At 43.6% G+C, this 144,179-nt stretch overlaps 1 protein-coding gene and 1 long non-coding RNA gene across 2 annotated transcripts; both read right to left on the reverse strand.

The window, feature by feature from the left end:
* Window positions 1–2,511: 2,511 nt before the first annotated feature.
* On the reverse strand, window positions 2,512–62,050 carry CCDC112 (coiled-coil domain containing 112). The gene is made up of 10 exons (XM_030193500.1): window positions 61,420–62,050; window positions 54,967–55,088; window positions 51,497–51,618; window positions 50,013–50,102; window positions 47,959–48,034; window positions 34,827–35,217; window positions 27,538–27,954; window positions 12,631–12,726; window positions 4,074–4,195; window positions 2,512–3,973 (listed from the first exon to the last, which is right to left on the reverse strand). Exons 1-10 carry the CDS (start codon window positions 61,705–61,707, stop codon window positions 3,943–3,945), a joined length of 1,755 nt encoding a protein of 584 aa, XP_030049360.1. The 5' UTR covers window positions 61,708–62,050; the 3' UTR covers window positions 2,512–3,942.
* A 14,019-nt stretch (window positions 62,051–76,069) lies between these two features.
* On the reverse strand, window positions 76,070–91,077 carry LOC115462318. The gene is made up of 3 exons (XR_003940813.1): window positions 90,933–91,077; window positions 86,803–86,868; window positions 76,070–76,627 (listed from the first exon to the last, which is right to left on the reverse strand). It is a non-coding gene; the product is annotated as an uncharacterized LOC115462318 (long non-coding RNA).
* Between the last annotated feature and the right edge of the window lie 53,102 nt (window positions 91,078–144,179).

Genomic DNA, 144,179 nt, shown 5'->3' on the forward strand with positions numbered 1-144,179 from the left:
AGGCTCACTTCCTATACATAAATGCCCCTTGAGATATTTCAACATCTCTATCATGTCTCTTCTCTCCCAGCATATACATGTTGAGGTTCATAAGCCTGTCCCTACATTTTTTGTGTATTAAAGTAGGTGGGATTACAGAGCTTTCTATCTATTCAGTATAACAAAAGCCAGTTTGTCTTTGGCTGCAATTAACAGGGGAGACAGTGCTTGGTAAGGTTCTTGAGTCGCTTTTAAGTAAGAAAAGTTGAGATTCTCTGATAGATATGCAGTCATTCGGTAGAACTGCTAACTGTATTTATATTTTGTACTTTTATATCTTGAAACAAGGTAAAATAGTTTTAAAGTCTAGTATCTGATATCGAGTAGGCACTTCTGTTCACTAGAAAAATTGATCTAAAGACTGTATTTCACATCTGTGAGATTATTGGTAGTTTGAGGGGGAACTTCAGCTGATATCAGAAATTTCGAGATAATATAGGTTAAAGATATGAACTTCAACTCAAGGAGTTGCAGTTATGGTTTCATCATTATGCAGTTCCTGAATCCTGGTGTTGTTTGATGATCCAATTGATGCAGATTCATTCGAGGCTTTTTCTTTTCTTCGTGTAGATCCAGCTCATCACAGGAAAGAGAGAGGTTGCTTGCTTGTATAGTGCAGGGACACAAAGTTGCTTTTATCCAGTCAAAACAATGAGTTTAAACTAAGTGAAGGAAAGAAATCTCAAAATAAACTCAGGGCTGGTGACCCAACATATACTGAGCAGAAGTATGGAAGAATTTGAGTAGTAAATAAACAAATAGTGTATTTAGCCTGAAATATGGGAGCCTGATCTGAACACAGCCCTGCAGCTACCATAGAGCATAGTAGCAAGTTGAACCTGTAAGCAGGAGAAAGGAAGGTGCTAGGCCTTCAATCAGTAGCATAGGCGCAGGGAAGGGGTCTTGGAGACCTAGGGCTCCTCCTTTGGGCTAAGGCCCCCTCTAAAGCTGCAATACTTGTCCAATGGCTGGTAGGGTAGCTGAAGCCCTGCCAGCTGAAGAAATCCACTGTCTAAGTCAGCCCCTTCCTCCTCATACTGCCTCAGGAGGGAGAAAGTCAGCAGGGTGTCTCCAGTCACCAATGCTTGCACTCCAAGCATGCTGTTTGTGCATGAACTGAGCATGCTTGGGGAGTGCTGGCATTGGTGGCTGGAGAAACCCCACTGATTCCTCACTGCTGATGCAGCACGAGGAAGAGAGCCACATTGGCAGTGGATTTCTTCAATTGGCAGGTCTTCAACATCCCCACCAGAAAAAGTATATATAATGTGGGGTGGGAAGGGAAACTTGTGCCCCCCCCAAAAAAAAATGGGTTGCTGGCTATGCCCCACCTTCAACCACGAGATTAAAATGTTTAATCGTGCAATTAATCACGATTAAACATTTTAATCACAATACAGCCCTAATTATTATTCCAGGAATTATAAGGTGGCCTGTCCAAAATGAGAGAGGCAACAGCCCATGCTAAAAAGCTATATTACAGTTTTTCTCTATATGACAACCCTTGTAGATCTTAGAGTTTCTCTGCAGAGAGCCAGATGAATCAGCCACACAATCCTTCCCACCTCCTCTTCTGGCTGAAGTTAACTAAGCTTTGGAATGAACGGAAGTACAATTTTTCCTTAAGTTAGTCACCCTTATTTCTGTCTACATGCTCCACTTCCGCTTATATCCTGTGCTGTCTATTAAAATGTTTTAATGTGTTTTTTTGTTGACATTATACGTAGCATACTATACCATAAATGTGTACTGTTATTTGAACATGTTTATTGCTGTAATTGTCTATTACTTATGTCTGGCTTATTCTTCCTATACAGCACCTTGGGGTAAATTTCATCAAAAAGGTGGTATATAAAAACCTCATAAATAAATAAGCAACGGACACACAGGAGGCAGCACTTACACATGCCCAGAAAGCTTTTCTGGACTCTTCTGGGCTCTGGGAGACCAGATCTGATCTGGGGCCGTCAGGAATTATATCACCCACATTTGTGGTTGATTTATCCACAGAGAATTTACAGATAAGTAACCACACTTTCTCCACACTCACATCTTGTCATTTACAACAATCATTCTTCTAATCTACTTAGCACTACACATAATTTCAAAATAGTCCCGTCCCCCCCCCCCCCCCCCCCCCGGTTATACAACCACATCTGGAATGGTTCTCCTCTGGTCTCTATATCAGGAACATGACTTGTTACAGCTGTTCAGTTGTGACCTTACTGCAGACAATTATTGAAAAGTTTCAGAAATTTAAACCATTACAATTGTGTAACCTTTTGATTTCGTATTTCTTCTAAACCAGGGCTTCCTGAATCTAGACCTTCAAGACCACAAACTGATCTATTTGTTTTGGGTTTTTTTTAATATATTTCTGTATATGTATGCCCCTTGCCTATATATCCACATTCATTAAGATGACTTAAACCCCAACTGATGTGTCAGACAGGCCCTTAAGGGTACTCTGTGTTACACTGTGTGTTGTAGACCTGGAGTACCCGCGGAAGGCATAGCTGAAACATCAATGTAGGGTTGGTGTCAGTCTTTTTAATGAAGCTGGACATTTTGGATTAAACTGAAGGAAGGATTTACAGCCTGGCTTTGTGTTTTAAAGAGACTGCTTTTACTGCTATTTGGATCACTTTAGCAATCTTTGATTGTTTTACATTTGGGACACAATGCACTTCACTGGAAGATAATTGTTCTATTACAAATTTGAGACTAATTTTTGATGTTCTGCCAAGAAAGTTATTGATGCTCAAATATTTTTTAAAGCATGAAGAAAAACGTTGTGGGTTGAGCTGAATTATCTTCAGGCATTCTGCTACAGATGCCTCTCAGGAATTTCCAGGGTACAGATGCCAACACAAGTCAAAACTGTTCCAATTCCCATCTACACCAGGGTGTCTGTCTACTGATTTACAAAGAAAGCCCAAGCCATCTGAGTACTAGAGGGTAGGTCCTTGTTGCATACACAGTCTGCTTTCTATTGCTAGAGATGGGGTTTTAGAATGCTGTTTATCTACCTGTCATCTTAAGATAAAAAAAAAAATGGTACTGCAGATAGCAAATTTTTGGCTTACGGTAAAATCAAGAGGATAAGAGAACTACTATATCTCCATACTTAGGACCATAGCCCAGATAAAATATGGAGAGTAATAATAAAATGAATAAAACACTTCTGAACAGAATAACTGCAAGCTTAAACACAGTAAATGAGACTCAGCAATTACTTTCTCCCCAAGATCCCATTACTAAGTGCAATTATGTTCACTATCAGATCAAACATGTTAAAGAAAATAAATATTTATTATATGAAATGCACTTTTGAAGCCACATTAATATTAATGTAACTGCAGTAGAGATGACAGCTGTTTTAAGCTATGATAGGAAACCTCAAGATCAGAGCAAGCTATTTTAACCAATTACTGGATGTTAAACAGATCAACACTAGTGCTGTTAAACCAACTAATTTACAATGGCTAAAACAGTCAGTGGTCCTTGATAGAAAGTCAAATGGGTTCAAGCCAGATAATGGAAAAGTACTTTTAAGTTCCCCCAGAGCCATTTTAATACTGGCATTTTTGGAAAGGACAGAAAATGAAACTCATTTAAATATTTCACTCTAACTGTGCAGATGGTACTATATGTGTATCATAGTATTTTACAGAAGATTCTGATTGTTAAATTTGTGTTTCTAGAAAAATAAGAAATAAAATCAAACTCTTGCTACATCTTAGATCCACGTACAATACATGCCCAGTCAGGCACCATGCTTCTGTTCCCTTCAGGAGGTGTTATGATTTACTCTGTCCTTTGAGCACACTATCACCTAATTAAGTTCTCAGAGCCCAAAGATTTTGAAGCATTTTACATGAAATCCAGATTCAGCTCTCTCAGCTATAATCCTTGTCTCCATGATGGAACAGACCTACAAAAAATAAAATAAAAAATGGAATATTAACATGCCACAATGAACCAAACAATGCAAATCAGAGTGTTAGCGTACAGAATCTGCTTTCATCCCTTACCTATGTGGAATGTGCAGAAGTGGTCCTGAACCACCCACTGGCCCTGGAGTTTTTGTCCGTTCTTCCCATCCCTTAGTGAGTTTACATACTCTAGATGCATCTCTTTTTACGTGAATTTCAACCTGTCAAAAGTTGCAAGTTATAAGCTCACATTACGTGCATCTGCAAAAGTCACTGAAATGAAACACACCACAGACTCCTGTATAGGGTGGATATTTAGTTCTCCCCACTTTAGACACTGCTTGAAGTCTATGAGGATTAGTTACCAATGTGCACTGGGAGACTAACCTATGGTTCCTGCCAAATGATGCATAGTACATGGAAAAAAATCAAATGCTATCTTTAGGTGTTATTTTACTGTAACCTGAGCTGAATGATGAGATGCAAAGCATCACATTATTATGCAAATCAAGTAACACAGCTTGCATTTAACTTCAAAAGCTACACTATTTGTGGAAAAACAACATCAGAGCTGGCATTGCTTTTCCTTTCCTGGAGCATCAGAATGCAAGGTTGTTGTGTTTATTCTGAGTTTCTACTTACTGTTTGTCTACATAAATACTAAAGAGGTGGACTGAATGCCAACAGAGAGATGTCTCAACTCAGTTTTCAGTTCCCTATCTCCACCTGCTGGTTGATGGACAACTAACCCACAAGTTCTGGAATAATTGGAAACTACGTAATGGAAGTGGCTTGTACGGGCAGGAGTGATCCCCAGTTGCTCCTGCCCATGCTATCTCCGCAGTCAAAATGGCTGGCACAACTTCTAGTGGCAGTCTCACGAAATTGCTGCTGGAGGCTGTGTCAGCCATTTTGGGACTGGAATCTATGTGGGTAGGAGCAACTGTGGATCGCTCGTGATCGTGCTAACTCCAATTGCAAAATGGCTGCCATAACCTTCAGTGGCAATCTGACGAGACTGCCACTGGAAGTTGTGGCAGCCAATTTGACTGGGAGATGGCATGGGCAGGAGCAGTTGGGGATCATTCCTGCCCCTACAAGCCACTAAATCATCAGGGTGGTACCATTTCAAGTCAGGCCCACTATATCATGCAGAAGCCAGCCTTAAATCTATGACCTTCTGATTATAAGGCAGACACCTTTTAGGAGAAGATGTTCCCTCTTAACTTTTAAAAGGGCTGGTGGAGGAATAAGTATCTTCCCATCCTGTCCCCAACAGACTCAGTGTTACCTAACTGACCCCCTCTGTGCAGTACTCCCCCCCGAACAGACAGTCTCAGCATGATCAGGCACTTCCTGCTGTAAACCCTCCCTCCTCTTGGTACCAATCATAGTCTCACATCTCAGTGGTTCATGGAGAAGGAGGGCAGAAGCGATTCCCGGTTGCCCTTGCCCGATTTGCTACTGGATTGCAATAGTTGTCTCAGCTCTTCGAGCAGGGACTGTCCTTCTATGTTATATTGTACAGCACTGCGTAACCCTAGTAGCGCTATAGAAATGTCAAATAGTAGTAGTAGTAGTAGCTCCTATTGGTAGTCTCGTAGTACTACAGCTAGGAACTAAGAAGCATCATTTCCTATCTGGGAGCTTATTGGGGCAGTGAACAGGGTCACTCTAGCTCTTCCACCAAATCAGCAGCGAGAAGATCCTAAAAGGCAGTGATAGTGGTGGGGAGGGGATGGAGAGGGCTGATTATGCTGGGGACTTTGGGAAGCACTGTTTAAGTCAATCGTCCCTTTAAGAGACTCCACTATCAGTTTGCATAATAAGGATGTGCTTTACATACATTTATATGTTTTTTTATCTCATTATTTAGCTAATTCTGGGATGTTTTATGGAGCAGCTGGGACAGGAACCAGCAAGGAGGAAAAATTCTAGATCTAGTCCTTAGTGGAGTGCATGATCTGGTATAGGAAGTAATAGTGATGGGGCCACTTGATAACAGCATAATATGAGCAGATTTGATATCGGCTCTGGAGAAATTCACACAGGAAATCCAATATGTTAGCATTTAACTTTCAACGGGGAGATTATGATAAAATTAGAAGAGCGTTGAAAAAAAAACCCCCAAAAAACTTAGAGGAGCAGCTGTGAAGGTCAAAAATTTACATCAGGCGTGGATGCTGTTCAAAAATACCATCCTGGAAGCCCAGGCCAAATATATTCTGTGTATTAAAAAAGGAGGAAAGAAAACCAAATGAAAGCTGGCATGATTAAAAAATGAGGTGAAGGAAGCTATTAGAGCTAAAAGAAAATCCTTCAGAAAATGGAAGAAGGATCCGACTAAAAATAATAAGAAATAGCATAAGGAATGGCATGTCAAATGCAAAGCGCTGATAAGGAAGACAAAAAGGGACTTTGAAAAAAAGATTGCCTTGGAGGCAAAATCACATAGTAAAATTTTTTTTAGGCATATTAAAAGCAAGAAGCTGGCAAAAGAATCAGTTGGACTGCTAGATGAGCAAGGGGTATTGAGCAAGGGGTAAAAGGGACACTCAGGGAAGACATAGCAGAGAGATTAAATGAATTATTTGCTTCGGTCTTCACCAAGGAAGATTTGGGAGAGATACCAATGCTAGAAAAGATATTCAAACCAGACGAGTCAGAGAAACTGAATTAAATCACTATAAACCTGGAAGATGTAATGGTGCAATTTGACAAACTGAAGAGTACAAATCACCTGGACTGGATGGTATTCATCTCAGAATACTGATAGAATTGTAAAATGAACTTGTGGAACTATTGCTAGTAATCTCTCTATATAATAATTTGTCAATCTGCATCTGTGGGTGGCTGGCTAGGTTCGTAACCGTATGCAAATGAGCTACTAGGTAATTGGCTCGCTTCCAGCTTTCCCTTCCCTGTCAGTGTCCTACCCTTGCGGAAAGAGGAAATTACATCAGAGGAGAGCGGGACACAGAGGGAAGGAAAGGGAAGGCTGGAGGCGAGCCGAGCCTGCCGCTTTCACTGACGCCGCTGCGACTTGAGATAACATAAAAGTTTTAAAGGAAGGGCTGCAGGGAGGAAAGGAGGGCAGTTGTGGGAGAAGAGGGTGGGGGCAGGTGAGGGCTGGGGTTGAACTGGAACTCGGATGCTTAAAAGGGGGGCTGGGGCGAGTCACTGGACATAGATGGGATGGGAGGGGAGTATGCTGGACATGGATGGGATGGAATGGGAGGGAAGGGGAGAGAGGAGAAATCGCTTAGACGATAGCCTTCCTAGGGCCCTTTCATTTTTGGAGAAATGGGCTTTTTTGCTTATATGTAATATTGTTAAAAATGTGTAATTTATCTTTAAGATCAAGCATGGTACCAGAAGATTAGAGGGTGGCCAATGTACCGCCGATTTGTTAAAAAGGTTCCAGAGGTGATCCAGGAAATTATAGACCAGTCAGCCCGACATCTGTGTCGGGCAAAATGGTAGAGACTATTATAAAGAACAAAATTACAGAGCATATTCAAAAGCATGGATTAATGAGACAAAGTCAACATGGATTTAGTGAAGGGAAATCTTGCCTCACCACTCTATTACAATTAATTGAAGGGGTGAACAAACTTGTATAAAGGTGAGCTGGTCGATACTGTGTATCTGGATTTTCAAAATGCATTTGGCAAAGTACCTCATGATAGACCCCAGAAAAAACTGGAGAGTCATGGGATAGGAGGTAGTGTACTACTGTGGATTAAAAACCGGTCAAAAGATAGGAATCAGAGAGAGCAGAGTTAAATGGTTAGTATTCTCAATGTAGAAGGGTAGATAGTGGGGTTTCCCAGGGGTCTGTGCTGGGACTGCTGCTTTTTAACATATTTATAAATAATCTAGAAATGGGAGTAACTAGTGAGGTAATTAAATTTGCTGACGACACAAAGTTATTCAAATTTGTTAAATCACAAGAGGATTGTGAAAAATTACAAGAGGACCTTACGAGACTGGGAGACTGGGCATCCAAAAGGAAGATGACGTTCAATGTGAGCAAGTGCAAAATGATGCATGTGGGAAAGAGGAACCCAAACTATAGCTACATAATGCAATGTTCCACATTAGGAGTCACCGACCAGGAAAGGGATCTAAGTGTCATTGTTGAGGATACGTTGAAACCCTCTGCTCAGTGTGCAGCGGCAGCTACTAAGAAAGCAAATACAATGTTAGGTATTATTAGGAAAGGAATGGAAAGCAAAAATGAGGATGTTATAATGCCTTTGTATTGCTCCATGGTGTGACCGCACCTCAAATACTGTGTGCAGTTCTGGTCTCCGCATATCAAATTAGATATGGTAGAATTAGAAAAGGTACAGAGAAGGGCAACGAAAATGATAAAGGGGATGGGACAACTTCCATGTGAGGAAAGGTTAAAGCGGCTAGGGCTCTTCAGCTTGGAGAAAAGACGGCAGAGAGGAGAGATGATACTGAGTGGAATGGAATGGGTAGACGTGAATTAGTTGTTTACTCTTTCCAAAAATACTAGGACTATGGAGCACACAATGAAGCTACAAAGTAGTAAATTTAAAATGAATCGGAGACAATATCTTTTCACTCAACGTGTAATTAAAACTCTGGAATTTGTTGCTAGAGAATGTAGTAAAAGCAGACAGCTTAGCTCTCTCCAACCCCATTTGTTGGCCAGCATCCATTCCTGTCTCCCACCACCCCAATAGCCCAACATCTGCATGTTTCATCTCTCCCTCCCTCCCTAACCCTGTGGTCCACTCTCTCTTCCCTCCCTGCCCTCTGTGGCCCAACATCTGTTCCTATCTCTTCCCTCCCTGCCCTTGTGGCCCAAAATCTCTTCCTGTCTCTTCCCTCCCTCCCTGCCCCTGTGGCCTAACACCTTTCTCACTCCCCTCCACCTTCAGGTCCATCATTTCTCTTTCTTCCCCTCCACCCCTTGGATCCATCATTTCTTCCAACCCCCTTGAACCCATCACTTCTCTCTCTTTCCTTCTTCCCTCCTTCCCCCTCAGGTCCACCACTCCCCCTCCAGTCCATGGCTTTTCTCTCTTTACCCTCTACATAGGTCCAGTATTTTTCCTCTTTCTTCCCTCCCCCAGGTCCAACACTTTTTTTTCTTCCCTCCCTCCACCTCCTCATAGTTCCTGCATTTTTTCTCTTTCTTCCCTTTACTCTCCACTCCCAGGTGCAACAACCTCTCTCTTTCTCTCCAACCCCCCCCCCCCTCCATCTTCAAGGAGGTTCCCTGGCAGTGGCAATAATTCTCAGCTGCTGCTTGCAGCCTGCTTGGAGCCTCTCTTCTGCTGTGACCCACCCCCTTCTAATGCAAATTCCTGTTTACATGGGGGTGGACCAGGACACTCTAAGGAGGTTGCAAGCAGCAGCTGTGAACTACTGCTGCTACTGGGGAGCCTCCTTCAAGACGTGGTTGAAGGTGGAGGAGAGTCAAAGAAACAGGGAGAAATGCGAATTCACGAAGGGGGAGGCACTGGGTTCCCTGGTGTTCTAGGTCCTCGTACAGTGTTCGGTTGTCCGAACAGTCAGTCCGCTCCTGCCCGCAGCACACTGGTTGAAAAACGTAGGATTAAGGTATCAATTTTCAAAATAACAACATACTGCAAAATCCACAGGTACTTTTATCCATGGACCTGCACCAACTCTCAAAGTACAAGCGTATATTCACTTTAAAACCTGACCAGGGTAAAAAAAGAGCTCCCACAGAGCTGTGCAGTTGCTTTTACTGTGGATACTTTTCAATGTATAAGTACATAAGTACATAAGTAGTGCCATACTGGGAAAGACCAAAGGTCCATCTAGCCCAGCATCCTGTCACCGACAGTGGCCAATCCAGGTCAAGGGCACCTGGCACGCTCCCCAAACGTAAAAACATTCCAGACAAGTTATACCTAAAAATGCGGAATTTTTCCAAGTCCATTTAATAGCGGTCTATGGACTTGTCCTTTAGGAATCTATCTAACCCCTTTTTAAACTCCGTCAAGCTAACCGCCCGTACCACGTTCTCCGGCAACGAATTCCAGAGTCTAATTACACGTTGGGTGAAGAAAAATTTTCTCCGATTCGTTTTAAATTTACCACACTGTAGCTTCAACTCATGCCCTCTAGTCCTAGTATTTTTGGATAGCGTGAACAGTCGCTTCACATCCACCCGATCCATTCCACTCATTATTTTATACACTTCTATCATATCTCCCCTCAGCCGTCTCTTCTCCAAGCTGAAAAGCCCTAGCCTTCTCAGCCTCTCTTCATAGGAAAGTCGTCCCATCCCCACTATCATTTTCGTCGCCCTTCGCTGTACCTTTTCCAATTCTACTATATCTTTTTTGAGATACGGAGACCAGTACTGAACACAATACTCCAGGTGCGGTCGCACCATGGAGCGATACAACGGCATTATAACATCCGCACACCTGGACTCCATACCCTTCCTAATAACACCCAACATTCTATTCGCTTTCCTAGCCGCAGCAGCACACTGAGCAGAAGGTTTCAGCGTATCATCGACGACGACACCCAGATCCCTTTCTTGATCCGTAACTCCTAACGCGGAACCTTGCAAGACGTAGCTATAATTCGGGTTTCTCTTACCCACATGCATCACTTTGCACTTGTCAACATTGAACTTCATCTGCCACTTGCACGCCCATTCTCCCAGTCTCGCAAGGTCCTCCTGTAATCGTTCACATTCCTCCTGCGACTTGACGACCCTGAATAATTTTGTGTCATCGGCGAATTTAATTACCTCACTAGTTATTCCCATCTCTAGGTCATTTATAAATACATTAAAAAGCAACGGACCCAGCACAGACCCCTGCGGGACCCCACTAACTACCCTCCTCCACTGAGAATACTGGCCACGCAATCCTACTCTCTGCTTCCTATCTTTCAACCAGTTCTTAATCCATAATAATACCCTACCTCCGATTCCATGACTCTGCAATTTCTTCAGGAGTCTTTCGTGCGGCACTTTGTCAAACGCCTTCTGAAAATCCAGATATACAATATCAACCGGCTCCCCATTGTCCACGTTTGCTTACCCCCTCAAAAAAATGCATTAGATTGGTGAGGCAAGACTTCCCTTCACTAAATCCGTGCTGACTTTGTCTCATCAGTCCATGTTTTTGTATATGCTCTGCAATTTTATTCTTAATAATAGCCTCCACCATCTTGCCCGGCACCGACGTCAGACTCACCGGTCTATAATTTCCCGGATCTCCTCTGGAACCCTTCTTAAAAATCGGAGTAACATTGGCTACCCTCCAGTCTTCCGGTACTACACTCGATTTTAGGGACAGATTGCATATTTCTAACAGTAGCTCCGCAAGTTCATTTTTTAGTTCTATTAATACTCTGGGATGAATACCATCAGGTCCCGGTGATTTACTACTCTTCAGCTTGCTGAACTGACCCATTACATCCTCCAAGGTTACAGAGAATTTGTTTAGTTTCTCCGACTCCCCCGCTTCAAATATTCTTTCCGGCACCGGTGTCCCCCCCAAATCCTCCTCGGTGAAGACCGAAGCAAAGAATTCATTTAATTTCTCCGCTACGGCTTTGTCCTCCTGATCGCCCCTTTAACACCATTTTCGTCCAGCGGCCCAACCGACTCTTTGGCCGGTTTCCTGCTTTTAATGTATCTAAAAAAATTTTTACTATGTATTTTTGCTTCCAACGCTAATAACTATGAGGCTCTTTTACTGAAGGGCATTAAACCCTTAATGTGCGGTTAAGATGCACTAACACGGTACAGCGAGACCGTATTAAGGCATTTTGTGACAAATTCCCTGTTAGAACATGTTAGCAATTTTAAAGAATTTTTCTGGGAGGGGGTATAGCATGGGAGTGGAAATTTTATCCAGCTAGGCCCAGATACTCAAATCTCCAGCACTGTACTGAACGGCGCCAGAGAAACAGTGCTGGAAGAGCGCAGAACTGCCTAATGCTCAACGATGACATGCAAATATAGGCATGCTCATAGCGTTGAGCATTAGGGAGTTCAGCTGGAGGATAGTGTCTGGCACATGCGCTCGAGTTGTGCGTTAAGCATAGCTCTTAAGCGTATGCTCAGACAAAGCATAGGAGACGGCATGTAGCTTCTGTGTACAGATCCCGCTTGTTCTGTTTTAGCAGTAGGAGGACATGTATTGGTGTGTCTGGGGTCCAGAGTAATATTTGTAGTGCTGCCTATTCATATGTAGGGTTCTTGCTATTTGAATCACAGGAGTTAGTGCTACTGTTGTATGACATATTTATACATCTATGTTAGAATTTTTTTCATGTTTTGTATTTTTTCACAATGTGCTTAGTAGTAAAGAGTTTTATTTTGCTATGGCTCAAATGACATGAAAATCAGAATATTTTTTGAATGCATGTTATTTGTGGCTGAAGTTGTTGTCTTTGATGTGTTTTGTTGCTCTTTTGTCAACTTGTGTCTTCGATAAAAATGGGCAAAGTGGGCAATTTCCAGAGAGCCACTTTACCCCAAGGAAATTGTTTTTTGAAAAACATCCTTCTCAAATATGAAACCAGAAGACTACCTCTTTGATGCTACACATCTTATTCTTAAATCCTAACGCTACTACATTTTTTTTTAAATTCTCTTTATCAGACAATACAGCACTTGCATTACCTTTTCTTTTAATCTTGAGAGTCGTTTTTCTTTCTCTGCTAGCTCCTCCTCTTTAGCCCGTTTATTTAGAGCTTTTAGCTCTAATTTACGAAAATCCTGAAACACATACCACAAAAGCAAAACTTACAAGATGTTCAATGGGAAAATAAAGAGCAAAAACAGCAGCCAAGCAGAAAGAGAACTGTTCCAGTAGAGCTCTTTGAATGTGCTGCACATTTTCAAGCTGAAAACATGCTTCACGTTGGAGAGAGTTGGATACCATATGTGAACAGCACCAGTATGGTTAACAGTCACTTTATTATAGAAAACCTGACGCAGTCACATTTTGGCATACACCTGTATCAGAAGCATGGATTAATATCTAAAACTAGAAACAGAAACATGGATATCTCTACAAAACAAACACACATATGTATTACCATACTGCACAAACAGATCACTATGTAAATACTAACAAAATATACATATATAAAAATTAGGGCTGCATGTCAATTGTGATTAATGCCGCAAGCAACATGGCAAACATGTGATGGGGAGGGGAGGCACATGAGCGAGCGAGAGAGAGAGAATGAATGAATGAAGGCACGGGGGCACATGAGAGAGAGAATGAATGAAGGCACGGGGGCACATGAGAATGAGAGAGAGAGAGAATGAATGAAGGAAGGCACCGGGGCACATGACAGAGAGAGAGAGAGAGAATGAATGAAGGAAGGCACGGGGCACATGAGAGAGAGAGAGAGAGAGAATGGGGTGAAGGCACGGGGGTGGGGCACATGAGAGAGCGAGAATGGGGTGAAGGCACATGAGAGAGAGAGAGAATGGGGTGAAGACACGGGGGCGGGGCACATGAGAGACAGATAATGGGGTGAAGGCATAGAGGGCACATGAGAGACAGAAAATGGGGTGAAGGCATAGGGGGCACATGAGAGAGAGAAAATGGGGTGAAGGCATAGGGGGCACATGAGAGAGAGAGAATGGGTGAAGGCACAAGGGGGTACACAAGAATGAGAAAGGGTGAAGACCCCCTCCAAAGCTACCGTACCCATTCAATGGCTGGGGGGTATCTGAAACCCTGCCAGTCGAAGAAATCCGCTGCCTGAATCACCTCCTTCCTCCTCGTACTGCCTCAGGAGTGAGGAAGTCAGCGGGGTACCTCCAGGCACCAACATTTTCACTCTCGAAGCATGCTCATGCATGAACTGAGCATGCTCAGGGAATGCTTGCATCAGCAGCTGGAGGCACTCCACTGATTTCCTTGCTCCAGAGGCAGCACAATGAGAAGGGGGACCCTTTGGCAGAGGATTTCTTCGACTGGCTTCAGCATCCACATCAGCAAAGGTATGCGCCCCAGTCCATCTCAATGATCCCCCCCCCCCCCCCATGAATAGCTGGCTATGCCCAGACTTTAATTATGTGATTAATCGATATTACAATTTTTAATTGAATTGCAGCCCTAATAAAACTAGATTAATACTAACAAAATGTGTGTGTGTATGTATTATAAACAGAATCATAAAAGAATGCAAACACATGTAGAATACAATAAATAAAAAAAATATAAAATTATACATCACACAAGAACAATGACAAACAAATCTAAAACAGTTACTCAGAGTTCTTGGGAATAAGGGCAGAGGCAATCTGAATTATGATTGTATGTATAGAGTTATAATTCCCAAGTAATTCATGCAATTTAAACCCCTACATTTCAAGCAGTAGCCTCAGAAATATTATTCATTTTCTTGCTATCTGTGAAGGATTAGAAAAAACATGCTATTTATCAGTGAGAGTAATAAGACAAGGGAATTTAAGAAACTACTACAGTAATTGAGGTTTTAATAACAAATACGATTTCCTACACAACTGTGTAATTTGACACATCCACAAATTTCTGAACATGAGCTCCACAAAAATTAAGGTTCTTATTCTTAAAGTAAGATCTGATATAAAACATCTTATCAGATTCAGAATCTAAAGATAAAAGTGATTTTTTTAAAGACTGGTTTTTATATTATGTTCATATGTTAGATAACGCCAGCATATATTGCGTTATTGATCTTAAAAAGAAAGAAAATCTATCTGAGCTCTGCATAAAGCAACTTATTTAGGCCTTTATCCTCAAACCGACATGTCTGTGTCCTCTTATAGCTACTATATACACACAATCATTCTATAACTGAGATTTCCTCTGTCTTTATTTTCAAGACCTCTGGGTATCTGAATATTAAAATTTGTCTACATTCATGTGCGACTTATATTTTATTTATTGTGTTCAGCATTCATGTATACAAACATTGTTTTATGATTATATTTTATATGTACATTTTAATGGAATTTATCTGTGATTTATTTATACATATCATTGGATATAAAATGTGAAAAAATATTTACCTCTCTCCTGATTTCCCGTTATTGCATATGCATTACATTGAATGGTTTCTGATCTTTAAACAAAATGCAATATCAGACATAGGGAGCCCAAGTAAACACAATAGTTTTTTTAAATTATAAAACTTAATTTACTTAAGGAACAAACCTCACTGTTTACAAAGCCGTGCTAGCGGCTGCCTTGTGGCAATGCCGACCCAGCCCATTCAAAGTGAAGGCATTAGCTTATCAGCAGCAGCTAGTGCGGCTTAGTAAACGGGGAGGGGGGGTTTCAAACTCATATCACCCACGTGAAAAAGTAACTGCCCCCTTAGTTAATCAACCAACTGATACGTATGGGACACATCAACAGTTAAGACGGCTGTCTGCTCACCAACTTTTGCTTTGGTTTGATGGAGCAAAAGTTGGTGAGAAGACAGTCTTCTTAACTGCTGATGTGTCCCATATACCCTGAAGCAGTCTCTGAGCAGGCGAAACGCTGGCCTTCGTTGGTGATGGGGCCTGGCATTTGTACATCTTATGCTCCTCTTTGAAATCATTTATAATCTACTAATTAAGAACTTTAAGTTTGGGAACTCCACAGTTTGTAAAAGTTTTCTGAACAGCGGACACTGAATAGTTAAATAATGGAAATTGAAAGTTTATTTATTTGTTACATTTGTATCCCACATTTTCCCACCTATTTGCAGGCTCAATGTGGCTTACAATAGTACCGTAGAGGCGTTCGCCAATTCCGGTATAAACAGTTACACAGTGATGTTATGGTAGAATAGGGTTCATGTGGAACAAACATATTAGGGAATCATATAGAGGAAAAGTTACGTTATGTCCATTACGTTCTTTGGTTTTGTCGTGTTGCTGGGTTCAGGTATTTAAGTAGGGTTGGTAGGGTATGCCTTTTTGAACTGGTACGTTTTTAGTGATTTCCAGAAGTTTAGGTGGTTATACGTTGTTTTCACAGCTTTTGGTAGTGCATTCCAAAGTTGTGTGCTTATGTAGGAAAAGCTGGATGCATAAGTTGATTTGTATTGGAGTCCTTTGCAGCTTGGGTAGTAGAGGTTTAGATATGTTTGTGTTCATCCGGTTGTATTTCTGATTGGTAAGTCGATGAGGTCTGTCATGTATCCCGGGGCCTCGCTGTAGATAATCTTATGAACCAGGGTGCAGATTTTGAAAGCAATACGTTCTTTGATTGGGAGCCAGTGCAATTTTTCCACGGAGGGGCTTGGCACTTTCGAATCGCGTTTTTCCAAATATAAGCCTGGCTGCCGTGTTTTGAGCGGTCTGAAGTTTCTTTATGAGATGTTCTTTGCATCCCGCATGAATTCCATTGCAGTAATCTAGGTGGCTTAGTACCATTGATTGTATCAGGTTCCGGAATGTTTCCCTTGGGAAAAATGGTTTCACGCGTTTGAGTTTCCACATTGAGTGGAACATTTTCTTAGCTGTGGATTTCACTTGGCTCTCTAGTGTTAGGTTGCAGTCGATTGTAACGCCGAGGAGTTTCAGGCTGTATGAGATGGGAGGGTGTAGTCTGGGGTGTTTATATTAATGGGGTTCATGTTGTATTGGGATGACAGGATGAGGCAGTGTGTTTTTTTCTGTTTTGAGTTTTAGTTGAAATGCATTTGCCCATGAGTCCATGATGTTCAAGCAGTAAAACTTCTACCATGGGAGTAAAACTTCTACCATGGGAGCAAAAGAATTATCTAAGATAGATTCTAACAGGTCACCTCAGATGACCTTGGTCAAACAGTATTCTTAATGGTCCAAATGGGCCCTGTAACCTATCCCTTCTCTCTTTAAAATTTAAAAAAAAACAAACTGCCAGCACATGAAAGTCCAAATGCCCCAATCCACCTTTTGGTCAGGAGGCAGATGCAATGATCACTTGGCTCCTGCCTCTGGTGCCATCTTAAAAAATGAAAGCATTCAAACCCTAGCTGTAGGCAGTGTGTTTTTTCTAGCGTAATCTAGGTGGCTTAGTACCATTGATTGTATCAGGTTCCGGAATGCTTCCCTTGGGAAAAATGGTTTCACGCGTTTGAGTTTCCACATTGAGTGGAACATTTTCTTAGCTGTGGATTTCACTTGGCTCTCTAGTGTTAGGTTGCAGTCGATTGTAACGCCGAGGAGTTTCAGGCTGTATGAGATGGGAGGGTGTAGTCTGGGGTGTTTATATTTATGGGGTTCATGTTGTATTGGGATGACAGGATGAGGCAGTGTGTTTTTTTCTGTATTGAGTTTTAGTTGAAATGCATTTGCCCATGAGTCCATGATGTTCAAGCCAAGCTTAATTTTGTTGGTGATTTCTGTCGGATCGTGTTTGTAAGGAATGTATATTGTGACATTGTCCGCATAGATGAAAGGGTTAAGACCTTGGTCGGATAAGGACTGGCTAGTGGGGTCATCATTAGGTTAAGAGGATCGGTGATAGTGATGATCCTTGAGGTACTCCACAGTCTGCTTTCCACGGTGATATGTTTGAGTTTGATTTCACTTGATATGTTCTAGTGGTTAGGAAACCCTTAATCAAACTGAGTACATTTCCTCCGACCCCGAAGTAGTCTAAGAGTCTTACTAGTATATTATGGTTTACCATGTCGAATGCACTGGACATGTTGAATTGGAGGAGAAGTATGCTTTCTCCTGTTGCTATTTCTTGCTTGAATTTCGCTGAGAGTAATTAGTACTGTTTCAGTGCCATGAAGGGGGCGAAATCCTGATTGTGATTCATGTAATATTGAGAATTTGTTTAGACAATCAGTAAGTTGCTTGGTTACCATACTTTCCATCAATTTGATTACCAGTGGGATCTACTACTGGTCGGTAGTTGGTGATTTCATTTGTATTTTTCTTGGTGTATTTTGGTATTGGGGTGAGTAGGATATTGCCATTTTCCTTGGGGAAGAGACCTTGTTGAAGCATGTAGTTTAGGTGGGATGTGAGGTCAATTATGAAGCGGTCAGGGGCGGATTTTATTAGGTAGCTGGAGCAGGTATCCAATTTATAGTGGGTGTTAGAGAACCTTTTGATCGCCTGGGTGACTGTTTCGGCGGTGAGGGGAATGAAGTCTGACCAGGTTCAGTCAGCTGGGTATTCTCCAGGGGTTGGATCCAGACTATTGATGAAGTTTTCGATATCGGTATTGTCCTGAGGTAGCTTGTTGCGTAGGTTTGTAATTTTTTCATTGAAGTATTTAGCAAGTTTGTCTGCAGATGGAATGCCAGTATTGGTTGTGGTGACCACCGTAGTGTCTAGTAGTTTGTTGACGAGTTGGTATAGTTTCTTCATGTCTTTGTGATCAGGCCCTATTTTGAGTTTATAGTATGTCCTTTTGGTTTGTCTTATTGCGTATTTGTATTTTCTTAGTATCTGTTTCCATGCATTGAATGTGTGTTCATCTTTTATCTATTTCCATGCTCGTTCAAGTTTCCTGGATTGTGTTTTTAATGTTTTCAGTTCATCATTGAACCATGGTATAGTGTTATGCCTATGTGAGGTTCTTGTTCGTAAGGGTGCTGTTTCGTCTAGTATGCTTCTGCATCTTTTATCCCATTCTGTGAGGTAGTGTGTGGAGTCCGTTTGTGCTGTCTATTCGTTATTGTATATCTGTAGCCAGAATGTTGTCGGGTCTATTTGGCCTCTGGTGCTGTAGGTTGTGTGTTCTTGTGTGCGGTTTGAGCCCTTTTGCTATTTTAGGGATAGGTTTAGTTTGTAGTGATCGGTCCATGGTGTTTCTGTCCATTTGATATCTGTTATTATTAGGTTCTGGTCTGTTGAAAGTTTATGTGAGATGAGGTCGAGTGTATGCCCTTTGACATGGGTTGCTTGCATTTGTGGCCATCTAAGTTCCCGTGAGTGGAGGAATTCCTTACATTCTCGTGCGTTTGTAGTTTGGGTCTTCTAGGTAAAGGTTGATGTCTCCTAATATTAGTATATTGGCGTTGGCTGCACATGTGTTCGAAATGAAGTCTGTGAAGATTTTCTGGCCATCATTCCAATTACCTGGTGGTCTATAAAACAAGACACAATTCAGGTGATCAAGCAGGGTTTTGTTGTGGATTCTGACTGAGATGATTTCAAGTTGGGGTGTTATGGACTCAGCAGTGGTTTCAATGGTAAACTGTGATCGATAGATTAATGCTATGCGTCCACCTCTCTTTTCCTTTCTGGTCCAGTGATCGATTTTGTATCCTGGGGGGCAGAGATCTAGGATTATGGGGTCCTTTTGATCATGGATCCAGGTTTCAGTGATGAAAAGTAGATCAAGGTTTTCTGACGTGATCCAGTCTGTTACTATTGTTGTTTTGTTTACTACAGATCTGGCGTTGATGTAGCCCAGTTGAATTTTTTAGTGTGGATCGTCTATGTTTGTTGTTTTGTGGATTTTTGTTAGTTGTTGTTTCTTTGTTATTGTGGTTATAGGGTTTCTTTCCCTTCTGTTGGGGTTGTCCGCATGTTGGTGTTTTTCCTTTGTTTTGGTTGTTCACGGTTTGATGAGGTGGGGTGTATCTAGTCAGTCTTTGGTGATTATGTAGTATTGGGATGATGTTACTTTCTGCGAGTGGGGTGGTTAGTGTTAAATGGATCAGTGATAAGTAGTAAGTTGGTAGGAGTAATTTGATGGTATTCATTTTGGGCTCCTGGTATACCGTGTCCGATAGGGTACGTGGTTGGACTTGGATCTTTGGGTTTGTTTGGGGTTTTTTTCAAATAAATACAGATAATTTATTCACAGTCAGGTGATTTAGAGGTGTTGCTCCAGGGCGCAGTCTCCATGACTCTGAGAGCTGTAGCAATGGTTTCGCTGGGGGGATGCGGCATGTCCGGGCGTCTGAGCCCGGGAGGATGGCCAATCCGAGGTCACCGCCAGACTCTGCGTGCGGAGCTGGCACCGCTCTCTCACTCGATCCCCGCAGCTAGCAGTTGCCACTGTCCGCACCAGGGGTGGCCACCCAGCGCCAAGGCCAAGCCGCCCAATACTGGCTCAGGTCGTGTCCTGCGGCATCCGAGCCCAGGAGGATGGCCAAGCCGAGGCCAACGCCAGACTCCATGTGCAGGGCTGCCACCGCCGTGCTCTCTCTCGATCCCCGCAGCTGTCCGCGCTGGGGGTGGCTGCCCAGCCCTGGCTCAGGTCACGTTCTGCGGCGTCCGAGCCCGGGAGAGTAACCAAGCTGAGGTCCCCGGCAGATTTCAAGTGTGGGGCTGCCGCTCTCTCTCTCGGTTCCCGCGGCTAGCAGCAACAGCCGCCGTTGCCTGCTCCGGGGGTGGTCGTCCAGCACTGGCTCAGGTGAAATATAATAGGCACTTTTACACACGGTCTGGTGATCGGACACGTTGCCCAGGGCACAGAGACTCCGCAATCCTGGGAGCTGTGTCTATGTTGGAGGTAGACACCAGAGGAGGGGCAGCAGCCTCAGGCTGCCGCTACTGCTTTGCTCTGAGCCCCTCGGAGCCTGTCTCCGGGGCATCCGTCGCGTTGCCCCTTCTCCTCTTGTCGCTGCTGCTGCGCTCTGGTCTCGGTGCTGTCGACTGAGCCCTTGGCGGCCTTTAAAAATTGTCAGTGGAAGGCTTTTATGCCTGTGAGGAGCCCTGTATTAATCTGTGAGAACAGTCTAAGTTCTGGGTTGGGGTCTGAGGCTTTTCCTTTCACTGATTTAAGCTTCTCTTACGGGAATTTTTGGTTCACATGTAGTGGTTGTTTTGGTTTTGATTAGATATTATTGACCACAGTTTCATTTTGTTTTTGGCAGTTAGTTTTTCCCCTGGGTGATGTGTTTGTTGGATACCTTTGCTTATTATATAAAAAAGCAATAACTGGGTTATGTTTTTATCCAGGTTACCTTTGTCTAATAATACATTTTGTTTAAAGATCAGAAAGCATTTGGAGTTACATATATGCAATAACAGGGGAAATCAGGAGGGAGGTAAATACTTTTTCACCTCACTGTAGTAGTAATCCATTTGTCCAGTATGGTAATATATGTATTTATGTTTTGTTTTGCATAGATATCCATGTTTTTGTTTCTATTTTATATATTGATACATGCCCCTGATACAAGCATATGCTGAAAAGTGGCCGTGTCGGGTTGTTTCTTTGAGAAAAAACTATTACCCTGCTGCTTTTGTTCATGTCTGATATCCAACTCTCTTCAACCTGATGTTACTTTCTGCGAGTGGGATGGTTCTGCTGGATCTGATCTCTATTTGATGATTGAAAACATGTTCAGCCACTGATAGGAACTAACAATAATACATTTACTAGGATTATAACCATTATTCCAGAGGACAAGAAGCCATAATTCTCACAATTGGGTAATGCAGTCTCACATTGCCTGGTCAGGAGCTTATGACAACCTTCACAAGAACTTTGTGGAGCACATGTGCAAGTGCCTTCCCACCCGCCATGAGAGCGCGGTTACTTCAGTTCTTTTTCTACCGCGATGAAGAGAGACTGCTTTTGTGGTGTCTCTTCACATTCCGGTCTGAAAGAGTTTTTTGTGCCTTTCAGCATCTCTTTTCCGCTGGTTTTTCAGTGTGCCCATGTTCGGGTCCCCTTTTTCTCTTCCTGTACATTTTTAGTTTCTTTTATCCAAGTTTTAAGTTTCATTGGTTTTCCGTGTCATCAGGCTGAGTTTAGGCCTTGACTTAGGCCGGGATTTTCCCTTTCTTTTTTCTGGTGCTTTGCCCCTTTTTCAGGCACCATAACTTCATTTGATTTGGCTGCAGTAGATTTTCTGTCTATGTCCACTCAAGTTCCCAGTGGCTTCACGTGCTGTACCCAGTGCAATCGGACCCATTCTTGGTGTCTTCAGTATTTAGGGCCCAACCATAGCTCTGCTGTGTCCTCTGTCTTCAGCTGAAGAAGCGGACCCAGGTTGCCAGAGAGGATTTTTGGAGCCAGGTCCGATTCCTCGATGTCGGCATCTGCTTCGATGTAAAGTACTGCACTAGCTTTGGAAGTCTCGGTCACATGGTAGCTTCGAGACCTACGAACACTAGGAGCAGTAGTGCATCAAGTGGGTCTCCACCTCTCTTGATGTTGACTGCTGTGCAAGGCCCCTGGGACTGCCCAGCATTGCATCTGACCCCAAGGCAGTGTGAGTATTTGACGTTGTCCTTGTCGGCACTGTGGAAACTCTGTGCTGAGCTTTGGGTGAAGGCCAAGAAGCACTGGCATCAGTCCTCCTCAACACATGGTGCTGGGAGCTCCGAGACATCGAGAGATTCGGTACCTGAGAAGCGTCAGCGTCAGGAGGACAGCTCCTCCTCCATTTACGGGGTGTTGATGTGTTGGTCTCCCAGCAGCCAGGACCCAGCTCCCGTTTTGAGCCCACCAGTCCTGCAACATGTCTTGGAGCTCGCACTCTAGCCTTTCCCTGTGTCGTCCCTTGATGAGCGCATCTGGGCCTTGCTCCCTGAGCTGCTGTATGGCCTCTTGCAATGTTATGCATCAGCATTGGGGGTGCTTGCACCTATCCTGCTGCCCATTGTGGCCCTGCTTGGCCCTCAGCCTGTGGTGCTGTCTCCAACGCCAGTGTTGACTGCCAGCCAGGCCAGTACCCCCTCGATTTCAATGGAGGAAGCTTTGCCAGAGTCAAGGCGGGAGCTGACTCCTTGACGCCCTTCTTGAGGACATGGTTCCTGTATAAGTCCTATAAGGAGCTGCAGTAGGAATCAAACCCACTAACCATTAGGCTACTTCACATGAAATTATAAAGCCAAGAGAAACCCAACTACAATAAAACACATGGAGAACTGCACAGAAAGGAATAAGTAAAGGAGAACTCAATTGAAGAAAAATTAGGCTTTTTATGCATGTCCCATGAGCATGAACATCAGTATCCACAAACACTGTACTTGGTACAGAGAGAATAGTCAAGCCTCTCAGTATGTTAAAAGTACACACTGCGTGTACCCTCTGTGAAAAATATGTGCATGACAGTGAGGGGTGGAGGATCTTGGGGCATTGAGTGTACACATATACCTAACTATATATGAAAGACAGTATATAAAGTGCCAAATATGCATGATTTTGAATTTGTATTCTAATAAACAATATTGCCATCCTGTGGCTATAGCTAGTACTACAGCCTCATGCATCTAACAGTGGTCTTCGCTAATTTTCAAATCAGGGTCATTTTGGATACTAAGGGCTGAAGGAGAGCTGACAAATATCTTCCCACTTGGGACCATGACATCAACAATGCTTCTGACATACATTCTTACTGGGGGAAGGATGGGGTGAGAGATGCCAAACTCAGGGAGACATTTCAGAATGAGCAATTCCACACTGCATGAAGTGAGGAGGAAGAGGCAAGAGAGATGTCTAACATCTGGTGGCAAAAAAAAAAAAAATTAGAAAGACTGTACAGGCTGCCCAAGAGGTCCCCAAGGGTCGCCATGTGCTTATATACAAGAGTATAACAGGGAAGAAAAGGGATTTGGGATTTAGCTCATGTCTTTTATTCAGTTGCAGCTCAAGAAAGGGGAAAGGGAAATGGGACTTGATATACTGCCTTTCTGAGGTTTTTGCAACTACATTCAAAGCGGTTTACATATATTCAGGTACTTATTTTGTACCGGGGCAATGGAGGGTTAAGTGACTTGCCCAGAGTCACAAGGAGCTGCAGTGGGAATTGAACTCAGTTCCCCAGGATCAAAGCCCACTGCACTAACCACTAAGCTACTCCTCCTCCTGAGTTATATTCAGACATAGCAGATATTCTCCTGCCCACAGAGTGCTTACAATCCAAGTTTGTATCTGAGACTATGGAGATTTAAGTGACTTGCTCAAGATCACAAGGAGCTGCATTGGGATTTGAACTGAGCTTCCCCAGTTCTCAGCCCCATTGCGCTAATGATTAGGCTACTCCTCCAATTTATAAAAGAATAAATATCAGGCGTGCCCATCTCCATAAGCTCCCATTGCATTTACGTCAGAGTGTTCTTAAACGGCCACTAAAGGAAACTTGGAAGAGGCTAATGTGACTTTGGCAACATAGTACTTTCGCTAGTGACCTTTTTCCAATTGTGGGTAATGCTGCCTTTAAGCCAGGAATGGAAAATGCAGTTTTTCAGAGGTGGGCACTGGAAGGTTTACAATATTTATATCAGGTTATAAGTAACAATGGGTCCATAATACCAGTTACCAGTTTCCAAGAGGGTACGGGGGGAGAGTGGAAACTCATGCATAAACAATTGGTACATTATATGTCATCATTACAGAGATAACTTTACAAGAGGTTTATTTATACAACTTACTGATTTTTTCCAAGTTAAAGCCCCACAGGCCCAGTCCATCTTGATACTGCACAAGCAGCTTTGTAGATTTCATTCATCAAAAGATTATATAGAAACACTTAGAATATGGGCTCATGAGTTGGGCATCAGGTTAATGAACAAAGACTTTATACAGCCACTTTTGCACACTGACAAGAACCTATTTCTCACAAAGGCAAGAATATAAAGCTGGGATGGCCCTGTCCCCCAAGTGCCTTAAATGTAGGTCAGTAAATAGTTCACTGTCCCATGCGTTATGAAGTTGTGCAAAGATACAATTTTTTTGATCAAGGATTATACTTTATTTGTCTTCCCTGATGGGTAAAAGTATTAATTTATCACTACTGGGTTTATTTGGTAAAGCTACGGAGTGTGGCTCCTTGAATAAAGAGGAAAGATTATTGCTGGTGAAAGCCAATATTACAGCAAGATGCTGAATCACGCAACATAGGGTGGGAGAAGACCTGCCTTCCCACTGGCACTGGAGAAACAAGCTCTATATGCTTATGACCTTTTCTTTAAGAGGAGGAAATTGTTTTTGTTTGTCTGGGAGTAAATCACTGCCTACAAGAGTCAGAAGTAAAATTCTGAATGAGTAGGTGGTATAGACTGAATGCTTAATATAGGTTTGCTCTGTTAGACCTTTGTTAGACACTGTCCTTTTAGGGAAGGGTGAAGGGGGGACATAGTAATAAGGAGGGAGGGTATAGGGGAAGGATATATAAGTTGCTTATGATGATATAGTTTCAGAGCGAATAGTGCAAATGGATGCTCTGTTTTCTTTGTACTGCTGTTTTAGAACAATTCACATATACAGTGGTACTTTACCCGTTGGGATTTACAGGTGCTCTGTGCCATGCATAACCCTCAGCTAACTTCTTGCTCGGATCTGGAATTTGGAGGAGTACTTAAGGGAGAATTGTATTCACCTCTTCTGTTGTTCAAAACCAGCTTTATCTGTAAAACATTTCAGCTTCAGAGGGCAGCTCCCTACTTGGCTCCTGGCAGACTTGCCGATTCACAAAATCTGCCACTAACATGTATAAGTTGAAAAATTGTATCCTATGTATATATGTAGTGCTATTTATATGTACAAACTCCTTAGCGATTTAGCTTTTTTAAAAATCTTCCTTTAATAAAATGGGCTTTTCTGTTGACCATGGCACCAACTATATGTTTCTGTTGGCAGTTCTTTCTGTAGTTTATTAAAGGCTCAGTGCTTGCTGAATCTTTTGTAAAATACTAGCATAGTTTTTAAGCATGTACTTTGGACATCCATTTTCTTACTTAGACAACCTATATAAATGCACCCAAATGTAGCAGGTTGCGGACCTGTGGAACTGGGTTTGATTCCCGCCGCTACCTGATGGTCGGCAGTGGGTTGAGACCCTGGGGAACCAAAAGGTAACTGAACAAAGAAAACCCATAAGTAAACAGAACAAACCAAAAAGTGGGAGAAGGAAGCAGGCTGAACAGACAATGGGATGAACACACTAGTTTATTACTGTAATACGCGAGACTCACATATTACAGTAATAAACTAGTGTGTTCATCCCGTTCTCTGTTCAACCTGCTTCCTTCTCCTGCTTTTTGGTTTGTTTTGAGAACCTGGGGAACCAGGTTCAATTCCCTCTGCAACTCCATACGACCCTGGGCAAGTCACTTAACCCTCCGTTGCCCCGGGTACAACAGTAGTACAACATACAGTACTACTTAGATTGTGAACCCACTACGGACAGACCCAGTAACTGTAAAATGAAACTGTAAACTGCTTAGGTCTAAGTGGTATATAAATACATGAATATAAAATACATGTAAAACATGCTTTATAGTTTGTAATAATTAGATGGAATATTGCTAAATGGAATTTTCTCTTTTGAATATGTGCTGCAAACCCCATTCTTAATCATTGTTACTCTGTGTTCAACATACTGTTGCTAGTATTATGGACAGCTCTATTTGTTTTGGGGGGGAGGGGGTTACATTTTGTTTTGTGCCTTATCTATTTTGGAATGTGCATTGTATTTCTGCACTTGTGATTTGCAAATAAATACATTAGAAAGAACATATCAGTTTTGTACAAAGGAAAAATTGAAACATTGTTTGTCTAAATATTTTTCCCCTGTCTTTTTATACTGTTCAACTATGATGAAGCTCTGCATCTATATAATTACTGGAAAAGGTTTTCTGCATATGTGCCACCAAATATGAGTGAAGACTATAAAATATAAATGGATGTTATTCAGAAATAGAGACTATTTGCAAACCTTATGGAGTCTCTATTAGAACTTATTTGAACATAAAGGGGAAAATTCTATAAATGGGCTCCAGAAAAGATTAGTGCTAAGTGCTATTCTAGAAAGGGTATGCATCCTTTACAGAATACCGCTTAGCGCAAGTTCTCTGGGCACCAGACTTACACCTTGTGAAACCTGGTGCCCAAGCTGGGCCTACTGACCCATTATTCTAGAACACTGAATGTAACGACTGGAACGCACATGACCTGCCCATGCCCCTCACGTGGCCACGCTTCATTTTGGATTGTGCATTGTGGGATTTTGGCACCCAGTGTTAAAGAATAGTGCACAGTCAGATGTGCATGCAAATCCTAAATGGTGCCAATTAATATCAAAATTGGTTTGTTAGCATCCAATTACTGGTGGTTAACAGTGCGTTAGCCAATTAAGAGCGCATCTCAGGAGCATGCCCAAATTTGGCCACCATATATAGAATCTGAGGATAAATGTCAAGTTACTGGACTATTCATTATTATAGCTGGTCAAATAATGCGTGAAAATTTGTTAGCGCAAATTTTCTCACCTTTAAACAAGAATACACACATTAAGTTACTACCAACTGAGTGAGCAGCTGCCTAGTGGTCAGTGTAGCAGGCTGAGAACCAAAGAAACCAGGGTACAAATCCTGCGTATCCCAAAGAAGCTCCTTCAAAGAGTCACTCTGCCTCGGGTAAAAACTAGGGACTGGAATTACTGACACACTCGATGTGAGTTTATGTGCTTAGTAAATAGGCCTTACTGACAACAGGGCATGTATTAAATCATGTTTACTCACAGTGGTAGACTGCAAACCCTCTGGAGGCAAGGATATATCTACAGTATCTGACTGTAATTCACTTTAAGCGTGAAGTCTGGAGAGGCAAATTATCAAATCCAAATTCAAAAGAATAAAAGAAAAAAGAAAACCGACAGTGAAAGACATACTGCTGCTACTCACTCTCTCCTGAAACTTGCAGATTCCAGCTGCAGCACTTCTCTGCCTCTCTTCCCTCTCTGCTTCTTCTTGCATTAGCTGTTCCAGCCTCAGAAACTCCTCCTGCTTTCTCTTCTGCCGCGCGTATTCCTCTACCAGAAGCTTTACTTCCAGTTGCCGCTGGCACTCTTGTTTCTGCCTCCTCTCTTTCTCCTCCTCTTCTTTTCTTTGGGCTGCTTGTTTCTTAGCAGCTTCCAATTCCTTCTGTTGCCTCCATGTTTCCAGTTTTTCCTGCTGTCGCTTTCTCTCCTCCTCCAGCTTCTCCTTTTGGGCCTCTATCCGTGCTAGGCGCTCCAACTCCAAAACTTCCTTGGATTTTCCATGTTCCATTAATAGTTTTTCTCTCTCTTGCATCTTCTTTAATTTCCATGTTTGAATAGCCTGCAGTGGAAAAGAAAAAAAAAAAGTTTTTGTTTTGCTTTCCCTACTTTACCATCTCTCAATCCCCTCTCCGATGTCTTCCCCCAAAACATACCATAATATAAGAAGCAACTTAAATAGGACTAGAAGGGATACATATTCCACCATAAGGCCACAGAAAAAAGCTTGACATTTTTTTTATAAATCAAGTCTTTGACAGGCAGATGAGCAAAAACAAATGTGGGTTCTAGTGTATTGATAGAATTGAAAAATTAACTTGCAGAACTATTGTTAGTAACATGTAATTTAATTTTATAATCAAGAATGGTACCGGAAGATTGGAAGGTGGCCAATGTAACACCGATTTTTAAAAAGGGTTCCAGAGGTGATCTGGGAAATTACAGACCAGTAAGCCTGACGTCGGTGCAGGGCAAAATGGTAGATACTATTATAAAGAACAAAATTACAAAGCACATACATAAGTATGGATTAATAAGACAAAGCCAACATGGATTTAGTGAATGGAAATCTTGCCTCACCAATCTACTACATTTCTTTGAAGGGGTGAACAAACGTGGATAAAGGTGAGTCAATCGATATTGTATATCTGGATTTTCAAAAGGCATTTGACAAAGTACCTCATAAAAGAATCCAGAGGAAATTGGAAAATCATGGGATAGGAGGTAATGTTCTACTGTGGATTAAAAACTGGTTAAAAGATAGAAAACAGAGTAGGTTAAATAGTCAGTATTCTCAATGGAGATGGGAAGATAGTGGGGTTCTGCATGGGGTCTGTGCTGGGACCGCTGCTTTTTAACATATTTATAAATGATCTAGAGATGGGATTAAGTAGTGAGGTAATTAAGTTTGCTGACGACACAAAGTTATTCAAAGTTATTAAATTGTAAGAGGACCTTACAGCACTGGGAGACTGAGCATCCAAATGGCAGATGACGTTTAATGTGAGCAAGTGCAAAGTGATACAATGTGGGAAAGAAGAACCCAAACTATAACTATGTGATGCAAGGTTCCACATTAGGAGTGGCCAACCAGGAAAAGGATCTAGGTGTCATTGTTAATGATACATTGAAATCCTCTGCTCAATATGAAGCGGCGGTGGCGAAGAAAGCAAAAAGAATATTAGGCATTATTAGGAAAGAAATGAAAAACCCTTAGCCAAGTTACTAGCCAATCAAAACCTCAATCCTTACATATATGCAGATGATGTCACGATCTACATCCCGTTCAAACACGATCTAAAGGAAATCACCAACAAGATCAACCGAAGCTTCCAAATCATGCACTCCTGGGCGGATGCATTCCAACTAAAACTTAATGCAGAAAAAAACACAATGTCTTATAATCACCTCACAATATAATACAACTGAATTTACCACCACAACCACACCAAACTTCTCCCTTCCCGTCTCAAACAATCTGAAAATTCTTGGAGTTACCATTGACCGAAATCTCACACTCAAAACCCACGTGAAGAATACAACTAAGAAGATGTTCCACTCCATGTGGAAACTCAAAAGAGTAAAACCTTTCTTCCCAAGATCCATCTTTCGCAACCTAGTACAGTCAATGGTGCTAAGTCACTTGGAGGCATATTTTCAAAGCACTTTGGGAGGCTAAGTTCCATAGGTTTCTATGGAACTTTGGGAGGCTAAGTGCTTTGAAAATTAGCCTCTTGGACTACTGCAACGCACTCTACACTGGCTGCAAAGAACAGATTATCAAGAAACTTCAAACAGCCCAGAATACCGCAGCCAGACTCATATTTGGAAAAACAAAATATGAGAGTGCAAAACCCCTAAGAGAGAAACTTCACTGGCTCCCACTTAAAGAGCGCACCATGTTCAAGATCTGCACGATTGTTCATAAAATCATTCACGGTGATGCCCCGACCTACATGCTAGACCTCATGGACCTCTCTCCCAGAAATGCTAAAAAATCAGCTCGCACATTTCTTAATTTACATTTCCCCAGCTGCAAAGGACTAAAATACAAACTAACACATAAGACTAGCTTTTCCTACATAAGCACACAACTCTGGAATGAACTACCAACTAACTTGAAAACAATTAATGAATTAACTATCTTTCGCAAAGCTCTAAAAACCTCTCTCCAACAAGGCTTACCACAAGAACCCATAGACTAACTATCATAGGCGTAGTTTGACTGTTTCATTTTGGGGGGGCAAAAAATGGGCGGAGCATATTAGCATATCATTTGCATATATACATATGCAATGAATATGCTAATATGGAGGAAGGAAATGAAATTTACAGGCAAAATATCACAGATGCACATTTCAAAAAGCTGACATTTCAATTAATAAATTATGAATAAAATAAACTTTTATTTACCTTTGTTGTCTGATCATGTAGTTTTTCTATTCGCTTTGATCCCAGTGTCTTCTGTTTTATGCAGTGTCTTCTTTCCAGTAGGCTTCCCTCTGCTCCCCACCCTCCCAGTCCCATCCATCTCTTGCTCCTTCCCTCTGCTCCCCACCCCTCCCAGTCCCATCCATCTTCTGTTCCTTCCCTCTGCTCACCATCCCTCCGTCCCATCCATCTCTTGCTCCTTCCCTCTGCTGTGCCTGACCTCTCCAAATCCCATCCATCTCCTGGTCCATCCCTCTGCTCCCCCACCCCTCGCAGTCCCATCCATCTCTTGCTCCTTCCCTCTGCTCCCCACCCCTCCCAGTCCCAACCATCTCTTGCTCCTTCCCGCTGCTCCCCACCCCTCCCAGTCCCATCCATCTCCTGCTCCTTCCCTCTGCTCACCTCCTTTCCCAGTCCAATCCAATTCCTGGTCCTTCCCTCTGCTCCCCACCCACCCCTCCCAGTCCCATCCATCTCTTGCTCCTTCCCACCCCTCCCAGTCCCATCCATCTCCTGCTCCTTCCCACTGCTTCCCACCCTCCCAGTCCCATCCATCTCCTGCTCCTTCCCACCCTCCCAGTCCCATCCATCTCTTGCTCCTTCCCTCTGCTCCCCACCCCTCCCAGTCCCAACCATCTCTTGCTCCTTCCCGCTGCTCCCCACCCCTCCCAGTCCCATCCATCTCCTGCTCCTTTCCTCTGCTCACCTCCTTTCCCAGTCCAATCCAATTCCTGGTCCTTCCCTCTGCTCCCCACCCACCCCTCCCAGTCCCATCCATCTCTTGCTCCTTCCCACCCCTCCCAGTCCCATCCATCTCTTGCTCCTTCCCTCTGCTCCCCACCCCTCCCAGTCCCAACCATCTCTTGCTCCTTCCCGCTGCTCCCCACCCCTCCCAGTCCCATCCATCTCCTGCTCCTTTCCTCTGCTCACCTCCTTTCCAGTCCAATCCAATTCCTGGTCCTTCCCTCTGCTCCCCACCCACCCCTCCCAGTCCCATCCATCTCTTGCTCCTTCCCACCCCTCCCAGTCCCATCCATCTCCTGCTCCTTCCCACTGCTTCCCACCCTCCCAGTCCCATCCATCTCCTGCTCCTTCCCACCCTCCCAGTCCCTCCCAGTCCCATCCATCTCCTGCTCCTTCCCACTGCTTCCCACCCTCCCAGTCCCATCCATCTCCTGCTCCTTCCCTCTGCTCACCTCCTTTCCCAGTCCAATCCAATTCCTGGTCCTTCCCTCTGCTCCCCACCCACCCCTCCCAGTCCCATCCATCTCTTGCTCCTTCCCACCCCTCCCAGTCCCATCCATCTCCTGCTCCTTCCCACTGCTTCCCACCCTCCCAGTCCCATCCATCTCCTGCTCCTTCCCACTGCTTCCCACCCTCCCAGTCCCATCCATCTCCTGCTCCTTCCCACCCTCCCAGTCCCATCCATCTCCTGCTCCTTCCCACTGCTTCCCACCCTCCCAGTCCCATCCATCTCCTGCTCCTTCCCACTGCTTCCCACCCTCCCAGTCCCATCCATCTCCTGCTCCTTCCCACCCTCCCAGTCCCATCCATCTCCTGCTCCTTCCCACTGCTTCCCACCCTCCCAGTCCCATCCATCTCTTGCTCCTTCCCTCTGCTCCCCACCCCTCCCAGTCCCATCCATCTTCCCACCCCTCCCAGTCCCATCCATCTCCTGCTCCTTCCCACTGCTTCCCACCCTCCCAGTCCCATCCATCTCTTGCTCCTTCCCTCTGCTCCCCACCCCTCCCAGTCCCATCCATCTCTTGCTCCTTCCCACCCCTCCCAGTCCCATCCATCTCCTGCTCCTTCCCACTGCTTCCCACCCTCCCAGTCCATCCATCTCCTGCTCCTTCCCACTGCTTCCCACCCTCCCAGTCCCATCCATCTCCTGCTCCTTCCCACCCTCCCAGTCCCATCCATCTCCTGCTCCTTCCCACTGCTTCCCACCCTCCCAGTCCATCCATCTCCTGCTCCTTCCCACCCTCCCAGTACTATCCATCTCCCCACCCCTCCCCCCCGCGCGAGGTCCAAGATGGTGACTCCGTTTACCCCCTCTCTTCCTCCCTCCCTCCCTCCGGCGCAGGCAGCAGTCTTTTCCAGCGTTCCTGGCAGCGGTAGCGATATACACGCTGCCTTCGGTCTGCCCCGGAAGCCTTCTCTTCAAGTTCCTGTTCCCACCTATGCGGGAACAGGAACTTGAAGAGAAGGCTTCGGGGCAGACCGAAGGCAGCGTGTATATCGCTACCGCTGCCAGGAACGCTGGAAAAGACTGCTGCCTGCGCCGGAGGGAGGGAGGAAGAGAGAGGGGTAGACGGACACGCTCCTCTCCGTCCGCTTGGCTTCCCTGCCCTCTCTGTCTGCGTCCCGCCCAAAAGGAAATGACGTCAGAGGAAGGCGGGACGCAGATAGAGAGGGCAGGGAAGCCAAGCGGACGGAGAGGAGCGCGTGCCTGCATGTGTTTTTTTTTTTTTTTAATTTTTTTTTTTTTTTAACTAATGGCGCGGCAGCGCCTCGCGTCGTTTGGGGGGGCACTGCCCCCCCTCGCCCCCCCCAGTCTACGCCTATGCTAACTATAACACTTCGCCGCTCCACCCTGATTCAGAAAGGCATCTTTATTACTGTTTACTTAGATCTTTTTGTCATCCCAGACCTTTTTGTAACACTTTGTAACACCAATTGTATCTGTGACCCTGGAATGGCTTTGCCATAACAGGTCTTTGTAAGCCACATTGAGCCTGCAAAATAGGTGGGAAAATGTGGGATACAAGTGCAATAAATAAATAAATAAAACAAAAATGAGGATGTTATAACATAATGCCTTTGTATCACTCCATGGCGTGACCACACCTTGAATACTGTGTGCAACTCTGGTCACCCTTATATGGTACTGAAGCCACGCCCAGTGCATCCCAGGATGAACCGGGCAGGTGCCGCCATTTTGATATGGCGCCTGCAGGAGGAGGGTATGCTTACTCCCTTGTCCTGCTTCCTGGTATGAGGGGGGTGGGGATTGGGGGGCACTAGACCACCAGGCTAGGGTGGGTTGGAGGGAGGGTGGACCTCCAGCCCCTTTGTGTCAGAGTTTTGACAGGTCAGGCTGGTTCAACAGGTCCGGCCTTTTTTTTTTTTTTGTGTGTGACATCCCATACCTGTCAAACAACTTCTGCAGCAGAATTGTGCCTTGGGCACATGCCCAGGTACAATCCTCCTGCAGAAGTACTCCGATGATCGAAGCTAATCATGCGCATAAATTTGCATGCTATTAGTTTTGATCACAGGGGCATTATTTCCCAGCGCTGTTCTGGTACTGGGTTTACAGCACTGTTTGAAACAGCACAGGGAAATTGATCATCGGCCCATAAGCTTCTTCTCCAATCCTTCAATTCAAAGTACAGAGGAAACGATAATGTGTCTAATTATGGGGCAACCATGAAGGTGCCAAGTCCTGGGTCATGCACATGTTTCTCTGACTACTTGAAATTTTGTAAATTGTTGAAAGCATTCTTAATTAGTGAATTCTTCGCCACTGTTGGTGATTGTTATTCTGTTATTCTTTTAGTTAATTTGTTATTTCAAAATGAGTCATCTTACTGCTTGGATGTTTTTACCTATTACTGTTTTGTACTTTCATCATAGTTCTCTTATTGTAATTTGTTTTAAAAGTTTGATGTAAGCCACACTAAACCCGAACTTGTTTGGGATAATGCGGGGTACAAATGCCATAAATAAATAAATTACCCACCTAGCAGAGCCCTTTTAATTAGTGCTTGCATCAGGGAATGCATTGGGAAGAGGACGGAATAAAGCTACATTACTAGAAAACAGGATACTTAGGGCTAGACTTACTAAAAGACATTACTACATTAGAATGTCCCACCACACATTAATACATTTTATTTGCTGTACACCAATTTACTAATAATATACTAATGTCAATAGCACTGATGTATTTTTAATACCTTAATGAAGACCAGAAGAAATGCAAGAGAAAGGCTTCTCAGGTACAGATGCTTCCCCTGTACTTCTACAATGGTTCAAGTAAACATGCCATCAATGAACACCAAATTCAGGCGCCAAAAATAAATGAGTGTCGAGTGCAATTCTATAAACAGTGTTCAGAGTTGGGTGCCGTTTACAGGATATCAAGTAGCGCAGGGATCCGCACCCAACTTTGGGCACAAGGATTTACACCAACTGAAACCTGGCGTGGATCCCCTGAATTCTAAGATAGTGCCCCTGTCCTGCCTATGCCCCTCCTAAATCCACACCTCCTTGTCAGTTGCACGCTGTAAGATCTATACACACATCTTTATAGAATAGCACCTAGCAAGTTGTGAACTTAAATTGAAACTGTTGCCAATTAGCACCAATTACCACCCAATTATTGGTGCTAATTGGTTACTCAAATTGAGCATGTGCCCAAATTTACATACACAACTTTGAGTGCCGTATATAAAATCCAGGGGTAAATGTTTAGATTTAGATTGTTTTAACTCTTACCTCTTTCTTTTTCTCCTCCAGAAACAAGAATTCTTGATACCATTTCTCATGCTGCTGGATTTCCTCCCTTGTTCTGCCAGGAAGATATTCCAAGGCCTCTTCTACGCATATCAGCTTTCCCTTCTGCCTTACCAATACTTTAAGGAAATTCTGATGGTCATAATCATCCCAGCCTCCTTGTCGCCCTCCTGTTTGCTGGAGGAATCTTTCAAACTCCAGTACCTCCTTTGGTAGTTGGCTCACCATCTCTTTGTCCATAGCAGCCTTGCCTGAGGGTACTCTATAACCTCTCTCTACAGCTGAATTATCCAACATCCAGGTCTCTATTCTTTTTTCCAAAGCAGTTAGTTCATTCATCACTGTCTTCTCTTCTTTCAAAAGTTCTTCATAACTACAATCAATGGACAAGCATATTTCTTGAATTAGAAAAAGTTCAGAGAAGAACAATCAAAAATATTAAATCGGCAAAATGACTCCCCTATAAAGAAAGGCTAAATAGATCAGGGCTCTCCAGCTTGGAGAAATAATGGCTGAAAAGGAATATGATAGAAGTCTATAAAATCATGAGGGGTGAATAAGTAAACAGGATATGCCTTGAAACTAGTAGGTAGCACACTCAAAACCAGAAGCATTTTTTTTCATCTTTGGAATTTGTTTTTCCGAGGGCAGTTAGTACAGCTTTTTTCCTGTGCTGGGAACTATTGAATGATGGCACTAACTGCTGAGGACTTGAACCCTGATGTCCATGGAGATCACCTGCTACAGGTACCTTGGGCTTTCTTGTCTAGAAGAGATAGTAGCCAAAATGCTTCAGGATCTCAAGCTCTAAGCATGCTGGCCCCATGGACAGCATTTGCCACTTTCTGGTGTAAACCAGGCCTCCTGCCAGCTTGTTCTTTTGTTCCATAGTCTGCTGTTGATCAACTTGTGCTAAGGACACTTATAAAAAAAAGGAGAAGAGAGAGGTGGTGTATCTGCTAGGCCAATGTGAATACACTAGCAAATATTTTTAAGGATGAAGGAAATACATGTTTAAATAAATTTACTCACTTTTCTTAATATGTTTCTTTACATTTAGGGGTCCTTTTACTAAGCTGCAATAAAAAGTGGCCTGCAGTACTGTGGACGCGTGAAATTGGCACAAGCTGGGCCATTTTTTCCCCCTGGCTAGGAAAAAAGGGCTTTTTAAAGAGGGTAGTAGTAAATGGTTGTGAAGTAAAATCAAAAATAGCGCATGGCTACTTACTGCCTGAGCCCTTACTGCCACCCACTGACCTAGCAGTAAGGGCTCACAAGCTACTCATGCAGTAAATGAGCAGAGTGCACCAATGTGGCTGCAGTGCCAATTACCACTGGAAACGCCTCACGTGGTAAGAAATAGAAAATTATTTTCTATTACAGGAAGCAGCACGCGCCGACTTTGAAACTACCACAAGGCGCCCGCACTACCCCTGTGGTAGTGCTGATTTGGTGCGCGGTACCCACACATTAGCCCTACCACTACTTAGTAAAAGGGCCCCTTCTTAGTGTGCTCATTAAAAAAAAAATGTACTTCCTTCTCCCAGCCTCCTTCACTCTAGCCATCCTCTCTTTCTTTCTTTCTTCCCTTCTTTCCCCAACCTCACACTCCACAGCTTCACTTTATCTCAACATGTGGCAACCTGGACGAACCTACAGGTCCTCCAGCAGCTGTAGAGGAGGCAGGAAGGGGCAGAAGGATGGACCACGTCAACATGTTTTCTTCCTTGAGATAGATCACAATGTCCTGCACTGGCACCTGTGTTTCTCTACAGCACCCTGTACTTAAGAGTGCCAACACATTACCTTGCCATACCTGGATGCACCACCATTTTCTCATCCCCTTGTTACTCCATACTGCTATATAGTGAAGATACTTACCTGTAGCAGGTATTCTCTGAGGACAGCAGGCTGATTGTTCTCACATGTGGGTCGACATCTGCGTCGGCCCAGGAAACGGCAAATTTTTCCCAGCAAAAATAAAAAGTTTTGCCAGAGTCTTCTGGCACATGAACAGTGCGCACCATGCATGCGCAGACGACTTCCCGCCCGTCACGTGAGCATACCTGTTCAGTTTAATCAAAAAGCATAGAAACAAACTAACAACAACTCCAAAGGGGAGGTGGTCGGGTTTGTGAGAACAATCAGCCCGCTGTCCTCGGAGAATACCTGCTACAGGTAAGTATCTTTGCTTTCTCAGAGGACAAGCAGGCTGCTTGTTCTCACATGTGGGGTATCCCTAGCATCCAGGCTCTATCAAAACAATGAACATTGGTCAATCGGGCCTTGCAACGGCGAGGGCATAACATAGTTGTTTATGGTTTCAGGTCAATCTAACTGAGAGTGCAGCCTGGAACAGAACAAAAACGGGTCTAGGGGGGTGGAGTTGGATTCTAAACCCCGAACAGATTCTGTAGCACTGACTGCCCAAACCGACTGTCGCGTCGGGTATCCTGCTGAAGGCAGTAGTGAGATATGAATGTGTGGACCGATGACTACGTTGCAGCCTTGCAAATCTCTTCAATGGAAGCTGACTTTAAATGAGCCACTGACGCAGCCATGGCGCTAACATTATGAGCTGTGACATGGCCCTCCAGAGTCAGACCAGCTTGGGCATAAGTGAAAGAAATGCAATCTGCTAGCCAATTGGAGATTGTGTGTTTTCTGATGGCGACTCCCCTCCTGTTGGGATCAAAAGAAACGAACAACTGGGCGGACTGTCTGAAGGGCTTCATCCGCTCCATGTAAAAGGCCAATGCTGTCTTGCAGTTCAAGGTATGCAAACTGCTTTCGCCAGGGCGGGTATGAGGACTGGAAAAAAAATGTTGGCAAGACAATTGAATGGTTGAGATGGAACTCCAACACCACCTTTGGCAGGTACTTGGAGTGCATGCGGAGGACTACTCCAAAGGTCACTACTCCATCCTCATCCTCCTCGACCTATCCGCCGCTTTCGACACTGTCAATCATAATTTACTTCTTGACACACTGTCCTCATTCGGGTTCCAAGGCTCCATCCTCTCCTGGTTCTCCTCCTATCTCTCCCAATGTACCTTCAGAGTATATTCTCATGGATCTTCCTCCACCCCCATCCCGCTCTCTGTTGGTGTTCCTCAAGGATCTGTCCTTGGACCCCTTCTTCTCTCAATCTACACCTCTTCCCTGGGCTCACTGATCTCATCTCAAGGCTTCCAATACCATCTTTATGCTGACGATACCCAGCTTTATTTCTCCACACCAGACATCACGGTGGAAACCCAGGCCAAAGTATCGGCCTGCCTATCAGACATCGCTGCCTGGATGTCCAACCATCATCTGAAACTGAACATGGCAAAGACTGAGCTCATTGTCTTTCCACCCAAACCCTCTTCTCCTCTTCCTCCACTCTCCATTCCTGTTGACAACACCCTCATCCTCCCCGTTTCATCAGCCCGCAACCTCGGAGTCATCTTCGACTCCTCCCTCTCCTTCTCTGCCCATATCCAGCAGACAGCCAAGACCTGTCGCTTCTTTCTCTATAATATTAGCAAAATTCGCCCGTTTCTCTCTGAACAGACCACACGAACCCTCATCCACTCGCTCGTTACCTCTCGCCTTGACTATTGCAACCTACTATTCACTGGCCTCCAACTTAACCATCTATCCCCCCTTCGATCCGTCCAGAATTCCGCCGCACGTCTTATCTTCCGCATGGACCGATATACTCACATCACCCTTCTCCTCAAGTCACTTCACTTTCTCCCAATCAGATACCGTATGCAGTTCAAGCTTCTCCTACTAACCTACAAATGCAATCAATCTGCAACCCCTCATTACCTCTCTACCCTCATCTCCCCGTACGTTCCTACCCGTAACCTCCGCTCACAGGACAAATCCCTCCTATCAGTACCCTTCTCCACCACCGCCAACTCCAGACTCCGCCCCTTCTGCCTCACCTCACCCTATGCTTGGAATAAACTTCCCGAGCCCATACGCCATGCGCCCTCCCTGCCCATCTTCAAATCCTTACTCAAAGCCCACCTCTTCACTGTAGCTTTCGGCACATAACCACTTACCTCTATTCAGGAAACCTACACTGCCCCATTTGATTGACTGCATACTTGTCCTTTAGATTGTAAGCTCTTTTGAGTAGGGACTCTCCTTCCTCGTTTAAAATTGTACAGCGCTGCGTAACCCTGGTAGTGCTTTAGAAATGTTAAGTAGTAGTAGTAGTGATGAAACTTGATATAAGGTGCATGCACTAAGGCCTGAAGCTCACTGACCCTATGAACTGAAGTAACAGCCACCAAGAAAACGACCTTCCAGGTCAAGTACTTCAGATGGCAGGAATTCAGTGGCTCAAAAGGAGCTCTCATCAGTTGGGTGAGGACGACATTAAGATCCCATGACACTGGTGGAGGTTTGACCATGGGCTTTGACAAAAGTAAACCTCTCATGAAGCGAACAACTAAAGGTTGTCCAGAGATAGGCTTACCCTCTACATGACGATAAGCACTAATTGCACTAAGATGAACCCTTACGGAGTTGGTCTTGAGACCAGACTCTGAAAAGTGTAGAAGGTATTCAAGCAGGATCTATGTAGGACAAGAACGAGGATCTAGGGCCTTGCTGTCACACCAGACAGCAAACCTCCTCCATTTGAAAGAATAACACCTCTTCGTGGAATCTTTTCTGGAAGCAAGCAAGGCTCAGGAGACACCCTCTGAAAGACCCAAGGAGGCAAATTCTAAGCTCTCAACATCCAGGCCGTGAGAGTCAGAGACTGGAGGTTGGGATGTAGAAGCGACCCTTCGTTCTGGGTGATGAGGGTTGGAAAACACTCCAATCTCCACGGTTCCTCGGAGGACAACTCCAGAAGAAGAGGGAACCAAATCTGACGCGGCCAGAAGGGAGCAATCAGAATCACGGTTCCGCAGTCTTGTTTGAGTTTCAGCAAAGTCTTCTCTACTAGAGGTATGGGAGGATACGCATACAGGAGGCCTGTTCTCAAATGAAGGACAAAAGGCATCTGACGCTAGTCTGTCGTGGGCCTGAAGCCTGGAACAGAACTAAGGGAACTTGTGATTGGATTGAGTAGCAAAAAGATCCACCGAGGGGGTGCTCCACGCTCAGAAGATCTTGCGGGCTACGCCCATGTTCAGCGACCACTCGTGAGGTTGCATTATCCTGCTCAACCTGTCGGCCAGACTGTTGTTTACGCCTGCCAGATATATGGCTTGGAGGAACATGCCATGATGGCGTGCCCAAAGCTACATCTGGACGGCTTCCTGACACAGAGGGCGAGATCCGGTGCCCCCCTGCTTGTGGTGTAATACATGGCAACCTGATGGTCTGTCTGAATCAATATGAATTGGTTGGACAGCTGATCTTTGAAAGCCTTTAGAGCGTTCCAGATCGCTCGCAATTCCAGGAGATTGATCTGAAGACCTTTTTCCTGAAAGGACCATAGGCTCCTTGAGTGTGAAGCCTATCTACATGAGCTCCCCACCCCAGGAGGGATGCATCCGTCATCAGGACTTTTTGTAGCTGAGGAACTTGGAATGGACGTCCCAAGGTCAAATTGGATTGAATCGTCCACCACTGAAGGGAATTCCAAGTCGGTGGACAGTTGGATCACATCCTCTAGATACCCCGCAGCTTGATACCGCTGGGAAGCTAGGGTCCACTGAGCTGATCTCATATGTAGACATGTCATGGGAGTTACATGAACTGTGGAGGCCATGTGCCCCAGAAGTCTCAACATCTGCTGAGCCGTCTGTTGAGACACTTGAACTCTGGACACCAGGAGCAGGAGGTTGTCTGCCCTTGCTTCGGGAAGATACGCTCGAGCTGTGTCCAACAGAGCTCCAATGAATTCCAACTTTTGAAATGGGGTGAGATGGGACTTGGAGTAATTGATCATGAACCCCAGTACCTCTAGCACCTGAACAGTCATTCACATGGACCATAGAGTGCCTGCCTCCGAGGTGCTCTTCACCAGCCAATTGTCGAGATAAGGGAACACATGCACTCCCAGTCTGTGTAGCGACGCTGCGACTACCGCTAGGCACTTTGTAAGTACTCTGGGCGCAGACGCCAGACCAAAGGGCAGTACACAGAACCGAAAGTGCTGTGTTCCCATCCGAAATTGAAGATACCTCCTGTGAGCTGGAAGTGTCAAGATGTGTGTCCAGAGAGCATAGCCAATCATTTTCTTGAATCATGGGGTGCCAAGGGAAACGATCCTGAACTTTTCTTGGACCAGGAATTTGTTCAGAGCCCTTAGGTCTAGGATGGGACTTTTTTTGTTTGTTTAAATGATGCTAATGTTTATGAAGCTATTGTATTGCTTGTTTTTTTTTTTTTTTTTTTTTTTTTTTTTTTTATCTATAGGGTCTCTATCTCCCTGCATACAAAAAGTTCTGTTTCCAGGTGGGGTCACGTGACCCACGCACCAGTGTTCTTCAACACGAAAGCAAGTCTTTACCACTATTTAAACGTGTGCAGCTGCGGCGCACGCCTGAGGAGCAGGTTCTGCTCCTTAGGTGTGCTCCTTAGGGTGTACTACGAAGGGGATCATACAATCACAGCTCTCTTGAAAAGTCCACTACTACTCTACAAACAAATATAGGGAAGGAGCAAGTACCGAATTCAACCACTAAACGATTGGTAAGGAACATTAATTGGCTATCCCTTTCATTCTGGTCAATTAACACATTACTTTGCGTCCTAATACAAGATTATAAGCCCCATATGGTACCTTATAATTCGTCACACCAGATATCGCATACATCCCAGTACAATGGGGTCGGCGGCCAAATCGTTAATTTCTTATTCCTGATAGACCTCTGTTTTTAACGCCCCTTCCTTCATACAGAAAGACAAATATAGGAGATATTCCTTCCTCTCCATCGCTAAATCTAGCGTTAATAAACTGTCAGTCCTTAAAACGTAAATGTAACCAAATTATGGATCTTATACATTTCCATAAATTAGATCTATTAGCTATAACAGAGACGTGGCTTCTTCCAGGAGAAGAATCCTACTTACTTCAATGCTTTCTCCCAGGTTTTTCTGTGAGTTATACGTATCAGATTGGCAAGAGGAGGAGGAGGATTAGCATATATTTATGCTTCAAATCTGAAAGTATTAGAGATTTCTGATCATGGTCTTACCTACCCTGAACTTCTATTAAAAATAAATATGGTAAGTTCCAACTTTTATGTGCTTCTATTTTACTGCGCTCCTTCCATTACAGGAGAAGCATGGGATAGCATATACCAATCAATTTAGCGGAAGCAGTTGTCAAATTTCCAAACCTTATGATATGGGGAGATTTCAATATTCATGTAGACGATCAACTAAATATGCGGTCTATGAGATTTTCTAAATTTCTAAGAGATATCGATATAACATGTAACTGGACCTACGCAGATAGCAGGTCATACTTTAGACCTAATTATGACAAGTACATTAGAGGAAATAAAATGTACTAAGATAACAACTATACCAGTTTCCTGGTCAGATCACTTTATACTATATTTTAATCTACTACTTTCAAACCCTATACAAAGATCTGTTCCATCAAATATAAAGTCAAGGGGTCTGCGAAAAATAGATCCCTCTACTCTATCTTCGCTATCAGGAAATTTCCCATCAAAGTTTTTTGATTTATCACTAGAGGAACAGATTAATAACTGGAACCAGGTCCTTTCTACAGCAATCGACTACATTGCCCCCATAAAAACTATGAAGCCAAGGACTAAACCCACTCAGCCATGGTACCACCCAGGTTTAAAGTTGTGCAAACAACAGGTACGCAGAGCTGAACGGATCTGGTGTAAGCGAAAAACGGAAGAACTAAAAACATAAATGTAAGCAATACCAACGTTATTTTGTAGCACAGATAAAACTAGCAAAAACTACTTATTTTTCCAAACAGATACAAGAGGCAGCAAATTCATCAAAGCAGTTATTTCAAGTTATGAAATTATTAACAACAAATCAAAAAAAAAATCAATACTGTGAAAACATATATAGACTCTGAAACCTTAGCAAGTTTTTTCATTTCTAAAACTGAAAATTTAAGAGCCAATTTCTCTAAGACTATTGATATAGAAGATGTGTCTACTCTACCATTGTCAGTGTCATGGCATCTATTTGAGATACCATCATTGACATAAATTGAACATGTTAGCGCATCTTTCAACTACTTATAGTCTATTCGATCAGATACCATCAGATTGGCTAAAGATTCCTAACTTGGGACTACAAACTTATCTATATTCTATCATTACAACTAGCTTGAGAGAAGGAATAGTTCCACAAGCTCTTAAAGAAGCTTTAGTAAAGCCAAGTCTTAAAAAAACTGTCTCTTGATCCATGTTCTCCAAATTATAATCCAGTATCAAATCTTCCGTTCCTATCTAAAATTTTGGAAACAACGGTGCTTACACAATTACAATCTTATATAGAATCAAAATATATATTATACCCGAGACAATCAGGCTTCAGAAAAGGATACAGTACAGAGACAGTACTTACTCCACTTATCAGTGAAATACATTCTAGACTTGTACAAGGTCATATTGCGCTAATCATTTCACTAGATCTGTCCGCTGCATTTGACCTTATAGATCATGATCTTATATTATATCATTTGAGAGAAATTGGTATCTCGGGTACAATTTACAACTGGTTTACATCCTTTCTTAGTAACCGTTCAAAGTTGTTCAAAATCAATCAACTTCAAAGTCCCACAATATTTCTTGTGGGATACCTCAAGGATCAGTTTTATCACCAATATTATTCAACTTATACATCAGTCCGCTCTCGTTAGTTATCCAATCATTAGGCATTAATTTGTATTCATATGCTGATGACTTTCTTCTTATTCATTATGTACAACCGTCAAATATTGATTTGACGCCAATTCTAAATTGCCTTGACGAAGTTGCCAAATGGCTCATAAAACACCATTTAATGCTAAATCAAGACAAGACAATAACATCTTGGATAACGAGGCATGGACCAATACCGTCATTAATACCTACCTTGTTTAATAAAAAAGATACCTACGGTAAAATCTTTTAAGTATCTTGGTGTCATTATTGATTCAACGTTAACATTCACTGAACAAATATCGGATGTTGAAAAAAAATCCTTTTAATCACTCATGGAAGATACCATCTCTTAGAAACTCAATTGACAAAGATTCGCTATGCACCCTCACATATGCCTACATCATCACCCACTTGGACTATTGTAATACTATCTATGCAGGGCTTACAAAGGCCAAAAAACGCTTGCAAAGGATACAGAACACAGCAGCTCGGGTTATCTGCAGAGCATCCAAATATGATAGGATTACACCTCTTCTATATCAGCTTCACTAGCTCCCCATTGAATTGAGAATAAAATTCAAGATTCTTGCCCTGGCACTTAAAGCATTATATTCATCAACACCATCATGTCTAGCTAATTTAACCATACCATACACGCCGTCACGTACGTTACGATCACTCACAGACAATAGACTAACTATTCCACCGTTAAGGAGGACAAGATGGGAATCTATGTGAGTATCCACTTTCTTTTATTTGGCTCCAACACTTTGGAACTGTCTTCCAAAAAAACAGAAGAATCTTTTACCAACTTTCGAAAACTTTTAAAAACATATTTTTTTAACAATACATTTGGAACTAATATATGATAAGGAATTTTAGATGAATTAAATATACTACATTTGATTAGAATAGATTAATAGCAGTATGAATGAGCACTGTAACTGTTACCCTTCTATTATGAATGATTATGTTTGCTGTGCTTTACTATTGAATAATGGATTTCTAATATATGTGTTAGTGTGGATATATATATATTTTATAAAGTGTAAACCGTTTTGTTTTTGGAAAAGTCAATAAATAACGATATAGTAAATAAATAAACGATAAACAATCCCCCCTGTCTTTTTCTGCACAAAGAAATACCTGGAATAGAATCCCAATCCTTCTTCCCCTGGTGGAACGGGTTCGACCGCTTGGGCCTTTAGAAGGGTGGAGAGTTCCTCTGCAAGTACCTGCTTGTGCTGGGAGCTGTAAGAATGAGCTCCCGGAGGGCAATTTGGAGGTCTGGATTCCAGATTGAGGGTGTATCCTAACCATACTATTTGAAGAACCCATCGGTCGGAGGTTATGAAAGGCCACCTTGGTGAAAAAAATATCACCCCCCCCCCCCAACCGGCAAGTCGTCTGGTACGGACACTTTTATTGAGGCTATGCTTAACTGGAGCCAGTCAAAAGCCCATCCCTTGCTTTTGCTGGGGAGCAGTACAGGCCATATACGCACGCGGTTGATGAGAACGAGCGCGCTGGGGCTGAGCCTGAGCAGGCTGCCGAGAAGCAGGAGTGTACCTACGCCTAGGATAGGAATAGGGAACACTCCTCTTCCCTCCAAAATACCTCCTAGATGAGGAGGTAGTAGCAGAAGACGCCCGGTGGGAGAGAGAATCCATAGCATCATTATGCTTCTTGATCTGATCAACTACATCCTCTACTTTTTCACCAAAAAGATTGTCCCCCCGGCAAGGAACATCCGCCATTCGCTGCTGGACCGAATGATCCAGGTCAGAGTCTACGCATCACTATACCTTGAGTAGTGATCCTGGATGCTACATCAAAAGTGTCGAACGTACCCCTAGCCCGAAATTTTCGACACGCCTTCGGCTGCCTGATCACCTGGCGAAAAGGCTCGGCTTGCTCCGAAAGGAGTGCATCAACCAAGCTAGACAGTTGACGTATCGAGTCCCGCAAGTGAACGCTCGTGAAGAGCTGGTATGATTGAATCTTGAAAGTGAGCATAGCGGCCTGATATGTCTTCCTCCCAAAAGAAAAGAGTCCTAGCTTCTCTGCCTAGGGGCGCCAAAGCATAGTCTCTAGTACTCCTGGCTCTCTTGAGGGTGGAATCCACCACCATAGAATTTGTGGGGTAACTGAGACCTCATCAATCGAGGTTCACCGTGGATCCAATACTGGGATTCAGCTTTCTTCGGGGCCACAGGGCCAGACAGAGCGGCCAACCAGTTTCGCATAAGGACTTCCTTCAGTACCTTATGCAGAGGAACTGTCACAGCCTCTTTAGGTGGAGAATAATAATCCAGGACTTCGAGCATCTCAGTCCTGGGCTCATCCTCAACCTCCACAGGGAAGGGAACAGCCGTAGCCATTTCCCGGACAAAAGAGGAAAAGGAAAGACTCTCCGGTAGAGATAGTCTCCTCTCTGGTGGAGGGGAAGGTTCAGAGGGAATCCCATAGGACTCATCAGAAGAAAAGTACCTGGGATCTTCCTCTGACTCCCACGAACGCTCCTGCTCAGTATCGGATAAGACCTCTGTTAAGGTACTCAGACACTGAACCTGCCTCGACGCCGAGGAACAATGTTCCTCGATGGTGATGTCAAGAGGCCGACGCCCAGTCTGACTGCGGCGAAGCTCCCTCCACTGACATCGAAGGGGAGTCGACCTGGGTGGCAGCTGACGCTGATGCCGCAGGCGGCACCGCACTCGGGGACCTCACCACAGGAGAAGGGTCAGACACCGCTGCAGCAGACGGTACAGAAGGCACAACCACCCCCGACACCGAAGCTGACTGGCGTAGCAGTCCCTCCAGAAGTTCTGGAAACAAGGCCCGGATGCGCTCGTCGAGAGCCGCCATCGGAGAAGGCTGCGGGGTCGGTGGAACAGGCGGTGTCAGAATCTGTGGAGGCTCGGGAGTAGGTACCGGGCTGCTAGCAGACCAACGCATCGGCACCACCTGTATTGAGGGGGAGCGATCCTCTCGGCGCAGACACTTCTCGGGTGCCAACTTTCTCGACGCCCCAGAGCTCCCGGTACCATTTGTTGAAGGAGAATGATGACGGTGCTTCTTCGCCTTCACTCGATGCCCGTCATTGAGACTCCTCGGTACTGACGAGGAGGACATGGAATCCTCACGTCACCTCGGGGCCAGGTCCGACGAAGGTCGGTCCCAGGGGGCCTGCATAATAGGAGGCCTCGAGGCAAGTGGAGACCCACTCGACGCCTCACTGCTCCAAGCGCGAGTTGGTCTCTTAGCAGCCATTACCTCTCCTGCTGACGTCAATGCTCCTTTCAATGCCGACACTGACGACCTCGGTACCGATGTCGAAGGACCGGACCGAGCCCCAAAAAGCTTTTCTCATTGGGCTTCTCGAGACGCTTGAGTCCGTTTCTTCAAACGAAGACACAGACTACAAGTGGCTGGGCTATGGTCGGGCCCAAGGCACTGGATACACCAGGTGTGGGTATCGGTACCTAAGGTGGTCTGGTTGCACCGAGTACAACGTTTGAAGCCACTAGGTGTCTTCGATGACATGGAAGGGAAAATGGCTTTGGCGAAATGAAAAGATGCAATTGTGCCTGTTAAAAGAAAAAGGGGCACAAAAAATAAGGGAATAACCCGGACGAGTCGAAAAAACAAAGAAAACTAAACTGAAGAGGCACGCTCACGCGACGGGAAGTCGTTTGCGTGCCAGAAGACTCTGGTAAAACTTTTTATTTTTGCTGGGAAAAATTTGCCGCTTCCTGAGCCGATGCGGACGTCGACCCACATGTGAGAATAAGCAGCCTGCTTGTCCTCGGAGAATCTCTTGCCCTGCTGGCCTATACCACACAGATTATCTCTTCTACTGGTAACCCACACCATATCATTTTTTTCCTGGCAATCTACATCAAGCAACACTTAATTGGTATCTCTTATTCCCACAAACATGCAAGGAAGTGTGTGTTCAGCAAGAGGAGGCAACAAGGGCATATTTTCCTGAATGCAGTTTGGTAGGCACTATAGACCATTAATATTCAGTTCCTTTGCCATTCCTTTTACCATTAATTGCCTTTTCTTTGCTATCTTTCACCTCTCCTGCATCTTTCAAAATGTCTGAAATATTTTGGCCTTTAATAATAATTTTTGGAAAAGACTGAGAACTAGAGCAAACACTGGGCAATTAAATTGGATACATAAGAAAAATTAAAGACCAAAAAAATTAGTAAGCACTGATTCTGAAGATTTTCATGTACCAATTATAAAGATTTTATTTTCTTTTAAAACAAAAAAAAGCTTACACCAGTCGCTGTTCTTCCTTGAATGTGCTTATTGCATTTTCAATTTCTTCCATCATTTCTCTAAGCTTATCAACAACTGTAGGGAACAGAAATCAAGAAGGAAAATTGTAATCTTCTAAGCAATTCAGTACAGCCAAGATAATGAATGTTATAAAATACATTTTTTTTTAGTATTACTGGCAACACAAACAGCACCCAGAACTGCAAACACAAAAACTAGAATAAAGCCAGGACAGAAAAAGCAACCTTTAAATTATTACATGGAATGCTTCTCAATTATTATATTTATTTATAACATTTGTATCCCACATTTTCCCACCTTTTGCAGGTTCAATGTGGCTTACAAAATACCATTAGGCGATCGCCAATTCTGGTATGAACAAAATACAGAGTGAGGTTGTAGTAGGGTGAAGTTCATGTGTGACAAAAACAAACAGGCCCTGGAGACATCTTCTATGAAAAAGGATACTGCATCCCCCTAGGGCAGGTCACACACATGTATTTTGCTGTTCCTGGAGAGCACACAATTAAAAAAAAAAAAAATCAGACAGCTGAAGGGGTATTTAAACCTGCATCCCCTAGTTCTCAGCTCACTGCTACCCCAGGCCATTTATAACATTACAGTGGTGGAATCAGTTGATATAATTAGTGATTTATACCACTGTCCTCTGTGTTTTGAGGAAGCATTTTATAACATGGACATCTTTGTGGCAACATAGGAACATCCAAGTCCCCTGTTTTGCCCTGTTCAAAATTTGGACCTTTCAATTTGTAAAATGGATATTCATGGTGGATATCAGCGGCACATGGACGTCCACTTCTAATGTATTTTAGAACAGGCCATACGTCATTAAATCCGGTTCTAAAACACATGAGAAATGGATATGCAGATGTGAAGTCCATATTCTGAGTTGGATGTTCTAAAATGCCACTCTATGTCTCAGAGCAAAGTAATGTTCATTTACCCAGAGAGCCTTCCTCTTCTCTAACAACTCCTTCATAAAAGAAGTTAAAATCTGATTAACCTTTCAATATCAGTAGTGGAAACAATTATTAGCCAAATAGACCTCGGAAACCTACCACTTATCCCCCAAGGACAGAGCTGCAAGAAATAGATCTATTGTTTGGGATCTGTCGCTATCAGAAAGAGAGAATGTTGGGCTTGATGGTCTGATCCAGTATGGCACATCTTATGGTTTATCTATCAACGTAATTTTCTTTAAATACAGTATTTATAAATTTTATATTTTTATTGTAATTCATTTAGAACTAAAGATGGACAAGAACAGAAATGCATCCTTAATATACACACCACGTTATCAAATGTTTTTTAATTTATAATACACTTAAGCAGCCTTCATCCTATTCAGTAGGTTCTATTGTATCTTGGAACAGTAGAACATTAATTGTTGTTTTGGCCTTACTGGCAGTGAATTAGACAAGACTACAGAATTTGAAGAAATGAGTAATTTTATTCTTTGTCTTTATTTTTTTTTTTCCTGGACCTTGGATTCTCAGACTGCAAACTTTTAGTTTGGTTTTCTGTACTTTGTTTTGTTCAGAGTCAGGAATTTGTTTTATTTGTAAATTGTACTTTCATTTGTTTTTAAATTTTTGTACATGACAACTTGTTGCTTCTTGATTAGGGTGCTTTTATAGTTAACATATTTACCCCCTATTTACTAAGTCATGAAAGCAGCTGATGCATGGCAATGCCGAAACAGCCCATTCAAAGTGAATGGGATGTGCTGGCATTAGTGAATGGCAGCTGCTAGTGCAGCTTAGTAAACAGGAGGTTTAATTTGTTTGTATGACTTGCTAATTTGGGTTTTTGCATATGCAGGTGTGGAATTGGTGAGATGTAGTTTTGTGGCTGACCTGTTCCCTAAATAAAGTGGGAGATGAGGTTATTTTTCATATCACAAACATGTTTAATACTGGTTATTATATATTTATCTTTAGTGTAAACAACATTGGGGTTCATATCTATGAAAAAATTAGCATGAAAATATAAAATATAATATAAAGTTAAATTAAAAAAACACTGTCCTTACATTCTGGAGTAGGTTTCACATCTTTTAATTGTTGCTGAAATCTCTTCACATTATTATGTATTCTTGAAAGTTCCTGTTCAGTTTTGACTCCTGTGAAAATTAAGCAGAGGTACATATGCAACTACAATTTTGAATAAAACAATTTTCTCTAATCCTTAGTGTGCTGTACTGTCTTCAATACCCTAATCAATATAACAAATACAAAGTATACCAGCATCACTTAACAGCAGATATTTGCTTCCAATTCCAAAATACGCTCCCCCCCCCCCCCCCCCCCCCCCAATATTCAGTCTGCAGATATGTGACAACACATGGATGGTTTAATAATTTATATTCCACCTGGAACAAGGCAGATTACATTTTTAAAAATGTCTGTGTGCGCCATTTTAGTAAAACCACAGAAGAAAGAAGATAAGCAACCCTACAGATAAACATGCAGAACAAAAAAGTAGGGATGGACAAGCAGCCTTCCAAAAAGAACTCAAGGGCACACTCGGAGGTAGATATAAAGTCAGCTTTATTGATGTCATCAAATATGTCAGGACTCTAAATGCAAAACGATTTGACACGGACCCGTGTTTTGGCACCTAAGCGCCTGTGTCAGGAGTCATTCAATCTTATAGAAATCCGGCTGTGTATTATAAAAAGCATGAGCACAGTAGCTCCAGTTGCAGCAATAAGTAATGTCATAAGCTATGTGCTCAGAGCGTCATGGCACATCTGCAGTCACTATTGTCAGCACAAGACAATAAAGCTGACTTTATATCTACCTCCAAGCGTGCCCTTGGGTCCTTGTCTATACCTACTTTTTTGTGCTCCATTTTAGTAACATACACATGTACATGCTACCAATTATGGACACTGCCTGAAAACATTTTGCACAAATGATCTTAGAGGACAAAAGAAACCCTGGGGGATTAAGGGGACAGCCATCCCTAATCCCACAAATGAAAACAAGCACTTTTCTGAAACGTCCCAGGGAGCAGGTGCAGATCACAATATTGATCTTTTTAGACATAGATGTACATAGCCATTCTGAAATGGGGAATACATGTATATTTTTGGCCGCGCCCTAGTTCTGCCTGCCCAAAACATACCCAGACCACACCTCCTTGTCATATGCATGTATTTGCAATTTGCATGTAAATATCCTGGCTTCCTAAAATTGAAATTAGAATGAGTATGTGTTATGTATGTTTAAATGCTGGTTTATTCATACCCAAATCATGAATAACTACCAGACTAATTTTTATATGCTTAGAGATGCTGTCGACTGCATGTATTTACTTATATAACTTAAAAGTGCATGGGCACTTTGTAAAGGGGAGGGGAGGTAATCCTTCTATATGGCCAAATTTCATACCCTTCCCTCCCCCCAACACTATATGCAATGCTTTTACAAAACTGTCCAGAAGCCTGCTGGGAAAAGGCATGCTATGGACTGTATAAGTGCGTACATTAATTACAAAATGAACCTCAATTACTTTCTGCCTTCCGATTGTTGGTCAGTTTATGTTCATGTTCTTCCAGTGTGCTGTACTCAGCTCTAAATTCACTCTTTTTGTTGTACAAGTGGCCATTCTTGCTCTTTTCTATTACAGCAATTCTGTGGAGAAAAAAGGTCAATTAGATTTAATTAGAGCTAATCAGTTTAACCCCCCTGTTTACTAAATTGTGCTAGCGACTGCCACGCAGCAATGCCGGCACAGCCCAACGTGTCAGCATTGCCGCGCGACAGCTGCTAGCAAGGCTTAGTAAACAGGGGGTAAATTTTTTACAATATAGCCAAGAAAAAAAACTGAGAATAAATATATAAAAGGTACAGAAATGGAGAAAAATAAAGAAAAAACAAATAAACAAAACCAAAGTGAAATACCAGTAATCACTATACAATATGGTATGAAATAAAAGTCAAGGTGGAGTCCAGTTACACCAAACTCAAAATCTTTTATTTCAAATATGCTAATTTTCATAAAACGAGGAACTTCCTGAAGGAGAAGCTAACAGGATAGAAGAAGACAAAAGAAGTAAAGCCGGGGATGGATTTACAAGACTCAAAAGTACGGAGGACCGATGTGTGAAAAGTGAGAAGGAAAAAGCAGAAATGCTCAACAAATACTGTCCAGAGTTCATAGAAGAAAAACCTGAAGAAGGTCTGTAGATTATTGACAAACATATACATATAGGGATGGTGTTCAGTACCACACCATTCATGGAAGAAAGTGCAAAACTGAAAGTAGACAAAGCCATTCCAGGATACTGAAGGAGCTCAGAGATGTTCTGGCAGGTCCTCCAAACAATGTGTTCTTTTTTTTTTTTTATTGTTTCAAAGCAAATTACAATCAAGCAAAGCATATACTTATACCAGTGGTGTCACGAGGGCAGCTGACACCCGGGGCGGGTCGCCGCTGCGCGGTGCACCCTTCCCCCTCTGGAGCGCAACCCTCCCCCCCCCCCCAAGAACATACCTGGAAGGCGGTGAGGGGCAGGCGGGAGAGCCAATCCGCCGAGTGCACGCCGCTGGGGGGTGTCGGCGCCTCGCTGGTTCCCTGCTCTCTCTGCCCCGGAACAGGAAGTAACCTGTTCAGGGGCAGAGAGAGCAAGGAACAAGCGAGGCGCCGACACCCCCCAGCGGCGTGCACCCGGGGCGGACTGCCGCACCGCCCCCTCCCCCTTCCTACGCCACTGACTTATATAGAAAGCTGTAGATTTAGTGGAAAAAATTAAAACAAAGTTGAAAATGTAAGTTTTCTTTTCTTAGAGTAATAAGGGAGATTTTATAGTGAAATTTTTAAGAATCCAATAGATTGCAAGATCTGAGGCAACATGGCTTTACCAAATGGAGACTGTGCCAAACAAATCTGATTGATTTCTTTGACTAGTGACAAAAGAACTGGATCAAGGGCATGTGCTGGATGTAGCCTAATCAGATTTCAGCAAAGGTGTGAATGTGAATCTGGACTTCTGAGTTTATAAGTAGCTATAAGGTTCATTTGTAGCATATAAATATGAGAAAATTATAAAGAAATGCAGTTCCTTAAGTTAGAGAAACTGTGGGACCCTTTTACTAAAGCGCAGGAGGACTAACGTGCAGGTAGCGAGCGCCAAATCTGCACTACCACCGGGCTAGCATGTGAATATGGCAGTAATTCTGAGTTTGGCATGTGCCAAATCCCGAAGTAGAAATAATTATCTATTTTGTACCGCAAGGGGCGTTCCCAGTGATGTGCACTGAAAGGGTTACCGCGTGGGTAGCATGTGAGCCCTTACCACTAGGTCAATGGGTGGCGGTAAGGATTCAGGCCATAAATAGGCACGCGCTAGTTTTAATTTCAGTGCACGCCCATTTCCCGCCCCCCCCCCCCAAAAGCCCTTTTTCCCAGCCAAAACATAGCATCAAAAACATGCGCCCACACTAATGCAGGCCACTTTTTACCACGGCTGTGTTTGTGTGCCCAGGTCAAGGCTCAGGACAGTGTGGGAAGAGATGATGAAGGCCACAGAAGGAGGTTTTTTTAATGCCTGAGGTTTTGAGAAAGTTGATAAGAAAACTGTGCTATAAGTAGCAGAACTCAATGCAATTTCTTTGTTGAAAAAAAAACCACTATAAAATTGCACTCTGCCTGATGAAATGGAGAGAGAACTGTGGTGCCATACTGTCTTATGTACTCTGTGTTCCCCAGCATCAGGTAACAGGTTTTCTAATAAAAAGAAACTCTGCTTTAAAGAAACTACATTCTTGTTATTTTGCAGCTTATTAACTGGATGCTCATGAATAAACTGAGCAGCTTGAGGATGGAGACCAAGGTGGTAATTTGGATCAGAAATGGTGGACTTACAGGAAACAGAAGGTGGTGGTAAACGGAATTTGCTCTGAAGAAAGGCTAGTAGTGGAGTGCCTCAGGGCTCCATCATGGGACCGATTCTGTTCAATATCACCAAAAGGTTAGAAGGAAAATTACACCTCTTTGAAGAGGACATGAAGATTAGTAACAGTGTGGACACCCTGTAGGAAGTGAAAAGCATGAGAAGTGATCTACAAATATTGGAAGCTTGGGCTAATGATGGCAGTTAAACTTTAATGTGAAGAAACGTAGAGTGATGCATGTGGGGTGCAGAAACTCAAAACAGCTGTATGCAACAGGAGGTGAAAGCATTATGTGCACAGACCAGGACCGAGACCTTAGGAAAATCGTGTCTGAGGATCTCAAGGTGCTGAAACAAGGCAATGGACAAGGCCAGAAGGATGTTCAGCTGTAAAGAAAGGGGCATACATCAGTAGAAAGAAGGTGATAATCTCCCTGCACGAGTTTTTGGTGAGACCTCACTTGTAGCACTGTTTTCAGACCTGGAGGCTGTATCTTGGCACAGACATTGAAAGACTCAAAGCTGTTGAAGACTTAAATATGTATACCTTGGAGAAGAGATAGGACAAGGGAGATATACAGACACTTAAATACTTGAAAGATATTAAGGAACAAAAACTTTTTCCAAAATGGAAAGCCTACAGAACTGGAGTACATGACATGAAGCTGCAAGGAGCAAAACTTAAAAGCAACATCAGGAAATACTGTAATCTGTTTTTCACTGTTAAATTTTGTAGATGTGGTCCTTTGTGTTTCTTATGTACTTCCATTTTTTACCTGTTGTGCTGCATGCTACAGTGTGGGAAATATGGGGTCACATCTTCTGTCATTTGGGTTTGGATACGACAGTGCACTCAGGCCAAGGAGAGAGCAAAAATGCGCATGGGCTGACATGATAGTTTGAATCACCACTGTGGATGCACCGCAGAGGATCCACGGGCCCTTGAGCCAGCAAGAGTTCGCCAAAGTACTCTGACACACTGGCTAAGAAGGAAGATTCAACAACGGAATGCTGAGAAAGGCTGAAATGAAAGCTTTCAACGGCATAATGTGTGTGCAGTTTTGTATAAGAAGCTTTTTCAACTTACTGATGTTTAAGTTTTTCTGCCTCCCGAATGAATGTTGCTTTCTTTGCTTGATCAGCTTTTATCTTCCAGTTACGGGCATGAAAATTAGAATCACCTCCAGAAAAGCTAAGAGAGCTTTCATTCTAGAAGGCAACAAACAATATTACTTATTAATCATAATAATTACTACATCGACTGCAATATTCAAAACCATTTCTTCTGGTGAAAAGTATTTTATCTACAGAAACAGGAGCTTTGAATATTGCCCAACTTTTTATTCATGAACTCTAGAGGTTTTGTGGGGTGGAGAAAAGAACGATGCACATAGATTTGATTATTCCTAACTACATAACACTGTTCTGTGCTGAACAATATACCCATTGAGAAAGCAGGCACAAAACTTTGTAGACGACAAAACAGCAGATCGTTAGTAATAAAAATTCAAAGTTGTCCCAATTTATTCATCACATAATAAATAATTAATTAAAAGCCAACATGGCCATGTTTCACCCTTATAAGGGCTGCATCAGGAGCTGTTAAAAAAAACTGTCAATAAGTAAAAATATAGAGTTAGTTCATTTATAGCCTGCTAATACCAATAACATAGTTCATAGTGGATAACTAAGATACTAGATCAGAATAAATCTAGGATGTAACAAAATTAATCTAGAGTTGCCGTAGATGTTAGTATCACAGCTGTCAGTAACATTACAAACTATACTGGCTTGTATTCGTCTACGCAATATCCAAAATATGATACTTTGTTTGATGCATATAGTAACATCACAAAAACATAGACTTCAGCCAAAACACACACATATAAAGGGATACACTAATATCCATGTATTACTAACAATCTGATGTTTTGTCGTCTATTCTGGATCTCGCGGATCGCCTGCCCGTTTGTTTCTTGGGACAAATCCTTGTAGATGCAAACTCCAGGGGTAAAAGGTAACCACAGAGTTTGCATCTAAGCACCCGGTTTTCATCATTTGCTCTGTAAGTACCAGCATACAGACCACAACAGAATATGAATCAAATAGAAACGATGCCTCCTCCTCCAACAACTTATTACATAGATCTGAGCAAAAAAGTATAGACATTAAAGAAGTGGAGCAGTAGCCTACTGGATAGAGCAGAAAGGGAAATGGGACTTGATATACTGCCTTTCTGTGGTATTTTGCAACTACATTCAAAGCGGTTTACATATATACAGGTACTTATTTTGTACCTGGGGCAATGGAGGGTTAAGTGACTTGCCCACAGTCCCAAGGAGCTGCAGTGGGAATTTAACCCAGTTCCCCAGGATCAAAGTCCGCTGCACTAACCACCAGGCTACTCCTCCACTCCGCTTTTCAATTAATTGGGAGGGCTAAATTAATCTTAGATTACCCCTCTCTGGCAGTGGTATATCATGGGTCTCCAGTGTTGGGGAGAGGGAGTTAACTATTTACATTTGAAGAGGTGAGTGCCAAAACTGTTAAGTACAAAAAGCAGTTCTCTGGATAAAAGCCCATTTTTATTTTCAAGAATTTTAGCCAACATAAGAAAACGTTTTTCACTAAATATCACATACTTTACAAATAACTGCTTTTTTGTGCAAAGTTCACAAATACTACCGCTATCTATAACGGCAATCTGCTTCCGTTATGAACTTATTTTTGAAAAGCATGTATATAACAAGTTTTAGAACTCACCTTTTCATTTGCACCTTTCTCCCCCAAACACATACCTCATCAGGCAGGTCCCATATATATATATATATATATATATTTTTTTTTTTTTTTTTTTTTGGGGGGGGGGGGGTCAGGGGCATAACCAGCCCTCCAATTTTTGGGGCGCCCTAGGGGGTGAACTGAGCATGCACGAGATGTCCCAGCATCAGCAACTGGAGACACACTGCTGATTTCTGCACCAAAGAAGCATGCAAAAAGGGGGAGCAGATTAGTAATTATTTCTTTGGTTGGCAGGTCTTCAGCATCCCGCCAGCCGTTTAAAGGGGTGCTACTGTTCAGGGGGTGACCTTCCAGCTCCTCCTCCAGGCAGGCCCCATGCTTTTGGTTTGCTTGTTTTAACCTTGCAGCTCCTCCTCCAGGCAGGCCCCATGCTTTTGGTTTGTTTGTTTTAACCTTCCAGCTCCTCCTGCTGTGTTCCTGGTTCCCCGATGCTCAGAACTCCCATGTTAAGCCAATAGCACAGAAACTATACTGCTGGAACAGCACAGAAAACTAGCAATGCTCAAAGAAAATGGTATGCAAATTAGATGAACGCTGTTAAAGCAAAAGCAAGGAGGGGAAACGTGCTTGGCACATGCACAGAAGAGTTTTGCAGTAAGGCCAGTTCCTGTGCGCATGTGCCAGGCAAATCCTAATGTGAGGCAGCACACTTTGGTGTCTGCTTTCTAAGCCTTTAAATATAAGGTTTTCAATTTTTTTTTTTAATTGGAAAGCTTACATTTGAATACAGGAAGCAGGCACCAATGTGTGCTTTCAATTTCGGGTTTGCTCGGACTCGTGCACATTTATTTCTCACTACTGCACTTAAGGCCCGTACGGGCTTCCTTTTGCTTTGAAATTAAAGAAAAACTGGCAGATTTTAAAGAGGGAATCATGAGAAATCCTCTCTTCAAACACCCTAACACCTGCTCTGTGCTGGCGTTTTTATTTCAGAAGTAAGGCCCCAATGATCAATTCCACAGGCTGCTCTGAAAGAGCACGAGGAATTAACTCTCCAATGACCAACCATGGACGTAGCTACGGGTGGGCCTGGGTGGGCCCAGGCCCACCCAATTTTGCCCCAGGCCCGCCCACCCAAGCGCATGCACGTCGCACACTGCAGCAGCAGCAACCTATAGTACAGCAGACTGCAGAGATGGCACCACGCTCTGGCTCAGCTCCGAGGTTCCTTCCTGCTTCCAGCCCGATTGGCCCGCCCACCACACCACCCAACTTGCAAGCGCACAATATACTCACTCACTGTGCAGCAGCGGAGCAGCAGCCTAGCCCTGCCTACTACTACTACTACCACATCGCAGTCGCGGTCTCGCTCTGGACTCGCTTGGCTCCAGTCCGTCGTTGGTTGGTTCGCTCGGGCATAGCTGCACGTGCACGCACTGCAGGCAGGGGGTTGGTTGACCATTAGTGCAAGCCTCCTCAGCCTGGCCCTGCCTGCCCTGAAACGTGGGAATTTGGGAAAGGGAAAGAAGAAGGTTCTGGACTGGTTGGATTGGAATCGAGAAGATCATTCCAGTAACAGTTCCAGGAGTTAGCAGCAGCTGCCAGCCCAGCCCAGCCCAGCAGCAGGTAATAAATTGTAAATGTTTTTATTTTTTTTACATCATATAATTTTAACATCATCTTGTAATTTTTTTTAATTAAGCTAGCTGGAGCCTGCCTGGGCACTATTAAATTTATTGTTGTAGAATTTCTGGGTGTGGTATCAGGCATTTACATTTGTTAAGCAAAGTATATGCCATTGCTGTGATTATACTGTTATGTGTGTTGACATATTTGCCATTATAGTAGACATATCTGATCACGTTTGATATGGCATAACGTAACTATATTTAAAACTATTGTTTTTTCCCCACATTAAGTAAGTGGTTTATGTTGATGCAGGGCAGCTGTTGGGCAGAATACTTAGAAATCCATCATCAAGTGCATTCTAAGGCATTATTTTGTAGTATCCCAAGAAACATTACTCATGGCTCTCTCTATATCTATCTATCTATCTATCTATATATATAGTGCACACCCATATTAGCTCTGGGCCCACCCAAAATCTCAGGTCTGGCTACGCCACTGTGACCAACACTAATAACATGCAAATTTAGGCATGTTATTAGTGCTGATCATTGGGGGAAAGTGCAGGAGGATTGTACCTGGGCATGCGCTCAGGAACAATCCTTCTGCACTTGTTTGACAGGTCCGAGCTGTCAAAAGCCCAGAACTGTCAAACACAGAAGCGAGAGGCCCGTGGAACCCCCTGGACCGCACCAAAAGCAAGGCCCTGGTGGCCTAGTATCTCTTCCAAGCCCCCATACCCCTCCCAGACAGCGACATAGGGGGTCTGGAGGACCCCCCTCCGATACAAGGACTCAGGGGACTGGAGGTTTGGTGGATTCCCAACCCCCTAACACCAAAACAAATCCATGGTGGCCCAGTGAGCTACACCCCCCACCCGTCCTGGTGGTCTAGCGGCCCCCATCCCCCCATACCTCATGGGTGATGGGAGTACCGGCTCCAAAATGGCAGCGCAATGCACTAGGCGGGGCTTACCTAACAAATAAGGGAGAAACTCCCTTATATGGTAGGGAAGACCCGCCAAGAATATCCCAGGGGAGGGAGCTTGAGAGGGCACTAGGCCACCAGGGCCTTAGCTATTGTGGGGTCTGGGGGTACACTGGATCCCCAAGGACAGCCTGGGTTGACAGTGACAGAAGGAAAGGAAGAGACTTAACCCTAACGCCAGCTCCGAGCGCTATTTGGCCTATACGATCAGAGTGCAGTTCTCTGATCATATGAGCGGAATACTGGCGAGCTTATTTAAATCTCTGGTATTCCATGCATACTCATGCCGGAGTCTTCCGATCATCAGTGTTTAGTAAATGCAGGCGCTAGTGGCCTCTAGCACCCGCATTTACTTTTGATCATTGAGGCCTAAGGGCGGCTTTGTTTTGTGCACTGTTCTCCGAGCTTTGGGAGGGAATATGAAATAACCTAATTAACATTCATTTGACTACATTAGCATGCTATTTGCGCTAATCTTTGGTGCGCTTGTTCTTTCCCATGCTAGAGCCTCTGAGCATTCTGTGCTCACTAATGTGGGTGCTACTCCGGCGCTAATGGCGTCTAGCGCCCGTGTTTGTATCTGAGCATCGGGGCAGTGAGCAGGGCCAGCCCAATCAATAGCTTATGTAACCAGGGTTTTAAAAAAAAAAAAAAAAACACCCTATCGGGTCTCTCTCCTTGTCCTTTTCCATGCAGACAGGCACTACTGGGGTTTCAACTACCCCGTTTCTCCTGAAACCCCAGCATTGCCTGCCTTCATGTACTTATGTACTTCTGTAAAAAGGCAAGGAGAGAGACCTGGTAGGTTGTTTGTTTGCTTGTTTTTAACCCTGGTTAGTTAGACTAGATAGCTACTAAAAAAGCAGCAGTTTCTGGAAACCTGCAAAGAGCAGCTGCAGTTGAAGAAAAAGAACACATCTTGAGAGTCTCACAAATTAAAAGACTCATCAGTAAATAAGAACTTAAGCACTGCCATACTGTGCCAGACCTAAGGTCCCTCAAGCCCAGCATCCTGTTTCCAACAGTGGCCAATCCAAGTCACAAGTACCAAGCTCCCAAAACAGTACAACACATTTTATGCTGCTTATCCTAGAAATATGAAGTGGATTTTGCCCAAGTCCATCTTAATATTGGCTTATGGACTTTTCTTTTAGGAAGTTATCCAAAACTTTTTAAAACCCCGCTAAGTGAACTGCTTTTACTATATTCTCTGGCAATTAATTCCAGAGTTTAATTACAAGTTGAGTAAGTATATTATACTTTAATTTGCATTTTAATAGGATTTTTGTGTGAAGGTCATGGCCAAAAATGATCAAAATCAGGGGGGAGAAGTGCAGGCTCGAGAGGGGATGTAAGGCTGAAGGCTTGCTTAGGGCACCACCTCTACCCTTGGTTGGTCATTGCACTCTGGACACATTTAAAGAGTTTGCTCTATAACAGAACGGTACTCACTGGCTTCCGATCAGATACCGAATACAGTTCAAGCTTCTCCTTCTTACCTACAAATGCACTCAGTCTGCAGCCCCTCATTACCTCTCTACCCTCATTTCCCCTTACGTTCCCGCCCGTAACCTCCGCTCACAGGACAAATCCCTCCTCTCTGTACCCTTCTCCACCACCGCCAACTCCAGGCTCCGCTCATTCTGCCTCGCCTCACCCTATGCTTGGAATAAACTTCCTGAGCCCTTACGCCAAGCCCCCTCCCTACCCATCTTCAAATCCTTGCTCAAAGCCCACCTCTTCAATGTTGCTTTCGGCACCTAACCTTTATACCTTTCAGGAAATCTAGACTGCCCCTATTTGACTGACTGTACATTTGTCCTTTAGATTGTAAGCTCCTTTGAGCAGGGACTGTCCTTCTATGTTAAATTGTACAGCGCTGGGTAACCCTAGTAGCGCTTTAGAAATGTCAAGTAATAGTAGTAGTAGTAACAGAACGGTACTCAGCATTCATTGCACTCATAGCACTGCCATCTAGCGGGTGATTAGCCGCCTTGGGGAAGCAACTGCTTGTCCTGGGATTTGTAGCATGGAACGCTGCCACCACGATTTGGGTTTCTGCAGTGCCAGGTACTTGGGACCTGGCTTGGCAACTGTTGAAACAAGATACTGGGCTAGATGGAGCATTGGTCTGATCCGGTATGGCTTCTCTTATGTTCTCTTACACACATACGAGTTAACTCACACTGGTGGTCGGTGACGTTGCCGTCCCTTTAACTGGGGGTCTGGCATCCGCAGCCGTCTTCGGGGTTGGTGTTTTCAGATTTGTGAAGCCAGAAAAGCACCTCTGCTGAGCTAGGGGTTTCGCCTCCGCCGGAACAACCACCTGTTCCATAAACCGGCCGGAGATGGAAACGAACGGGCAGTCTTGGCCGTAGCGAGTCTCGAACCCAGAAGTGTCGTCGGTATCGCCACTTGCACGGGAGGAACTGTCTAATGACCAAGGAAGGAATGGGACAGAGGCAGAGAACATTTTAGGTAATTCCCGCTACCGAGAGGGTGCAAGACAAGGCACAGAGAGCAAGTGCCAGACTGCCAGTGCGAAAGAGGAGCAGCTTCAGGGTACAATGGTGCACCCTGAAGTCCGGGTGGCAACAAAAGAGTGATTGACGACGGAGCGAGGCGCGAACAGCTGATTCGAGCGCGGTGTGACGTCACGTGAGAGCCGTTGTGGTGGGTTGAGTGATCAGAGACATCTCAAGGAGGTGCATCTCAAGGAGGTTTAATAGACAGGAGATGAAGTGACGTCAAAACGCTGAAACCGATTAGGTCAGTCTGAGTTTTCCCTTCCCCGCGCAGCCGTCATCCCCGTATACTCAAAAACAACGCAAGCAAACCTATGAGCTGCTGCATCTACGTTGTCGTTCTTTATTGTTGGTAGTATTTTTTATTTAATCTCACTTATATTTTCAAACATTCCATCTTGTGCAGCATACGGATGTACACAGAGGAAGCATAAACACAGGATAACTTTTCATAGGTAGCGTAGTAATTTGTTATAAATCTTAATCAGTGATCAGTTGGAGGGACTGGTTACAGGGACACCCTAGTACCCTGATGGCGAACCTATGACACGCGTAGCCATTTTTGATGACACGCGGCGCCGCCGCAGTGTGGTCCGCCCTCCCTCCTCGCTCCCGGAAACTAACCTTAAAGCCTCCTTTCACGTCGCAGCAGCAGGGCAGGCCACTCCTTCCTTCCATGTCCCGCCCTCGCTGAGCATTTTTTTCCTGCATCGGCAGTGGATTACAATTGTAGCAGAAGCCTTGCTTTCATTCTCTTTGAGCTTATGATTCATAATTTTTATTAATTTTTATATACTTATTACAGAAGTTATCATACTGCAAAAGTGTAATACAGCCTTTAAATACAACAAATCATCTAAATAAAGACAAATATTGGCTTCCTTAGACCTCAATAGTGGGGAGGCAGGAAATAGTGAAGATATACAAAATCAAAACATAGTTAGTGAAACTTTTATGGTACCGTCAGTCCCATTTATAATTCTAATTCTATCGTTGTTTAGTGTCTAGAAAAGTCTGAAGCTGTTCAGGCATATAATATATGTATTTAGCTTGATTCAACCTGATGACACATAGCCAGGAGGAAAGAGCCTCCCATTTCCAATACTTTAGACCTCATAGATAGAAACTTTTTACGTTTTTCTTGTGTGGATTTAGTCACATCCGGATAAAGCCAAATCTTTTGACCTGCAAATTCTCGATTAGTAGATTTAAAGTAAAGACGCATAACTGCATTTAAATCCTGTTGAAATACAAAGGAAATTATCAATGTCCCCCTTTCTGGTGATTCCTCAATTGTTTGCTCCAAAATGGCTGTGACATTTTGTAGGTCAATAGAATTTTCTGTCCCAACTTTTTTCATCATACTTGGAATATAATATATTTTATCCAGAGGAGGAAATACTTCTTGGGGAAAATTTAAATTTTCTTTTAGATATCTCTGGAACAGATCTTTTGGAGATTCTCCCAGTATTCTAGGAAAATTCAACATTCGAAGATTTAATCTCCTATTGAAATTCTCTACCTGTTCCAGTTTTCTTCTAATTTCCATATTGTCTTTTACCACTGCCATTTTGAAATCTTCTGTTTGTTTTGTCTCTCTCTCTAAGGCCTCAATCTTTAAAGTAAAATCTTGTTTTGCCAAGTCTAGGGAGCCTTTCACTTCCTGTACATTGAAATTCAAAGTCTTTACCTCATCCGAAGATTGTCTCAAGGTTTTTTCTATTTCCAATAACTTCAGCCAGATCTTGCCCAGGCTCACCTCCGTCTCCTCTGCAGCTGCAGTTGTCTTTACAGAGCCAGGCTCCCCTCTGGGCTCCCCAGGATAGCCCTTTCCGGGCTCCAAGAGAAACCCCGACTCGCTCAAGGCAGTTGCAGGGCAAGGAGGCGTCGTAGAAGGCGGGGAGAGAGAAACTTCTATTTCCTGCGGGGAGGTCGCTTCACCGGCCCCACTCGCTAAGGACTCCGCTCCGCTTCTTCGGGACAATGCAGGGAAGAAGCGTTCCAAACCTCCGCTTGCCGGTGTGGACGTCGCGGGGTGAAGGGGAATCCCCCGAGTCCTCCCTTTACGCTTGGTATGCGGCATTACAAGAAAAAACAGGTATTTAATTTAAATTCCGCAAGCAAAAGGCAGGAGCTCGCTTCTAGTACACCTGCTCACGGCGCCATCTTGACACGCCCCCTATTATCCATTCTCTTTGAGCTTAATATTCGTATATTTATATATCACAAGACCCCTGAAGAAGGCGTCTGTAGCGCCGAAACACGGCTGTGTTGAGTCGAGTATATATTTAAATAAAGAGATTGTTCCTAATCTACGTCGCCTACTAGTGTTGTTCAAGAACCTACTCCTCCTACTCCCACTAAAATAGACATCATGTTATAAGAATCAGGTGCTTAACATTCAGAGTTTCTATCTATTTATGACAGTCATAACCCACATTTAACATGTATTAGGTTGAAACCTGGGAGCATTTGAAAGCTTTTTTTTTTTTTTTTACTTGTGCCTAGATGGTTTGTGTGAACTTGCTCCTTCTATTTTGAAGAATGCAGTAGTATATTATAAAAATGCACTTAATATTGTTTATTATTTACTACTGGTTGATATACAGCAGAAGTTAACCAAGTCAACTGCATGCTTTGTTATATAATTTTTAATAATATTTTTCTCAGTCATTACCCAAATACAAATAAAATTATAATGTTAATTATATAACCGTGTCTGCCTCTTATGGTAGCTTTTGTTAATTAAAACAGTGTCAGAAAAATATTTGCAAGTGCGATTTTATTATGCAGGTAAACAATACACCGCCAAAATACAAAATAGCAAGCAGCACAGTATTAGTCACCAAGTTTATACAAAGTTGATTATTTTCAGTGGAAAATAAATCTGTTGGCTGTCTGTTTAATTATCGCTACCAAGTATTACATATTTAGGGCATATGCCTTAAGCATAGATTGTTTACATTTGTTTATCTACACCTTACATTCACATGGTATTGCTTATTAAACCCGAAGGCAAAACCAAAGTGTGGTTAAACAATTTGGTATAAACTGTGTTGTTTATGGCTTTACTTGTTATGAAATGCTTTGAGTCCTACTGATCTGTACATCTGTTGTGCTATTTTGGCGGGCGGAAACAGTCAGGTGGGCTTATAGGGAGGGAGGGGAGTACAGGAGGGGAAGGGTTCTTGGGGTAAAAGTAAAAGTTTTTATTGTGCCATGTTGGATGGTTTACTGGTTTTTTTCTTGATCTGTATGAAGCTTATCAACCAACATGTTTTGGTTTTAATAAAGATGATTAAAACATACAAAATAAGTTTTGGATGTTACTGAATTCTATTATTCTGTCTCACTGTATTTCCAGTTTTGGCACAGTATGAGCCATCAGAAGAACAAAATATAAGAAAACCAGTGGGCTGCATTAGGGGCTTCTAGCCCATTTAGTTATGTTTCCACAAATGAGGGATCTGTTTGACAGAAAATATTTTTATTATTTTGACTTATAACCCACTTGTCCCTGAAGCATGCTCAAACAACAGAATAATCCATTTGTGTATCTAAAAGGTAAAGTTCTACAAAACAGATGAAGATGTGATTACATGTGCCCCAATGAAAGGAGAGTTTAATTTAACTTCCATTTAATTTCAATGTATTCCATCATCTTTATATCACCAGGCTTCCCAAGGCAGATTACAAAATTTAAGATGAACCCATCAGGAAACAGTATATCCTCACTGAAATTTGGCCATCTGTATTGTATATAGTGTATTTATTTACTTTAAAAATGAGCACAAAATACAGAGTTTAAAATTGCTGTTTCTAGCAGCTATAATAATTTTTAAGCTGTTTTAGTGATATTCAATTGTTATTTCATGATATTTATATCTACATACGGGAAGCTTTCAAATAAATTAAAAAGCTGTCCAATAAGTAAAAAAAAACAAACAAACAACTTTTGTTAAGGCACTGCCTATCCAATTGAAATAGCTGTAGACTTGTTACAGATGGACCAACAATAAAAAAAAAACCCCAACAGTGTGGATGCAGCAGCTCATAGTTTTGCTTGCTTTGTTTTGAGTAAACAGGGATGACGGCTGCGCTGGGAAGGGGAAACTCAGACTGTCCTAATTGGCTTCATTGCTTACAATGGACTAAATAGGCTCACTTCCACTCCTGTTTATTAAACCTCCTTGGTGGAGCTCTTGTAGTTTGAAAGTAATGTTTCACTTTAAGCAGTGCATGCTGGCAGGGGCAGACAGACCATTCAATAATACAGTGCCCGTGGGCCCATACCAGTAAAGGACCCACACTTCCCTAGCCTCTGACTAGTTCACATTTAATAGGTAAGTTAGGGGCCCATGAACCTTATTGCCCCGGGGCCCAGATCTCTGTCCAAGGAGGTTAGATTGAGAACAGAAGACGGCATGAGTTATCTGGCGCATTATGGATGATATGGGGGGGGGGGGCAGCTGAATCCAGTAGGCGGGGCTTGCCGCCACATTGGTAGATTCAAAACAATAGCAAGAGCTTATTAGAAATAACGGACTGCCTATGGTGGTCCATCTGTAAAAAGTCTAAAGCTGTTCCAGTTGGATAGGCAGTGCCTTAAGCTGGAGAATAAATTATTTTTTTAAATTTATTTGAAAGCTTCCCTTATCTAGGATATATCATAACAATGAATATCACTAAAAGAGCATTACATAAGTACATAAGTAATGTCATACTGGGAAAAGACCAAAGGCCCATCGAGCCCAGCATCCTGTCCCCGATAGCGGCCAATCCAGGTCAAGGGCACCTGGCAGCTTCCGAAATGTACAAACATTCTTTACATGTTATTCCTGAAATTGTGGATTTTTCCCAAGTCCATTTACAGGGCCGGTCAAACCCGGTAAGCGGGGTAAGTGCCACAGGGGGGTGCTTGCCTTCAAGGGCGCCGCTGCGGCGCTGTGCTGCCATACCGGGCCACCCTTGGTGCTTTAAATCTTTAATTTACCTCCGTTCCAGCAGCCGCGTCATTTGAAAGCCCTGCCCCGTCTCTAGCCTTCCCTCCCTTCGTGAGTTCGTTCCGCAGTCCCGCCTTCTGACATCATTTCCTCGAGGGCGGGACTGCAGAACGAATTCACGAAGGGAGGGAAGGCTAGAGACGGGGCAAGGCTTTCAAATGACGCAGCTGCTGGAACGGAGGTAAATTAAAGATTTAAAGCACCAAGGGCAGCGGGGGATGGGGGCGAAGGAGACTCGCTGGACAGGGGCAGGGTGGGAGAAGAGAGAAAGGAGATGCTGGGGGAGGGGCGGGGGCGAACGGGTGCCGGAGGGGGGGGCACGCGGGTACCAACTCATAGTCTGCAGGGGGGCGCCAGAGACCCTAGGACCGGCCCTGTCCATTTAGTAGCAGTCTATGGACTTGTCCTTTAGGAAACCGTCCAAACCCTTTTAAAACTCTGCCAAGCTAACCGCCTTCACCACGTTCTCCGGCAACGAATTCCAGAGTTTAATTACGCGTTGGGTGAAGAAAATTTTTCTCCTATTTGTTTTAAATGTACTACACTGTAGTATTGTATCTAGTAGAAACAGCAGTAATAAACTCTGCATTTTGTGCTAATTTATCTAAACCATTCTATAGAATACAGTGATACATGGCCAAATCTCAGTGAGGATTTACTGTTTCCTGATGGGTTCATCTTAACTGTTGTTGTAATCTGCCTTGGGAAGCCTGGTGTTATAAAGATGGAATATATTGTAATTAAATGGAAGTAAAATTAAACTCTCCTTTCATTGGGGCACATGATCACATCTCTTTTGTAGAAGTTAACATTTCAAATACACAAATGGATTATTCTGTTTTGAGCATATTTCAGGGACAAGTGGTTTTATAAGTCATAATAATAAAAATAAATATTTTGTTTCATGCAGATCTCGCATTTGTTGAAAAATAAGCAAATGGGCTATAAGACCCTATTGCAGTCCATTGGTTTTCTTATGACGACAGAAAGGCGTTAAATCAAGTCCTAGTTCCCTTTCCCCTTCCCTTATACTGTGCCAAAAGTGAAAACTCTTATCTCTTCTTTCTGGTCCATAATAAAATGAGCTCGTTGAGAACACTATCCACCTTAAAAGGTTGTTTTGTGGCTGTAGATGAGGAACTGTGATATTGCATAAATAAGTGTGTGTTTTTGTTCCTAGTCATGCATCCAAAGGTTATATAATCCTTTTAAGAAAGCTAGTTAATCATTTAACATTAGTAGAACATAACCACAAAGTCATGGTATGGTTTCATTTTCAATATGGTAATACTAGATCCCAGCTAAAGAACAGTTTATTTTTATTTAGTCTTCACTGGACCAAACGTGCTTTCCTTGTGCTATCACCATCCAGTTGGATAGGCAGTGCCTTAAAAGGATTGACATTTATATCCCACATTATCCAAAGTAAACTTGGATTTAATGTGGCTTACATTTGGAAATAAAGTGAGACAGAATAATAGAATTTAGTAACATCATGGGAGCAAGTAGATGGATATTTCTGAAATACTGAACAAAGTTGAGATTAGCATATATAGCCAACTGGATATTTAAAAGTCTGTCCTTTAATGATGCCGCATGTTCAGAAAACATAGCCATAAGTATAGACAGTTATTCAAAGATTATCACATGCACACACCAGAACACGCATCCATACACACGCTGCAAAAGTAAACAACAATTTCTACAGAGTACATCCAAAACTTTATTTTTATGTTTTAATCATCTTTATTCAAAGCATAACATGTTGGTAGATAAACTTCATACAGAACAAGAAAAATCAGTGAACCATCATGGCACAATATAAACTTTAGAGAACATACCCCAAGAACCCTTCCTCCCTATAAGCCCATCCGACTGTTTCTACCCACCAAAATAACACAACAGATGTACAGATCAGTAGGCCCCAAAGCAGTACAAAACAAGTAAAGTCATAAACAACACAGTTTATACCAAATTGTTTAACCACCCCTAGGTTTCACCTTTGGGTTTAAGGAGCAATACCATGTGCATGTATGGTCTTGATAAACGAATTAAAAAAAATCAAAGTTTAAAGCAAATGCCTGAAATATGTAATACCTGGTAGCAATAATTAAATATTGATGGAATGTTTACATAGGAGGCAGCCAACAGATTTATTTTCCATGGAACATAGATTCTGTGACTGGTTGTAGGGCAGCTGGCTATTGTGGGGTGAGTCCCTCAGTGATCACCCCAACCCTCAAGGATGGCCTGGCATTTGAGTACCGGCACCTTTTTCTCTAGAAAAAACACACTGCTTTTAACATTCTTTGCGCAGTGCGAGCCTTGAGCTCCCATCCAGGGAATTTTTGCTCATTATGTAGTCGTTTTATTTCATCGCAGCCTCTTTTATTGGATAATTTGTCCAAAGAGACGATCCCCAGCTTTGAAAGGTGGTTCTGGTGCAGAAGGACCATATTCATTACAGTTACTCATAGTTGGTGCCTGGAATCCACCATGATCCCTCTCATTGTATTCTCTGTTTACATATGTTATAAAGAGGGATTTGCATTACAGAAAAGCAATAAGAGAAACTTTTCAGTGATAAACTAGTCCATCAATTTTTGCAGCAGAAACATTGGTCTCCATGGGTTCAGGTGCTGCAGCAACACTAGGGATGTATCTCAATCACCATCAACATCAAACGGTGGTAAATGTGAGTGGGGGAGTAGCTTAGTGGTTAGAGCAGCAGAGGGGAGGAGAGGAGGAGGAGAGGGGAGAGGAGGGGAAGGGAGGGAGGAAGAGGAATGGAAATCTGGTTTCTCAGTGATGGGATGGATAACCCCCATCACAACCACCCCTGAAGTCTTTCAGAACTGGTCCATTCACAGTCTTAAACATCAAAGTTAAAATCATATGTTCTATTCACTATTCTATTAGAAACCAACAGAGGTCCTTCAATACAGGTGTAATATGCTGCTATAATCTAATATCACAGATCACTCTGGCAGCTATATTTGGAGCAATTGCATAAATGGTATGGTATTGAGGTAACCCTACATACAAGATATTGTAATAATCCAAATGTGAAATATCCAGTGTATAGAAGACCAATTGAGTATATTCAAAACAAGGATGCAAATAAGGAATATTTGATAGATGAAACTAACATTTCTTCCACACTGATGTAACTTGTTTATCTAAGAGTGGTATCAAAATTACCCCCAACACCTTAATTTGATCAACAGGGTACACTATCTGGCCTGACCAAGTCAAACTTAGGGCTGCAATCTTCAACTATAGATCTGCACAGCCATAATCGTCCAGTTTTATCTTGGCTGTGCTTTCATTTATTCTGGTGCAACCAACACTCAACCCATTTTAGCCCCAATTTACCCTATCCACCACTTCTGTTATATTTTTCTTAGGCCATATACAATATAACTGAATGCCATTTGCATAAATATAATAGAGGCCAAACTCATTAAGCAGTCTCTGTAAGGGCTGCATATAGATACTAAATCCAATTAAGTAGACCTTAACTTATAGTGTGGGGAGTATTTCAAATTCAATACAATATCTTCCCAAACACATATACATTTACTTAATTTTCTTTAGGTTCCTTAAACATTTCATATGGCAATCTAGCAGTGTAGCTACCAAACATTATTGCTTATTGCTTGTTAATCGGGGATCTTCAGATTTTCAGATTGTTTCCACCATTCGGGGATTATACCCCAATTCTTAATGGTGTTCCTTTCCTCCTCATGGATCAACCCGTTGTTTTTTTAAATTTTAACTATTTTTTATATATATGCATCTGTATCTTGCTTTTGATCTTATAAATATTCAAAACGTTACTTAGCGTTACTTAGCTTCAATTAGATAACAGCTGAGCAGCGATTTTTCTTTCAAATCAAACCTCCGCTGACTTGGCCAGGTTTTTTTTATACATGGAAGTGAATATAGAGATGCAAACCTTTTCCCTGATGAAGTATACACGAAACCTGGCCATGTCGGTGGAGGTTTGATTTGAAAGAAAAATTGCTGCTCAGCTGTTATCTAATTGAAGCTAAGTAACGCTAAGTAACGTTTTGACAAAAGCAAGATACAGATGCATATATATAAAAAATAGTTAAAATTTAAAAAAAACAACAGGTTGATCCATGAGGATGAAAGGAACACCATTAAGAATTGGGGTATAATCCCCGTATGGTGGAAACAATCTGAAAATCTGAAGATCCCCGATTAACAAGCAATAAGCAATAATGTTTGGTAGCTACACTGCTAGATTGCCATATGAAATGTTTAAGGAACCTAAAGAAAATTAAGTAAATGTATATGTGTTTGGGAAGATATTGTATTGGTATAGATACTAAATAACACAGGATAAACTAAATCCCTGTGGACCCAACATTTCATTGGGCTCACCATGGAAAACATACCCCCCCCCTCCCCCAACCCTCATTGCAATTGCTATACTCATTCCAACAAAAAAGACCTGAACCACTGCAAGGGAGCTCTTACCACCCCTGGTCGTTAAATTAGTGCAGAAGATTTTCATATTCCCCAGTGTCAAATGCAGCCTGAAGATCTAAAGAAACTATCACCCTTCTTGACTTTGATCCAGCACTCTACATATCTTATCAATATGTTCCACCAAGGCAGATTCCACCCTTTGACCTGCATGAAAACCCACCAACTCTATGCACATCCAACCAATGGGTACGAGTATGTCCAATCATTTTATACAATAATGGAAGCTGACTGATTGGTTTAAAATTCTCTAAAGGAGGCAAGAGAAATATCCTTTGGAAAAGGAATAATCAGTGACCTCTAGGGAAAACTCCTTCCTCGAAGAGAGTATTTACTATATCCAATAAACTGGTGATCACTGAACAACTGATTTCTTAATTGACCAGACTGGAACAATATCTAAATATGATCTAGCAGGTCTCAAAGAATGCACGAGTTTCACAATACCCTGCAAAAAAAGTTTAGCAAAATCAGCCAAAGATAATCAATCTTTCAGCTCCAAGCCTTCCCCTTCAACTCTCCCCCTTCCCCTCTACAGGAATCCTTCTCCATTGAATCTTAAATCAAAGATAAAAACCCCTAAAAAAAAATTTACCAAATCTGCTGTCTTTTGAAAACCCCGCCCTGGATCTACTTCAGAGTCTAATGGTACTTTTTGGCTTTCCTCTTAACTGCCTCAAATGGAAAATCTCATGAGGCCTATGTAAAGCTTCCTTCAGTTTACCAATGAAGAACTATCACTATCTTTTAAAATACTGGCTACTGCTGGTTAAATTAAACCCAAATATTATCCAGGTAGTGGTACTGAATATCCATGCACAAAGTGGCAGAATATCCAGTGGCAGTATCTAGATAGCTATCTGGTTAGTTTAGGAAAGAAAAAGGCTGCCCTAAGTTAACCATGTAGCTATCCAGGTACCACCACTGAATAACAGCTGTGCAGAGGTAACTACTAATGGCTGCCTTGTGCCGGATATTCAGAGTGGCATTTTAGAAAGGATGTACAAATGGGACTTGAGTCATATAGGTCGGGATGTCTCAATTTCTGCTAGTATCTTAGAAAAAGATCTGCCAACACAGAGCCTGTTCTAAAATAAATGGAGAAATAGACATCTATGAACTGGCTACATGCGGCAGGAACGTCCATTATAGAAAAATGGAGATCTAAAATACCAACAGGGATAAACTGGAACAAGAACGCCCCTGTGGCAGTACATGGATGTTCACATTCTGAAATGGTAACATAAATGTTTATGTGCTGAAACGTATGTTAGCAATTTTAGAAACAAAAATGTTTACTTTTCCCAATACTGTAACAGTGTGCTGTTTCCCTTGCCAGTTTTGCTTTCTGAAGGGAAAGGGCATCAATCACTGGGGGATTAAGGAGATGAACTCCTCTAATCCCTCCAGTGGACTGCTGCTCAATGGGAGCACTTTTATAACAGATGTCCTGAGTAACATTTGGGACACAAACGTTCATTCCCCTTCTGTAATAGGGTATGAGCGTCCATTTTTAAGCCTGCCCTTGTCCTGCCCACAACACACCCAGACCACACCCCTTGCCATATGGATGTTCTTCAGTTCTAAATGTTCATATCCCAGTTTTGTATCATTGGGCTTTGGACGTTCATGCACTCTTGACATCTAAATGTTGGTTTATAGGTGTCTAAAACATGACTAATGCTTCTAAACTAAGCACCTCAGTGTCAGTACCCAGGGGCTGTCACTGAATATCCAGATCTCTAATCTAGCCAGAGTTTAAAGAAATGCTAACTGCCATTGGCTGAATACTGCCCTCTACTCTGATTGCTCCTTGTTGGTGGAAGAGATTGCCATTCAGAAACACACACCCGACACAAGCCATTACATGAGGCTGAAGCTGAAAAACATCTGTGCACTAGTTATCATCCAGCAACTTAAGAAACAGGTGAGGGCTCTCCCTGGGGTCGGGGAAGGGATTGAACTGGGTCACACGCCCTGGTCCCTGCTTTTCATGAGACCCTATGCTTTAATCCTATCCCCTTTCTCTAGCCAGCAGAGGAATAACACACTTCTATTCCGTCCTGGTAGGTTGCAAATAAGTGTCTGATGGTGGGGTCTTAACTACTACTACTTAACATTTCTAGAGCGCTACTAGGGTTACGCAGCGCTGTACAGATTAGTAAAAGGACAGTCCCTGCTCCAAGGAGCTTACAATCTAATGGGAGAAATGTCAAATAGGGGCAGTCTAGATTTCGTGCATAGAGGTATGGTGGTTAGGTGCCGAAGGTGACATTGAAGAGGTGGGCTTTGAGCAAGGCTTTGAAGATGGGCAGGGAGGGGGCCTGGCGTATGGGCTCAGGGAGTTTATTCCAGGCATGGGGTGAGGCGAGGCAGAAAGGGCGGAGCCTGGAGTTGGCGGTGGTGGAGAAGGGTACTGAAAGGAGGGATTTGTCTTGAGAGCGGAGGTTACGGGTAGGGACGTAAGGGGAGATGAGGGTAGAGAGGTAGGGAGGGGCTGTAGATCAAGTGCATTTGTAGGTTAAAAGGAGAAGCTTAAACTGTATGCGGTACCTGATCGGAAGCCAGTGAAGTGATTTGAGGAGAGGGGTGATATGAGTGTACCGGTTCAGGCAGAAGATAAGACGTGCAGCAGAGTTTTGAACGGACTGAAGGGGGGATAGATGGCAAAGTGGGAGGCCAGTGAGGAGTAGGTTGCAGTAGTCAAGGCGAGAGGTAATGAGAGAGTGGATGAGAGTTTGGGTGGTGTGCTCAGAGAGGAAAGGGCGAATTTTGCTGATGTTATAGAGGAAGAAGCGACAGGTCTTGGCTATCTGCTGGATATGCGCAGAGAAGGAGAGGGAGGAGTCGAAGATGACCCCGAGGTTGCGGGCAGATGAGATGGGGAGGATGAGGGTGTTATCAACAGAGATAGAGAGTGGAAGGAGAGGAGAAGTGGGTTTGGGAGGGAAGACAATAAGCTCGGTCTTGGCCATGTTCAGTTTCAAGTGGCGGTTGGACATCCAGGTCGCAATGTCGGCTAAGCAGGCCGATATTTTAGCCTGGGTTTCTGCAGTGATGTCTGGTGTAGAGAGATAAAGCTGGGTGTCATCAGCATAAAGATGATATTGGAACCCATTAGAGGAGATTAGGGAACCCAGGGAGGAGGTGTAGATTGAGAAAAGAAGGGGTCCAATAGATCCATTAAGAAGATCTATTAAGAAGGGGTCTTAATAGATCTACTAACAAATATATTAAGTAGTGACTCATCTGTGTTTTCAGCTATACACCCCTGTGCCCTATTTGATCATTTCTTTCTGCTATGCCACTTTCTTTAGCTGAGCAAGTCTAACATATATGTAGCCTTTAAAGCAGCAAAGCCTCCTACTCACTTCAAAGCTGAAGTCTGCAGCGAGTAGGAGGACTTATAGGATCAAAGCTAAATAAAAAATGTTCCACTGGCTGCATTTTAAATATCAGACCAGGCAAAGCTTCAGAAAAGAAGCATTTAAAAAAATGAATTCTTTTAATCATCTGAAAACGTTTTGGTGGCATATCTGTCACCTCCTCCTTCCTTCCATAATAACTCAGACACAGGCTTTAATATTTTGTACTTTTCTCAAATTTCACTGTTCCTGACACACGGAGAAGCTGTTGGGGTAAGGTTATCAGATGTCCCTAGTTTCAGACCTATGTCCCGAATGCCTCGTCTTTGGTGATCTTCTGTCTCCAATGCTAGTGATGGGGACAGAGGTTCAGCATCAGTATAATATTGCCTCCAGCCCCCACAAATGCTGCAGAACACTCTCACCTCCTCCCACACGAGCCAGCATCTCCCCTTCTCTCACCCCCCCCCCCCCCCCCCCCCCCCGTCTGCCCCTTCTTTTCAAACTTTCTTTGGTGACTTCCTCTTTGATCAGTGTCAGCATTTAAAAAAATGCAGAGCCTTTGCTAATGCACACTAGATATCTCTGCCAGATCCCACGCCATGCCACTTTTATTTTTAATGCTTTATTTTTAATGTTGACATTGAGACACAGATCAAATGGAAAGCTGCAAAAAAAGGTTTGAGAGGAGGGTGGCAACAGGTGGCAATCAGTGGCATAGCTAGGGGGCGCCAGGGGAGCGACTGCTCCCCCATTCTGCCGGCGCCTATTTTTTCTCAACGTGTTGCATTGTAAATGTGCGTCAGCGGAAGTCTGCTCTCGTGCCGCTTTCGCTACCCCCGCGCCATCAACCTGGCTCCACTTCTGGTGGCAATGCTAGTGTGGAATGGGGAGAGGAGAGGAGAGGTGGAAATGCTGGAGTGGAAGGGGAAGGAGGGGAGGAGAGGAGAGATGGGTGGTGATTCATATACACAATATCAACCGGCTCACCTTTATCCACATATTTTTTCACCCCTTCAAAGAAATGTAGTAGATTGTTGAGACAAGATTTCTCTTCACTAAATCCATGTTGGTTTTATCTCATTAATGCATGCTTTTGAATATGCTCTGTAATTTTGTTCTTTATAATAGTCTCTACCATTTTGCCCGGCACCGACATCAGGTTCATCGGTCTATAATTTCCTGGATCACCTCTGGAACCTTTTTCAAAAATCAGTGCTACATTGGCCACCTTCCAATCTTCCAGTACCATGCTTGATTTTAAAGATAAATTACATGCTACTAAGTATAGTTCTGCAAGTTCATTTTTTTAATTCTATCAGTACTCTGTGAAACATTTAACACAATATGATTTTTTTTTACTTCTGATAAATGTAAACAAATGTTATTGAGAACTAAAGTTCTTCAGGAACTAATCCAGTACCTGTAATAAGAAAAATTGAGTCACTCATTATACTTCACAGAAACCGAAGTCATGATCCAAGAATGATCTGTTAGATATTACCTACTAATTATATGAATTGCTGCCAGTTCCATTGTATTTAGTAGAGAAAGGACAAAGCAACAAGTACATGTGGTTACAGCAGATAGTTATTAGCATAATGTAGAGGATGAACAAATGTGAGAGACATCTGAGTTCACACACAGTTTTAAGCAATAAGTAGTTTCCAAATAAAAAAATAGCAGTTTCAGTTGATAGATTGGATTAGCAGTTTGTGTGGTCTTCTAAACGAACAAAAATCTCAGATGAATATTAACTCAGTACAATAGCTTAGTGACTCATGCAATACATGAATAATTTCAGTTTCTCCGTATCATCATCTTTGAATACCATTTCTGGCACATCTCTTACATCCTCTCCTGGAAAGACTGAAGCACGGCCATTTTAAGTGAGTGATTTTCCACTGAAGCAGCTTACATGTGAAACAGGGCCTCTGTTGGGGAATATTGTGTGACCCTGTCATTGAGAATTCCGCTGTATTATTCTGCAAGAATACATTTGGACATTGATGAGTATACAAGCTGTTGCATTTGAAAATATAGCAGTGTATAATGTATGAGACTGTGACTTCATGAGGGTATTTTCCTCTCAGATTAAATGGTTATTCAGTCATATTTAATGCTGCACACTGCACATTTGAATTTTAAGCATATTTATTGCTAACTGTGCCTGATTGCTAATATTGAGAAAGATTAAGGGGCCTTCTTACTAAGCTACACTAAAAGGTGTCTGGCACTGTTGTTAGTGCGTGGGTTTCCCACATGCTGCGCACTTTTAGCATGGTGGTAAAATAGCTACGCTTACTGATACCTATTTTGTAGGTGCTATAGGCTCCTGCGCTAACCCCATGGTAATTGGGCAGCACACGGTAATGTGCCTGCACTATCTGATTAGCACAGGGCATACCTACTCTCTTCCCATAGTCACGTCTCCCACGCTGAAAAATACAAAAGTATTTTTCAGCACAGGATTAGCGCATGCTGATGGGCACCCACCCTACCATGGAACACCTCAGTGCGTCCCACGGCAGTGCATTTTGCCATGTGTGATAGGCATGAACTAGTGCCTACTGTGGCTTAGTAAAAGGGCCCCTATGAGTATGGAGGGTATTTTTTTTACCAGTACTTGGGCAAATTCTGCAGGAGGGAAATTAAGAACATTGCTATTCTGAGGTCTTTTTTTCTCAATTTTTTTTTTCTTTTTGAGACATATTGTCACAGGGGACAGAGACAGTTTACTCATTGTTTGTTTTGCTGATTCATACACAGCAGTAGTGTAGCCAGTATGGGGCCACGGGGGCCTGGGCCTCCGTAGATTTGCCCCTGGACCCCCCTGCTGGCGACCTTGCCGACCCCCCTTCCGCTGCCAACCCGCCGTTGCCTACCTTTGCTGGTGGGGGACCCCAACTTTCGCCAGCCGAGCCGAGGTCCTCTTCTTCCCAATCCTGCGCAAGGCTTCTTTCTAGTCTGATGTGGACATCAGACTCACAGAAACAGAACGAAGGCTTGCAAGGCTTCGTTCTGTTTCTGTGAGTCTGACATCCTGCATGTACATCGTGCAGGACGTCAGACTAGAACGAAGCCTTGCGCGGGATTGGGAAGAAGAGGACCTCGGCTTGGCTGGCGGGGGTTGGGGGTCCCCCGCCAGCAAAGGTAGGCGATGGTGGGTTGGCGGCGGGAGGGGGTGTCGAGAAGGTCGTCAGCAGGGGGGGCGGTCAAAGTTGGTGGCGGGGGGGGGGGGGGTTCAGCAATGGTGGAGGGGTTGGCGGCGCCGGGGGGGGGCTAAACCCTCACCTCGGCCTCTGGACCTCTCTCCCGCCGAAGTCTGGCTATGCCCCTGCTACACAGCTTTCTCCTTTTTGATTAGTGTATATGTTATACAGTGGTAATTGAAATCACCCATTATTATACTGTTGCCAAATGTTCTGTTCATTCTGGCCTGGTGGATGGTAGTAAAGTCCTACCAGTGTTCTCTTTCCTTTCACACATGGAATTTCTATCCATAAATATTCCATGCTGCAATCTGTTTTCTGCTAAATTTTTATCTTGTATAACCAAATTCCCTCATCAACGTATAGTGCCATCCCCCTCCAATTTGATCCACCCCTATCATTATGATACAATTTGTATCTGGAAACAAGGATGGGCATAATCGAAAGGGGCGCCCAAGATTTCCTGAGGACGTCCTCGCAGGACATCCCGCCGAAGGGGCAGGGAAACCTGTATTATTGAAATAAGAGGGGCGTCCATATTTCGTTTCGATAATATGGTTGGGGACGCCCAAATCTTGACATTTAGGTTGTCCCTAGAGATGGTCGTCCCTAGACTTGGTTGTTTCTGATTTTTGGCGATAATGGAAACTAAGGACGCCCATCTCAGAAACGACCAAATGCAAGCCCTTTGGTCGTGGGAGGAGCCAGCATTCCTAGTGCACTGGTCCCCCTGACATGCCAGGACACCAACCGGGCACCCTAGGGGGCACTGCAGTGGACTTCATAAATTGCTCCCAGGTGTATAGCTCCCTTACCTTGTGTGCTGAGCCCCCAACCCCCCGCAAAACCCACTACCCACAACTGTATACCACTACCATAGCCCTTATAGGTGAAGGGGGGCACCTAGATGTGGGTACAGTGGGTTTCTGATGGGTTTTGAAGGGCTCACATTTACCACCACAAGTGTAACAGGTGGGGTGGGGGGGTGGGCCTGGGTCCGCCTGCCTGAAGTGCACTGCACCCGCTAAAACTGCTCCAGAGACCTGCATACTGCTGTCATGGAGCTGGGTATGATATTTGAGGCTGGTAAAAAATATTTTTAACATTTTTTTTTTAGTTTGGGAGGGGGTTAGTGACCACTGGGGGAGTAAGGGGAGGTCACCTTTTTGTGGCTTGGTCATAAGAAAATAAGGACCAGGTAAAGTCGTCCAAGTGTTCATCAGGGACGCCCTTTTTTTTTCCATTATGGGTCGACACCCATGTGTTAGCCTCGCCCAAGTCCCGCCTTTGCTACGCCTCCGACATGCCCCCAGGAACTTTGGCCGTCCTCGTGACGGAAAGCAGTTGGGGACGCCCAAAATCAGTTTTCGATTATACCAATTTGGGCGACCCTGTGAGGATGCCCATCTTGCAATTTGTGTCGAAAGATGGGCATCCTTCTCTTTCGAAAATAAGCCTGCTAGTCTCCCATTGGTTGTCCTCCTTCCACCAGGTCTCTGAGATGCCTATTATATCTACCTCTTTATTTTGTGCTATATACTCTAACTCTCCCATCTTATTTTTTGGTTTCTATTTTAGATTGTATTTTTTGTTTGTATTTACAAGCTGCTTAGAAGTAGGGATAATTTGTAACCTTTACTCTGTTCTCCTCTTAAAGTCTTCTGGATTTGTTTTGTCTCTGTTGCAACCTCTCTATTGGGATGCCCTAATTTCCCTATTTTGATGGTATGCTTCAAAGATACCTCAGTCCGCACCATGTGCTCCTGACGACTGTTACCTCTTCCCCCCACCCCGTTCTGGTTTCTAGTTTTTTTTTCTGTGTGGGTTGGACACAGCGGATGGAAGGCACCAAGGCAGGCTACAGACAGCCTACATGACATACTACCACTGCTGGTGACCTCTAAAGGGAAAAATTTAGTTTGGGGGGGGGGGTGCAGGCTGAGAGAGATATGTTGAACTCAGGGTCAGAGGGAGGGAGAGAAATACTGGACAATGAGAGGGAGGTGGGGAAGAGAGAGGGAGAGATGTTGGATCCACTGCTCCCTCTAAGCTGAGTGGGAATCCTCCAACTGCATTACTTCCAGTGGGGGGGGGGGGGGGGGGCAGTGATTCAATATTGTGTTTTCAATGGCTAGAGATAGGCATGTTCCCTGGAGTCCTGAAGAGCTTGCCTGTCCCTTACTTTTGAAAATGTGATAGTGAAACAGCACCCCCTACTGGCAGGACTCTAGGTGGAGGACTGCTGCTCAGCTTAGAGGGGACAGTGATTGGACCCAGGGTGGAGAGAATGGAGGAAAGAGAAAGAAAGAAAGAAAGAAAGAAAGAAAGAAAGAAGAAAGAAAGAAAGAAAGAAAGAAAGAAAGAAAGAAAGAAAGAGATGTTGGACCTGGACCCAGAGGGGAGGGGGAGAGAGGGAAGATAAAGGTTCAGATGCTGGATCACAGAAGGGGAGAAGGAGAGATGCTAGACCATGGGGGAGGACAGGAGAAGATATGCTAAACCTTGGGGAAGGACAGCAGGAGATGGGACAAGAAGACATAAGGGTAGAAGGAAAGCATTAACTGGCTGGGACTCAAGTGGGGGAGGGGGAAGGAGAGCAGAAGCTGGCTGGGACTCAAGTGAGAGGAAGAGGAGAAGAAGCTGAATGGGACTTGGGAGGGGGGAGGAGGGGAGCAAAATCTGGATGGGACTCAGAACAATACATGAGCTTCTGAGTCCATATAGAGCCTTCCTGTAGGTGTGTCTACATGAATAATCCCAAGAAACATAAAGACACAACTGATCGACAGGAAAATAGACTTTATAGAAAAAAAGGCCATAATAAATAGGTGTTAATACCCAGAATGCTAGATTTGACAAATGATGGCCTCAAGCCTGCAAAAGTCATCAGCCAATGTAAAGGGTTGATTCAGCCTATAGGAACTTACTTCGTGCTGCAAGCAAAAGTATTCAGTCTACTGAGAGGATGTTCAACTCTATGCTTCAGAAATTTAAAGAGGATGCAATTTTTGTTCACTTCCGAATTTCACAGAACAGAGGCCAGTCTGAGTAACTGTGGGGATGTTCATTCAGCCAGTTCCCTTCCCAGCAATATTCTATAAACAAACCCAGCGTCAAGTGTAACACTATATATTCTGCACTGCTGAAGTTAAATTAGGTAGTATAATCTGAAAGAAATTCAATCCTGGCAGAAGGATTATAATGAATCTGCATCTAGTTATTTCCAGATCTTAACCAAAATAAGTTGTACTAGAGACTAGAATGCAAAGCACGTAGTTATAAAGTGTAAACAGGAAAAAAGTACCTCAGCAATGAGCCTGAGATAATATTAACAGCAGAACGTATGGACATGCAGTAAGGGAACTTGGTGCGTTAGCCCAGTATCCATAGGCGGTCGGTGGCCCAACTGTTTGGGGAGGCTAAAGGGGGCGGGGTTAGGGGTGGGGCCAGGGGTGGGGCTTAAATCCATAATTGTCTGATCACACACAGAAAAAAAAATAAATAAATGTCACAATTAATACCTTTTATTAAATTTAGATATTAGCTATGTATCATATGTCAAAGAATAAAGTGGTTGCTCAAAGCATATACTAACCACAATCGCTCAACTGCAAAACACTATGCACAACTTTGTGCAAAAACACACTCTGAACCTTACTGTACCATAAATATTACACTGGGCAGAACCTAATACACCAATATACCACCCATACGGAAAATGCAGACCGTCAACAATATTGAAACAAGGGATCATAATATCACAATTCTCATGTAGAGCCACAAAACATCCTAATTCATGTTTAATGTGGGATAAAATGTCATAAATAAGAAATCAACTTTTAATGTTGAACACCTAATTCTCAAAGTGGACATATTCCAAACACTATAATGAAAATAAAATGATCTTTTCTACCTTTGTTGTCTGGTGACTTTGTTTTTCTGATTGTGCTGGCCCAGTATCCGATTCTGCTGCTATCTGTCCTCTTAACTCCGTTTCCAGGGCTTCCTTTCCATTTATTTGTTTACTTTCCGCCTTTCTTCTTCATTTCTTGTCCTACATCCATAAGTAAAAGCTGGGTCCTCCGCAAACTTGACTGTCCAGTGGATCCAGCTTTTGCCTATTTTCTTCATCCATGTGCAGTTTTTCTACTCTCTTCCTTTTCTGTTATCTCATCTCACTCCTCCCTCCCCCTCCATGTCCAGCAACCCTCCTCTCCCCTTCCCTCCATCCAGCAACCCTCCTCTCCCCTTCTTCCACCATGTGCAGCAACCCTCCTCTCCTCTCCCGTCTGCCCAGTTTCCTTCCGCCCCCCCACCGTACCTTTAAATATTATAGTTTTGCTGGAGTCGGGGGCAGCCGGCATTGAAGACATCGGCAGGCTTACGCCGGTTCCAGCAGCCTTCCCTTCTCTCGTTGCAAGTCGGATGATGGCTCCGCCCTCGTAGAAACAGGAAATACGTCAGAAGAGGGCGGAGCCATCATCCGACTTGCAACAAGGGAAGGGAAGGCTGTTGGAACCGGCGTAAGCCTGCCTATGTCTTCAACGCCGGCTGCCCGTGACTCCAGCAAAACTATAATATTTAAAGGTGCGGCGGGGCGGGGCAATGGCGGGCTGGGGAGGCTTAGAGGCATATTTTCAAAGCACTTAGCCTCCCAAAGTTCCATAGAAACCTATGGAACTTAGCCTCCCAAAGTGCTTTGAAAATATGCCTCTTAGGCTCCCCAAGCCTCTTATACGGGGCGCCTATGCCAGTATCCAAAGTAACCAAATGCAGAACATACCACTGTATTACATAGCAATCTAAGAAATGGCCTAGCACATTGGATAGTGCAGTATATAAACTGTGAAAATAAATAAATAAGAATTATGCATTGATAAAATATGATTGTAGATGTAGAAATCATTCAATATGGGTGGTGGGGGGGGGGGGGGGGTTCCAAAATGTAGTTTTAAAGAAGTGTTGTGAAACATACTGTGAGGCCTCCCTGGAATCATCTTTTATTTCTGTATCCAGAGGGCCATTTAAGTGAAGGGGAAGACTTCTAACCTGCAGGGATTGTGTAGAATGGGGGAGGATTCTTTCAAATCTAGGGCCCTATGATAAGAGGACACTTTGGGGGAAAGTTATCAATGCGGACTACCACTAAGATGGGTTATTTTACCACTAACTTGTGCTATTTTAGCACAGGTCCCATTTTATGAAATGAGACCCAGAGAGGCATTTTTGATATGATGTCTAAGTCCGACTTTGGACATTTTGCTCAAAACGTTCAGAATCCAAATAGCAAAGCCATTTTCGAAACAGCAAAATGACTTTTTTTTCCAAAAATGGCTACAAGCTAGATGTTTTTGTGTTCTGTGCGTTTATCTTTTTGGCCCAATTTCGGAAAAAAAATCCAAGTGCAAAATGCACAGAATCAAGCGATTGAGATGTAGGAGGAGCCAACATTCTTAGTAGACTGACCAAACAGACATCCCAGGAGAGCAACGGGGCAATAACTGGGCTTAACAATAAAATAACATGTCCTAATGGTAGCCCTCATTAATAACTTCCCCTCTTTGTGTTTTCAGCAGTCACTCTTCACTCACCCAAATTAAGTTGCAATCTAGCCCTGGTTTTGGTAGGATAAAATAGTAAAGTGATAACTAAAAAAACAGATAAAAATCTTTTCACTTCATAGGAATGGTTAGCTCATTCTTCTGAAACTCCAGTCTCTTTATCAGCTCTTTCATCTAAGAAGATGAGGACACCTCCTGCTCTATTTAATATAGAACATGCCTATTCATATAGAGAGGCCTCCACTCCTTTTTGAATGGCATCACCTCCAGACGCTCCAACCTCTGGAACCTGCAAAACACTCTTCAGAACCCCCATCCCCCAAACTCTTAACACCTGTCTGTGTAGAGAACTCCCCAAATTTCTCTTTGCTGGCTACCTATACATCTTGGGGATGTGTAGAACACAGACTCCAAACAACTAGAAATTTTTCTTCTCAAGCCCTGTTCTTCTTTCTCTTCTGTTCTTTTGTACTTGTTGACGACCTTCAGGACTCTCTCCTGTAAATCCAGAGACTCCAATCCTAAGTTCTAACCTTCTGCAAGAAGATTTTCTGAGGTAGGAAATCACACTGCTATCTGGGATAACTGGAGGTAAAATTTTGAAGGTATTTTTACACAGAAATGTTTTACGTGTGTAAAATGCTACTTATAAAACTATTTCCTACATTAAAATACACGATGACAAGAACACACATAATTTTATGCAACTTGGGTATATCCAGGTGGGATACTTCTGAGCAGAACTTTAGGGTCTCTATATTAGTATAACAGAACTTTATTTCTACAGCACCACCTGGGGGCGTCCTGAAGTAGTTCTAACTTCCACTGTGTGTCATTCTGGGCACTAGAAAATATTTTTGTATTTTCTAGCACTGGGGGTGTGCCCGGCAGTAATTGGGCAGTGCCACACACTGTCCGGTTACAGCTGGGCTCCCCTAAGAAATGGCCGTGCTGCAAGTGTTTAACTTACCACCCGGCCATTTCCTTTTTTTTTTTTTAAAGCCTTTTACTGGTGGCGGTAAAAGGAGGCCTCAGCATGAAGCAAACTGGAGCATCAACACCACTGCAGGGGCCTCTTTTACCACCGTTTGGTAAAAGGGTCCCTAAATGAGACCAAATAAGAAAACCTAAAGGTTGAGGGAGAGGAAGACAAAGAATACTAGTTAAGCTGGAGATTTTTAACTAGATTAAGGAAAATTAAAGAAACTTCAACTAATATGTCAACATTCCTATCAAGCAGTCTTTTCAGTTCAAATTAGAGGAAGGAGCAGGAGGTTTCTGCACTTCCATAAAATTCTTATACTGTTCAGGGTCCAAAAACGCAAAAATTCTGAGCTTCAGTCTTTACAAAACATTTACATGGAAGTTTTAGAAAAGAAGTCCCTCTGGTTGCCAAAAACTGTGGCTTAAGTTAAGAGCCAAACAAACCTTGGGGGTTAATATTCATCTGGTGGCAGCGAGCGTTTTGCTGACCACTGCGAGCATTATTCCTAGATATTCAATGCCGGGCCATGTCTGGACTTCAGCATTTAATATCTGGCTTTTGCGAAGCCGGCTAACCCATAGCCAGTTAAGTCAATATTCAGAACTTAACCGGCCGTGGGTTACTGCATAAAGTTTTGCAGATACATGTTATTTTTCTTCTTTGCTTTTTAGTTATTTCAATGCATGTTTCTCTGTACTCTGACTTGAATTGTGGAGATAGCAACTAATAAATATTTTAAATAAATAAACTGATAATCATGTGGGAAGGAACCCACTGTCAGCGTAATTCTATAACAAGGTAACTACAACTAGGAACAGAAAGGCATGGAGTGGCCTAGTGGTTAGAGCACCACTCTTGCAATCCAGAGGTGACCAGTTCAAATCCCACTGCTGCTCCTTGTGATCTTGGGCAAGTCACTTAACCTTTCATTACCTCAGGTACAAACTTAAATTGTGAGCCCTCCTGGGACAGAAAAATATCTAGTGTACCTGAATGAACTCACCTTGAGCTACTACTGAAAAATGTGTGAGCAAAATCTAAATAAAGGGTGCCTGGCAGGAACATAGGCATCTATTTTCCATTATAGAATTCTAGCCTAACCGTGCATAAAAGTTAGGCATGCTCTTATGCTACCCATAGAACTGGTATAAATGCTTGCACCTAAATGTCAGAGATATGCACATAACCAGGGGCAGCCCAAGGCAAGACGCCAGCTGAGGCAGGGATGAGATGCTGCCCCCCCCCCCCCAGGCCACAGTTTGGCATCTCCCCCTTCCTTCCTCCACCCCCTTCCCCACGTTTACCTTCTTTTCTCATTTTTCAAAATGCAGCAGCGGCAGCAGTTCCCATACGCTGCCCTGCCACCGGCACCATCCTCTTCTCTACTGCTGCCCATCTCTGAGGAAACAGGAAGTTATATCAGAGAGGCGGGCCACAGTAAAGAGAAGAGGCCGGTGCCGGCAGCAGGGCAGTGCATGGGAATCGCTGCTGCCACCACCTTTTGGAACATGGAAAAAAAATGTAAACTCTGGGAAGGGGGTGAAGGAAGGAAGAGGGAAATGCCGCTCCAGGAACAGTGCAACCTGAGGCCCCCGCTTCAAGTAGCCTAATGGTAGGGCCGCCACTGCAACGCACTGTTTCACGGTAGTTCTATTATTAGGTTTCTATGTGCTGTTTTCAAGTTTACCTCATTTATTGTATTTATGCCAGTCAAACCAAGGAAATCTATCTTGGGCAAGTAGCCCAGTAGAAACTAGAGGGAAGCAAAAAAACACGGAATCTAGGGAGGCGCCTTTGTCTTCCTCCCCCAGTGAAATCCAGTAAGGAGGAAAAATATAGTGCAGAGTGTTGAGTCTACTGCACTGGGGAACATCAAGACTTTAGTCTTCTATATGAGAAGTTAAGAGGAGACGTGAGGAGAAAGAAGAGGCCAGGATTGGGGCCTGTTCTGAGTGGAGAAGGACTGAACCCTGGAGCACAAGGTACCTTAAAGGAAGGATCATTGAGGAAACCTTTTCCTCAACTCAAGAAGAAGTCAAGAAAGAGAAGCTGCAACGAATTCCACATCCAAACTGGGGAAAGAATTGGACCTGAGAAGCAAGTGTTACTACATGCTTAAAGCCTGGGTGATAGGAGGTGGGACCCATGTCTTGGATACTTCCTACTTGCCTAGTCCAGAGAGATTAAGCATGATGGGAAATTGTTAAGAAGTGATGATTAATTAATTAATTTCTTAAGAAGGGACTTTCCTGACAGAGCATAATTTGTGAGGAGTGTGAAAGGAGAAGTGACAGACTGGAAACCAGAGTATATCAGAAGCCGTAAAAGCAGACTATTCCTATCTACAAGGAGGAGGCTGGACCTGCTAAAAGTCCTGAAGTGAACAAAAAAAAAACACTTACCAAGCCTCAGAGAGCATCCAATACCCATCCACCAGCGAAGGCATACAGGACACAGGAGAGAGCACACTGCAGAGGAGATTAAGGAATATAAATACTTTGAATATGTACTTTACTTTGTTTGTATGGACTATATGTCTCATTGTTTATGTGTGTATGTTTGGCAAGATCCAAACAAATGGGTATTTGTATTCAAATCCTTACCATCCGTCTTCAGTTTTTTTGTGTGTCTATCCAGAGACTATGCACTGATCATACAACCAGCCACCAGGGATTCTTTACACCTGTTCTATGTATTGGGGGAGAAGACTTTGGAAGAAACTTTCATTTTATAGGCACAGATACCAAAAATAATGTGTGTTCTCAGCCCAGGCATCAGCCTCAGCCCCCACACATTGGGGAAATGGCTACAGACAGAAACCTTAAGCCACACAGTCAACCTTAATGAGTTTGCAACATCAGAATTTGGAGATGCAAAGTTCAGCTTTGCTCCAGATATTGCTTTAGGTACTATGAGGATCTTTAACTAAGCCACTGTAGCGTTTTTAGCTTGCAGCAGAAATCAGCTGGCGGTAAACACCGAGATACCCATTATATTCCTATGGGCGTCTCAGCATTTACTGCCAGCTGATTTGTACCTCAAACTAAAAACGCTACCGCGGCTTAGTAAATGACACCCCCCCCCCCCCCCCCATGCTTGTTAGATCTGAGAAACAGCTTCGCTCATTAGCAATGAGTTCTGTGTCATGATTCATGTCACACAGGCCATGGCTAGTCTGAAAAAATAACTAAGCATTATTTTGTCACCAGTTAAAGATTTGTAAAGAAGAGCAGAGGACAGAACCAACTAGATGCTGAGACCGTCTGTCGCCAGATAGTAAGCATAAGGAAGATATTAATACATTGTGTATATATATAAATGGTGTTTGATACAGTTGGTTATATAAATGTCTGTATTATTTATAGGGTTCTACCCTCTGAGTTTTACATTTCTACATAGGCAGTCCTATTCACGCATGTGTATGTGAGAGACAGAGAGAGAGGGGAGGGAGAATTCTTCTTTAAGCTGTTGTAATTCAGAGAGGCAGCAGCCACAACATCTTAATGTAAAAAGCTAACACACGTGGCATTTAGGGGGAGGGGGAGGGGAAGGGGTAGAAAATCTGAGCAATCTTTGACTTTAAGAACTAAATATCAACTGAGCCCAATAATTTTAGCAAAGATCCAGCAGCCCACTTCTTCCTTCCCAGCCCAGCTAGGCAATCTTAAGCAAAATTAAAATAATCTATTTTTCAACCTTTTTGCACATCTGATGTATTTTATTTGTTTCTGTCTTCCTTATTTGTTCTTGGTCTTTTTCATCTCCATTATATTTGTGTTTTAATCTCATTAGTCTGCTTTCCCTTGCCAAATAAGTTATTTTTATTCCTGTGGCTTTTTTTTTTTAACCTACCACATTCATTATGCTCCTTTTGGGTTTCCATATCAAATGGAACCAGCTTCTACATGTGAGCTACATATCTATAACCCTTTGTTTGTAGTTTCCCTTATTTTTATAAAGCCGACCCTTCCATCTATCCCAGCCATTCCAGTGACAGTCCTCATCAGGGTCCACATACCATTGTTCATTTTGGAACATGAAATGCAAAACCCAGGGTCTGATCACTACACATCACCCTTATGCAAAGGCTGAAACTGTCTCCACCCTCCCCTCCTCCCAGCTTCCAAAAGCTGTGAATTTAGTTTCCTTGGCCTAATGATCAGAAGTCAGGCTAGATCAAACCCAGTTATCCCCATATAACAGCAGGCGCAGCACTGAGTGTAAGATATAGGTACAGGCCTTCCCTTCATTTTTGCCAGTCTTTGTATCCACTTTTTCTTTCCTACATCTCTATCTCTCTTTGGATTCTATTTATCTTTCAATTCATCTCTACCTCCCAGCACAAAGTTTCTGTACCCCTCTTATCTCTTGATGTAGCAATCAAACATATTTATTTTAATCTTATGAGTTAGATTTTTATTTCTGAAAGATACACAGGCCAGTATTTAAACTCCATGGTTGGCATTTTTTTTTAAACACTGGCTGTGGTATTTAAACGATTTATTATTATTTATTGCATGTGTATCCTACATTTTCCCACCTATTTGCAGGCTCAATGTGGCTTATACTCATTGCTGTTATCTGGGTTGTGATTATTCATGCAAAGTGGGAAATGTCAATATTCAAACCATTATCCCCTGGATTCTATATAAGGCGCAGCAAGTAGCGCATGTTAAATTGTGTGTCTGGCCAATTTATACGTTCTACTCAATTGAGTAACAAGCCAATTAGTGATGATAATTGTCTGATAACAACCAATTATTACTAATTGACAATAATTGGATTTTACGTATGCTTCTTTTTAGGCGTATTCTAAAAAGAGGCGCATGTAAATTCCAACGCGCATAGCTGAAAAGGAGGTGCAGCCATGGGAGGAGTGTAGGCCTGTCAGGGTGTTAATCACATTTACGTGTGTTATAAAATTTGGGGGAACATGTCTACATGACCTGCAAACCAGAAACACAACAGGATCAACATGAACATACCTAAATCTCCACTACCCAAGCTGCAAAGGACTCAAATACAAATCAACCTATGCATCCAGCTTTTCCTACATAAGCACACAACTATGGAACGCATTACCAAAAGCCATTAAAACAATTTATGATCACCTAAACTTCTGGAAATCATTAAAAACTAACCTGTTCAAAAAGGCATACCCTACCGACCCAACTTAAATGCCTGTACCCTGCAACACAATGAAACCAAAGCTTGTAATGGACATATAATAACTCTTCCTCTCTACGATTCCCTAATGTGTCTGTACACACGAACCTTATTCTACCACAACATTACTGTATTTGTTCATACCGGAATTGGCGAACGCCTTTACGGTACTATGTAAGCTACATTGAGCCTGCAAATAGGTGGGAAAATGTGGGATACAAATGTAATAAATAAATAAATAAATAAATAAATAAATAAATACATATATTTAGGCATGGACATTTACACCAGGTTTTCAGTGGCATAAATGGCCACATCTAGATGTGTGTGTGTTCCCCCCGGCCTATGCACTAGTCTATAAACTACGTCTTACTATAGATGCAGTTTATAGAATAAGACTACATGTGTTATTCCAACGCACCTACATTTTGGACGCCACATACAGAATCTAGCCTTATATGGATAGTATTCTGCAGTTTGTGTAAAAGTGTCCTGCCAATGTTGCACCCATGTGTCCAGTACACACCTTTAAAGTGCGTGCCACCACATTTGGGTGCTATTGTATATAATAGCACAAAAAGCTGGAGAGAACAGCAAATCACACACATAGATAGGATCAAAATGTGAACTATTTATTGAAGGAAATTGTTGAAAGATTTCACAAATGCAAAGCCAATCATAGCCACGTTTTGCTCAATGCTGGGCTGTGTCAGGGGACCCTAGGGGGAAGATCTAAAAAAACAATGTATTTCCTTCACAGGTTTCCAAAATTCATACAAGGTAGCAAGCAGCAATTCCAACCATCCACATAGGTAAGAATTCAGATTTACAAGTGTGATATGCTGGTCTCCAGCCACTGTACAGAATAGTGCATAGTTGGAATAATGGCATTTATGTGTATTCTTGGCAGCTAAATGTTGTTGCCTTCCTTACAGAATTGCCTTCCATGGGACTTTTGCTAATATGGATCTAGGACAAAACTGTGGCAGCAATTTCCTAAGCAGGCACTGTAGCAAAATCGTCCACTCTCTGTTCTACTTGGTGTATTACTGTCGCAGGGGCGAACTACTCTAAGAATCCCAATGGGACTTTCCAGCAATCTCCTTGTCTCCTATAAACTTGTAGGCTGTTGTGCTTCTCAGATTGGCAGGCATCTAGATGAATCGCTCCCCTTCCTTTGGACAGGATGGGGTGAACAAGCTTTCTTCCAGAGCTAAAATTCTATAGGGGAAATGCTGATATGAAGTCACTTTGGTTAATCTTATGCGAACTAATGCAATGTCGTCTTTAACTTATATTCTGTAAAATTAACTTAAAGATAGCTAACAAGAAGGAAAAGCTTATGCTGTAGCTAAAATTAACTCACGTCCAGTGGAGAAAATGCCCACACAGTCACTAGGGGATTTAGGAATCAGTCTTTGCAGCATCTTCCCAAGGGGGAGGGGGTTGGGTTGGACCAAAGATAGTACCACTTTGTATTCTGCTTAGTATGGCCTTTCCATAGGAACACATTTCTTCAGTAGGGGTCCAAGTGAAACCCCAACCTAAGATCAGACAAACATAAACAAACTGAGGTAACATATTAGCCATCCAAATAACAGTGGGCACTGTCAAGGCACCAAAACAAGTAATAAAAATATGTTAAAAACAAGCAATAATTAGACAAGTAATTTGATAGGTGTCCACATACTAAAATTAAACCAAGGTGTTAAAAAGCCTTGGTCAATATTCAAAGCCATTTATCCAATTAACTTTGGGGAAGTTAATTGGATAAATGACTTATTGATTTATTCTAAAATCTAGGAGCCACTGATCAGTTAAATTTTGACTGCACTGCATAGTTATCTGGTTAACGTTAACCTTCAGTCTTCGACACCATTGACTCAGCTGGTTATGTAGCTTTAACTGAATAACGTACTGCTGAAAATTGCCCCCCCCCCCCCCCGAGTTCCTCATGTATTAGAAATGTAGAATGGAACTGGAAGTGACAAATCAGTGTGTGCTATATAACTTTCATGGCACTTTATAAATCCTATTTCATTCTGAGAAAGACTGCTGGCTTCCTCCAGACAAAATAAAGAGGGACGCGATTCACAGAAAATCATATTGAGTTGCAGGTTTGGAGTCCTATAAAAAAAAACATAAAAAAAGAACAGGTTGTAACAGAATCTGAGAACCAATGCCATCAGCAGCTATAATGAGCTGACCTTTAGCATGCCAGGAACATACTACTCATCTTAACTTGATGCTCTATGCAGCATTATCTAAGCAATGAAAGGGAAGAACAGAATATGTCAAAGTAATCAGGTTCTCAACCCCCTAACTCACCATTCCACAGGCACAGACCTAGGATTGCCACCATATACCGAGTGAGCCAAATAGAGTGATTCAGTCCCTGATTTGTCCCATTCCATGTATGAATTTATCATTAATCAGTTTAACACTTTATTTATCATATGCTAGAAAATTAAGTCTCTAAAGCTGGACATAGGTGGAGCCAGCCAACATAGCCACTTGGAGATTGAGCTCCAGACCCTGATGGAGATTTTGACATTCTACTCCAGCTACCTGAAGTTGTACAAATCACCTTTCACTAAGTTATTGTAGCGCCCCCTTGTGAGTGACCCTAGGTCCAGGAGTCCCTTTTAGGAAGGCTCTGAGGGCCCTGAGTGCTTGGTGCCTGCACCTGAGGAAGAAGGGTGTTAAGAGGTAGGAATTTTCTTCCCCTTCCCCCCCCCCCCCCCCAGGAACATCCCAAAAGAAGTATAATCTCCTGGTAAATTGGATGTGTGGATTTCCCCAGGGAATTACTAGAACTGTCTTGTAGAACTCTCCGGATTCACTGGAGGGGAGAGATAAATGAGTAGGAGGGTGAAGAACCCAGCCTAGAAGAAGGCATTGGAAGGATAAATGACTAGTGTCATGGTTGGGGTGGAGTTCGAATGTTACAAAAGTTATGGGATTACAAAGCACAGGGTCTTTGGTTGCCTTCACCCCTGCCAGGACCTGTGAGGAGAGGGGGTATCCTGATGAGGCCCAATAACCTAAGGCTGAACCAAGGAGTAATTTCTGCTAATAAAAGCAGTAACTCTGAGGAGAGCTCCAGGTGGGTAGAAAGGGTTAACCCTCCGGGAGCAGAGCAAGAAGAGGCTGTTCAGTGCCAGTTAGGCAGATAAGTGGAAACCTTGCCTATGTTCTGCCTATGTTGCACCCCTGTGTATGCCCCCCCCCCCTTGTAAATATACTCTATGGGCCCTGTTTACTAAGCTGCGCTGAACAGGGGCGTATCTGCGTGGGGCCACAGGGGCCTGGGCCCCCGCAGATTTCGCCCTGGAGCCCCCTACCACAAACCCTCTCCACCTCCCCCTCCCGCCCGCCACCAACCCGTCGCCGATCTTTGCTGGCGGGGGACCCCAAGCCCCCGCCAGCCGAAGTCCTCTCTTCCGTGCAGGATGAAAGTTTCAACGCTTCCTGTTCTTCTGAGTCTGACGTCCTGCACGTACAACGTGCAGAACGTCAGACTCAGAATTTGGAATTCAGTCTGACGTCCTGCGCGTTGTACGTGCAGGACGTCAGACTCAGAAGAACAGGAAGCGTTGAAACTTGCAGCGGCGCAGCCTGCATGGAAGAGAGGACCTCGGCTGGCGGGGGGTTGGGGTCCCCCGCCAGCAAAGGTAAGTGACAGCAGCGGGGGAGGGTGTCATTGGTGGCGAGGGGGGGTCCGGAAATGGCGGGGGGGGGGGGATTGGTGGCGCCGGGGGGGGGCTAAAATGTGCCCCCTCCCTCTGGCTCTGGCCCCCCCTACCGCCCGAGTCCAGATACGCCCCTGGCGCTGAAGAGGTGCAAACTTCTTAATGCACGCTAAAAATTTGAGCGCTAACACAAGAGACACCCATTGGAATATAATGGGTGTCTCTATCATTAGCGCATGCTAATTTTTAGCGCACACTAAAAATCACACCTACAGCACGCCTTAGTAAACAAGGTATGTGGGTATTTGTAAAATAGTGCTTAGGCTGCATGCTGATTTATACATACATAAGTGTGCACATATGTAGCAGGGTTTAAAAGAGGTCTGGACAAGTTCCTAAAAGAAAAGTCCATAAACCATTATTATTTACAGTATTTATTTATTGCATTTGTATCTCACATTTTCCCACCTCTTTGCAGGCTCAATGTGGCTTACAATAATCATGAATAGTGGAAATACATTAGAAAATAGACATTTAGTGTTACAGAAGGATCTTGGGTAACATGATAGTGATAAGACATGATAGTGGTACAACAAGCATATATTGTAAGACAGCTCTGAATATATGTGGAGGAGTTGTGTATATTCATTTTTGTTGATCTTTGTGGTATGCCTTGTTAAAGAGATGGGTCTTCAGTAGTTTGCGGAAGTTCATTAATTCGTAAATCGTTTTTAAGTTGTGCGGCAATGCATTCCATAACTGTGTGCTCACGTAGGTAACGTTTGACGCGTGCGTTAGTTTGTATTTCAGACCTTTGCAGTTAGGGAAGTGCAGATTAAGGAATGTGCGGGATGATCTTTTGGCATTCCTGGGTGGTAAGTCAATCAGGTCTGACATGTAGGCTGGTGCATCTCCGTGAATGGTTTTGTGAACAAGGGAGCATATTTTGAACGTGATGCGTTCTTTAAGTGGGAGCCAGTGTAGTTTTTCTCGTAGGGGTTTAGCGTTTATATTTTGTTTTGCCAAATATGAGTCTGGCTGCAGTGTTGGGCAGATCCATGCTGCACTTACCTAGGAGCAATCCGCCGGTGATCTCCCCTCGCTCAAACCTGTGGAAGATTCCTGAGTGCTGAGTGGAGGAGTGGCCTAGTGGTTAGAGCACCGGTCTTGCAATCCAGAGGTGGCTGGTTCAAATCCCACTGCTGCTCCTTGTGATCTTGGGCAAGTCACTTAACCCTCCATTGCCCCAGGTACAAACTTAGATTGTGAGCCCTCCTGGGACAGAGAAATATCCAGTGTACCTGAATGTAACTCACCTTGAGCTACTACTGAAAAAGGTGTGAGCAAAATCTAAATAAATAAAAATATATAGGCACCATGGGTGGAACCTGGGTATCGGGCACACACGTCTAGAATCTCCCCCTGGGTGTCACACACAACTTGCATATTGAGTGAGTGGAATGCTTTCCTGTTCCTATAAGTGGCCTCTCATGCCCGGGGGGGCGGGGGGGTGTCTGAGTGCGACATGTGTGCAGTCAATGGCGCCTATGACCGAGGGTAAGCGAGCTACAACGTAGAAATCAGCCAGCCATGTTGTTCTACAGGGCCTGGGGGGGGGGGGGGGGGAAGGTGTACTCAGAGGTGTGGGTAAGGAAGGCATCAAGGAACTGGGTGAGGCAGTTAGAAATGGAAGCCTGGGTGAGATCCGTGTTCACAGATAGGACAGACTGGAAATTCCCAGTGGCCAGAAAAGATAGAGAAGCAGTGATCTTTAGGTGCACAGGGATGGGGTTGTTCCTACGGGTCCTGGGCTGCAGGAGGAGTTTGAGCTGGTCACAAAGGTGCTGAATGGCAGCCCTATCAAAGCGGTATCTAGTGAGACACTGCAGGTCAGTGAGGTCTAGGAAACTGCTACGGGGCCTGAAAACTCTGGGGTGTGAGTACCTCCTGCGGTGCCTCCTGCGGTGTGGGGAAATGTGCATTTAGTGGCTCCATTTCCCCACACTACAGGTGCAATGCAGTGCCACCAGTGCTCACCTCTCCCTACCAACTTGGTGAAACACAGCAGCAACAAACAGAAGCTGACACTCACTCTCCCACCACCAACAAACAATGCGGTCACACACAGCAGAACCACACTGCAAGCACTCTCTGACCCACTACAAACTCTCCTGACACACCCTCTAGCCACTCACTCTCCAAGCAGCAAACAACAGTCTTCACAAACACACTGCAGCAGTACACAAGACAATGAGACAAACAGAGACTACAAACAGGTAAGGGAATGAATTATGAACTTGGGGACAGTGAATGGAGAGGGATAGGGAGAGGGGATGGAGGAGATAGAGGAAGGAGTAGTGGTGTCTGGGTTTGGGGGCTAGAAGGGGTAGGGAAAGCTGAAAAGGTAAAACACAAATGAGGCAGGTGAGGGTGAAAATGTTCCGACTACGGCACACAGACAAAGGTAACAGGTACTCAACAAACTCTCAGCTTTCTCTCCCAACAACGCTCTTGCCACTCTCAATTGCACAAAATCGCTAATGGGTCTAAAGATGACTTCCCCCTTACCCTGGTCGCTTTTATTTCAGGTACAGTGGGGGAAATAAGTATTTGATCCCTTGCTGATTTTGTAAGTTTGCCCACTGACAAAGACATGAGCAGCCCATAATTGAAGGGTAGGTTATTGGTAACAGTGAGAGATAGCACATCACAAATTAAATCCGGAAAATCACATTGTGGAAAGTATATGAATTTATTTGCATTCTGCAGAGGGAAATAAGTATTTGATCCCTCTGGCAAACAAGACCTAATACTTGGTGGCAAAACCCTTGTTGGCAAGCACAGCGGTCAGACGTCTTCTGTAGTTGATGATGAGGTTTGCACACATGTCAGGAGGAATTTTGGTCCACTCCTCTTTGCAGATCATCTCTAAATCATTAAGAGTTCTGGGCTGTCGCTTGGCAACTCGCAGCTTCAGCTCCCTCCATAAGTTTTCAATGGGATTAAGGTCTGGTGACTGGCTAGGCCACTCCATGACCCTAATGTGCTTCTTCCTGAGCCACTCCTTTGTTGCCTTGGCTGTATGTTTTGGGTCATTGTCGTGCTGGAAGACCCAGCCACGACCCATTTTTAAGGCCCTGGCGGAGGGAAGGAGGTTGTCACTCAGAATTGTACGGTACATGGCCCCATCCATTCTCCCATTGATGCGGTGAAGTAGTCCTGTGCCCTTAGCAGAGAAACACCCCCAAAACATAACATTTCCACCTCCATGCTTGACAGTGGGGACGGTGTTCTTTGGGTCATAGGCAGCATTTCTCTTCCTCCAAACACGGCGAGTTGAGTTCATGCCAAAGAGCTCAATTTTTGTCTCATCTGACCACAGCACCTTCTCCCAATCACTCTCGGCATCATCCAGGTGTTCACTGGCAAACTTCAGACGGGCCGTCACATGTGCCTTCCGGAGCAGGGGGACCTTGCGGGCACTGCAGGATTGCAATCCGTTATGTCGTAATGTGTTACCAATGGTTTTCGTGGTGACAGTGGTCCCAGCTGCCTTGAGATCATTGACAAGTTCCCCCCTTGTAGTTGTAGGCTGATTTCTAACCTTCCTCATGATCAAGGATACCCCACGAGGTGAGATTTTGCGTGGAGCCCCAGATCTTTGTCGATTGACAGTCATTTTGTACTTCTTCCATTTTCTTACTATGGCACCAACAGTTGTCTCCTTCTCGCCCAGCGTCTTACTGATGGTTTTGTAGCCCATTCCAGCCTTGTGCAGGTGTATGATCTTGTCCCTGACATCCTTAGACAGCTCCTTGCTCTTGGCCATTTTGTAGAGGTTAGAGTCTGACTGATTCACTGAGTCTGTGGACAGGTGTCTTTCATACAGGTGACCATTGCCGACAGCTGTCTGTCATGCAGGTAACGAGTTGATTTGGAGCATCTACCTGGTCTGTAGGGGCCAGATCTCTTACTGGTTGGTGGGGGATCAAATACTTATTTCCCTCTGCAGAATGCAAATAAATTCATATACTTTCCACAATGTGATTTTCCGGATTTAATTTGTGATGTGCTATCTCTCACTGTTACCAATAACCTACCCTTCAATTATGGGCTGCTCATGTCTTTGTCAGTGGGCAAACTTACAAAATCAGCAAGGGATCAAATACTTATTTCCCCCACTGTATAACTAAGGACGCCCATGTTCCCACCCATGCGAAACCATTTCGCTAGCCGTTATATGCTGGGGGCGCCCATCTCGTAACGCCGCCCATAACATGCTGCCTGTGGGGACGACCATAGATGGGTGTCCTCGCGCTGAGGACACCCTTATGTCCCTGTTTCGATTATTGGATTTGGGTGACCTTCTTTCACGGGGACGCCCATGTGCCTTTTGTGTCGCTTTTTGGATGCCCTTCTCTTTCGAAAATGAGCTTGATGGCAACCCTCCCCCCTCCCCCCTCCCCCTTTGCAACTTCATGTATTCTACTATTTACTACTACTATTTAACATTTCTAGAGCGCTACGCTGTACTTTGACGCAGAGTTTGTTCAAAAGAGAAACATATCTTTTTACTTCAGCTTCATACACCTCTCTGGCTGTCTCTGTTGGTTTATATAGTCTTGTGGACTTTGAACCCGTCACTGCTATTGCTGGGTTGTGCTGTGCCTGTGTGCTGTTCAGTTACTTCAGACTCCTCAGATACTGGTTTGTCTGACTGAATGACTTTAGAGTCTGCCATGGCTTTAGCAGCACAGGTAAACCTTTTTTTTTTTTTTAATTATGACTGCAAACCTTGGCTCTGTGCCAAAAAATTGTTACGTTTTGCTGAGAGGCTAGGAAGTCTATATATGTGTTTTTTCCCCCCTTTTTGCAAGCAATTAGTGTGCTTTGGAGAGGGGGGGGGGGTGTCCCAGATGGATACTTTTTGCTTGAAATTGAAGAAGCTGGAATGTCTTGGCAGCCTGTGCCAGAATTGCAACTTTGTTTGCTATCACTATAGCAATGGTGAGAGGGTTTGCTGCAGAAATGGATATTTTACTGATTGCTATGGCAATGATGAGGCTTATGCAGGAATAGTTACTTTGCTAACTGCGCATCTGCCAGCTAATTAATTATGCAGGTTTGCACTAAATGTATGCTGTCTGCATAGGTGACCAGCACCAATCCCATTAATTTCTGCTTTCTAATATGCTTATGATGATGCCTGTAATATTCTGCACTTTTCCCAAGTTTATTGTGCCTTTGTAGTTTCCACAAATTTTCATTGTACAGTCCTTGCAGAAGTGGTGTTTCATATGCTTTAGCTAGACTGTCAGCTAAACCATAGTATAGAGCATCATAGAAGCAACTTTTCAAAATGATTGGGGGTGCTGAAACATTTTTTTTTTTACATGTGGTGCATTCCCCCCTCCCCCTCATCCCCCTCCCTCTCCCCTGTCCCCCTCCCTCATCCCCCTCCACCTCCGTCCGAGTTCCAGGACCCCCTCCCTCCCAGTTCCAGTCCCTCCCAGTTCCAGGCCCTCCTCTCTCTCTCCCTTTGAGTTCCAGGCCCCCCTCCCTCCCCTCCCCTATCCTTTCCCTCCCCCTCCCTCCGCGTTCCACAGTGTCCCCCCTCCCTCCCTCCACGTTCCAGGGTCGTCGTCCCTCCCTCCCTTCGAGCTCCAGGCCCCCTCCCTCCGAATTTTAAAAGTCATCTTGACTTACCTTGTCAGGGTTACGGTGGCCGGCAGCAGCGGTAAAAAGCGTGTAGGCTCGGCGCTTACTTCAGTTTTCTCTCTCTCTCAGCTCTGGTCCTGCCCTTATTTTCTGTTTCTGCAAGGGCGGGACCAGAGCTGAGAGAGAGAAGGGAAAACTGAAGTAAGCGCCGAGCCTGCACGCTTTTTACCGCTGCTGCCGGCCACCGTAACCGCGACGAAGTAAGTCAAGATGACTTTTCAAATTCGGAGGGAGGGGGCCTGGAGCTCGAAGGGAGGGAGGGAGGAAGGGAGGGACAATGACCCTGGAACTCGGAGGGAGGGACGACGACCCTGGAACTTGGGAGGGAACGAACTTCCGGTGGGTGAAATATTGGGGGTGCTCGAGCACCCACAGCACCCACGGAGTCGGCGCCTATGTAGAGCATCACTGTGAAGACTCAGAACTCTTGAATTAAAACTTATTTAATACAAAGAAATAAAATATGACTTACAGGTTGTAGTAATGCACAAGAGTCTCTGCCTTGCAGAACTGGGAGTCAGTGTTGCCAGGTGGGCGGTTTTACCGCCCAATTGGGCGGTTTTCCGCGACCCGCCGCGGGAAATTTTTGCCCGCGGCGGGTTGCGGTTTTTTGGGCTGGTTTTTGTGCTTCGGGCGGTTTTTTTAGGTGGCTTTTTCGGCCGCGGTGGGCGGGGTTAGTGACGTGGGAGGCGGGGTTAGTGACGTGGGAGGCGGGGTTAGTGACGTGGGAGGCGGGGTTAGTGACGGGGAAGGCGGGGCCGATGACGGCGGGGGCGGGGTTGATGACGGCGGGGGCGGGGGTGATGACGCGGGGGCGGGGGTGTCAGGGGCGGGGTTTGAGTTTGGGCGGGTTTTGGGCTGGATTTTGGGCTCCTTTAGGCTGGAAAAATATTTTCCACCTGGCAACCCTGCTGGGAGTCTGTTCTCTACCAGATCACCCTGTAACCAGGGAAGCTAGGAAATATCAGCACTGGCTGATGAGTAATGCTGTCAATACTTTAAATGCTGACAATTTGATGATGCTACAAAGCTTTTTGAAAGACTTAAAAGCAGCTAGGGACAGTGTTAGATTCAGACCATAACAAGCATGCTGCAGACAGATTCCTATTACTCAATGGAGAGAGAATGTGCAGGCTACATTCCCTCATAAACAGACAAGAAACCAGCCAATAGGAAAACTCTCACAAGGCATAGGGAACTGGGACATGTGCTCAGGAAAAGCCTATTACAGAGAACTGCAGGAACACTAATATTTGTAGTTCAAAGGCATTTCCTGCTTTTCTTAAAGGCACAAAAGCAATGCAACCTGTTACAGGCAATGTGTCACGGTCTCAGGCTCTCGGACACTGGAATAATGTGAGCCCTTGGGCGACTGTCGAGGAGCGGCAGCAGCAGACAAAATCCCCCAACCAAGACTGGACAAACGAGCAAGGATGGAGCTGGAATCTGGAACGGACTTAGCTTGGCTGGAACCAAATGCTGGAATAGACTTGGCTTGGCTGGCCTGGAACCAAATGCTGAAACAGACTTGACTGGAATAACAGGACTGGAGCAACTGGACTTCACCTGCGCTGACCACCGTTCCCCAGAGGTTGGGTGCGGGCGGCCTGCAGGACTTATAGGACGGAGCTGGTAGACAAGAAATGCTGGACCAGACTGACTGGAACAACAGGATTCTCACACCGGACACTGGATACTAAACAAGCTTGACTAAAACAGGATTCAGGACTCAGGATTCTCACACAGGGTATAGGATACTGAAACAAGCTTGACTAAAACAGGGTGAAGGATTCACAGACAGGCTAGATAGAAACAGGGCCAGAGTATACATACAAGCTTGGCAGAAGCAGGGCTCAGGATATACAGACAAGCTTGGCAGAGACCAGGGGCGTATCTGAGGTTCGGCGGTAGGGGAAGGGATGCAGGCTGCAGCTTTCAACAGCACGAGGAAGAAGAACTTAAACAAGACCTCAGCTGGGCTGGCGGGGGTTGGGGTCCCCCGCCAGCTGAAGTAATATTTTTAAAGGCACCGGCAGGAGGAAGCGAACCTCGGCGGGGGTAGGTGACGGTGACGGCGGGGGAGGGTTGACGGCGGTAGGGGGGTCCAGGGCGAAATCTGCGAGGGCCCAGGCCCCTGTGGCCCCACGCAGATACGCCCCTGGCAGAGACAAGGTTTAAGATACACAGGCAGGGCTGGAACTAAAGCTAAAGGTAAAGGGGTAAGAGCAGGGGAGGACTGAAGCTGAATACAAACACAGAACTAAGCTCAGACAGGACAAGAACTAAAGCTAAAGGTAATGGGCAAGATGGAGGCAGAACTCAAGGCAGGCCACACCCCAAACCTGCCCCCGACTTGCTTCCTTCTGTATTGGTCGCACTTCAGATTAACTGCATAGAAAAACATCTTAAAACGGGTTTCAAAAATAATGATTTGGATGTTCATCTCACTTCCTCTCTCTTCCCTCCCCTCCATCCTTGTCCAGTATTTCTCCTCTCTACCTAAATCCATGTGCATCTCCTCCTCTGTCTCCCCTACCCTCCATCCATGTTCATCTCAATTTCCTCTTTCTTAACTCCCCTCCATCCATGTCCAGCATTTCAACTCTCTCCCCTTCCCTCCATCCATCCCCTTCCTCTGACTTTCTTTCCCTCCATCCGTGTCCAGAATTTCTCCTCTCTCCCTTCTGCCATAATGGAACAAAGCATAAACATCTCCTTCCTGTCTTTCCTTCCCTCCATTTCTCCTCTCTTCCCTGCCCTCCACTACATCCATGCCCATCTCCTTCCTGTCTGTCCTCTCCTCCATCCATGTTCAGCATTTCTCCTGCCCTCCCCTCCCCTCCCAGTATAGCGATTCTCCTTTGCCTTCTCCTTCCATCCATGTCCAGCGATTCTCCTTTGCTCCTATCCTCCCCTCCCATCCATGTCCAGTGATTCCCCTCTGCCCTCCCCTAACCATCCATGTCCAGCGATTTCTCCTCTCTCTTCAGCTGCCCCCCTCGCCCCCCAAACTACGCCCATGCCCCTAGTCCTAGTATTTTTGGAAAGAGTAAACAAACGATTCACGTCTACCCATTCCACTCCACTCATTATTTTATAGACCTCTATCATATCTCCCCTCAGCAATCTTTTCTCCTAGCTGCTTCATCCTTTTCTCATAGAGAAGCCGTCCCATCCCCTTTATGATTTTTCGTCGCCCTTTTCTGTACCTTTTCTAATTTCTCTATATCTTTTTTTGAGATGCAGTGACCAGAATTGAACAATAAGCACTGTTTTATTTAGCCATACATCATACAGCTCCTTTATCTATGGAAATAGTGAGCGGTGCACTCCAGGGACTTTTGTGCATCGGCCCCTTAGTTCCATCTTGTCTTAGGAAAATCAGACTAAGAAATTAACAGATGCAATTGGGCTATGCCAGGACAGGTACAAGCTGTTCCATATGGCATGAAAGTTTACAAGGCTTGTATGCATGGTACTATGTGGAATAAAACTATCTATCCATGTCAGATTACCACAAAATATTTGATATAGAGTTAATGGAAGAAGTCAGTGAGAGACTCATCATAGTTAGAAGTTAGCAGCATCACTTCTCACTGAATTTAATATCTGATTTTAAAAACATCTAGAATTTCTTGAGTGTCTGGAGCTGACAGCGCTTATTTACCCCCATGGTGGAGTGGAGGAGTGGCCTAGTGATTAGGGTGGTGGACTTTGGTCTTGGGGAACTGAGGAACTGAGTTCGATTCCCACTTCAGGCACAGGCAGCTCCTTGTGACTCTAGGCAAGTCACTTAACCCTCCATTGCCCCCATGTAAGCCGCATTGAGCCTGCCATGAGCGGGAAAGCGCGGGGTACAAATGTAACAAAACAAACAATAGAACCATTAACAGCTCCAGTAGGAGTGGGCAGGTTGTTCCTTCTTGTGTATATACTGACAGGACCACTTAAAAGTCATGAATGGAATGAAGAATAATGAGATCATGCAGGTCACAAAAGCACTGTGACCAGGTTTTTAAATACCTGGACTGGTTGTCAAAGAAGCAAGGATGAAGAATGACTTAAAAGGCAGAGAAAGAGGGATATGTTGGATCCAGGGGCAGAAGGGAGAGAAGGAGAGATGCTGGACAATAAGAAGGCTTGATGGATAAATGCTGGACCATGGGGGAGGGGCAGGAAGGAAGCGAGAAGAGTCAGGAAGATGCTAGGGAGGGGGGAGTGGAAGGAACAGGGATATGTCAAGCTAGGAGGGTGAGGAGGGGAGAAAGAAGAAGCAGCTGCTGGACTAGGAGGAAGGAAGACGCTGAGAATGGTGGAACTTTGTGGGAGAGTCCAAGGGTGGTGGGGGAGAATGTTCTGCTTCATATTCATGCAGGTAGGTTGTTTATTTCTTATATGTATATATCAGACATTGTTATATCAGATTGCATTGTGTCACGATTGTGACTATTTTCCATGGTAAATGTGAGCCCTCCAAAACCCACCAGAAACCCACTGTACCCACATCTAGGTGCCCCCCTTCACCCGTAAGGGCTATGGTAGTGGTGTACAGTTGTGGGTAGTGGGTTTGGGGGGCTCAGCACACAAAGTAAGGGAGCTATGTACCTAGGAGCAATTTCTGACATCCACTGCAGTGCCCCCTAGGGTGCCCGGGTGGTGTCCTGGCATGTCAGGGGGACCAGTGCACTACGAATGCTGGCTCCTCCCATGACCAAAAGGCTTGCATTTGGTCATTTCTGAGATGGGCATCCTTGGTCTCCATTATTGCCGAAAATCAGAAACGACCAAGCCTAGGGATGACCATCTCTAAGGACGACCTAAATTTCAAGATTTGGGCATCCCAACCATATTATTGAAATGAAAGATGGACGTCCGTCTTGTTTTGACAATATGGGTTTCCCCGCCCCTCCACCAGGACATTTTGCGAGGATGTCCTCAGCAAAACTTGGGTGTCCCTTTCGATTATGCCCCTCTATGTCACAAAAAGGTGCCCCAAATGACCACATAACCACTGGAGGGATTAAGGCATGATCCCCCCTTACTCCCCCAATGGTCGCTAACCCCCACCCACCCCCCAGAGATGTAAAAGAAACAGTACATACCAGGCTCTATGACAGCTTCAAATGTTATGATCAGTCCTATTAGACCAGTAAGCAGGTCCCTGGAGCAGCCTAGTGGTCAGTGCAATGCATGGTAGAGAAGGGGTGTGCTGTTCTAGGCAAAGTATAATGTAGGTCAACAGCTAACTTAAACCATCCCCAAGCAGAAGCTTTACCAGTAGACTCTCAATTCTTAAGCAAGTCTTCCTTATTGTAGTACTCATAATAAGCAAAGAAAATCCAACTTACAGTTCAGTTGCTTAGAAGAGAATTGTTGCCTTCTGCACATAGAGTCTGTACCTAGCCACCCCAGAGGAAAAGAGATGGTCAGAACCTCAGCCCAACTGAGAGGAAAAGCTGAAACACTCAAAAGAGAGTAAGGGGGAGAAACTCAGAGAAAATAAATTGGCAATGACTTGGGGAGATGGTGAAAAATCTTGATGGAATTATAGAAAATTAAGAAGGGATCAGCCCCTAGAACAGCTGCTGATCACCAAGGCATGCTAGCAAAACTGGGTTCTCTCACACAGCCCACAGGGGCTGAGAGGAAGGGCTGGCCCTAGCTCAGAGCTAACAGCCAATATGGAAAGCTCTCAGAACAAAAGAATATCCATACTGGATCAGACCAATGGTCCATCTAGCCCAGTATCCTGTTTCCAACAGTGGCCAATAGTACCTGGCAGAAACCCAAATAGTAGCATCACTCCATGCTACCAATCCCAGGGCAAGTAGTGGCTTCGCCCATGTCTATCTCAATAACAGTCTATGGACTTTTCCTCCAGGAACTTGTCCAAACCTTTTAAAAACTCAGATACGCTAAATGCTGTTATCACATCTTCCCGCAAATAGTTCCAGAGTTTAACTATTCGTTAAGTGAAAAATATTTCCTCCTATTTGTTTTAAAAGTATTTCCATTTAATTTCATTGAGTATCCCATCTTAAGTAGAGAGGTGTGGTAGCTGTGTTAGTCCACTCTTAAAGGTTTGATTTCTATTGAGTATCCCCAAACCTCTGTACTTGTTGAAAAAGTACAAAAATTGGTTCACTTTTACCCGTTCTACACCACTCAAGATTTTGTAGACCTCAATCATTTCTCCCCTCAGCTATCTCTTTTCTAAGCTGAAGAGCCATAACCTGTTTAGACTTTCCTCATGTGAAAGGAATTCCATCCTTATCATTTTGGTCACTCTTTTCTTAACCTTTTCTAATTCTGCTACATCTTTTTTGAGATACGGTGACTAGAACTGAATTCAGTACTCAAGGTGCAGTCGCAACATGGAGCAATATAGAGGCATTATAGTACTCCTGGTCTTATTTACCATCCTTGTCCTAATAAATCCTAGCATTGTGTGCTTTTTTGGCTACTGCTGCACACTGGGCAGAAGATTTCAGCATATTGTCTACGACCCCTTGATCCTTTTCTTTGGTGCTGACCCCCAAGATGGACCCTAGTATCAGGTAATTATGATTCGGATTATTCTTCCCAATGTTCATCACTTTGCATTTGTCCACATTAAATTTCATCTGCCATTTGGATGCCCAATCTTCCAATTTCTTAAGGTCTTTTCTGCAATTTTTCACAGTCCTTTTAAGCCTCCTTTTAAGTGTTATGCATTTGATGAGTGTGTGGTTTGTTCCTATATGTTTTTTTTCATATTGCTATTTTATTTGTAAACCTCTTTGATTGGCTTTTTGCTAGAAGGGCAGTATATCAAGTGACAAATAAATTTTTTAAACGATGCTCTACAGCACAGTTCTTGTTTAAAAGTTTGAAACATATATCATTTCTATAAAATAAGGAAAGCATGGATCTCGATTACATTTTAAAGCTGCAATTTCATGGTTTGCTGCCACCTCCTCTAATTATTTATAACCAGGAAGGCTGACACTTCTTAATATAATAACATGACTCAGAGCTGCCACAAGATGAAACAGGTGTCTGAAAATACTGGAGAAAGCAGGCAAGAGAACAGGGAGAAAAAGTATTCTTTAAACTAATCCCCCCCCCCCCCCCCATTACAAAAGCCATGAAAGCGTCCTCGTATAAGGAAGAGCAAGTTATGGCAAACAATGTGGGCCTCTAAAATAGACAGCTGTTACAGCTGACAGTCTGCTGTTAAATGTATCTGTAGCCTCATCAAAAGAAATTGCACAATGTGATACCTGCCAGTGAGCCTTCTCAGGAGTAGCCCCCACACTGTGGAACTTACTTCTAGAGGGCATTCATCTAACTTAAAACTACCTGTGCCTCAGGAAGCAGGCGAAAGCCTGGTTCTTCTCTCAAGCCTTTAATACATGTGGTGACCAGGGGCGTAGCCAGACTTCGGCGGGAGGGGGGTCCAGTGCCCAAGGTGAGGGGGCACATTTTAGCCCCCCGCCGGCTCCACCAATTCCCCCGTCACTTTTGACCCCCCCCCCCCCCCCCGGTGCCACCTCCCATCCCCTTACGACCCGCCGCCACCGCCATTAGGTACCTTTGCTGACAGGGTCCCCAACCCCTGCGCCAGTCCTCTTCCGGCATGTTGCTGATCTGGAAGGATTCTGTTTCTGTGAGTCCTGACGCCAGCAAAGGTACCTGACGGCGGAGGAGGGTTGGTGGCGGGAGGGGGGGTCGAAAGGGTTGGTGGCAGGGGGGCCTGGGCTAAATCTGTGGGGGCCCATGCCCCCATGGACCCACGTAGCTACGCCCCTGGTAGTGACTGAATAGCCACTCCCCTACCACAGGACCAGTTCAGGCAGTACACAGAAGAACAAATTTTCACAAAATGCCCAAAACACAAAAACACAATGGAGAAAGCAAAAACAGGAGATATTTAGTGCCAGCAATCTTTTATTACACTTCTAGATGATTCAACACAGACCGTGTTTCGGCCAAAAATGCTTGCCTCAGGAGTCTATAGGCACCCCACAGTGTAATAAAGGATTGCTGGCACTGTGTTTTTGTCCTTAGACCAGTTCCTCATATCTTCTGTACATATAGGGGTATGTTTACTAAGGCACATTAGGGTTTTTAACATGCCTATAAAGTTAAGGTGCGTTAAACGCTAACGCGCCAATATATTCCTATAGGTGCGTTAGCATTTGATGTGCGTTAGCGTAAACACAGGCAATAATTTGCTTTCAGTTTAGCCACCCATCTGTTGATCCCAATTGACACTGTACTACTCATCTTGTCCTCTCTATATATCTCAACTGCACTTGGCTCCTTAGCTATATAGTAAGATATTTCATTGTATTGTAAGAATAGATTTAGCATCATAGCGGTTCATCTGATTTTTTTTCACAGCTTCTTGCTTCTAATATACCTAAAAGAGTTATTATTCTGTGTTTTTGCCACCAGCGCAATCTTCTTTTCAAAGTCTCTCTTTGCCTTCCTTATCAGCGCTTTGCATTTGATTTGCCTTTCCTTATGCTGTTTCTTATTATTTTCAGTTAGACTGGTGTACAGCGCTGCGTATACCTTGTAGCGCTATAGAAATGATAAATAGATAGATAGATCCTTCTTCCATTTTCTAAAGGATTTTCTTTTAGCTCTAATAGCTTCCTTCACCTCACTTTTTAACCATGCCGGCTGTCGTTTGGCCTTTCTTCCTCTTTTTTTAATACATGGAATATAACTATCCTTGGCTTCCAGGATGGCATTTTTTGACGCCTGATGTCAATTTTTGACCTTTGCAGCTGCTTCTCTAAGTTTTTTTTTCACCGTTCTTCTCATTTTATCATAGTCTCTTTTTTGAAAGTTAAATGCCAACGTATTTGATTTCCTGTGTGTCTTTACTCCAGAAATCTGATCATATTATGATCACTGTTATCAAGCAGCCCAGCACCATTACCAACTGGACCAAATCATGCGCGCCACTAAAGACTAGGTCTAGAATTTTTTCTACTCTTGTTGGCTCCTGTACCAGTTGCTCCATAAAGCAGTCATTGATTTTGTCAAGGAATTTTACCTCCCTATCATGCCCTGATGTTACATTTACCCAATTAATATTGGGGTAATTGAAATCACCCATTATTATTGTGTTCCCCAGTTTGTTAGCCTCTCTAATTTCTGATAACACTTCTACATCTGTCTGTTCATCCTGGCCAGGTGGACGGTAGTACACTCCTATCACTATCCTTTTCCCCTTTAAACATGGAATTTCAATCCATAGGGATTCCAAGATGTGTTTTGTTTCCTGCAGAATTTTCAATATATTTGATTCAAGGCCCTCCTTAACATGCAATGCTACCCCTCCACCAATTCGATCCACTCTGTCAGTATGATATAATTTATACCCTGGTATAATAGCGTCTCACTGATTATCCTCCTTCCACCAGGTCTCAGAGATACCTAATATCTAATTTTTTAATTTAGTGCAATATATTCTAAGATATAAACAGTATGGAGTCAGTCCAGAGGGTGGCTACAAAACTGGTAAGCGGTCTTATGAGAGGGCATAAGATGAAGTTAAGAGGAAATAGACTTAGGAGGAATCTAAGAAAATACTCTTTCACGGAAAGGGTGGTTGGTGCATGGAGATGAGGACTGTGTCAGAATTTAAGAAAGGGTGGGACAGAAACATGGGATCTCTTAGGAAAAGGAGGACTTAGTGGTTACTGAGGAAAGGCAGACTGGATGGGCCATTTGGCACTTATCTGCCATTATGATTCTATGTTTCTATATTTCTACATCATACTTGAATGCTGATATTGTATTATGTCTGTGTTATTTGAATGGTCTCCCATGCTATTATGATATTGTTTGTATTGTACTGACAGTTATTATATTTCTGTTATAAGATTGTTCTACAGTGCTGTTAAGTGTATATATTTCTGATACTGTTTCATGTTACTCCTATTATTAGGTTTCAATTTGTCATTTCCAAGTTTACTCCATGCTTATGTTTGGTCATTTTGCTATTGTTATGCTGTGTGAAAAATGATGAGGCTCTTGTGCAGAGGATGATGAAGCTCCCACCTCAGGCTCCCAGATCCCTCTTTCGCTCAGGGTGAGCTGGTTCTCAATATGTAGATTTTATGCAAATTAATCTACTACCCTTTTCTGCTCAGGGTGACCTGCTTCTCAAAAGGCAAACTTAGTCAGGTTTCACCAATCAGGCTATTTTCATACACATCTTTATTCCAGCCTCTGGGGCACACTTCTTTTAGCTTAAAACACTTTCACAAGCTTAAACAGTTCTTCCAGCTTAACCATTTCATTTCTTCCTACTCAGTGCAATCTTCCATTTTAAACATTTCTTCTTGCACAGTTCAATATCCATAGATTTCTTCCCCCTTGAGCCCTCTCACACCGCCATTTGGGCTCAGTACTAACTCAGTCCCCGGACATACAGTCCCCGGACACACAGTCCCCCTTCACTGTTCTAGACACACAGGCTTTTCCTCTGGGACACACAGTACCTCTTCACTGTTCTAGACAGACAGTCTTTTACTCAGTTCCTGGACACACAGTACCTCCTTGAACACATAGTTCTTATTCCTGGCACTCTAGGGCCTTCTTACCCCAGCCAGCTTCCTTCTTGGGAACACTCAGTTCTACCACCAGGCCAAAGGGCACAGCCAGTACTTCTCATGGGGATTCCCTGGCTTCAGCTACCAGCTAGCCCTCTTCTTCAGCTGCTAGCTCTCCTTTCTCCCTCCCCACTCAGGTGGGGTATTAAGTAGTTAATGGCCAAACAGGACCCAGCCCCTAACCGGCTGCACCTGTTTCCACCTCCAGGACTCTCCCCAGTCCTAGCGACCTCCAGCTATACCTCCCCTTTCTGGCTCCCTTTAGTGACTCACCCAGCCCTTCTCCCTGGACATTTTAGGGGGATTGCGCCCTCTAGGGGCCTAACCAGGGTAGGATAGCCTCTTCCTTATCACAGCTGTTAACAAAATTGTAAGTTTTATTTTATGTTGTTGGGTGAATCTTTTCATAAATAATATGCTAATAAAATATGCTTGGCCCTAGATAAGGCACTTAAGAAGCTACCCTAAAGCACAATTGCAGACTGCATCTTCCTCAGCAATTGCCTACCTGTTGCATGATCAAATATAAGCGTAAATACAAGCAACGAGGTAAATTAGGAGATATACTACACCCTGCTGCATACCATTGCATAATGTGTGACTTTAAGAATTCACTGTTTACCAAAAGACTTTCAGAGTTATCAGAGAAGGGTGTGTTTGATTTTGTTTTCAGCTAACTAGCTGAAAGAAGTTGCTGCTCTCGCTGGAACCATGTTTCAAAATCACGTGACTTTTGCTTTGTTGAACGTCTTGGGTTTTTCTCGATTATGGGTCAAGAAAGTCCAAGTTTTAGGCACGACCAAGTCCCGCCTTCGCTACGCCTCCGACACACCCCCTTGAACTTTGGCTGTCCTTGCAACGGAGTGCAGTTGGAGATGTCCTAAATCGGGTTTCAATTATACCGATTTGGACGTCCCTGGGAGGACGTCCATCTTCCGATTTATGTCAAAAGATGGACATCCTTCTGTTTCGAAAATTAGCCCAAAAGTGCCCCATCCCCACCCCGTCCCTGCAAACTCAAACTCCATCCCCATAACACTATAAAATCTCATTCATACAAAAAGCGAGCAATTGTCTTTTATTGAAAATGATGAAACTATTTTGGTGGAGTTTAAGTTTGTGAGGATGGGGTGGGGATAGAGTCAAAGCTTGTGAAGATGGGGTAGGGATAAGGACAAACTTTGTCCTCATGTCATTCTCTAATTTACAGCTCATATGCACCCATTCCCATGCTAGCAGTTCTAAGAATTGTGCAGTGGTTTATTTCTGGTTTAGCACTGATTATTTTTGTACACTTTGGTACTTGGCTACATTGGAAGTAATCCTAGCCAGCACAAGAGGAATTCTTTGGTGGAACCTAGGCAAACAAGTGCACTGGGCACTCCAGTGTAATGTGAATATGTTTTAAAACTCCCATAAACAGGTTGCCACATGATTCCTATTGCACAGGAAAACAGGCAGAGGAGAAAGGATCAAGTTAAGAAGTGCTGCTGACCAATTCCTCCTGCCAACTGAAGGGCAATGCTCAGGGAGTTGGGAAAATAGACAGACCTTTGCAGGCATCAGTGGCCCTGGTGGCTCTCTTCTCTCTTCTTTCTGCCAACAGCTGACTTACCAGAGCAAAAAGCTGCCTCGGGAGCCATCGAATTATAAACCTTTGAGACAGCCCCTCATAAACACTTGGGTTCTAGGTATGTGCCTTAGTATTCCTATGCCCTTGGTCTTCACAATTAGACTTTGAAGGTCACCAATGGGTCAAGGTTTCAGGCTATCTGTAATAAATATTCATGAGGCAGATTTACATATAATGGATGCAAATCTACTTCATGTATATTCATTAGGGAGTTGGGGGCAGGTTGCAGGCATGTACTGCGCTAATCAGTTAGTGCAGCTACATTGCTTTACCAATTAGTCCGTGGTTAGTGCGTGAGCCCTTACCATCTACAAAATAGGTGGCAGTAGGGATCACGTACTAATGGGAAAATTAGCACGTGGCCATTAATTTAAAAAAAACTTAGCCTTTTTACCCATGCAGTAAAAATGGCCTTAGTGCACGGGAATGACCCATGTACGCACGTGCTAAAGCCACTTTTTACCACAGTTTGCTAAAAGGGCCCCAAAGAGTATTAAATAGGATTTACTAAGAACAAACAAGATGATGAAATACTTCTAAATATTTATTCAATTTTTTGTTCTAAACGATTTCTTCCCCACCAACAGAACCCACCCAATCAACCTCCCCAATCCTATATGCAACCAAGAAAACAAAGAATGAAAAGAAAATATCACCTAGATCCAAAGGAGATTCTAGTGAAATACAATCTAAATAAAGAGGAATGCTCAGTCAAAACAAGTAATGAGTAAGAAAAGGTTCCTAAATTCTTTCCCATTTAAGAACTCTATAGTTCCCAGTAGCTATCAAATACTCCATTTCACAGATATACCACATCTTATTTATCCATTTTGCCAAACATGGAACAGTTTTTTGTTTCCAAACACTCGCCAAATTCAAACATGTATGAAAATATTTTAGAAAGTAATAGTAATATAGAATTTTTATATACCATCTGGTTCCAAGAACTCTAGACGGTTAACAAAACAAGGCGTTGAGCATAAAATGTATAGACAACAACAAATAATTAATAAAATGAAAATCATATTATAAACCTCCTAAAAAACCAGTAGTTTACGAAAATGCAAATAATTGTGTTCTGAGTTTAAGTCTACAGAAATGGAATTTCATAATAGTGGGGCTATGGCTACAAATAGCTTTTTATGAGAAGATAACAGTCAAATTTGGGAAATTAGTAACAAATCTAATTTATTAGTATATAACCGTCTGCCTGGTCTGTTTTGAAAATGAAAACTAAGCAGATTAGCCAGATAAATCAGACTCATTCCATTTATAATTTTGTATACAAAGTATAAAGCTTTGAATTCAATATGAGCTCTGACTGGCAGCCAATGTAAAGATGTCAGTAATGGAGTAATTCTGTCAAACTTTGATCTGAACAAGATTAGTCTTGTAGCCATATTTTGAACTAATTGTAAATGAGATAGTGAGTTTTGTGTAAGTCCTAAATAAATAACATTACAACAATCCAGAATGGAAAAAAAAATTAAAGCATGTGCCAATTTCTGTAGATCATCAGTGGAAAAATAAGACTGTACCTGATGGTGAAAATGCAACTTTCCAAATGAAATTGTTGTAAGATGGCATATTTGAGATTCACCACTTAATGTTGAGTTTAACAAGATTCCCAAACTCTGTACAGTAGCTTGTAATGAAATTGCAGCTCCATCTGATGGAGCTGGGTGATTTCTAACAGCTACCCAAAGCATAGTGGTCTTTTCAACATTCAGCTTTAACCTATGAGCAATCATCCAGTGGTAAATCTTACTAAAGCAGTCATTAACAAAAGAAAATGTGTCTGTAATTCAAGAAGTTGTAGGGAAAATGATTTGGACATTGTCCACATATGTAGAAAAGGACAGTTTTAAAGACTGGAATAGGCAACTCAGTGACCTGAAGAACACATTAAAAAAGGATAGGAGATAAAGTAAAGCCCTGAGGCACTCCACAGTCTGGTTTCCAAGTAGATGATGTCCTATGGAGTTTAACCCTATAGGATTTGTTTGTTTTTAGAAATCCAGGAATCACTTTTCCACAACCCCTGTAATTCCTATACTTTCCATTTTTATTTATTTACTAGTAAAAAAGCCCCGTTTCTGATGCAAATGAAATGGGGGCTAGCAATGTTTTCTTCTGTGTGCATGTGGGAGTGTGTGTGTCCCTGCCCTCTGGCCTCTCTCCCCTCCCCCCTCTGAGTCCTTCACTGTTACAGAGCCAGCGATTTGATTTCGTGCTCTGCTGTTTTCCTTCACTGACTGTGTTACAGAGAGGGTGGGGCAGAGACTCATAGGGAAATCGGATATCTCGCCCCCTTCACACTTCCGGCTGGTGGCTTCATAGAACGTTGGTGTTGCCTTTTATATAGAGAGATTTATTGATTGATTGATTGATTGTGAGCACTTATACCCCACAAAATCCCACTGAGGCAGGCTCCATGTGGCTTACAACATTCAAGTAAAATACTAACATAGTAATTCTAGAGCAACAAAGAATAAGGCAGAAGAGGGGAAGGGAGGGAAACAAGAGGATAAAGGGATGAGGAATTGCAGGAGGTCAAGCAGCAGAGGAGTATGATCCATCACATAGGTAGGTCTTTAGTGACTTCTTGAACAGGCTGTGATCGGATAGCTCTCTTAACGATAGTGGTAATGCGTTCCAATAATGGGGACTCATAAAGCTAAAAGAGGAGGCAAAAAGTAGCTTGTACTCATCAGTAAGTCATGATCTACCATATTAAGAGGTTCTTTTACAAAGTTGCGGCAAAGGAGGGCCTGCGTTGGCATTGGCGCGTGTTTTTGATGCATGCCAAGGCCCCCTTTTACCGCAGTGGGTAAAAGGCAGGTCTTTGTTTTTTCAAGAAATGGCCATGTGGCAAGTGAAGCATTTGCTGCACGGCCATTTTGGGGAGGGAGCACTTGCTGCCACGCTTTGAGGTGGCAGTAAGGGCTCCCACGCTAACCCAGCAGTAATTGGGCAGCACGCAGCACTGCCTGATTACCGCTGGGTTCACACCAGCACTACAGAAATTGAAATATTTTTGCAGGCACCGGAAATGGCGCGTGCTATGGGAGGGAAGTACCATCAGGCTGCTGTGGTAGCCCGGAAGTACTTCTCTTTTAGTGAACGTTAAAACCGCGTTAGGCTTATCGCCACTTTGTAAAAGAGCCCCTAAATGCCGAAGAAAAATTTTCCAATTGCATTAATGGCGCACATTTCACTGATTCAAAATCATATGAAATTCAGGTGTAAGTGCGAAAAAGCATGTTCCGGTACGAAAGTATTTTTTAAAGCCAGACTGTTGCAGATCATAGATGTTAAACTCTTCTAAATAATTTTATAAATGGTATGACACCATTGACTCAGTGATTTTTGCTAAGAATGGAATACTAGCGACCAGTCTGTCATTATTACCTACCATCTGCAAGGCTGCTCATCCGACACAATCACCTTTGATGCTGCCTGCCTCTTACTACAGGACATTGATGGCTCTGGGACCACCCTCACCCTCTTAATGAGAGGTGTGGCGATGCATGAAAAAAAACCACTTTCCACAATTGCCTTATTACAGTTGATAATATGCCTCAGACAATAACAAAAAAAGAAACCTGTGTGTCGGAGCTAGGTAATATGCAGAATGAAATGAGCAATGAGGTAAAAATTGGGGTTCTGCTTCTTTGTCTCAATAATAGGATCCTTGGCTTGAAACTAAAAGGATACAATTTCAAACCCCCATATCCTCAGGAAGAAATTAAGCTGCATTTCTGTAAATTGCTGAAATATGTGTTTGGTGCCTCATCATAAGGGTTTTGTGTATCTGATGAGCCAGGAGAAGGTTCACTGACATGATCTGTGGGGCTGATGACTCAAAAGAAAAGAGATTGTACAGATTATTTCAGCCTAATTATCAATGGTAGAGGAGTTTTCGCATAAAATCCTCATTAAACATTCAATGTACTCCAGTAAATTAAAGACTATGAAACAGTGGTTTTTGGAACAGGTATGTGTTGTACACAGTCTCAAGTTGTGACGCATTCCTTTTATTTCTTTGAATGATGTCTTCCTACGTACACCCACTATGCCTCGGGATCAGCTGTGGACTCTCTGTAGTGTATTTATTCTGAAAATTATTGCAGTGAAGACAATTCTACAAAAAAAGATGCCATAAGTTGTTATGTTTTTTTTTTGTTTGTTTTTAGTTCACCAAGGGGTAAATAATCAGCTGGCAGTGGTGCATCCTATCGGCATTGAATATCTGGGCATACACGGCTGCCTAAAACTTGGCTGGATAAGGGGGTCCTTTACAAAGGCACACTAAATACTAGAGACGCCCTTAGGAATATATGGGTGTCTCTAGCATTTAATGCAAACATATTTAACACATATGCTAAAAATGCTAGCGAGCCTTTGTAAAAGGATCCCTAAGTGCGATATTCAGCATTTAACTGGCTACAATGAAACGCATAAGTGGTTAGGTGACACTGAATGTGCCTGGTTAGGCCCGGACAAGTGATTTAAACAGCCAGGAGCCATTTCTGGCTGTTAAAATTGCTTTGAATATCGACCCCCAAATTTTTATTAATATAAACCAATGGCATAGCCAGACCTCACATTTTGGAGGGGCCCAGAGTTAACATGGGGGGGGGGGGGGGGGGGCACTAGGCATATAGGTGTGAGTAGTTCTTGTTATACTCCTAAATAATGCCGAAGAGAGCACTTGATGATGGAATATCTAAGTAAACAGTCTGTCCTGCATCAACATAAAACCTATACATGCTTATTTATAGTCACATTATCCCATAACTTTGCCATTATAGTAGACATGTCTGGTCAACAATTCAACACACATCACAGTATCCTGCAAAATAATTATCACTATGAAATGTATCCTTCAACTCTGCTTTATAACAAATATAAATTTCTTATAAAGCTGTATTAATAAAATAGGTAAATACCTTTACGTAGTAACATAGTAAATGACGGCAAATAAAGACCTGAATGGTCTATCTAGTCTGCCCAACAAGATAAACTAATTTTATATGGTATGTGATAATTTATATGTACACCCAAGTTTGATTTGTCTTTGCCTTTCTCAGGACACAGACCGTTAAAATCTGCCCAGCACTGTTACTGTACTAAAAGTTCTGAAGCTAATGTTGAAGCCCCTGAAAATTTACACTCCAGCCCATCCATATCTATTCAGCCACGATCAGGGCGCTGACCATAGAAGTTTGCCCAGCACTGGTTTTACTCTCCAAATACCAACGTTGCCACCCAATCTCTGCTAAGATTCCGTAGATCCATTCCTTCTAAACAGGATTCCTTTGTGTTTATCCCACACATATTTGAATTACATTACCGTTTTCATCTCCACCACCTCCCTCGAGAGGGCATTCCACATATCTACCACCCTTTCCATGAAAAAATACTTCCTGACATTAGTCCTGAGTCTGCCCCCCTTCAACCTCAATTCATGTCCTCTAGTTCTACCACCTTCCCGTCTCCAGAAAAGGTTCTTTTGCAGATTAATACCTTTCAAATATTTGAACGTCTGTATCATGTCACCCCTGTTTCTCCTTTCAACCAAGGTATACATGTTCAAGTCGGCAAGTATCTCCTCGTAGGGTTTGCAACATAAATCCCATACCATTTTTGTAGCTTTTCTTTGCACCGCTTCCAGTCTTTTTACATCTTTAGCAAGATATGATCTCCAAAACTGAATACAATACTACAAGTGGGGCCTCACCAATGACTTGTAGAGGGGCATAAACTCCTCCTTTCTTCTGCTGGTTATACCCCTCTCTATGCAACCTAGCATCCTTCTGGCTGCAGCCTTGTTAGATTGTTTCTTCACCTTCAGATCCTCAGACACCAACACCCCAAGGTCTCTCTCCTGAGTCGAGCTTACTAATCTCTCCCCTCCTATTTGGTATCTCTTTTGGATTTCTGCACCCCAAATGCATCACTCTGCACTTCTTGGCATTAAATTGTAACTCACTCAATATTCTTTAAGCCATAAACAAACTAATGTGTGTCGTGCAGTACAAATTATTATTTTTTCTTTTTCTATGCTGATAGTGCTCAGTAGGAGGGGGTCACAGGATCGTCTTGCAGTATGTTACTGCTGACACCCCTTAAACCATCATAGCACTCCTGCCTACCTTCCACAATATCTTCAGAGCTAGTCGTAATGTTAGCAATGTTCTAGCAATTTCATAAAAGATGTTCCTACTTAGCTCATTCAGGAGTTCACTGATGGATCCGACATCCTGTGGGGATCCCCATCTATGTAGTGACTTTTAAAAGCTCAAACCGTAGTGCATACCACTCCCTAAAAACGGGATTAAAGTCCATCATTCCAAACATATGTTGTTCCAGGTTCCCTACATGCTGGCATGTTTCGCCATATCGGCGTCCTCAGGGGAACACTACTTCATCTGTAATGATACAAGCAAAAAATGCAAAGTCACGGTAGCCAATATTGCTCAGTCTTTTTTAGAACAATTTATAAAGCATCTTTTCTCTCTTTAAAATACTTTACTTTGATAACAAGCAAAACATATTGTAGCTAACCTGTGGTAGGACTTAACAGCTTCTACCATCCGTCAAGCAGATGCTGAGGCATGCGCAATGTATATTTAGTGACGTATCACTCAGCTGTTTTCAAACTTTCATGATAGCTAATCAATCTCTCTGTTTAGACCCTGAGGGCTGACCGTCTGCCAATAGTAAATGAAACGCTGTTCTTTTTTAATCAGGATGGCTGTTATGTCCTCTGTCACCCTAGCGGGGATTTGGTTCAGCACAACAAATCTGAGCTCTATATCAGTGTGTTTCATTTCCGCCCAATGGGATACCAGCGGGGCATCTTTCTTCTGGTGTCTAAGATTACTCAAGTGTTCTGTCACACGATCTTTGATTCTTCTTCTCGTCTGACCGATGTACCACTTTAAGCATGGGCATTGAATCCCATATATTACACGGGAAGATTCACAATTAGTGTTGTGTCTAAGGACAAAATCCTTCTTTGTGACTGGATATTTGACACTAGTTGTTATCCATGCATGCCTGCAATAGACACATTTTGAACACTTATCATGTCCCGTGATCACATCTTCTGTCCCATCATTGTGTCTGTGGGCCAATATCTCCCCTATATTATTAGCTCTTTTATGGGCAAAGCATACATCAGCACTCATATTGTTCAGCCTTAAAACCGGCCACTGTTTCCATATGATGCTTTTGATCTGATTTGTCAGAGAAGAAAACGTGAGAACACATACCATACGATCTTGTTCCCTTATGTCAGAATGGGGGGCGTAACAACCACTCTCGCTGCGTGTTTCTAGCACGCTTGGAGGCTTTTTTCAGAACTTTTTTTGGGTATCCTCTACCCCTCAATCTTTAATATAACCCCGCAGCGTGATGATCGTATAACTCTCTCGTATGACTTAGGCGTCGTTGGCGTAAAAACTGTCCAGCAGGTATACCATCTTTTTGCGACCTAGGATGGAAACTATTATAGTGCAAGATGGCATTAGTGTCCGTGGGCTTTCTGTGGATCTGGGTGACGATCATCCCTTGTCGTACACTAATTTTCATATCCAGGAAATTGATGCTATCCTTAGACTGTCTTGTTTTAAAGGAAATGTTTGGGTCACTAGAATCCAACTCTTTCAAAAAATCTGCTAGACCCTCCTCACTACCCTTCCAGATCATAAACACATCGTCTATGTACCGCTTCCACATCATGACGTTCCTCCTGTTGGCGGAGTTGTACACAAAATTCTCCCCAAACCGCGCCATGTACAAACATGCCACAGTCGGGGCTACCATCACCCCCATGGCTATACCACATATCTGCAAAAAATAGTCTTGTTCAAATTGGAAATAATTGTTCAACACGACTTGTTGAGCTATTTTATTCAATAAGGTCACTTTCTCTCCTGATAGTTCGCTAGCCACCAAGTATTCACTTATTAACTGTAGGGCTTGCTGTTGGGGAATCATTGTGTACAGTGATCTCACATCCATAGTTACTAGTGTAATGGGCATATCAATTATAAGGAGGTCGCTGAGCATGGTCATAAAATGCGTAGAATCCCTCACATACGATGGCATAGGTGGCAGTAAGGGCTCCCCCCAAAATGTCCACATGGCAAGTGCTTTACTTGCTACGCAGCCATTTCCTGCAGAAAAGAGAGACTTCCCTTGTACCTGCTGCGGTAAAAGGGGGCCTTGGCGTGTATGAAAACCACGCGCTGAGAGCGCAGGACCTCTTTTGCTGTAGCTTGGTAAAGGGGGCCATTAATTTTTTGCACCCTTTATAAAATTGCCCCCATTATGCTTTATACTAGTGGTAGGCAACCTCAGTTCTCGAGGGCCACAACACAGTTGGGTTTTCAAGATTTCCAGAATGAATATGCATGATTGATTTGCATGTTCTGCTTCCATTGTATCCTCGAGGACCATGGTTGCTCATCCCTGCTTTATAGTAAATGTCCCATTATGACATAATATGTTGAAAACTGAAAGTAATTTTTCAATGGGTATCAGCAATCCTTCCAAGAAGCATGTAATCACTGCTCCCTGAAAGATGGTCCATGGTCTTCTTAGAGTAGATTGAGTTATTATTAATATTTTAAGGTTTCTGTCAAGGGACATTTCAGAGAAGAATTTTATTTTATTTATTGCATTTTCCCACCCATTTGCAGGCTCAATGTGGCTTACAGAGTCTTGTTATGGTTTTGCCATTCCAAGATATTAGATATGATTAGTGATGTAAAAGTGTTAAATAGGGAAAGAAGAAAAGGTTTAGGTGGATAGATAAAGAGATTAAAGAAATTAGACTGTCGTAGCTGGGCGAGTTGGCGAGGTGATTTAGTAGGTTATGGGTTTTCTTTGTGAATGAAGGAAATACCTTTGTATCCCATTCAAATATATGAGAGAGGATGTATATTTTTGACGACCACAACTCAAATATAAACTTATCTTTACCCACAGTGAAGAACTGACTCTCCTAAAGAGGGTCAATTGGAAGTTCTTCAATAGATACCATACTGGGCTGCAAAACAAAATGTCTGAAAGGAATCTGTCACAATGCTTGGCCCTCGTAAATGGGTGAGACAGACTACAAGGCTGGGAAATAACTATATGGCATATTAACTGTGGAAACACAGACTTTTAATCAGAATACAGCAAGTGAGCTATCCATTGCCTACCATCTGTATCATGCTATGTCAGCCAGTACTGTAAGTTTGATGAAGTGTTTCAGAAGACCCCTGCCCTGAATATACTCTGTTCAAGCACAGAAGCCTGTCTGGTAAGCTTGGCACAAAGTAGTTCTTGAATATAGTTAAACAACTGTGCACAATCAAAGAATATTTCTATTTTCTGCCAGTCTTTTATGTGTTTGATTTTCTTAGCCTCCAAAGAGTTTAATGGAAGCCATTGTGAAGGGGGCTGGTGAACAGCTCAGGATTCATTCTGGTCAAGAGCTCTAGACTTGGATCTCAAGAGGCTAGTTAAAACTGGTTAATAGCCCCTGTATGTAGTAGGTCATATATGGTGCTCCAAATAAACACAGACTCTTCAATCCCAGGTAGCTGTAACTGGTCTGATATATTTTCCAGCTACATTTAACACAGAATGCACTTTATATCAGCAATGAGTTTCCCAGGTCTCAAGTGCACTTAGACTATTTACATTATCTTCAAGAGTAGTAAACTCTTTTTGATAGCACTTGAGTAAGGATACTTTTTTTTTATCCCACTTCCTTCTTTCTCCTTTTTTCTTTCAGCTCAGTTGGGGCTATTCTCATTTACAATTAAATGGCGTTTCCCCCTATTTTAATAGGCACATCCTGACACTGTTCTGAGTCTGATCATTAAAGCAACAGTACTAAGAGGAGGAGCCATGCTCCAGGATTCTTTCTAGGACCTGTATCCAGGACTCCAAATCCAGCCGTCAGGCAACGCCTTTAACAATTACTTCAATTTCATCCTCACCAATAGGCTGTGAATGCTGGGGGTGGAAAGCATGGTCTGGAAACTGAACTAGGAACCCATCACATGGCAACACACAGCATAGTCACTGAGCTGGTAGGAACAGCCTTTAATATGCCTGTTAATGAGGAGGATGGAGTTTCTTTAGAGTGGCCCTCTAAGGGAGATTTTTTTTCTTTGCTATAGAAAACAATGTTTCTCACCTAGAACCAGTGGCGTAGCCAGGGGGGGGTGCCAGGGGAGCAGCCGCTCCCCCAAACAGAGTTCTGCCGGTGCTGGCGCCTATTTTTTTTCAATGTGTTGCATTGAAAATGTGCTCTGGCACCGGCGGAAGTCCGCTCTCGTGCCGCTCTCGCTCCCCCTACACCGTCAACCTGGCTCCGCTTCTGCCTAGAACAGATATTTTCCATAGATATTAGGCTTGATAAGAAACATAAGTGGGCAACATTATCCAGTGGTGCTGGGATGGAACTGCTCTGCCAGAGTTCAGAACTTATTGTAAAGTTGTGAGCATGTATGGCCCTTCCCATATGCAGCGGTCTCCTCAGCTTTTCACATAGTTCCAAAGATCAAAACATTCAGGCAGCTCTCAGCAGGTGGGAGACATGCCTGCTTATAATCGAAATAGAAAAACGCCTATATTGTGACCCAAATCGGGAGATAGACGTTTATCTCACAAAAACGAATAAAGCGGTATAATAGAAAGCCGAATTTGGACGTTTTCAACTGCACTCCGTCGCGGATGCGGACAAAGTTGATGGGGGCGTGTAGAAGGCGTGGTGAAGACGGAACTGGGGCGTGGTTCTCGGGCGATCAGAGATGGGCGCCTTTCGCCGATAATGGAAAAAATATGCGTTTTTAGCGAGAATTTAGGGCATTTTTCCTGGACCCTGTTTTTCCATGAATAAGGCCCCAAAAAGTGCCCTCAATGACCAGATTACCCCCAGAGGGAATCGGGGATGACCTCCCCTGACTCCCCCAGTGGTCACTAACCCCTTCCCACCACAAAAAAATGATGTTTCACAACTTTTTATTTTCACCCTCAAATGTCATACCCACCTCCCTGGCAGCAGTATGCAGGTCCCTGGAGCAGTTGTTAGGGGGTGCAGTGGACTTCAGGCAGGTGGACCCAGGCCCATCCCCCCTACCTGTTACAATTGTGCTGCTTAATGCTTAGTCATCCAACCCCCCCAAACCCACTGTACCCACATGTAGGTGCCCCCCTTCACCCCTTAGGGCTATAGTAATGGTGTAGACTTGTGGGCAGTGGGTTTTGATGGGGATTTGGGGGGCTCAACACACAAGGGAAGGGTGCTATGCACCTGGGAGCTCTTTTACCTTTTTTTTTGTTTTTGTAAAAGTGCCCCCTAGGGTGCCCGGTTGGTGTCCTGGCATGTGAGGGGGACTAGTGCACTACGAATCCTGGCCCCTCCCACAAACAAATGCCTTGGATTTATTCGTTTTTGAGCTGGGCGCTTTCATTTTCCATTATCACTGAAAAACAAAAACGCCCAGCTCACAAATTGTCAAATAAAACATGGACATCTATTTTTTTCGAAAATACGGTTCGGTCCGCCCCTTCACGGACCCGTTCTCGGAGATAAACGCCCATGGAGATAGATGTTTTTGTTCGATTATGCCCCTCATGGTGTAATCTTGCTATTTACAGAAAACATCTGTGTTGGATTACATACCACTCTACAGGACTCCTGGTGAAGGCTTAATAGCTGAAACACAGCCCATGTTGGGTCCACCTACGAAACGTATGTGCCTTCATAAAACTTATGCAATTTTATTTCGGACTAAGAGTGTGCCAGTAAAGGCCTAATTTCAACCTATCCTGGAACAGATTCGTTTGTTGGCCACTTCCACTTATTGTGTTTGTTCTATTAATATATGCAAACCTTTTCATGGCAGAACTGGAAGAGACATTTTTGAATAAGGCCCTTTTACTAAGCCGCTCTAAAAAGTGGCTTGTGCTATTTTTAGTACATGGGTTTCCTGAATGCTGAGGCCACTTTTAGTGCAGCTGTAAGATGGCTGCAACTTCTTCTTTTCCATTAATGGTCAGATGCTAATTTACCCATTAGCACATGACCATTAGTGCAGGAGCCCTTACTGCTGCCTATGTACTAGGTGATAAGGGCTCCTGTGCCAGGGGCATAGCCAGACACCCAATTTTGGGTGGGCCTGGGCCCAAGATGGGTGGGCAAAAGAACCCCACCCAGTCTTACAGGTGATTTGGTCTCCCCTTCTCTTGCCTGCAAGCCATATGGTCTCAAATATCCCCCCTCTCCTGCATACCTTTTAAATAGCAGATTTTCACTGGCAGTGAGAAGCAACTAATACACACTGGTTATGTTGGCCCTACAGCCTTCCCACTGCTGCAACTTCCTGTTTCCGCATAGGCGGGAATACATCAGAGAAAAGGCTATGGGGCCAGTGTGAGCAGTATGTATCAGTCGCTGCTTGCTGCAGGTGAAGATCTGCTATTTACAAGGTATGCAGGAGGGACAGTTGTTGGGAGTTTTCAGCTAGTGGGGCTTCGGAATTCCTGCCAACCACATCATAGATGTGCTGCTACTGGGTGGGCCTGAGTCCAAAAGTGGGTGGGCCTAGGCCCACCCTTGGCTGCACCACTGTCCTGTGCTAAACTCAAGCAAATTGTCAGCACATGGCAATTTGCCAGTTAGTGCAGGGAATGCCTACTCTCCACCCCTAAACGCTTCCCCCCCCATTCTAAAATATATTTTAGATTCTTTTGCGTGGGATTGGTGCGCAACAATCCCAGAACTGCTGCTCAGGCATCCCACGGTAGTTCTGGGATTGGCACGCGACAATCCTCCACTAAAAAATATTATGTTTTTTAGCACAGGGGCATGTTTGGGGGTGGAGAATAGGATTGGCCCTGCGCTAATCGGCAAATCACCACACACACCCGATTAGTGCAGGTTTAGTGCAGGAGCCCTTACCGCCTAGTAAATAGGGTGGCGCTAAGGGTTCCTATGCTAATTGGGAATTTAGAATTGGGGAAATTAGCATGTGGCCATGAATGAAAAAAAAGAAATTGCAGCCATTTTATAGCCTCACGAAAAGTGGCCTCAGCGTGCTGGAAACCCACGTACTAAAAATAACACAAGCCACTTTTTAGCGCAGCTTAGTAAAAGGACCCCTAAACCCTTTAAATATTAACAGTATATGGATGACATTTTAATGATTTGGACTGAGAGAGAAGAGACCGTCAAACAATTTCACAGTTCTTTTAATGCATCCCATCCTTCAATCAGATCATTCAAAACTGACTATGCCACAGTTTAAACTATAAAATTCCACTACTTTGACACCCTCTAATTAGCCTTCCATCTCTTACTCTGTTCTCCTTCCTGAGGCTTACATTGAAGTACTTTTATGTTTCACTTATATAGTCTGATATTGTCATCTTCTGTTATACTATCCTGGAGGTTTTGGCCTGTGAAGGCTTATCAAAAAATGTATGAAGTTAGTCCAATAAAAAGGTATTGCCTTGTTTTCTAGTGTTTGTTTTTATTTATTAACCTTGGCTGGAGTTGTGGCAAGCAGCCTTTTCTACTACTACTATTTAGCATTTTTATAGCGCTACAAAGCGTACGCAGCGCTGCTTTGGAGGCAATCTAGAAGCAGCTACTAATTGGGTTTCTGCCAGGTACTTGTAACCTGGATTGGCCACTGTTGGAAACATGATACTGGGTTAGATGGACCATTAATCTGACCCAGTATGGCTATTTTTATGTTCTTATGTAGCTGCTCTGTGAACCGGGATATGTAAAGGGGATCTCCCTTTTGGGCAACTGGACTCTTGACCCCTGCACTTAGGGGTTGATGATTCCTCCATGGAATTTTTTTTACTGCTCTACAAAAGAATAGTTGCATTGAGAGCAGAAAAGTTCTTGTGCAATTTTTCTAGAAGCAGTTTCTTCTCAGCTCCAAAAAGCTCACACAGGTGCTTGAAATGATACCTTTGTACTCATGGAAACATTTGAGTTCACTATTCATAGTAATTCTTGTGATCAGAACCGGAGATAAGAGATATGTTAGTATGCATGCTGAAATTCTCAATTATTCTGCCACACTTTAGGCAAGGATGAAATCCTGACTTTGGTGACACAATCCCTTTTGTCTTTGGAAAGCAAAATGAAAGGCCAGAATGGCAAAAACAGTGTTTTCACAGTAATTTTAGGTTTTAATGGGAGAGCTTTGTTTCGCATCTGCTCAGCTAATCTGAAAAAAAATAAAACTGAGTAACTGAGACAACTGTATGCAGGAAGGGTTGTGCATGCTCAGAATTGTAAGTTCTGAGCTCTGGGAAAGTTATTTCATCCCGACACCATCAGATGATGTTACCCACTTGTGTATTTGACTCATTTTGCTTGTCAGTGGAAAATTTATTGTTTTCATTTTTTAACACATATATCACAAAATGTTTGTGGGTGGATTTTTAACTCTATTCATTTCCTTTATTTGAAGATTCACTGTACGCCTGATATTTAAAAAGACTTCATTTATTAATTTATTCGAACATGTTTAGAGTCTGCTGTACCACGAGTTTCACAGTTCATTATAAAATTGCATAATATTCCATCATTAACCACACGGGGCCTGATATTCAGCTGGCGGCAATCAGTGTTTTGCTGACCGCTGCCAGCATTATCCCCAGAAACTCAGGGGCCCGTTTACTAAGCCGCGTAGGCATGTACGCGCGTACTACATGTATCAGTTTTGAACTACCGGCCGGCTACTGTGTGGCCCAGGCAGTAATTTCATTTTTTACATGCACCAGAAAATTTTCCGGTGTGCGGCACTAACTGGGAGGTAATCAGCATTGTAAATGCACTTACCATTACTACCCAGTTAATGCGTGAGACCTTACCGCTAAGTCAATAGGTGGTGGTAAGGTCTCAGGCCCAAAATGGACACGTGCCAATTTTCATTTTGCCATACGTCCATTTTCGGTTAAAAAAAGAGGCCTTTTTTGCAGGTGCAGGCGGGGTGTTGGGGGAGCGGTCCGTCCCGAGTGCACACTGCAGGAGAGGTGCAGGGAGCAGCCACATGACTGTCAGCTCCGCCGGTTCCCTGCTCCCTTTGCTGTTCCTTCCTGTTCCGAGGCAGAGAACCGGCGGAGCTGACAGCTGCACGGCTGCTCCCAGCACCCTAGCAGGTAAGAAGAATTCACCCGGGGGGGGGGGGGCTTGGAGGTGATGCACCACGGGGGGGGGGGGGGGGTGCTGCACTCGGGAGGGGGTGTCGTGCTGCACCCGGGGTAGGATGTGCGCAGCAGAGAACCACCCCGGGTGGCAGCCGAGCAAGCAATGTCACTGCCTGCATGCATCCAATACACATGTCTACACCAGCGCAGGCCATGTTTCAGCACACCTTAGTAAAGGACCCCTCAATGCTGGGCCTTTTCTGGACTCCAGCATTGAATTTCTGGGTTTATGGTGCCAGCAAAATCATAGCTAGTTAAGGGGTCCTTTCACAAAGGGGCTCTAGCATTTTTAGCATGCGCTAAACATTAGCGATGCCCATAGGAATACATGGAACATATTCACTGGGCACATACAAAATTTTAAACAGTGAAGGGAGTCGTTCAGTCAATTATCTCATTATACTCAACTTCAGTATCACCTTAACAATGTCATATTCAGAATAGCATGATCTAGTTCAATTGTTTAATAGGATCATCAGACCCGCATAACTACCTCAGTAATGGCTTAAGTAAGCCAGGCACTATTCAGAGGTGTTATCGTAATCCTCATCGATCCTTATTATTTGCTTATATTTTTCAAGATTCTTTTCTCTTTTTTTCACAACTGTTCATAAAGCTTAGTATCTATTTAATTTTAGTACTTAGCTTTAGGCTTTAAAGCTTCAGCATGCATAAAGGAGACCCAGCTTCACCGACAGATCCATATTTCGCAATACGCTGTGTCAAGGTAGTCTACTGTTTTCTTCAAGCGGTTTTTCAAAATTGAAGGGTTTTCAGGATTTCCCCAATGAATACACATGAGATCTATTTGCGTGCACTGCCTCCATTGTATGCAAATAGATCTCATGAATATTCATTGTTACCAGTTAATGGATTCATCGAAATATATTCTAAATCAATAAATATTTATTAATTAATTATACTAACTATTTTTGTTGATTAATGCCAACTATCCTATTAGATCGAATACAATTATTAACAAAGCTAATATCAAAACAATAAACTGTGTTAGAATGGTGCTCAGCAGGAGTGTAGCCAGACAACAGATTTTGGGTGGGCCAGGGCAAGAAGTGGGTGGGAACCAAGTGTTCTCCCTCCCCCACCACCACGAAAAAATATCTCAGCTGGTGGGAAAACACTTCTTTCCACCTTGGCCATCTGCAGCAGGCATACGCTGAAAACTGAGCATGTGCAGGTGCCAGTATCATGGAGACTAGCGTTTTCATTACCATCAGGGGGAAGTTCAGCTGGCGGAGCTTGGGATTCCCACCAGCTACTACTAAACATGTGCTACTAATGGGTGGGCCTGAGCCCTAAATGGGTAGGCCCCGGCCCACCCAGGCCCACCTGTGGCTATGCCACTGGTGCTCAGTGTTCCCATCAAGATGGCTCTTTGTTGAAAACCATAGCACCAACAGCACCTGTAACTATATTTAAAAAAAGAAAGAAAAAAAAAAAAGATTTCACTTATCTCTTTTACTGATGATAAATCATTTGCTGTGGGTGCACTCGTTCTTTGAATACACTTGTTCTAGAATAAATGTGTCACACCCTCGTGGTTGAGAACAACAACTTTGGAATTGGCTGAGGTTACGAGGGAGTGGCCTGGATGCAAGTCTAAGGGCCCCTTTTACTAAGCCGCGTAGGTGCCTACGCACTCCCAACGTGCGTCAGATTGGAGCTACCACCTGGTTACTGCGTGGCCCTTGCGGTCATTTCAATTTTGGCATGCGTCCACTACGCGTGTCTGAAAAATATTTTTCACTTTCTGGCATGTGTAACAGACGCACGCCAAGTGGCATCTGACGTGCGTAGGTCATTACCACCCAATTTTTTTCTATTAGGTTTATGGCTGGCGGTAAGGACTCAGACCCAAAATGGACTCGCGGCAGTTTTGATTTTGCCATACGACCATTTTCAGCAAAAAAAGAGGCATTTTTTGCAGGTGTGCTGAAAAATGGATCTGCACACACCCAAAACCTGCACCTACACTACCGCAAGCCATTTTTCAGCAAGCCTTTGTAAAAGGACCCGTTAGTAATTGTCCTCCTGGTGTATGCCAGTCTTGGCCCTGGCCCCAATCAATAAATGCTGTTCATATGCATGGTTTATTGACTAGCTGGGTACACACTAGGTGACTGCCTAGGTGAAACATAAGACTCCCATTACGTATAGAATACTAGCACTTACCCTTGAACACGGCAGCAGGGTGTCTAAATGTTATTCTGTAACAGCGTACTTAACTTAGGTAAAACATAAATACAAGGGATGTGTACATGGCGGGGCTCCCACTCATCAATGTCAATATCAATGCATCATTTATATACTGCTATATCCCCTTATGGGTTCACTGTGATTTACATACAAAAATAACTTAAAATAGAATACAAAGAGATACTATAAAATACCAGAAAATAACACACAATACATAAAGAAACCAAATGGCAGGTTTTCAACAATTATCAAATATAAAAGTTTTCAATCTTTTGGCACAGACTGATTTTTACCAAGGAGGTGAAGTGGCTTGTAAACACCGCTTGGTTATTTTAGCCCCTGACGCAGCCCTTGGTGGACGAAACATGGCCAGTGTCGGGCTTTTTTTATAGACCTCACATGAATAAGGTATTTCTCAAAGGACCTTTTCCTGTGTGATCTGCTCCTTTCATGCCGCTGTTTTGAATCTTGCGGATCACTTGCCCAGTTGTTTCCTTAGCTCTTTGGGAGACAGCAAACAGAATATGAAGGAAGTAGTGCTTTGTATAGGTCAATGCAGCCAACTTGAGCTCTCAGTTTTCACATCTATTTTGTTTCTTTGGTAACAGCATAGGGGCTATTATTAGCATTTTGTTGCTTGCAGTGTATGTAGGAGGAAGGGGAGAGATGGAAAAAACACAAGAAGAGTGGCAGCTGTTGCACACTGTAATGATAAATAGCAGAAGAGCCGGTAGATTTTTTTTTCTTTGTTATTTATGTCCCTGTTATAACTAAATGGTATACTAAAGTCACATGCATAAAGCTAAAATTTACAAAAATCGACAACTTATTAAAACATCTCAAAATAAAACAACACATTCATTACAAACTAAACAACATAATACTGATTGATCTGGCTTTTTGATATTGGCACTCCAATGTTACAGTATATGTCTTCACAGAAATAAACACAACTGTCTCTTGAACAAAATCTATACACGTATTTATAATTCTGTATCCAATCATACATGCTGCATGAGACACTTATCTGCCATATTTCCAAAAGTTTTATCAAATAAATGACTCTTCAATAATTTTGTTTTTAATTGCATTGGCTCTCCAGTTATTCCACAACAATTGGCCAGCAGTTGAGAAGGAACCTTTATGAATTTCTTCAAAATGCACTTTTCTAAAGGCTGGAATGTATAAACAAGCAGATCCTTCCAGTGTTGTTCAACGTACTAGTCAAACTAAAAATAAATGTATATTTTAATACATAAATTATAGGGATAGGCTTATGAACCTCAACATGTATATGCTGGAAAAGAGGATGGAGAGAAGAGACATGATAGAGACATTTAAATATCTCAAGGGCAATTATGTACAGGAAAAGACCCTTTTTCAAATGAAGGAGAGCTCTTGAATGAGGGGGCATATGACAACGATAGGCTTAGGAGTAACCTAAGGAAGTTTTATTTCACAGAAATGGGTGGTGGAGGCATGGAATGGCCTCCCGGTGGAGGTGGTGGAGTCAAGGACTGTTCTAGAATTTAAAAAGGCATGGGATAAGCATGTGGGGTCACTTAGGAACAGGAAGAATTAGGGGTTACAGAGGATGGGCAGACTGGATGGGTCATATGGCCTTTATCTGCCATCATGTTTCTATGTACAGACAGGGAGAGGGATCTTGGGGTGATAGTATCTGAGGATCTGAAGGCAACGATACAGTGTGACAAGACGGTGGCCGTAGCCAGAAGATTGCTAGGCTGTATAGAGAAAGGTGTGACCAGCAGAAGAAAGGAGGTGTTGATGCCCCTCTACAAGTCGTTGGTGAGGCCCCACCTGGAGTATTGTGTTCAGTTTTGGAGGCTGTATCTTGCTAAGGATGTAAAAAGAATTGAAGCAGTGCAAAGAAAAGCCACAAAAATGGTATGGGATTTGCGTTACAAGACGTATGAGGAGAGACTTGCTGATCTGAACATGTATACCCTGGAGGAAAGGAAAAACAGGAGTGATATGATACAGACATAAACGATGGTTGGGAGGCGGGGCTAGTACTGGGCAGACTTCTACGGTCTGTGCCCTGAAAATGGTAGATACAAATCAAGGTCAGGTATACATATAAAGTAGTGCATATGAGTTTATCTTGTTGGGCAGACTGGATGGACCGTACAGGTCTTTTTCTGCCGTCACGTACTACGTTACTATCCAGCTTATTTTCGAAGGAGATCGCCGACCATCTTCTGACACAAATCAGGAGATGGCTGGCGATCTCCTGAACTCGGCCAAATCGGTATAATCGAAAGCCGATTTTGGCCGGCGCCAACTGCTTTCCGGCGCGGAGCCAGCCAAACATCAAGGGGGCGTTTCGGTATGGTAGCGAAGGCGGGGCGGGATGGGGGCATGGTTTGAGATGGCTGGCTTTGCCCAACAATGGAAAAAAGAAAGCCTGCCCTGACGAGCATTTCGCCAGCTTCACTTGGTCCCTTTTTTTTCAGGACCATGCTTCAAAAAGGTGCCCCAACTGACCAAATGACCACTGAAGGGAATCAGGGATGACCTCCCCTTACTCCCCCAGTGGTCACCAACCCCCTCCCACCCTAAAAAAAAAAAAATATATATATTTTTTGCCAGCCTCTATGCCAGCTCAAATGTCATACCCAGCTCCCTGACAGCAATATGCAGGTCCCTGGAGCAGTATTTAGTGGGTGCAGTGCACTTCAGACAGGTGGACCCAGGCCCATCCCTCCCACCTGTTACACCTGTGGTGGTAAATGTTAAGCCCTCCAAACCCCCCCCCCAAAACCCACTGTACCCACATGTAGGTGCCCCCCATTCATTCCTATGGGCTATGGAAGTGGTGTACAGTTGTGGGGAGTGGGTTTTGGGGGGGGGGATTTGGGGGGGCTCAGCACCCAAGGTAAGGGAGCTATGCACCTGGGAGCTATTTTTGAAGTCCACTGCAGTGCCCCCTAGGGTGCCTGGTTGGTGTCCTGGCATGTGAGGGGGACCAGTGCACTACAAATGCTGGCTCCTCCCATGACCAAATGCCTTGGATTTGGCCGGGTCTGAGATCGCCGGCATTAGTTTCCATTATCGGCGAAAACCAATGACGGCCATCTCAAACTCGGCCCTCTCTGACATTTGGCCGGCCCCAACTGTATTATCGAAATGAAAGATGGCCGGCCATCTTTTTCGATAATACGGGTCAGGACTGCTCTTCAGTAAAAGTAAAAAAGTTGAGTAATAACTTTGCTTTTTGTAAAACTACGTTTTTAGAAATGATTGTCACTCATGCGAGTGCGCTTGAGAGTCGTTAATCCAGCACAGCTAAATTAGATGTGCATAAATTTGGGCATGAGATCCACACCTATATTTATGCATGAGTTCAAAAAGTGGGTGCGGAAATGGGAGGGTCATGGGCAGAACAGGGGCGTTCCTAAAATGTATGTGGGTAAGTATAGAATGAAGGGGATTCGTGCCTAATTTAGGCGTGAAGATTTGCACCACGTTTCAGTTGGTACAAATAGCCAAATCTACCATTAGGCATGATTCCCGGGCGTTATCACTATACTATAAGCTGTGCCTAACTTTAAGCATAGTTTATAAAATAGCACTTTTTTCAGCACTGAATTTTTGGGCATCATATATAGAATTCACCCCCAAATGTGTGAGAACCCTTCAGTCTTAAGGCCAGACAAGCAGACTTCCTCTCTAAAGACTCTATCAATCAAGTGGACAGTCAGCCCAATGTAAAATTTTCTATGGGATGACCAGCAGTCTGTTGTGATAGAGACCTATGTCTGTTCACCAAAAATTGCAACCAGCTTCCTGCTTCAAAGTGACACAACTCATCACTATTCTGTTTGGCTGGAGACCAGTAACTAGTTCAACAAACCAGGGATGTAGCCAGACCTTAACATTTGGGGGGGTCCAGAGCCCAAATTCAGAGGGTCACAGTTTGGCCTACCTCCCTGCCGCATCCCCTGTCCCATTGCAATCCCAGATACCTTGGTTGGCAGGGGTCTCCAATCCCCGCCAGCTGAAACCTTTCTTCAGAGCTGTTCTCTGAGCATTGCCTGCCCTGCTTCCTCTCATGTTGCGTGCTGCTTGGTTTTAGGTCAGAAATTTAGGATGACACAAAGCTTTCACAGTAGGAGACCTTTCCCCCACTATTCAGCGCTATTTAGCCGGCCAGGAATGGCTCCTGGCTGGTTAAATAGTGTTTAGATTGCTAACTGCTAATATTCAGCGGGAGATAGTTATTTCTGCTGAATATTTGTGGTTAGTGGCTAACCGATAACCAGCTATGTCATGTGACTTCGTCAGCTATCTGCAAATATTCAAGTGCTGACCAGCTAAGTTTAGTAGGCAAATCAGACTGCATAGATAGCAGTTCTATCTTTGCCCGCTATTAACTGGCCAGCACTGAATATTCACATAGCCGGTTAAATTAGAGTTGTAAAAAAAAAATGGATATTCAATGCCGGTCACTGTTAATGGCCTGGCACTGAATATCTGGGGTCAGTGCTGACTGCGGCATTTATGCGGGCTGCCTCCCGTTGGCTGAATATCGGCTCTCTTGAGTTTAAAGTCAAGGGAATGGGAGGCCATTGGAAGGACTCCAGGAGCAGGGAGCCTACGAGTGCAGTGCTGCTCTGTACTATGATGGAGAAGGAAGCTCAGATAAGTGTAAGAAAAAAGAAACTGGGACAGACCGAAGGTCCATCAAGCCTCCTGTTTCCAACAGTAGTCAATCCAGGTTAGAGGTAGTTCTGATTATGAGCTCTCTGGGGTAGGGCAATACCCACTGTCCCTGAATAGAGCTCCCCTTCAGCATAGATTTGCTAATGTGTGAAGAAAATGCAAATGGCATCATTAAAAATAACTATTTCATGGGTCAGGGGATTAACATTTGGTTACAAAGTCTTTCATCTCTAGATCACAGATTCAAATCCAGTTCAGGTCAGTAGGTATGAAAAACATTGTCTAGCGATCTATATAGAAATGACTTGCTGGTCTTAATGCTAGGTGCAAGTAGAATGTTGTCTACATCATTAAAACAAAACACCACCACAGTTTAACATCTATGCCACGGTTGAAGCAAACTGACAATGCTAGGGGGTGGGGGAGCAGTGTGCCTTGCTATCTTCCTCTGACCTATGAAAATAATATAGCACTATTAATCTGGAAGTCATCATAAGAACTAAATTCTCCAGAACTATAACCAAAATAAAAGGATTATTCCATTTTATAAGATCTGCTTTAATTACTGTGGGCTGTGTTTTAGCGCCCCATCAGAAACTAATGACTTTGAACAAATTGTTGGTTCGTTCATAGCTAATAGAAAGAAATAGTTCCAGCCCACACTACATGACAAATGTCAATAGATTTTGCAGCAGAAGAGCAGCCAAGGAGTGCATTAAAAAAATATTTTCCTGGTTCAAGTATTAAGAAATGTCATGGCACTGCAAACAGGAATTAATGGGTGCCAGCATTAATAATGTCACAGCCTGCCCCCTAAACTAGCTGCAGATGCCAGAGGCTCTGGGGTGCTGAACAGGAACTGGAATCCTCTCTCTTTTTGTTTGTGATATTACAAGAGTCATCTCTCTTTGCCTGTAGAGTTAAGGGGCACCATCAGAATAGGTACCCTATGCTCCCTGGGCTTTTGGAGAATGGGAGGGAGGGGAACAAGATCCTCCGGAGCCCTAAGAAGTGGGATCACACTGGGGAGGAAGTCTTCTAAGATGTGTAATTCTGAGGGAATTTGAGTTCAAAACCCAGGAGAAGATAACTGGGCAGCTGAAGCCAATTAGGGAAGCTTTAAACAAGTGTTTTTTGAGGATTTTGGTTATCAATCCCTCCCTAAACTTCCGCGAAACCCCTTTCCATGGTGAGATGAATCGGGGTCCAAAGGAGTGTCTTCGAGCACGGAGGTGTAGGGGGGATGACAGAAGGCGCAGTTCAAATCTAATTCCCATGACCACTACTTTCTGTCTTCTAGGATCTAGGTGAATCTTTGGCCATTTATGTTCCCACATAAAGTCTACATGAGTGAGAGATAATTTAGTTGTGTGTATAGTATTTATGTGAGGCAGTTTAAAGAGAATGAAGAGATTGAAACTGAGACTGGAGAAGTTTAGTGATAAAAATAGTCTTTATTCTCACCAAATGAATCTGCCAGCTGTTACATGTATCAGTCAAATTCTGGGTTCAACCGGCCAGAGCTCCGCTGTCATCCGACTCACGTTGGGGAAGGACTCCGACTATAGCTCAGAAGCACAGTCCTTATATAGCATTTGCAGTCCATACAACTCAATTGGAGAGAGACTTTTTTTCTAATTTTTTTGCATCTATGAATCATACTTAACCGCAGGTCAGGTGCCCTCCTGCCCCTCCTTTCTGAGATTACTTCATAACGCCAATTTCCGTTTTTGTAAACATCTTTCCTAATATAGAGAGATCAGTTTCTTTGTATCTTGTGACTCTGGGAGCCATCTTATAAGGACAGACTCCATCTTATGAACCATACTTTTTACCATTTCTGCCATTAATTCCTTCATCTTAACTCTTACACTGAATTTGAAAGTTGTACCAGGTTTCAATAAGACTCACCAAGCAGTCCTGCTCTTGCAGGCTCTCAGCTATAAGGCCATCATCTGCTTTTCAGGCCTAGTCAGTGCTTTTCAGCTGTTTAAGCTATGTAACTTGGCCCACCACTATTTCAGTGGATAGGTCTCAAGCTGGGACACATTAACATATTAACACAAGGTAAAAGTGCAAAATGCTTGTAGAAAGGGAGACAACCAGGGTGGTACACCAGCTGCTCTTCTAATGCTTCTTCTGTCCTGTCCTGTTTGATTATGGCATTCCTTTCCTTGTATTACTGCTTTTTTTCCTCAGAATGTACACTATTTTGATGTTTCCACAAAAGGCAGTATAGTAAATTTCAAATAAATAAACCATGGGCTAGTGGGCTAGAATATGCAGATCACTTTCATGCATATTCATTGTGGTTATCCTAAAAACCTGATTGGCAAGTGGGTACTCCAGGATTGATTTGGGAACCACTGGGCTAGAATCCCAAGAAAATACTTAGCACAGGCTTTCTGTTACCTTGATACCCAAGCTGAAGGAGGAAGTGGGGACACTGCTGGACACTTTTCCCCTTGGTACTCTGATCTCATTCCATGGTTTTCAGTATCACCTTTATTCTGATGACTCCCAGATCTACCTCTCTACACCAGAAATTTCAGTAGGAATCCAGGCCAAAGTATCAGGCTGTCTGTCTGACATTGTTGCCTGGATGTCTCAGCGCCATCTGAAACTAAACATGACCAAGACTGAGCTTCTTATCTTTCCCCCTAAACCAACCTCTCCTCTTCCCCGATTCTCTATCTCTGTGAATAACACTCTCATCCTCCCTGTCTCATCAGCTCGTAACCTTGGGGTCATCTTTGACTCCTCTCTCTCTCTCTCTCCTTCTCTGCACATATTCAACAGACTGCTACATTCTGTTGTTTCTTTCTCTATAAATTCACCAAAACTCGTCCTTTCCTTTGTGAGCACACTACCAGAACCCTTATCCACATTCTTATCACCTCTCGCTTAGACTATTGCAACTTGCTTCTCACAGGTCTCCCACTAAACCATTTCTCTCCCCTTTAAGCCATTCAAAATTCTGCTGTACGACTTATATTCCGCCTGTGTCACTATGCACATATTAGCTTTCTCCTCAATTCTTTTCATTGGCTCCCTATCCATTTCTGCATACAGTTCAAACTCCTCTTATTGACTTACAAGTGCATTCATGCTGCAGTTCCTTAGTACCTCTCCACTCTTATCTCTCCCTACACTCCATTCACTGGGTAAATCTCTCTTATCTGCACCCTTCTCCTCCACTGCTAACTCCAGACTCCGTTCCTTTTATCTTGCTGCACCATATGCCTGGAATAGACTTCCTGAGCCGGTACGTCATGCTCCATCTCTGGCCGTCTTCAAATTTAGGCTAAAAGCCCACCTTTTTGATGATGCTTTTAACTCCTAACCCTTGCTCACTTGTTCAGTACCCATGTTTTATCATTCCCACCTTAGTAATTCCCTTATCCCTTATTTGTCCTGTTTGTCTGTTCTAATTAGATTGTAAGCTCTGTCGAGCAGGGACTGTCTCTTCATGTCCACTGTACAGTGTTGTGTACGTCTAGAAGTGCTGTAGAAATGATAAGTAGTAGTAGTAGTAGTTATGCCATTGGACTCCTGTGGTACACAGCATCTTTATGGGTACCTTATTATGATTGTCTGGGTATTTTTACCCTATGCATTATTTTCTCTGCATTACATTTTGTGCTATATACAAAAAGGACTCCTGAGGAAGGTTTAATTTCTGAAACACGGTCTATATATGTCCATCTGTACAGCCCATTGAGACTGTTTATCTGCTTGTCCTTCAAGCATAGGTTGCTTTTTTACATAACTCTTGTACTATAAGCTATTCTTGTGCATTTAGGGGTCCTTTTACTAAGGTGTGCTGGCGCTTTTAGTGCATGCTAAAAACGAGTGTGCGCTAAATGTTAGAAATACCCATATATTCCTATGGGCATCTCTAGCATTTAACATGTGCTAAAAATGCTAGTGTGCCTTTTTAATAGATCCCCTAATAGAGGATGAACCTACTTTGGACTTGTGAATAAACTTTTACTTATCTCATCCTGGAACAGACTCAGTGTGGTCACTTCCACCCCCTCTTTTCTTGTTCATTTCCATTGGCTCCGTGGAAGTGGTTGGTTTTCTCCTTTTTTTTTTTTGCACTGGTGAATAAATGTGCCAATTCACAGGTCCTGTGATTACTTTCTGTTTTGTTACTTCCTCTTTGGCTGTCATGTCCCCTACCTCAATGCAAGCGGCGTCCTCAGGCTGCGCGGGGTCCCGTCGACACACACACTTGACTGACACTGCCCTGAGCCATATGTGTGTAGTTCTTCTCTGGGTTTGTTCAGAGAGTAGTGGTTGCAGGCTCCTTAATTGCTTTGCTTCCATGTACCTGTATCTGCTCTCTCTCTCTGCCTCGCTTCCAGGCTCCTTGATTGCTTTGCTTCCATTCACCTGTGTCTGCTCTCTCTCTGCCTGGCTTCCCTTGCTTCTCTCCTATTGGTCTTCTGGTTCCTCCTTCCCCTGCTCTTGTCCTATGGCTGTGCTCCTTCTCCCTGCTGGTTCCTGCTGATGTCAGACACCAGCAATTTATCAGCTGAGCTCTTCCTGGACTCCATGCTTCGGCTTCTACTTTGGTAGGTGTTACTTGCTCAGTAGTTTGCTTCTTATCTACTTGTCCCTCGTTGCTGACTTGGCCTGTACCTGGATCACTCTCTTGCTTGCTGCCTGCCTATTGATTTTGCCTGTACCTGGATTAGTCTCTTGCCTGCTGCCTGCCTATTGACTTTACCTGCGCCTGGATTACTCTCTTCTCTGCTGCCTGCCTACTGACTTTGCCTGTACCTGGATTACTCTCTTGACCTGCTGCCTGCCTACTGACTTTACCTGTACCTGGATTACCCTCTTGACCTGCTGCCTGCCTACTGACTTTACCTGTGCCTGGATTACTCTCTTGCCTGTTGTTTGCCTATTGACATTGCCTGTACCTGGATTACTCCCCTGCCTGCTGCTTGCCTGTTGACATTGCCTGTTCCTGGATTACTCCCCTGCCTGCTGCCTGCCTGGCGGATATGTTCACCACCCCACTTCCAGCTCCGTCTCGTAAGTCCTGCAGGCCGCCCGCACCTAGGGGCTCAACCTCTGGGGAACGGTGGTCAGCGCAGGTGAAACCTGGGGTTGTCCAGCTGCCAAGCAGAACCTGGTCTGAGTACCGGGCTCAGCAGTGCTCTACTTGGTACAAGAACTCACAAGTCTGACATTGGCCAAACTGTAACTTTCTTTTTGACTGTCCTGTTTTCTCTTTCTTGTCCCAGCAGTGCTGCAAGTAGGAAGAGGATCTGGAACAATTGTGGTATCGAAGGGGAGGAACCATTTTTTAGGGGGGGCACTCATTGCTTCTCCCTACCCCTACAACACCTAAGCTGCAGCTGCCATCCCCAAAACCTGTGGTCCCCTAGGTGATGGCCTACTTCTCTGAGGGGCCCTTTTACTAAAAGGTTGGTGTGGCAATGGGGTTCCCATGCATCAATCCGGAACTACCACAGGAGCCCAGCGGTAGTACTCACTCCCAGCATGCATCATTTTGTAGCACGGGTGCTTACCCAGCGGTAATCAGGCAGCGCCACACACTGCCAGTTACTGCCAGGTTAGAACAGGAGCCCTGACCACCACCTCAGTAAGTGCCCCTCCCCCCTCAAAAAATGGCCGTGCGGCAAGTGGTTCATTTACCATGTGGCTATTTTTTGTCAGCCTCAGTGTGCATCAAAAACATGCACTGACGATAGTGCAGGCCCCCTTTTACCGCAGCTTAGTAAAAGGACCTCTTAGTGCTAAAGCCGGTGTGTTGTGTCTTGAAATTGCTCGTTAAAATGCCCTAATGGATGGATTTATTTATTTATTTATTGCATTTGTATCCCACATTTTCCCACCTCTTTGCAGGCTCAGTGTGGCTTACAATACATCATGAATGATGGAAATACAATTTGATTATGGGTTACATGGTGAGGAATTATGAGAAGACAAAGTGAAGATAACATTATGAGGCAATAAGAACTATAGGATAGCAACTTGAGGATAACTTCATGAGACATGACACATTTCTAGCTATAAGTGAGGGGTTTCTTATGTGGTGAAGGTACGTAAAATGAGAGTGCAAAAGGAAATATTATGAGACATTTCTAACTATATATAAGGAATTTGTGTGTTTTGATCCTTGTGATATATTTTGTCAAAAAGATGGGTCTTCAGTAGTATGCGGAAGTCGGTTAATTCGTAAATCGTTTTCAGGTTGCGTGGTAATGCGTTCCAGAACTGTGTACTCATATAGGAAAAGGTTGATGCGTGCATTAATTTGTATTTTAGGCCTCTGCAGTTAGGGAAGTGGAGATTAAGGAAAGCTCGGGATGATTTTTTTTAGCATTCCTGGGTGGTAGGTATGCTAAAAAATCATCCCGAACTATATGATGGGAATAGATTCTGTAACTAGGACATTAACTGGAAGTAAACGTTTGTAAGGGTAAATAATAAGTGAGCATCATGCCTTGTCTCTGGCTAGGGAAGATGTGTAAGAGTTCCTTCTAATAGAAGTGACTCAGAGAGACAGACTGCTGTGTGACAAACAGACAAACTGAGTTCGATTCCCACTTCAGGCACAGGCAGCTCCTTGTGACTCTGGGCAAGTCACTTAACCCTCCATTGCCCCATGTAAGCCACATTGAGCCTGCCATGAGTGGGAAAGCGCGGGGTACAAATGTAACAAAAAAAAGTTTCAAGTTTCATTTTTATTTGATATACTGCCTTAGAGATGTGCCATCAAGGTAGTTTTAATATAAATAAGATATATAAGTAAAAAAAAAAAGTAGAGGAATTAACTACAAATTTCAAAGAGGAAAGTAAGAGAAAGAAAGAAAAAGTTGCTTATTACTGCACTCCCTGTATTCGGTGTCCTCGATTCCATACCCCATCTGCATCCATCATCAAAATGGAGGCCTAGAAAATGATCAGTAGTTCTGCCAGAGAGAGGAAGTTGGAAAGATGTTGTTACTATTGTGGTATGACACAGCAAGAACCATAGGAGCCTGGCCCCCCTCCTTCCCTCCCTCTCCCTCTCCTCCGCGTTCCAGGCCCCCCTCCCTCTCTCTCCTTCCCTCCGAGTTCCAGGTCCCCCTTCCTCCCTCCCTCTCCTCCCCTCTGAGTTCCAGGTCCCCCTCCCTCTCTCCCCTCTGAGTTCCAGGCCCCCTCCCTCCCTTCATCCCTCTCCCTCCTTCGAGTTCCAGACCCCCCCTCCCTCCTCTGAGTTCCAGGCCCCCCTCCCTCCTTCCCTCTGAGTTCCAGGCCCTCCCTCCCTCTCTCTCCTCCAAGTTCCAGCACGACCTGCGCTGCCCGCCCTCTTCTTCCACAACAGTGAGAGAGAAGGGAAGGCAGGCTGAAGCGCCGGGCCTGCTCGCCTTTCACTGCTGCCACCGGACCCCGAGGTAAGATGACTTTTAAATTCTGGGCGGCATGCAGGAAGGCGAGGGGCAGGCAGAGGACTGGGAGAAGAAGGCGGGCAGTGCAGGTTGGGCTGGCTCTGTCTGGGAACTTCCGGTTCCGGCAGGTCAAATATTGAGGGTGCTTGAGCACCCACAGCACCCACGGAGTCGGTGCCTATGGCAAGAACTTTGTTGTGGGCAGCACAGCTGGGAAGCACATGATTCCTGCTATATGGAGCACCCCAAAGCACAGTCTGAGGGGTAATCCCAATTTGCTTTACCCTAGGAGCAAACCTGATTGTGGCCTTTTATTACAACAGGCATAGTGAACCTGGCTGGAAAGCTGCATATAGTAACACACTACACAACTTATCACTGTCAAGTCAGGTTGGAAGGCTCCAGGTGGCTAAGTCTAATACTGCGACTGGCAACATAGAAGGCTATGAATACTTATTATCATTCCTAAGTAAACCCTTCATTTCACAGAAGTTTACACAACTTCTTCAATTAACTGGACTGTATGAACTCTTCAGAATGAAGGCAGAAAACTTGATTTGTGGCCCTTTGAAGCAGGTACACTAGGCCACAATTTCCATAACATAATTCCAGTGCTATGTCATGGGGGTGTAAGTCATATGATCTGTTATATTGTGAATCACTGGACACAGATGACTCATTTTACTGTACCATATGGATTTTTCAGCCTGCCTTAAATAAATTTGGGCCTTTGATGTAGGGCTGAATAATGCACAGCTTGTACAGCACAATAATTCCATGTGTAGGTCACAGGGGCTGCCATCTTTTGAATCGCTAAAGGCAACTTGTTCAGTTCTCTGCAACATGTCTGGAAGGTGATCAAAACACCTTCGACCAAAAGCACATTCCCCTTCTATCTGCCCTTCCCTGTAGTATCTGAGCAGCATCATGTCATCCCCTGGTTGGATTCCAATGTTGCATTAGAGAGGAGGTGTCTGTGAAGCCAGCAAAGCTAGAAAGGAAGGAAGGAGAATGTAGCTGTACAAAGAAAGAAGCAGAAAATATAACATAGTACAGAACTTTTCTGCTGCTCTTCATAAATAAGAATAAAACTCTGGAAGAACACAGAATGTTGATTTGTTTTTAATTTGGTAATATAATATACAGACACTGAATATTAAGCTAAGGTTAATTCAGTGAAATGTTGTACTATGGAGCACATCTTACCTAGGACTGGGAGCAGCTTGTTAGCTATACTTCCAGCATCACAGTCAAAGTTTAAAAAAACAAAAATAAAAACAACCAAAATACATTTCACATGTCATTTTATTTGTTATACCACACAATCATTAAAAACATCTAAGCCAGCATTTTTCCACTGGTAGGCTGCAACACATTGGTGTGCCACAGCAGCTCTCCAGCTGTGCAGTGGTCAAGCGCTGCATGAGAACAGAGTTTGCAGAAATGCTATAGGAATCCCCTCCGGGTCCGCGGGGATCCTGTGGGCATGGAAGCAGTTCCTGCAGGGCTCCCGTGGAAGTGTACAAGCCTCTCAGTGACCACCTACCTACCCAGGGTCCTCCAAGAAATCCAAGTACCGCCTCCTCCTCCCTTCAAGAATTCTGCACAGCTGCATTTGCTCTCTGCCTGGGCTGATGCAGCAAGGCTTGCACTGACACATGCACGGGTCAGCAGTATCAGAGGTGCACCTCCACATGCAGCTGGCCTGTGCATGTGTCAGTGCAAGCCTTGCTACATCAGCCTGGACACAGAGCAAATGCAGCTGTGCTGAATTATTGAAGCAAGGAGTTGGAGGATTCGGAGCACAAAAGAACACATATTTCACCCCGCACAATAGACAAAATAATAAGCTAGACAACTACATAGAAAGTTTCATGCATTGGGTGAAATCACAACTTTCCAACAAAAAAAAAAAAAGAAAATTCAAACCTGCAGACAAAGGAGGCTCTGTAGTGATTATGGACACACAGAGATAAATTGAAGACAGAAGCGTAGCTAGGTGGGACGCAAGGGGAGCAGTCGCTCCCCCAAACAGCTGTTTTGAAAAAATGGCGCCTATGCACCCCGTGCCAATAAATATTTGTGTCTGCTCCTTTCCTCCCGAGTCTTTATTCTTTTCCAGTCTGCCCGTCTCTCCCGTCTGCGTGGTCACTTTTTACTTCCCTGAAGCCTTCTCCCTCCTGCACAGCACTGTGACTGCACCGGCGATTTACAGTCAGCCTTCTGCCAGCGTCGGGGCCTCTTCCTCAGGCGCGTCCCGCCTACTCTATTGCAACTTCCTGTTTTCTGCAGAGGTGGGACGCGCCTGAGGAGAGGCCCCAACGCTGGCAGAAGGCTGTGAATCGCCGGTGCAGTGCTGCGCAGGAGGGAGAAGGCTTCAGGGAAGTAAAAAGTGACAATGCGGATGGGAGAGACGGGCAGAAGAGAAGGTGAAAGATGCAACGCTCGGGGGGGGGGGGGGGGGGGGGGCTGGCGAAGGGAGAGGTTTAATTGACCAGAGTGGAACTTTCCTTGTGCCATCACTATCCTGCAGGATAGGCAGTGTCTTGAAAGGTGGAGGATAAAGGATTTTTAAAAAAATATTTATATCACACATTATCCCAAGCAAAGTTGGATTTAGTGTGGCTTACATTTGAAAATACGGTGAGACAGAATAATAGAATTTAGTTATATCATGGGAATAAATAGATGGATGTGTCTGAAACATTTAACAAAGCTGAGATTAGCATATTTATAAATATTTATATCACACATTATCCCAAGCAAAGTTGGATTCAGTGTGGCTTACATTTGAAAATACGGTGAGACAGAATAATAGAATTTAGTTATATCATGGGAATAAATAGATGGATGTGTCTGAAACATTTAACAAAGTTGAGATTAGCATATATACCCAACTGGCCATTTAAAAGTTTGTCCTTTATTGATACCACATGTTCAGAAATCATAGCCATAAGTATAGACAGTTATTCAAAGATTATCACATGGGAGGGGAAGGAGATAGGGACACAAAGAGGGCACTACTGGAAAGGGGAGGAGGAGATAGGGACAGAGAGGGGCACCACTGGAAGTGGGATATGGGGACAATGGTGGAAAATGGGTGAGATGGGATCAAAGAGGTAATGCTGGAAAAGGGGGAAGATGGTAACAGGGGTAATGCTGGAAAAAGCAGGAAGATGGGGACACAGGACAATGTTAGAAAAAGGGAGAGGTGGGGGACACCAGGATGGCAGATGCTAGAAAGTGGGAGATGAGGAGACCAGGTAGGCTTGTGCTGAAAAAGGGGGGAGATGGGGACACAGGACAGATGCTGAACCTGGGGGTAGGATAGGGACAAGGGACACGGAAGGGAGATGCTGGACAGGACAAATAGTGGTGCAGAGGTAAAAAGGATGGTACAGT

The sequence above is a fragment of the Microcaecilia unicolor genome, chromosome 2 (assembly GCF_901765095.1).
Source record: "Microcaecilia unicolor chromosome 2, aMicUni1.1, whole genome shotgun sequence".
NCBI classification, from domain to species: Eukaryota; Metazoa; Chordata; class Amphibia; order Gymnophiona; family Siphonopidae; genus Microcaecilia; species Microcaecilia unicolor.

Excerpts from the sequence above, each read along its gene's own strand:
- CCDC112 (XM_030193500.1), bottom strand. The coding sequence starts at position 61,707 with ATGTTCTCTGCCTCTGTCCCATTCCTTCCTTGGTCATTAGACAGTTCC. Across the intron at positions 35,218-47,958 it reads AAGGAAGAACAGCGACTGGT|TTATGAAGAACTTTTGAAAG; the intron begins GTAAGCTTTTTT and ends CATTGATTGTAG. Across the intron at positions 3,974-4,073 it reads CTTCTGCACATTCCACATAG|GTCTGTTCCATCATGGAGAC; the intron begins GTAAGGGATGAA and ends TATTTTTTGTAG.